General features: G+C 47.0%; 2 protein-coding genes across 9 annotated transcripts in view; both read right to left on the reverse strand.

The window, feature by feature from the left end:
- The window catches only part of LOC140728249 (actin filament-associated protein 1-like 2), a 143,517-nt gene extending 111,072 nt beyond the window's left edge, over positions 1-32,445 (reverse strand). Inside the window, exon 1 of the mRNA XM_073046764.1 lies at positions 32,241-32,445. Within this exon, the coding sequence (XP_072902865.1) occupies positions 32,241-32,445 (205 nt within the window). The remainder of the gene's footprint in view (positions 1-32,240) is intronic.
- An 11,488-nt stretch (positions 32,446-43,933) lies between these two features.
- Positions 43,934-121,595, reverse strand: dmtn (dematin actin binding protein). 8 transcript variants are annotated; one of them, XM_073056816.1, is made up of 17 exons: positions 121,276-121,533; positions 92,224-92,308; positions 91,975-92,011; positions 90,194-90,271; positions 85,636-85,791; positions 84,286-84,330; positions 82,562-82,688; positions 80,275-80,322; positions 74,123-74,272; positions 70,281-70,399; positions 68,449-68,554; positions 65,855-65,919; positions 64,917-64,971; positions 58,554-58,561; positions 55,648-55,713; positions 53,532-53,612; positions 43,934-46,330 (listed from the first exon to the last, which is right to left on the reverse strand). In XM_073056816.1, exons 3-17 carry the CDS (start codon positions 91,981-91,983, stop codon positions 46,217-46,219), a joined length of 1,227 nt encoding a protein of 408 aa, XP_072912917.1. In that variant the 5' UTR covers positions 91,984-92,011; positions 92,224-92,308; positions 121,276-121,533; the 3' UTR covers positions 43,934-46,216. The 8 variants fall into 8 exon arrangements, with proteins under 8 accessions (XP_072912917.1, XP_072912906.1, XP_072912882.1 ...); XM_073056805.1 differs by lacking the exons at positions 43,934-46,330; positions 53,532-53,612 and having other exon boundaries at positions 55,705-58,561; positions 90,194-90,268; XM_073056781.1 differs by lacking the exons at positions 43,934-46,330; positions 53,532-53,612; positions 121,276-121,533 and adding an exon at positions 121,542-121,595 and having other exon boundaries at positions 55,706-58,561.
- Between the last annotated feature and the right edge of the window lie 301 nt (positions 121,596-121,896).

Raw genomic sequence — 121,896 nt, forward strand, 5'->3', positions numbered from 1 at the left:
GATAATCTCAGCTATACCAAAAGAAGGCAAGGATAAAATGGAATGCGGGTCATTTACACCAATATCCGTTCTTAATGTAGATTATAGATTATTTACCTCCATCATGGCCAAACGATTAGAGGAGTTTCTACCCATACTGATACGTAATGATCAGACAGGGTTTATACAACAACGCCAGACACAAGACAATATACGAAGGACACTTCACATTATGGATCATATACAAAAAAAATAAAATTGAAGCAATAGTGATAAGCGTGGACGCTGAAAAAGCATTTGATTCGGTTAATTGGAATTTTCTTTACAGAGTTTTACATAGATTTGGTTTCCAAGACACAATTATTAAAACTATACAGAAACTATATGACAATCCTACTGCTAGGATTAAAATCAATGGATATTTATCAAATAGTCTTACTCTAGAAAGGGGCACGAGACAGGGTTGTGCATGGTCACCACTACTCTTTGCGTTATATCTGGAACCATTAGCTCAATACATCAGACAAAATGAAGATATCAGGGGAATTACTATTAAACGGACAGAGCATAAATTGGCTTGTTACGCAGATGAAATTTTGATCTATCTAGGGCAACCAACATACTCTTTACCTAAATTGATGCAATCCTTTGAACAATATGGTCAATTATCAGGATACAAGATCAACACAGATAAAACCCAATTATTTTCATATTACTATAGCCCACCAAGAGAAATTGAAAGTCGATACCCCTGGGCATGGCACACAGAGTCTTTCAAATATTTGGGCATTATTATGCCAAAAGATTCGGCAAAATTATCAGAATGTAATTATCAGCCTTTATATAAAAAAATTAAGGAAGATGTGGCCAGATGGAACCTGATTCCTTTTTTCAGTCTCAGTTCAAGGATTGAGTCTATTAAAATGAATATTCTGCCCAGACTGTTATATCTCTTTCAGACCCTACCAATAGAGATTAATCAAAATCAATTCAATGAATGGAACAAGATGTTAGCAAGATATATTTGGCAGGGTAAAAGGCCTAGATTTCGTCTCAAAACTTTGCAATTATCAAAGGAAAAGTAGGGATGGGGCCTACCTTCTCTTAGAGATTATTATTTTGCAGCACAGTTGAGAGCTGTGCTATGTTGGTGCAACCCATCATATGACGCTCAATGGAAAAACATTGAGGAGGGGATACTTCCCATCCCCATACAGGCAATTTTGGCTGATAACATCCTGCAAAAGTACATAAATACTATTGATAACCCATGGGTGAAATTGACTCTTAAAATATGGAAAACCACTATAAAAGAATATAATCTAGAGGGAGATATTGCTATTCTTAAATGGTCTGCATATGACTTGGATTTTACACCAAATAAATTGGATGCTAGATTTAAGGACTGGACAGCTAAAGGAATAACAGTTCTTTGCAACATAATGAAAGAAGGAACACTGTTCAGTTTTGAAATGCTTAAAGAGAAACACTTATTAGAAAAACAAGATTTTTATCGGTATTTACAGATGCGACAATATGTTAATAAGACGCTTAAAAATGTAACCAAGGCAAGTACATGCTTGATAGAGCTATTTAGAAAAGCACATAATTCAGATAATGGTAGTAGAATCATTTCAAGCATGTATAAGGGGTTGTCAAATCTTAAAACACATTCCACTTCATACATTAAAACAAAATTGGAGAAGGAAGGAGGGATAATTATATCTGAGGAAGAATGGACAATAATATGGAGATATCAATGGAAGTGTACCAATTCACAGAAATGGAGGGAGCTTGGATGGAAAAACTTGATAAGATATTTTATTATACCCTCTCAGAAATCCCATTATGATAGTAACCTCCCTGTTTGCTGGAGAAATTGTGGAAATCAAAATGCAAATCATTATCATTTTTTGGGACTGCCCTGTTATCAAAAACTGTTGGAGGGGGATCTTTAAATATGAAATACCCTTGGAGAGTAAGACCATATATTTTGGATATATACCTCAAGAATGGTTGAAAAGAGATAAATATTTAATGAATATACTGTTGGTGGCTGGTTTAAAAAGACTCTTACTAGGAAATGGTTATCACAGGAGAGCCCAACTTTAAATACATGGATGGAAATTACAATGGACATTTACAAAATGGAGAAGATAACAGCATCTGTTAATCATAAGCTGGAACAATTTGATTCATACTGGGAAAATGGTTTAACTACATAATGCCTCATAGGCCTGATTTTATTCTCACAAATCAATGAATCTGTTGTAAAAAAAAGATCACTCCCTACTTGTACATAGTTTTTTCCTTTTGCTTGTTTTTTTCTTTCTGCTCTTTTCTATAAGTGTATACCTCAGATAAATACTTTGTGGAGATTTGTGATATATATGATTATATGATATATACATACAATATCTGAAATACATCTTATGGAAATGTTTGTTTGATGATGAACTTCAATAAAAAATAAATTACAAAGAAGAAACCTATTGAGTGTTGAAAGGCCCCGATAGAGTGGATGTGGAGAGGATGTTTCCTATAGTGGGGGAGTCTAGGACCAGAGGACACAGATAGAGTGGGTGTGGAGAGGATGTTTCCTATGGTGGGGGAGTCTAGGACCAGAGGACACAGATAGAGTGGATGTGGAGAGGATGTTCCCTATAGTGGGGGAGTCTAGGATCAGAGGACACAGATAGAGTGGATGTGGAGAGGATGTTCCCTATAGTGGGGGAGTCTAGGACCAGAGGACACAGATAGAGTGGGTGTGGAGAGGATGTTTCCTATAGTGGGGGAGTCTAGGACCAGAGGACACAGATAGAGTGGGTGTGGAGAGGATGTTTCCTATAGTGGGGGTCTAGGACCAGAGGACACAGATAGACTGGGTGTGGAGAGGATGTTTCCTATAGTGGGGGAGTCTAGGACCAGAGGACACAGATAGAGTGGGTGTGGAGAGGATGTTTCCTATAGTGGGAGAATCCAGGACCAGAGGACACAGATAGAGTGGATGTGGAGAGGATGTTTCCTATAGTGGGGGAGTCTAGGACCAGAGGACACAGATAGAGTGGGCGTGGAGAGGATGTTTCCTATAGTGGGGGTCTAGGACCAGAGGACACAGATAGAGTGGATGTGGAGAGGATGTTTCCTATAGTGGGGGAGTCTAGGACCAGAGGACACAGATAGAGTGGGTGTGGAGAGGATGTTTCCTATAGTGGGGGTCTAGGACCAGAGGACACAGATAGAGTGGGTGTGGAGAGGATGTTTCCTATAGTGGGGGAGTCTAGGACCAGAGGACACAGATAGAGTGGGTGTGGAGAGGATGTTTCCTATAGTGGGGGAGTCTAGGACCAGAGGACACAGATAGAGTGGGTGTGGAGAGGATGTTTCCTATAGTGGGAGAATCCAGGACCAGAGGACACAGATAGAGTGGATGTGGAGAGGATGTTTCCTATAGTGGGGGAGTCTAGGACCAGAGGACACAGATAGAGTGGGTGTGGAGAGGATGTTTCCTATAGTGGGGGAGTCTAGGACCAGAGGACACAGATAGAGTGGGTGTGGAGAGGATGTTTCCTATAGTGGGGGTCTAGGACCAGAGGACACAGATAGAGTGGGCGTGGAGAGGATGTTTCCTATAGTGGGGGTCTAGGACCAGAGGACACAGATAGAGTGGATGTGGAGAGGATGTTTCCTATAGTGGGGGTCTAGGACCAGAGGACACAGATAGAGTGGGTGTGGAGAGGATGTTTCCTATAGTGGGGGTCTAGGACCAGAGGACACAGATAGAGTGGGTGTGGAGAGGATGTTTCCTATAGTGGGGGAGTCTAGGACCAGAGGACACAGATAGAGTGGGTGTGGAGAGGATGTTTCCTATAGTGGGGGAGTCTAGGACCAGAGGACACAGATAGAGTGGGTGTGGAGAGGATGTTTCCTATAGTGGGGGTCTAGGACCAGAGGACACAGATAGAGTGGATGTGGAGAGGATGTTTCCTATAGTGGGGGTCTAGGACCAGAGGACACAGATAGAGTGGATGTGGAGAGGATGTTTCCTATAGTGGGAGAATCCAGGACCAGAGGACACAAACTCAGAATAGAGGGACGTCCAATTAGAGTGGAGATGGGGAGGAATATGAAACTTGTTGCCACAGGCTCTGTGGGGGCCAAGCCATTAAGGCGGAGGTCGACAGGTTTTTAATTAGTTAGGGCATGAAAGGGTAAGGGGGGCCGGCAAGAATGGGACTGAGAGGGGGAATAGTCCTAATTCAACTGCTATTTCTTATTGACGTAATGAAAGCACACCCACGCCCACCATTTCACTGAAACCCTGCTCATACCATCACAGAAACCCCAATTACACTGTTGCTGAAACCACGCCCACACTGTCACTGAAACCCCACCCACACTCACTGAAACCCCGCCCACACTGTCACTGAAACCCCACCCACACTGTCACTGAAACCCCGCCCACACTGTCACTGAAACCCCACCCACACTGTCACTGAAACCCCACCCGCACTGTCACTGAAACCCCGCCCACACTGTTACTGAAACCCCACCCGCACTGTCACTGAAACCCCGCCCACACTGTCACTGAAACCCCACCCACACTCACTGAAACCCCACCCACACTGTCACTGAAACCACACCCACACTGTCACTGAAACCCCACCCACACTGTTACTGAAACCCCACCCACACTGTCACTGAAACCACACCCACACTGTCACTGAAACCCCACCCACACTGTCACTGAAACCACACCCACACTGTCACTGAAACCCTGCCCACACTGTCACGGAGACCCCTCCCACACTGTCACTGAAACCCCTCCCACACTGTCACTGAAACCCCGCCCACACTGTCACTGAAACCCTGCCCACACTGTCACTGAAACCACGCCCACACTGTCACTGAAACCCCTCCCACACTGTCACTGAAACCCCTCCCACACTGTCACTGAAACCACGCCCACACTGTCACTGAAACCCCACCCACACTCACTGAAACCCCACCCACACTGTCACTGAAACCACACCCACACTGTCACTGAAACCCCTCCCACACTGTCACTGAAACCACACCCACACTGTCACTGAAACCCCGCCCACACTGTCACTGAAACCCTGCCCACACTGTCACTGAAACCCCGCCCACACTGTCTGAAACCCCACCCACACTGTCTGAAACCCCACCCACACTGTCACTGAAACCCCTCCCACACTGTCACTGAAACCACACCCACACTGTCACTGAAACCCTGCCCACACTGTCACGGAGACCCCTCCCACACTGTCACTGAAACCCCGCCCACACTGTCACTGAAACCCCGCCCACACTGTCACTGAAACTCCGCCCACACTGTCGCTGAAACCCCACCCACACTGTCGCTGAAACCCCGCCCACACTGTCACTGAAACCCCGCCCACACTGTCACTGAAACTCCGCCCACACTGTCACTGAAACCCCTCCCACACAGTCACTGAAACCACACCCACACTGTCACTGAAACCCCTCCCACACTGTCGCTGAAACCCCGCGCACACTGTCGCTGAAACTCCACCCACACTGTCACTGAAACCCCGCCCACACTGTCACTGAAACCCCTTGGACACCGTTACTAAAACCCCTCCCACACTGTCACTGAAACCCCGCCCACACCTCCACTGAGACCCCTCCCACACTGTCACTGAAACCCCTCCCACACTGTCACTGAAACCCCGCCCACACTGTTAACTGAATCCAACCCACACCATCACTGGGACCCCTCCTACACTGACACAGAAACCCCGCCCACACCTCCACTGAGACCCCTCCCACACTGTCACTGAAACCCCTCCCACACTGTTACTGAAAACCCCTCCCACACTGTCACTGAAACCCCTCCCACACTGTTACTGAAAACCCCTCCCACACTGTCACTGAAACCCCTCGGACACTGTTACTGAAACCCCGCCCACACTGTCACTGAAAACCCCTCCCACACTGTCACTGAAAACCCCTCCCACACTGTCACTGAAACCCCTCGGACACTGTTACTAAAACCCCTCCCACACTGTCACTGAAAACCCCTCCCACACTGTCACTGAAACCCCTCCCACACTGTTACTGAAAACACCTCCCACACTGTCACTGAAACCCCTCGGACACTGTTACTAAAACCCCGCCCACACTGTCACTGAAACCCCTCCCACACTGTCACTGAAACCCCTCGGACACTGTTACTAAAACCCCGCCCACACTGTCACTGAAAACCCCTCCCACACTGTCACTGAAAACCCCTCCCACACTGTCACTGAAAACCCCTCCCACACTGTCACTGAAACCCCTCCCACACTGTCACTGAAACCCCTCCCACACTGTTACTAAAACCCCTCCCACACTGTCACTGAAAACCCCTCCCACACTGTCACTGAAAACCCCGCCCACACTGTCACTGAAAACCCCACCCACACTGTCACTGAAACCCTTCCCACACTGTCACTGAAAACCCGCCCACACTGTCACTGAAAACCCCTCCCACACTGTCACTGAAAACCCCTCCCACACTGTCACTGAAACCCCTCCCACACTGTCACTGAGACCCCTCCCACAACGTAACATATTGATTCACCAGCCACGACTTCACTGAAACCCACCCCAGTGTAAAGAAAGCACGCCCACAGTTACCGATACAACATCCAAACCATCAATGAAACCTACGAGAACTTCACAGAAACCTAATCAACAGGTTCGAAAACCCTGCCATTACTACTACTGAATCCTTGAAAATGCATTCACTTAATGGCCACCTGCAATGAAACTGAACCCCATCTGCACTGTTACTGAACCCCACCCTTACTGTTACTGAACTCCATCCTCACTGATACTGAACCACACCCTCACTGATACTGAACCCCATCCTCACTGATACTGAACCCCACCCTCACTGATACTGAAACCCACCCTCACTGATACTGATCCCCATCCTCACTGATACTGAACCCCACCCTCACTGATACTAAACCCCATCCTCACTGATACTGAACCCCATCCTCACTGTTACTGAACCCCATCGGCACTGATACTAAACCCCATCCTCACTGTTACTGAACCCCATCCTCACTGTTACTGAACCCCATCCTCACTGATACTGAACCCCACCCTCACTGATACTGAACTCCATCCTCACTGTTACTGAACCCCATACTCACTGATACTGAACTCCATCCGCACAGATACTGATCCCCATCCTCACTGCTACTGAACACCATCCTCACTGTTACTGAACCCCATCCTCACTGTAACTGAACCCCACCCTCACTGATACTGAACTCCATCCTCACTGTTACTGAACCCCATACTCACTGATACTGAACCCCACCCTCACTGATACTGAACTCCATCCTCACTGTTACTGAACCCCATCCTCACTGTTACTGAACCCCATCCTCACAGTTACTGAACCCCATCCTCACTGTTACTGAACCCCATCGGCACTGATACTGAACCCCATCGGCACTGATACTAAACCCCATCCTCACTGTTACTGAACCCCATCGGCACTGATACTAAACCCCATCCTCACTGATACTGAACCCCATCCTCACTGTTACTGAACCCCATCCTCACTGATACTGAACCCCACCCTCACTGATACTGAACCCCATCTGCACTGTTACTGAACCCCACCCTTACTGTTACTGAACCCCATCCTCACTGATACTGAACCCCACCCTCACTGATACTGAACCCCATCCTCACTGATACTGAACCCCACCCTCACTGATACTGAAACCCACCCTCACTGATACTGATCCCCATCCTCACTGATACTGAACCCCACCCTCACTGATACTAAACCCCATCCTCACTGTTACTGAACCCCATCCTCACTGTAACTGAACCCCATCCTCACTGATACTGAACCCCACCCTCACTGATACTGAACTCCATCCTCACTGTTACTGAACCCCATACTCACTGATACTGAACCCCACCCTCACTGATACTGAACTCCATCCTCACTGTTACTGAACCCCATCCTCACTGTTACTGAACCCCATCCTCACAGTTACTGAACCCCATCCTCACTGTTACTGAACCCCATCGGCACTGATACTAAACCCCATCCTCACTGTTACTGAACCCCATCGGCACTGATACTAAACCCCATCCTCACTGATACTGAACCCCATCCTCACTGTTACTGAACCCCATCCTCACTGATACTGAACCCCACCCTCACTGATACTGAACCCCATCTGCACTGTTACTGAACCCCACCCTTACTGTTACTGAACCCCATCCTCACTGATACTGAACCCCACCCTCACTGATACTGAACCCCATCCTCACTGTTACTGAACCCCATCGGCACTGATACTAAACCCCATCCTCACTGTTACTGAACCCCATCCTCACTGTTACTGAACCCCATCCTCACTGATACTGAACCCCACCCTCACTGATACTGAACTCCATCCTCACTGTTACTGAACCCCATACTCACTGATACTGAACTCCATCCGCACAGATACTGATCCCCATCCTCACTGTTACTGAACACCATCCTCACTGTTACTGAACCCCATCCTCACTGTAACTGAACCCCATCCTCACTGATACTGAACCCCACCCTCACTGATACTGAACTCCATCCTCACTGTTACTGAACCCCATACTCACTGATACTGAACCCCACCCTCACTGATACTGAACTCCATCCTCACTGTTACTGAACCCCATCCTCACTGTTACTGAACCCCATCCTCACAGTTACTGAACCCCATCCTCACTGTTACTGAACCCCATCGGCACTGATACTAAACCCCATCCTCACTGTTACTGAACCCCATCGGCACTGATACTAAACCCCATCCTCACTGATACTGAACCCCATCCTCACTGTTACTGAACCCCATCCTCACTGATACTGAACCCCACCCTCACTGATACTGAACTCCATCCTCACTGTTACTGAACCCCATCCTCACTGATACTGAACCCCATCCTCACTGTCACTTAACTCCATCCTCACTGATACTGAACCCCACCCTCACTGTTACTTAACTCCATCCTCACTGTTACTGAACCCCATCCTCACTGATACTGAACCCCATCCTCACTGTTACGGAACCCCATCCTCACTGATACTGAACCCCATCCTCACTGTCACTTAACTCCATCCTCACTGATACTGAACCCCACCCTCACTGTTACTTAACTCCATCCTCACTGTTACTGAACCCCATCCTCACTGATACTGAACCCCATCCTCACTGTTACTGAACCCCATCCTCACAGTTACTGAACCCCATCCTCACTGTTACTGAACCCCATCGGCACTGATACTAAACCCCATCCTCACTGTTACTGAACCCCATCGGCACTGATACTAAACCCCATCCTCACTGATACTGAACCCCATCCTCACTGTTACTGAACCCCATCCTCACTGATACTGAACCCCACCCTCACTGATACTGAACTCCATCCTCACTGTTACTGAACCCCATCCTCACTGATACTGAACCCCACCCTCACTGATACTGAACTCCATCCTCACTGTTACTGAACCCCATCCTCACTGATACTTAACTCCATCCTCACTGTTACTGAACCCCATCCTCACTGATACTGAACCCCATCCTCACTGTTACGGAACCCCATCCTCACTGATACTGAACCCCATCCTCACTGTCACTTAACTCCATCCTCACTGATACTGAACCCCACCCACACTGTCACTGAAACCACACCCACACTGTCACTGAAACCCCACCCACACTGTCACTGAAACCACACCCACACTGTCACTGAAACCCTGCCCACACTGTCACGGAGACCCCTCCCACACTGTCACTGAAACCCCTCCCACACTGTCACTGAAACCCCGCCCACACTGTCACTGAAACCCTGCCCACACTGTCACTGAAACCACGCCCACACTGTCACTGAAACCCCTCCCACACTGTCACTGAAACCCCTCCCACACTGTCACTGAAACCACGCCCACAGTGTCACTGAAACCCCACCCACACTCACTGAAACCCCACCCACACTGTCACTGAAACCACACCCACACTGTCACTGAAACCCCTCCCACACTGTCACTGAAACCACACCCACACTGTCACTGAAACCCCACCCACACTGTCACTGAAACCCTGCCCACACTGTCACTGAAACCCCGCCCACACTGTCTGAAACCCCACCCACACTGTCTGAAACCCCTCCCACACTGTCACTGAAACCCCTCCCACACTGTCACTGAAACCACACCCACACTGTCACTGAAACCCTGCCCACACTGTCACGGAGACCCCTCCCACACTGTCACTGAAACCCCGCCCACACTGTCACTGAAACCCCGCCCACACTGTCACTGAAACTCCGCCCACACTGTCGCTGAAACCCCACCCACACTGTCGCTGAAACCCCGCCCACACTGTCACTGAAACCCCGCCCACACTGTCACTGAAACTCCGCCCACACTGTCACTGAAACCCCTCCCACACAGTCACTGAAACCACACCCACACTGTCACTGAAACCCCTCCCACACTGTCGCTGAAACCCCGCGCACACTGTCGCTGAAACTCCACCCACACTGTCACTGAAACCCCGCCCACACTGTCACTGAAACCCCTTGGACACCGTTACTAAAACCCCTCCCACACTGTCACTGAAACCCCGCCCACACCTCCACTGAGACCCCTCCCACACTGTCACTGAAACCCCTCCCACACTGTCACTGAAACCCCGCCCACACTGTTAACTGAATCCAACCCACACCATCACTGGGACCCCTCCTACACTGACACAGAAACCCCGCCCACACCTCCACTGAGACCCCTCCCACACTGTCACTGAAACCCCTCCCACACTGTCACTGAAAACCCCTCCCACACTGTCACTGAAACCCCTCCCACACTGTTACTGAAAACCCCTCCCACACTGTCACTGAAACCCCTCGGACACTGTTACTAAAACCCCTCCCACACTGTCACTGAAAACCCCTCCCACACTGTCACTGAAACCCCTCCCACACTGTTACTGAAAACCCCTCCCACACTGTCACTGAAACCCCTCCCACACTGTCACTGAAAACCCCTCCCACACTGTCACTGAAACCCCTCGGACACTGTTACTAAAACCCCTCCCACACTGTCACTGAAAACCCCTCCCACACTGTCACTGAAACCCCGCCCACACTGTTACTGAAAACCCCTCCCACACTGTCACTGAAACCCCGCCCACACTGTTACTGAAAACCCCTCCCACACTGTCACTGAAACCCCTCGGACACTGTTACTAAAACCCCTCCCACACTGTCACTGAAACCCCGCCCACACTGTCACTGAAAACCCCTCCCACACTGTCACTGAAAACCCGCCCACACTGTTACTGAAAACCCCTCCCACACTGTCACTGAAACCCCTCCCACACTGTCACTGAAACCCCTCGGACACTGTTACTAAAACCCCTCCCACACTGTCACTGAAAACCCCTCCCACACTGTTACTGAAACCCCGCCCACACTGTCACTGAAAACCCGCCCACACTGTTACTGAAAACCCCTCCCACACTGTCACTGAAACCCCTCCCACACTGTCACTGAAACCCCTCGGACACTGTTACTGAAACCCCTCCCACACTGTCACTGAAAACCCCTCCCACACTGTCACTGAAACCCCGCCCACACTGTTACTGAAAACCCCTCCCACACTGTCACTGAAACCCCGCCCACACTGTTACTGAAAACCCCTCCCACACTGTCACTGAAACCCCTCGGACACTGTTACTAAAACCCCTCCCACACTGTCACTGAAACCCCGCCCACACTGTCACTGAAAACCCCTCCCACACTGTCACTGAAAACCCGCCCACACTGTTACTGAAAACCCCTCCCACACTGTCACTGAAACCCCTCCCACACTGTCACTGAAACCCCTCGGACACTGTTACTAAAACCCCTCCCACACTGTCACTGAAAACCCCTCCCACACTGTCACTGAAACCCCGCCCACACTGTCACTGAAAACCCCTCCCACACTGTCACTGAAAACCCCTCCCACACTGTCACTGAAAACCCCTCCCACACTGTCACTGAAAACACCTCCCACACTGTCACTGAAAACCCCTCGGACACTGTTACTGAAAACCCCTCCCACACTGTCACTGAAACCCCTCGGACACTGTTACTAAAACCCCGCCCACACTGTCACTGAAAACCCCTCCCACACTGTCACTGAAAACCCCTCCCACACTGTCACTGAAAACCCCTCCCACACTGTCACTGAAACCCCTCCCACACTGTCACTGAAAACCCGCCCACACTGTCACTGAAAACCCCTCCCACACTGTCACTGAAAACCCCTCCCACACTGTCACTGAAAACCCCTCCCACACTGTCACTGAAAACCCGCCCACACTGTCACTGAAAACCCCTCCCACACTGTCACTGAAAACCCCTCCCACACTGTCACTGAAAACCCGCCCACACTGTCACTGAAAACCCCTCCCACACTGTCACTGAAAACCCCTCCCACACTGTCACTGAAAACCCCTCCCACACTGTCACTGAAAACCCGCCCACACTGTCACTGAAAACCCCTCCCACACTGTCACTGAAAACCCCTCCCACACTGTCACTGAAAACCCCTCCCACACTGTCACTGAAAACCCGTCCACACTGTCACTGAAACCCCTCCCACACTGTCACTGAAAACCCCTCCCACACTGTCACTGAAACCCCTCCCACACTGTCACTGAAAACCCCTCCCACACTGTCACTGAAAACCCCTCCCACACTGTCACTGAAAACCCCTCCCACACTGTCACTGAAACCCCTCCCACACTGTTACTGAAAACCCCTCCCACACTGTCACTGAAACCCCTCCCACACTGTCACTGAAACCCCTCCCACACTGTCACTGAAACCCCTCGGACACTGTTACTGAAACCCCACCCACACTGTCACTGAAACCCCACCCACACTGTCACTGAAAACCCCTCCCACACTGTTACTGAAAACCCTTCCCACACTGTCACTGAAAACCCCTCCCACACTGTCACTGAAAACCCCTCCCACACTGTTACTGAAAACCCCTCCCACACTGTCACTGAAAACCCCTCCCACACTGTCACTGAAAACCCCTCCCACACTGTCACTGAAACCCCTCCCACACTGTTACTGAAAACCCCTCCCACACTGTCACTGAAACCCCTCCCACACTGTCACTGAAAACCCCTCCCACACTGTTACTGAAAACCCCTCCCACACTGTCACTGAAACCCCTCCCACACTGTCACTGAAAACCCCTCCCACACTGTCACTGAAACCCCTCGGACACTGTTACTAAAACCCCTCCCACACTGTCACTGAAAACCCCGCCCACACTGTCACTGAAAACCCCTCCCACACTGTCACTGAAACCCCTCCCACACTGTTACTGAAAACCCCTCCCACACTGTCACTGAAACCCCTCCCACACTGTCACTGAAAACCCCTCCCACACTGTCACTGAAACCCCTCGGACACTGTTACTAAAACCCCTCCCACACTGTCACTGAAAACCCCTCCCACACTGTCACTGAAAACCCCTCCCACACTGTTACTGAAAACACCTCCCACACTGTCACTGAAACCCCTCGGACACTGTTACTAAAACCCCTCCCACACTGTCACTGAAAACCCCTCCCACACTGTCACTGAAAACCCCTCCCACACTGTCACTGAAACCCCGCCCACACTGTCACTGAAAACCCCTCCCACACTGTCACTGAAAACCCGCCCACACTGTTACTGAAAACCCCTCCCACACTGTCACTGAAACCCCTCCCACACTGTCACTGAAACCCCTCGGACACTGTTACTAAAACCCCTCCCACACTGTCACTGAAAACCCCTCCCACACTGTCACTGAAACCCCGCCCACACTGTCACTGAAAACCCCTCCCACACTGTCACTGAAAACCCCTCCCACACTGTCACTGAAAACCCCTCCCACACTGTCACTGAAAACCCCTCCCACACTGTCACTGAAAACACCTCCCACACTGTCACTGAAAACCCCTCGGACACTGTTACTGAAAACCCCTCCCACACTGTCACTGAAACCCCTCGGACACTGTTACTAAAACCCCGCCCACACTGTCACTGAAAACCCCTCCCACACTGTCACTGAAAACCCCTCCCACACTGTCACTGAAAACCCCTCCCACACTGTCACTGAAACCCCTCCCACACTGTCACTGAAAACCCGCCCACACTGTCACTGAAAACCCCTCCCACACTGTCACTGAAAACCCCTCCCACACTGTCACTGAAAACCCCTCCCACACTGTCACTGAAACCCCTCCCACACTGTTACTGAAAACCCCTCCCACACTGTCACTGAAACCCCTCCCACACTGTCACTGAAAACCCCTCCCACACTGTTACTGAAAACCCCTCCCACACTGTCACTGAAAACCCCTCCCACACTGTCACTGAAAACCCCTCCCACACTGTCACTGAAACCCCTCCCACACTGTTACTGAAAACCCCTCCCACACTGTCACTGAAACCCCTCCCACACTGTCACTGAAAACCCCTCCCACACTGTTACTGAAAACCCCTCCCACACTGTCACTGAAACCCCTCCCACACTGTCACTGAAAACCCCTCCCACACTGTCACTGAAACCCCTCGGACACTGTTACTAAAACCCCTCCCACACTGTCACTGAAAACCCCGCCCACACTGTCACTGAAAACCCCTCCCACACTGTCACTGAAACCCCTCCCACACTGTTACTGAAAACCCCTCCCACACTGTCACTGAAACCCCTCCCACACTGTCACTGAAAACCCCTCCCACACTGTCACTGAAACCCCTCGGACACTGTTACTAAAACCCCTCCCACACTGTCACTGAAAACCCCTCCCACACTGTCACTGAAAACCCCTCCCACACTGTTACTGAAAACACCTCCCACACTGTCACTGAAACCCCTCGGACACTGTTACTAAAACCCCTCCCACACTGTCACTGAAAACCCCTCCCACACTGTCACTGAAAACCCCTCCCACACTGTCACTGAAACCCCGCCCACACTGTCACTGAAAACCCCTCCCACACTGTCACTGAAAACCCGCCCACACTGTTACTGAAAACCCCTCCCACACTGTCACTGAAACCCCTCCCACACTGTCACTGAAACCCCTCGGACACTGTTACTAAAACCCCTCCCACACTGTCACTGAAAACCCCTCCCACACTGTCACTGAAACCCCGCCCACACTGTCACTGAAAACCCCTCCCACACTGTCACTGAAAACCCCTCCCACACTGTCACTGAAAACCCCTCCCACACTGTCACTGAAAACCCCTCCCACACTGTCACTGAAAACACCTCCCACACTGTCACTGAAAACCCCTCGGACACTGTTACTGAAAACCCCTCCCACACTGTCACTGAAACCCCTCGGACACTGTTACTAAAACCCCGCCCACACTGTCACTGAAAACCCCTCCCACACTGTCACTGAAAACCCCTCCCACACTGTCACTGAAAACCCCTCCCACACTGTCACTGAAACCCCTCCCACACTGTCACTGAAAACCCGCCCACACTGTCACTGAAAACCCCTCCCACACTGTCACTGAAAACCCCTCCCACACTGTCACTGAAAACCCCTCCCACACTGTCACTGAAAACCCCTCCCACACTGTCACTGAAAACCCGCCCACACTGTCACTGAAAACCCCTCCCACACTGTCACTGAAAACCCCTCCCACACTGTCACTGAAAACCCGTCCACACTGTCACTGAAACCCCCTCCCACACTGTCACTGAAAACCCCTCCCACACTGTCACTGAAAACCCGTCCACACTGTCACTGAAACCCCTCCCACACTGTCACTGAAAACCCCTCCCACACTGTCACTGAAACCCCTCCCACACTGTCACTGAAAACCCCTCCCACACTGTCACTGAAAACCCCTCCCACACTGTCACTGAAAACCCCTCCCACACTGTCACTGAAACCCCTCCCACACTGTTACTGAAAACCCCTCCCACACTGTCACTGAAACCCCTCCCACACTGTCACTGAAAACCCCTCCCACACTGTTACTGAAAACCCCTCCCACACTGTCACTGAAAACCCCTCCCACACTGTCACTGAAAACCCCTCCCACACTGTCACTGAAACCCCTCCCACACTGTTACTGAAAACCCCTCCCACACTGTCACTGAAACCCCTCCCACACTGTCACTGAAAACCCCTCCCACACTGTTACTGAAAACCCCTCCCACACTGTCACTGAAACCCCTCCCACACTGTCACTGAAAACCCCTCCCACACTGTCACTGAAACCCCTCGGACACTGTTACTAAAACCCCTCCCACACTGTCACTGAAAACCCCGCCCACACTGTCACTGAAAACCCCTCCCACACTGTCACTGAAACCCCTCCCACACTGTTACTGAAAACCCCTCCCACACTGTCACTGAAACCCCTCCCACACTGTCACTGAAAACCCCTCCCACACTGTCACTGAAACCCCTCGGACACTGTTACTAAAACCCCTCCCACACTGTCACTGAAAACCCCTCCCACACTGTCACTGAAAACCCCTCCCACACTGTTACTGAAAACACCTCCCACACTGTCACTGAAACCCCTCGGACACTGTTACTAAAACCCCTCCCACACTGTCACTGAAAACCCCTCCCACACTGTCACTGAAAACCCCTCCCACACTGTTACTGAAAACACCTCCCACACTGTCACTGAAACCCCTCGGACACTGTTACTAAAACCCCGCCCACACTGTCACTGAAACCCCTCCCACACTGTCACTGAAACCCCTCCCACACTGTCACTGAAAACCCCTCCCACACTGTCACTGAAAACCCCTCCCACACTGTCACTGAAACCCCTCGGACACTGTTACTAAAACCCCGCCCACACTGTCACTGAAAACCCCACCCACACTGTCACTGAAAACCCGCCCACACTGTCACTGAAAACCCCTCCCACACTGTCACTGAAAACCCCTCCCACACTGTCACTGAAAACCCCTCCCACACTGTCACTGAAAACCCGCCTACACTGTCACTGAGACCCCTCCCACAACGTAACATATTGATTCACCAGCCACGACTTCACTGAAACCCACCCCAGTGTAAAGAAAGCACGCCCACAGTTACCGATACAACATCCAAACCATCAATGAAACCTACGAGAACTTCACAGAAACCTAATCAACAGTTTCGAAAACCCTGCCATTACTACTACTGAATCCTTGAAAATGCATTCACTTAATGGCCACCTGCAATGAAACTGAACCCCATCTGCACTGTTACTGAACCCCACCCTTACTGTTACTGAAATCCATCCTCACTGATACTGAACCACACCCTCACTGATACTGAACCCCATCCTCACTGATACTGAACCCCACCCTCACTGATACTGAACCACACCCTCACTGATACTGAACCCCATCCTCACTGATACTGAACCCCACCCTCACTGATACTGAAACCCACCCTCACTGATACTGATCCCCATCCTCACTGATACTGAACCCCACCCTCACTGATACTAAACCCCATCCTCACTGATACTGAACCCCATCCTCACTGTTACTGAACCCCATCGGCACTGATACTAAACCCCATCCTCACTGTTACTGAACCCCATCCTCACTGTTACTGAACCCCATCCTCACTGATACTGAACCCCACCCTCACTGATACTGAACTCCATCCTCACTGTTACTGAACCCCATACTCACTGATACTGAACTCCATCCGCACAGATACTGATCCCCATCCTCACTGTTACTGAACACCATCCTCACTGTTACTGAACCCCATCCTCACTGTAACTGAACCCCATCCTCACTGATACTGAACCCCACCCACACTGATACTGAACTCCATCCTCACTGTTACTGAACCCCATACTCACTGATACTGAACCCCACCCTCACTGATACTGAACTCCATCCTCACTGTTACTGAACCCCATCCTCACTGTTACTGAACCCCATCCTCACAGTTACTGAACCCCATCCTCACTGTTACTGAACCCCATCGGCACTGATACTAAACCCCATCCTCACTGATACTGAACCCCATCCTCACTGTTACTGAACCCCATCCTCACTGATACTGAACCCCACCCTCACTGATACTGAATCCCATCTGCACTGTTACTGAACCCCACCCTTACTGTTACTGAACCCCATCCTCACTGATACTGAACCCCACCCTCACTGATACTGAACCCCATCCTCACTGATACTGAACCCCACCCTCACTGATACTGAAACCCACCCTCACTGATACTGATCCCCATCCTCACTGATACTGAACCCCACCCTCACTGATACTAAACCCCATCCTCACTGTTACTGAACCCCATCCTCACTGTAACTGAACCCCATCCTCACTGATACTGAACCCCACCCTCACTGATACTGAACTCCATCCTCACTGTTACTGAACCCCATACTCACTGATACTGAACCCCACCCTCACTGATACTGAACTCCATCCTCACTGTTACTGAACCCCATCCTCACTGTTACTGAACCCCATCCTCACAGTTACTGAACCCCATCCTCACTGTTACTGAACCCCATCGGCACTGATACTAAACCCCATCCTCACTGTTACTGAACCCCATCGGCACTGATACTAAACCCCATCCTCACTGATACTGAACCCCATCCTCACTGTTACTGAACCCCATCCTCACTGATACTGAACCCCACCCTCACTGATACTGAACCCCATCCTCACTGTTACTGAACCCCATCGGCACTGATACTAAACCCCATCCTCACTGTTACTGAACCCCATCCTCACTGTTACTGAACCCCATCCTCACTGATACTGAACCCCACCCTCACTGATACTGAACTCCATCCTCACTGTTACTGAACCCCATACTCACTGATACTGAACTCCATCCGCACAGATACTGATCCCCATCCTCACTGTTACTGAACACCATCCTCACTGTTACTGAACCCCATCCTCACTGTAACTGAACCCCATCCTCACTGATACTGAACCCCACCCTCACTGATACTGAACTCCATCCTCACTGTTACTGAACCCCATCCTCACTGTTACTGAACCCCATCCTCACAGTTACTGAACCCCATCCTCACTGTTACTGAACCCCATCGGCACTGATACTAAACCCCATCCTCACTGTTACTGAACCCCATCGGCACTGATACTAAACCCCATCCTCACTGATACTGAACCCCATCCTCACTGTTACTGAACCCCATCCTCACTGATACTGAACCCCACCCTCACTGATACTGAACTCCATCCTCACTGTTACTGAACCCCATCCTCACTGATACTGAACCCCATCCTCACTGTCACTTAACTCCATCCTCACTGATACTGAACCCCACCCTCACTGTTACTTAACTCCATCCTCACTGTTACTGAACCCCATCCTCACTGATACTGAACCCCATCCTCACTGTTACGGAACCCCATCCTCACTGATACTGAACCCCATCCTCACTGTCACTTAACTCCATCCTCACTGATACTGAACCCCACCCTCACTGTTACTTAACTCCATCCTCACTGTTACTGAACCCCATCCTCACTGATACTGAACCCCATCCTCACTGTTACTGAACCCCATCCTCACAGTTACTGAACCCCATCCTCACTGTTACTGAACCCCATCGGCACTGATACTAAACCCCATCCTCACTGTTACTGAACCCCATCGGCACTGATACTAAACCCCATCCTCACTGATACTGAACCCCATCCTCACTGTTACTGAACCCCATCCTCACTGATACTGAACCCCACCCTCACTGATACTGAACTCCATCCTCACTGTTACTGAACCCCATCCTCACTGATACTGAACCCCACCCTCACTGATACTGAACTCCATCCTCACTGTTACTGAACCCCATCCTCACTGATACTTAACTCCATCCTCACTGTTACTGAACCCCATCCTCACTGATACTGAACCCCATCCTCACTGTTACGGAACCCCATCCTCACTGATACTGAACCCCATCCTCACTGTCACTTAACTCCATCCTCACTGATACTGAACCCCACCCTCACTGTTACTTAACTCCATCCTCACTGTTACTGAACCCCATCCTCACTGATACTGAACCCCATCCTCACTGTTACTGAACTCCATCCTCACTGTTACTGAACTCCATCCTCACTGTTACTGAACCCCATCCTCACAGTTACTGAACTCCATCCTCACTGATACTGAACCCCATCCTCACTGATACTAAGCCCCATCCTCACTGTTACTGAACCCCACCCTCACTGATACTGAACCCCATCCTCACTGTTACTGAACTCCATCCTCACTGTTACTGAACTCCATCCTCAGTTACTGAACCCCATCCTCACAGTTACTGAACTCCATCCTCACTGATACTGAACCCCATCCTCACTGATACTAAGCCCCATCCTCACTGTTACTGAACCCCACCCTCACTGATACTGAACCCCATCCTCACTGTTACTGAACTCCATCCTCACTGTTACTGAACTCCATCCTCACTGATACTGAACCCCACCCTCACTGATACTGAACTCCATCCTCACTGTTACTGAACCCCATCGGCACTGATACTGAACCCCATCCTCACTGATACTGAACCCCATCCTCACTGATACTGAACTCCATCCTCACTGTTACTGAACCCCATCCTCACTGATACTGAACCCCATCCTCACTGTTACTGAACTCCATCCTCACTGTTACTGAACCCCATCCTCACTGTTACGGAACTCCATCCTCACTGTTACTGAAACCCCGCCCACACTGTCACTGAAACCCCTTGGAGACCGTTACTAAAACCCCTCCCACACTGTCACTGAAACCCCGCCCACACCTCCACTGAGACCCCTCCCACACTGTCACTGAAACCCCTCCCACACTGTCACTGAAACCCCGCCCACACTGTTAACTGAATCCAACCCACACCATCACTGGGACCCCTCCTACACTGACACAGAAACCCCGCCCACACCTCCACTGAGACCCCTCCCACACTGTCACTGAAACCCCTCCCACACTGTCACTGAAACCCCTCCCACACTGTTACTGAAAACCCCTCCCACACTGTCACTGAAACCCCTCCCACACTGTTACTGAAAACCCCTCCCACACTGTCACTGAAACCCCTCGGACACTGTTACTGAAACCCCGCCCACACTGTCACTGAAAACCCCTCCCACACTGTCACTGAAACCCCTCCCACACTGTTACTGAAAACCCCTCCCACACTGTCACTGAAACCCCTCGGACACTGTTACTAAAACCCCTCCCACACTGTCACTGAAAACCCCTCCCACACTGTCACTGAAACCCCTCCCACACTGTTACTGAAAACCCCTCCCACACTGTCACTGAAAACCCCTCCCACACTGTCACTGAAACCCCTCCCACACTGTCACTGAAAACCCCTCCCACACTGTCACTGAAACCCCTCCCACACTGTCACTGAAAACCCCTCCCACACTGTCACTGAAACCCCTCCCACACTGTCACTGAAAACCCCTCCCACACTGTCACTGAAACCCCTCCCACACTGTTACTGAAAACACCTCCCACACTGTCACTGAAACCCCTCGGACACTGTTACTAAAACCCCGCCCACACTGTCACTGAAAACCCCTCCCACACTGTCACTGAAAACCCCTCCCACACTGTCACTGAAAACCCGCCTACACTGTCACTGAAAACCCCTCGGACACTGTTACTAAAACCCCTCCCACACTGTCACTGAAAACCCGCCTACACTGTCACTGAAAACCCCTCCCACACTGTCACTGAAAACCCCTCCCACACTGTCACTGAAAACCCCTCCCACACTGTCACTGAAAACCCCGCCCACACTGTCACTGAAAACCCCTCCCACACTGTCACTGAAAACCCGCCCACACTGTCACTGAAAACCCCTCCCACACTGTCACTGAAAACCCCTCCCACACTGTCACTGAAAACCCCACCCACACTGTCACTGAGACCCCTCCCACAACGTAACATATTGATTCACCAGCCACGACTTCACTGAAACCCACCCCAGTGTAAAGAAAGCACGCCCACAGTTACCGATACAACATCCAAACCATCAATGAAACCTACGAGAACTTCACAGAAACCTAATCAACAGTTTCGAAAACCCTGCCATTACTACTACTGAATCCTTGAAAATGCATTCACTTAATGGCCACCTGCAATGAAACTGAACCCCATCTGCACTGTTACTGAACCCCACCCTTACTGTTACTGAACTCCATCCTCACTGATACTGAACCCCACCCTCACTGATACTGAACCCCATCCTCACTGATACTGAACCCCACCCTCACTGATACTGAAACCCACCCTCACTGATACTGATCCCCATCCTCACTGATACTGAACCCCACCCTCACTGATACTAAACCCCATCCTCACTGATACTGAACCCCATCCTCACTGTTACTGAACCCCATCGGCACTGATACTAAACCCCATCCTCACTGTTACTGAACCCCATCCTCACTGTTACTGAACCCCATCCTCACTGATACTGAACCCCACCCTCACTGATACTGAACTCCATCCTCACTGTTACTGAACCCCATACTCACTGATACTGAACTCCATCCGCACAGATACTGATCCCCATCCTCACTGTTACTGAACACCATCCTCACTGATACTGAACCCCACCCTCACTGATACTGAACTCCATCCTCACTGTTACTGAACCCCATACTCACTGATACTGAACCCCACCCTCACTGATACTGAACTCCATCCTCACTGTTACTGAACCCCATCCTCACTGTTACTGAACCCCATCCTCACAGTTACTGAACCCCATCCTCACTGTTACTGAACCCCATCGGCACTGATACTAAACCCCATCCTCACTGTTACTGAACCCCATCGGCACTGATACTAAACCCCATCCTCACTGATACTGAACCCCATCCTCACTGTTACTGAACCCCATCCTCACTGATACTGAACCCCACCCTCACTGATACTGAACTCCATCCTCACTGTTACTGAACCCCATCCTCACTGATACTGAACCCCATCCTCACTGTCACTTAACTCCATCCTCACTGATACTGAACCCCACCCTCACTGTTACTTAACTCCATCCTCACTGTTACTGAACCCCATCCTCATTGATACTGAACCCCATCCTCACTGTTACGGAACCCCATCCTCACTGATACTGAACCCCATCCTCACTGTCACTTAACTCCATCCTCACTGATACTGAACCCCACCCTCACTGTTACTTAACTCCATCCTCACTGTTACTGAACCCCATCCTCACTGATACTGAACCCCATCCTCACTGTTACTGAACCCCATCCTCACAGTTACTGAACCCCATCCTCACTGTTACTGAACCCCATCGGCACTGATACTAAACCCCATCCTCACTGTTACTGAACCCCATCGGCACTGATACTAAACCCCATCCTCACTGATACTGAACCCCATCCTCACTGTTACTGAACCCCATCCTCACTGATACTGAACCCCACCCTCACTGATACTGAACTCCATCCTCACTGTTACTGAACCCCATCCTCACTGATACTGAACCCCACCCTCACTGATACTGAACTCCATCCTCACTGTTACTGAACCCCATCCTCACTGATACTGAACCCCATCCTCACTGTTACGGAACACCATCCTCACTGATACTGAACCCCATCCTCACTGTCACTTAACTCCATCCTCACTGTTACTGAACCCCATCCTCACTGTTACTTAACTCCATCCTCACTGTTACTGAACCCCATCCTCACTGATACTGAACCCCATCCTCACTGTTACTGAACTCCATCCTCACTGTTACTGAACTCCATCCTCACTGTTACTGAACCCCATCCTCACAGTTACTGAACTCCATCCTCACTGATACTGAACCCCATCCTCACTGATACTAAGCCCCATCCTCACTGTTACTGAACCCCACCCTTACTGATACTGAACCCCATCCTCACTGTTACTGAACTCCATCCTCACTGTTACTGAACTCCATCCTCACTGTTACTGAACCCCATCCTCACAGTTACTGAACCCCATCCTCACTGTTACTGAACCCCATCGGCACTGATACTAAACCCCATCCTCACTGTTACTGAACCCCATCGGCACTGATACTCAACCCCATCCTCACTGATACTGAACCCCATCCTCACTGTTACTGAACCCCATCCTCACTGATACTGAACCCCACCCTCACTGATACTGAACTCCATCCTCACTGTTACTGAACCCCATCCTCACTGATACTGAACCCCACCCTCACTGATACTGAACTCCATCCTCACTGTTACTGAACCCCATCCTCACTGATACTGAACCCCATCCTCACTGTTACGGAACCCCATCCTCACTGATACTGAACCCCATCCTCACTGTCACTTAACTCCATCCTCACTGATACTGAACCCCATCCTCACTGTTACTGAACTCCATCCTCACTGTTACTGAACTCCATCCTCACTGTTACTGAACCCCATCCTCACAGTTACTGAACTCCATCCTCACTGATACTGAACCCCATCCTCACTGATACTAAGCCCCATCCTCACTGTTACTGAACCCCACCCTCACTGATACTGAACCCCATCCTCACTGTTACTGAACTCCATCCTCACTGTTACTGAACTCCATCCTCACTGTTACTGAACCCCATCCTCACAGTTACTGAACTCCATCCTCACTGATACTGAACCCCATCCTCACTGATACTAAGCCCCATCCTCACTGTTACTGAACCCCACCCTCACTGATACTGAACCCCATCCTCACTGTTACTGAACTCCATCCTCACTGTTACTGAACTCCATCCTCACTGATACTGAACCCCACCCTCACTGATACTGAACTCCATCCTCACTGTTACTGAACCCCATCGGCACTGATACTGAACCCCATCCTCACTGATACTGAACCCCATCCTCACTGATACTGAACTCCATCCTCACTGTTACTGAACCCCATCCTCACTGATACTGAACCCCATCCTCACTGTTACTGAACTCCATCCTCACTGTTACTGAACCCCATCCTCACTGTTACGGAACTCCATCCTCACTGTTACTGAACCCCATCTGCACTGATACTGAACCCCATCCTCACTGTTACTGAACTCCATCCTCACTGTTACTGAACCCCATCCTCACTGTTACGGAACTCCATCCTCACTGTTACTGAACCCCATCCGCACTGATACTGAACCCCATCCTCACTGTTACTGAACTCCATCCTCACTGATACTGAACCCCACCCTCACTGATACTGAACCCCACCCTCACTGTTACTGAACCCCATCCTCACTGTTACTGAACCCCACCCTCACTGATACTGAACCCCACCCTCACTGTTACTGAACCCCATCCTCACTGTTACTGAACCCCACCCTCACTGATACTGAACCCCATCCTCACTGTTACTGAACCCCACCCTCACTGCTACTTAACTCCATCCTCACTGTTACTGAACCCCACCTTCTCTGATACTGAACCCCACCCTCACTGTTACTGAACCCCATCCTCACTGATACTGAACCCCACCCTCACTGATACTGTACCCCATCCACACTGATACTGAACCCCATTCTCACTGATACTGAACCCCATCCTCACTGATACTGAACCCCATCCTCACTGTTACTGAACTCCATCCTCACTGTTACTGAACCCCATCCCCACTGATACTGAACCCCATCTGCACTGATACTGAACCCCATCTGCTCTCCCGTGCGGACCCACGCTCTCTGCTCTCACTCGGACCCTCGCTGCCTGCTCCCGCGCGCGGACCCACGCTCTCTGCTCTCCCGTGCGGACCCACGCTCTCTGCTCTCACTCGGACCCTCGCTGCCTGCTCCCGCGCGCGGACCCACGCTCTCTGCTCTCTCGCGCGGACCCACTCTCTCTGCTCTCCCGCGCGTGGACCCACGCTCTCTGCTCTCCCGCGCGTGGACCCACGCTCTCTGCTCTCTCGCGCGGACCCACGCTCTCTGCTCTCCCGCGCGGACTCACTCTCTCTGCTCCCGCGCGGACCCTCGCTCTCTCCTCCCGCGCGGACCCTCGCTCTCTCCTCCCACGCGGACCCTCGCCCTCTCCTCCCAAGCGGACCCTCGCTGCCTGCTCCCACGCGGAACCTCGCTCTCTCCTCCCACGCGGATCCTCGCTCTCTCCTCCCACGCGGACCCTCGCTCTCTCCTCCCACTCGGACTCTCGCTCTCTCCTCCCACACGGACCCTCGCTCACTCCTCCAACGTGGACCCTCGCTCTCTCCTCCTACGCGGACCCTCGCTCTCTCCTCCCATGCGGACCTTCGCTCTCTCCTCCCACGCGGACCCTCGCTCTCTCCTCCCACGCGGACCCTCGCTCTCTCCTCCCACTCGGACCCTCGCTTTCTCCTCCCACGCGGACCTTCGCTCTCTCCTCCCACGCGGACCCTCGCTCTCTCCACCCACGCGGACCCTCGCTCTCTCCTCCCACGCGGACCCTCGCTCACTCCTCCAACGTGGACCCTCGCTCTCTCCTCCCACGCGGACCCTCGCTCTCTCCTCCCACGCGGACCCTCGCTGCCTGCTCCCACGCGGATCCTCGCTCTCTCCTCCCACGCGGACCCTCGCTCTCTCCTCCCAAGCGGACCCTCGCTCTCCCCTCCCACGCGGACCCTCGCTCTCTCCTCCCATGCGGACCCTCGCTGCCTGCTCCCACGCGGACCCTCGGTCTCTCCTCCCACGCGGACCCTCGCTCTCTCCTCCCATGCGGACCCTCGCTGCCTGCTCCCACGCGGATCCTCGCTCTCTCCTCCCACGCGGACCCCCGCTCTCTCCTCCCACGTGGACCCTCGCTGCCTGCTCCCACGCGGACCCTCGCTCTCTCCTCCCAAGTGGACCCTCGTTCTCTCCTCCCATGTGGACCCTCGCTCTCTCCTCCCACGCGGACCCTCGCTGCCTGCTCCCACGCGGACCCTCGCTGCCTGCTCCCACACGGATCCTCGCTGCCTGCTCCCATGCGGACCCTCGCTGCCTGCTCGAATGCGGGCCCTCGCTCTCTCCTCCCACGCGGACCCCCGCTGCCTGCTCCCACGTGGACCCTCGCTCTCTCCTCCCACGCACGGACCCTTGCTGCCTGCTCCCAAGTGGACCCTCGCTCTCTCCTCCCACGCGGACCCTCGCTGCCTGCTCCCACGCGGACCCTCGCTCTCTCCTCCCATGTGGACCCTCGCTGCCTGCTCCCATGCGGACCCTCGCTGCCTGCTCCCACGCGGACCCTCGCTCTCTCCTCCCATGCGGACCCTCGCTCTCTCCTCCCACGCGGACCCTCGCTCTCTCCTCCCACGCGGACCCTCGCTGCCTGCTCCCACGCGGACCCTCGCTCTCTCCTCCCACGCGGACCCTCGCTCTCCCCTCCCATGCGGACCCTCGCTGCCTGCTCCCACGCGGACCCTCGCTCTCTCCTCCCACGCGGACCCTCGCTGCCTGCTGCCACGCGGACCCTCGCTCTCCCCTCCCACGCACGGACCCTCGCTGCCTGCTCCCACGCGGACCCTCGCTCTCTCCTCCCACGCGGACCCTCGCTGCCTGCTCCCACGCGGACCCTCGCTCTCTCCTCCCACGCCGTCCCTCGCTCTCTCCCCCCACGCGGACCCTCGCTCTCTCCTCCCACGCGGACCCTCGCTGCCTGCTCCCACGCAGACCCTCGCTGCCTGCTCCCACGCGGACCCTCGCTCTCTCCTCCCACGCGGACCCTCGCTGCCTGCTCCCACGCGGACCCTCGCTCTCTCCTCCCACGCACGGACCCTCGCTGCCTGCTCCAACGCGGACCCTCGCTCTCTCCTCCCACGCGGACCCTCGCTCTCTCCTCCCACGCGGACCCTCGCTGCCTGCTCCCACGCGGACCCTCGCTGCCTGCTCCCACGCGGACCCTCGCTCTCTCCTCCCACGCGGACCCTCGCTCTCTCCTCCCACGCGGACCCTCGCTGCCTGCTCCCACGCGGACCCTCGCTCTCTCCTCCCACGCGGACCCTCGCTCTCTCCTCCCACGCGGACCCTCGCTCTCTCCTCCCATGCGGACCCTCGCTCTCTGCTCCCACGCACGGACCCTCGCTCTCTCCTCCCATGCGGACCCTCGCTCTCTCCTCTCATGTGGACCCTGGCTGTCTGCTCCCACGTGGACCCTCGCTCTCTCCTCCCACGCGGACCCTCGCTCTCTCCTCTCATGCGGACTCTCGCTCTCTCCTCCCATGCGGACCCTCGCTCTCTCCTCCCACGCGGACCCTCGCTGCCTGCTCCCACGCGGACCCTCGCTGCCTGCTCCCACGCGGACCCTCGCTCTCTCCTCCCACGCGGACCCTCGCTCTCTCCTCCCACGCGGACCCTCGCTCTCTCCTCCCACGCGGACCCTCGCTCTCTCCTCTCATGTGGACCCTCGCTCTCTCCTCTCACGTGGACCCTGGCTGTCTGCTCCCACGCGGACCCTCGCTCTCTCCTCCCACGCGGACCCTCGCTCTCTCCTCTCATGCAGACTCTCGCTCTCTCCTCCCATGCAGACCCTCGCTCTCTCCTCCCACGCGGACCCTCGCTGCCTGCTCCCACGCGGACCCTCGCTGCCTGCTCCCACGCGGACCCTCGCTCTCTCCTCCCACGCGGACCCTCGCTCTCTCCTCCCACGCGGACCCTCGCTCTCTCCTCTCATGCAGACTCTCGCTCTCTCCTCTCATGCAGACTCTCGCTCTCTCCTCCCATGCGGACCCTCGCTCTCTCCTCCCACGCGGACCCTCGCTCTCTCCTCTCATGCAGACTCTCGCTCTCTCCTCCCATGCGGACCCTTGCTCTCTCCTCCCACGCGGACCCTCGCTGCCTGCTCCCACGCGGACCCTCGCTGCCTGCTCCCACGCGGACCCTCGCTCTCTCTTCCCACGCGGACCCTCGCTCTCTCCTCCCACGCGGACCCTCGCTCTCTCCTCCCACGCGGACCCTCGCTCTCTCCTCTCATGCAGACTCTCGCTCTCTCCTCCCATGCGGACCCTCGCTCTCTCCTCCCACACGGACCCTCGCTCTCTCCTCCCACGCGGACCCTCGCTCTCTGCTCCCACGCACGGACCCTCGCTCTCTCCTCCCATGCGGACCCTCGCTCTCTCCTCCCATGCGGACCCTCGCTCTCTCCTCCCACGTGGACCCTTTCTCCTCCCACACGGACCCTGGCTCTCTCCTCTCATGTGGACCCTGTCTCTCCCCTCCCACGCGGACCCTCGCTCTCTTCTCCCACGCGGACCCTCGCTCTCTCCTCCCACGCGGACCCTCGCTCTCTCCTCCCACGCAGACCTTGCTGATGTGGCAGTGCGCTGGTACTGGCTCCTGACTGGTTGATCCCGGAACGCCCACTGTAAGGTGTTCTGGGAGGGGGCACGTGGTTTAATTTCAGTTTTCCAGTATTTGCTGCAGTTTGTTTCCTGAATGGCTCTGCTGATCAGTGAATGAAAACCTCCATTTGAAGGGAAATGAGACCCTGCGATTGCTACTATTACCTGGTTTGCCTTTGTCCGAGCTCTGCCAACACCCGCATCAAACGTCACACAGTATCCGTCTATTACTCCCTGTCAGCCTCTTCACTCCCCACTGTAGTCGCTCAACCAGGGGCAGTTGACAGACAAGGCCCCGGCTGTGGAATGACTTCCCTCACTCCCAGGATTAAGAGTTATAGGGAAAGCCAGGTAGGTGGAGATGAGTCTATGGCCAGATCAGCCATGATCTTATTGACCGGCGGAGCATTTTCGACGGGCCAGATGGCCGACTCCAGTTCCTATGTCGTATGTTCTTACCCTACCACCCCTTGTCTTTTAAAGTGCTCCTTCAGACTTGCACTTCCATTCGAACATTTGGCCCCATGGCCTAACAAATGGCTCACAAACCGACACGTGCTGCAGTCTGACCTCTCGATTGCTCCGGATTTCTGCATCTGCAGTCTCCTGGGCTTCCCAGCTGCTCTGAACTGTGTAGTGAACTCTCGATTTGCTAATCTAGCTGTAAGTAGTGCTAGGGAAATATTGTTAAGATAACCCACGGCTCTGTAGCTCTCTCAGCGTTACACCGGGGCGTGCTGACTGCAGCGACTAATGGAGGGTCTCAGCCTCATTGCTACAGATTGTGAGGGGGGAGAGGCCCAGACCATGGGGTTTTGGGTCACTAAAAGCAATTTATTCCTCTCCAGTTCCAGCTCTGGGCGTTTCAGAGATCGTTATCAGGCTATTCATTCCTCAGATCTTCAATAAACAGACTGTACCGCTCCCGGGGGAATGGGAGATGGCACAACATTTCCGACCACTGAACCATTATGTACTGTCCGGGGTGGATGAGGGAGAGGGAGTTGGGAGGAGCAGCAGGGACACAACGTGGGGAAGGGAGGTCGAGTGAGAGGGTGGGGGAGTAGGAGGGGAAGAAACAAAAGAAAGGGAGGGGGAAGAGGATGAGTAGAGTTAAACACAGCCTCTTTCCCCTTTCCCCTCAGACACCCAATCACACACACACACACACACACACACACACAGTGACAGATAGACAGACAGACAGACACACACACACACACACACACACACACACACACACACACACACAGTGACAGATAGACAGACAGACAGACAGACACACACACACACACACACACACACACACTCACACAGTGACAGGCATATTCACACAGTGACAGGCACACACACACACACACTCACACAGTGACAGGCATATTCACACAGTGACAGGCACACACACACATACACACACACACACACACACACACACACACAGAGTGACAGGCACACGCACACACACACACACACACACACAGAGTGACAGGCACACACACACACACACACACATACACACACACACACACACATACACACACACACACACACACACACATACACAGTGACAGATAGACAGACACACACACACACACACACACACAGAGTGACAGGCATATTCACACAGTGACAGGCATACACACACACACACACACACACACACACACACACACAGAGTGACAGGCATATTCACACAGTGACAGGCATACACACACACACACACACACACACACACACACACACACACACAGAGTGACAGGCACACGCACACCGATATGATGGTGTTGCCAACAGTTGGGTTGGCTGGAGTCACTCTGAAGCCTGAGATAATAATTCTGCGATCATTAAAATCTCGTCACCAAATTCAGATCGCTCATCTGGAATTACAACATCCGATCATCTGTACAGATGACCAGGAAATTAGGAGAACACCCAGTAACCCATCTCTTTCACTGGGGGAAGGAATCAGTCGTCATTAGTCTAGTGACTCCAAAACCCCACTGTGATTGACTCATAAACGCTTGTGAAATGGCCTTGCAAGCCTCTCAGTTTCCAGGGGTAATTAGCCAGATCGTATAAAGGCAATTCAAACTAAGCCCTGAGGCACCGCCCACCCCCACACACTCAGGGACCAAACTCAAGGCCAACTGCCGTGGCCCCACAACGAATACAACGTACATCGCGAGTAGCTGGAAACAGCCCCGACACCTCGTCTGACCTGCGATCTCTCTGCCCCCCTCACTCACTCCTCTATTAAAGGGGAAATCCTGCACTCCCCCCGTGCTGCGAGGCGCGGAGCCCGTGCGCTTTGAACACCGATGGACAGGGACTGAAATGGGAAAGGTTGGCACTGCAAACCTGCGTCCCGCTCTGAGAGGCGAGGAACATTGCCCATCTCTGTCTGTAACCCCCACCCCCGCAGGCGCTGCCCGACCAGCCGAGTGTTTCCAGCTTTCTGCCTCTTCACCCTAATTCACCAGAACACCGGCAGCCTCCAGAATCACCAGACCGCCGGTAACATGTTCCTGTTTCCAAGTGTTGTCCATCATCGTCCGCAACATTAGTTTCCTCAACTGCTCTGACGAAGGAAGCTTGGGGGTGTGGAGGGGGTGTAGTGATTTTTATTATTATTTCACAGTGTCCGAATTTTCCTCGGTTTCTGAATTACTTCCGACTGGCTAAAACGGGACAAAGTGACGATACTCTCTGTGGCTGGGGCAGTGCGAAAGGAAAATGCCAGCCCCAATGACTGCAATCTCATTTAAAAAGTTTTAGCAAAGTTTGCATCCCGCTGAAAACACTGTGCGGCGACTTAAAGGGGGAGGTGGCAGCGAAAAAGCATCTTTTACCTTTGTCCAGGTCCATCGTGGGTGATCGGATGTTACCGGCGTAAGCAGCCTCCCATCGCTGCCACCGATCCCTTTGTCTCGGCGCCGAGCCGCGCTCACTGCTCCTCTGCTCAGATACAATCCCGGTCTTCTGTCTCCGGCAGTTACAGCGGTTATTAAAGGAAACAAGGATTCGGCCGCGGTCCAACTCCCAACAGAGCACCATCTACTGCCCTGGGAGGCTGTCACTGGTCAGGGGCAGGAGTCGTCCAGCTTTCGCCGTCTTTCTCGCCGAGAATGCGAGTGGAGTGTTCTCTCGGGAAAAAACAAACAAACTCGGGGAAGCTTTCCCAAAGGCAGCGTGATGATGAGAAAGATGAGAAAAGAACACGCAGGACGGGTAACACACGTGGAGAGATGTCAACAGAGTGATTGATACGTTTCAGCTAACGAAATAAAGATTCACAGAACGAAAGCAACTAAGGCAGATGCCCCAAACCTGAGATAAAAACAAGGATGCTAGAAACTCAGTGGGTTGGGCAGAAGCTGCCCGACCTGCTGAGTATTTCCAGTAATTTTCTGTTTCTCTCAAAAGAGGTTAAGATGTGATTAAAACTGTCCGCAGGCGGACTGGATGATCAATCTGCTCAGGGCTGAGTCAGGGTCCCAGACCCTACCCAGAGCAGAGCACCGTCACCCTTGTTGCTGGCCCACCTTGACCAATAACCAGCCAGGTCAATGAATAAATTAAACGCCAATCATCAGAGCATATTGTACACCGCCAGAGCCTCCCAAATCCTCAGCCTTCGCTGCCAGGGAGCCTTCACCACCGGCACTCCATGGTAACCACTGGGTCTAAGTCTTGGTAACCGTCACCCTTGGCGCTGCCCAGATCCAGTGGCCGGGCTGTCGACATCGTCTCGGTGAGACATTTGAGCCGCAGGTTAGGTTGCCCCAGAGGTTGAGGCACACGGTGATGCCGGACGAGCCGGTTCATTGGCTGGGTGATAGAACGTTAGGAAGTTTTTGACACAAACAGGCCATTCAGCTCAGCCCAGCCCAGCCTGCCAAATTCGGACTCACAAAGAAGGAGGATACAAGCAGAAACTGCTGGCAATACCACGGGCTGCCTCGGCAGGAAGAGAAACAGAGCTAATGTTCCCGCTGGGAGATCGGATGCTTGTACCACAGAGATGGGCCAGTGCTGTTTGTGGCGTATATCAGCAACGTGGAGGGGAATGTCGGAATGCTGATCTGTCAGCTTGCAGAAGGCACAACTCTGCGAGATCATAAAGAGACTGACGTTGTCATTCACTGGAGCATCAAAACCCAGTTTCCCTCTCTCCCAATGGCTCTGTACAATCCCAACAGAATCTCAACTCACCTTGACCACTGCCTTCTTGCTCTTCATAACCCATGGAAGGAGATTCTCTGAGACATTATGCACTTAACCCTCTCACTGTAGGCGCATAAAGAGTTAATGATCACTGCTAACAGCAAGGTACCTCAACAGTGCTCGGGAATAAGGTCATTTTTATTTTTATTTATTTATTTATTAAATTTTTAGAAAATTACAAAGAATAAATGTAATGATAAAATAGTGAAAGAGAGGGGTCATTTTTATTAAATAAACGTGTCCAGGGTAAATATGATTCGGGTAAACACAACCATAAAAGTTTGAATGAACCTTCTAAAGGAAAACAAAAGGAATTACTTGTATGAACACTGACACACCCATGTAAATTTACCGTTCGCCGGGAAGCATCAACTTAACTCACACCCGTATAAACTTAGATCAAAAATGTATTGGCAAAATATTCTAAGCTATAAGAAACAGAATAATACAAAATAAAGAAAAAGCCCATTTTATATGAGCTTTATACACACATTTTAGAATATTTTGCCAATACATTTTCGATCTAAGTTTATATGGGTGTGAGTTAAGTTAATGCTTCCCGGCGAACGGTAAATTTACATGGGTGTGTCAGTGTTCATACAAGTAATTCCTTTTGTTTTCCTTTAGAAGGTTCATTCAAACTTTTATGGTTGTGTTTATACACGCACACACACACACACACACACACACACACACACACACACACACACACACACACACACACACACACACACACACACACACATACATATATATACATATAGCCATGTGTGTGTGTGTGTGTATATACACACACACATAATCATCACTGGAGCTGATTGTTGCATAATCAATCCAGTTTGCTTCACTCCGTTTACTCACAGTACTGAAACGGCTTTGCCTGAAAACCCAGTCCAAGTGAAACATAAACAATCAAGCCACGTCCAAGGAAAGAGGCGTCGAACTTTCTCCAATGCTGTGCGCTAGCTGGCTAACTAAGGGTAATCTGCACACTTTCTGTGATACCAGTGTCTGCATGTGGATTTTCTGACTGCGGTTATCTGTCCTTCCAGGTGGGCTCTGTGAGCCTTTCACCATATTATGTTAATTGTCTGTTTCAATTCTCCTTCTTCCATCCCAGCCTCTCCTTAAAAAAATGGCTCCCTGTTCTTTTTCCCACACTCTCTCTCAAGTGCTTGCAGGACAAATCCTATTGACTAACCCTACAGCCAGAGGTCGTGGTACATATTGGTAACAACGACATAGGTAGGAAAAGGGAGGAGGTCCTGAGAACAGACTGCAGGGAGTTAGAAAAGAAGCCGAGAAGCAGGACCTCGCAGGTAGTAATCTCGGGATTACTGCCTGTGCCACGCGACAGAGAGTATAGGAATAGAGTGAGGTGGAGGATAAATGCATGGGTGAGGGATTGGAGCAGAGTGCAGAAATTTAGATTTCTGGATCATTGGGACCAGTTGTGATCTGTACAGAAAGGACTCACTTGAATCCGAGGGGGATCAATATCCCGGCAGGGAGGTTTGCTAAGGCTATTGCAGAGAGTTAAAACTAGAAATGGGAACCGAACTGAAGAGACGGAGGAAAGGATGGTGGGCTCACAAATAGAGAAAGCTTGTAGGCAGTGTGAGAGGGAGGATAGGCAGGTGATAGAGAAGGGATGCACTCAGACCGATAGTTTCAGATGCGTCTATTTTAATGTAAGAAGCATCATGAACAAAGCGGATGAGCTTAGAGCGTGGATCAGCACTTGGAGCTATGATGTTGTGGCCATTACAGAGACTTGGATGGCTCAGGGGCAGGAATGGCTACTGAGACTGCCAGGCTTTAGATGTTTCAGAAAGGACAGGGAGGGAGGCAAAAGAGGTGGGGGCATGGCACAGCTGATCAGAGATAGTGTCACGGCTGCTGAAAAGGAGGAAGTGATGCAGGGGTTGTCTGTGGTGTCTCTGTGGGTGGAAGTTAGAAACAGGAAGGGGTCAAAACCCTACTGGATGTTTTTTATTGACCACCCAATAGTAACAGAGACATCAAGGAGCAGATAGGGAGTCAGATTCTGGAACGGTGCAGTAATAACAGGGTTGTCGTGATGGAGGATTTTAATTAATTGGCATCCCCCTAGAGAAAAGGGTTTAGATGGGGGTGGAGTTTGTTGTGTACAGGAAGGTTTCCTGACAGAGTATGTAGATAAGCCTACAAGAGGAGAGGCTGTACTTGATCTGGTATTGGGAAATGAAACTGGTCCGGTGTCAGGTCTCTCAGTGGGAGAGCATTTTGGAGATAGTGATCACAATTCTATCTCCTTTACCATGGCATTGGAGAGAGATAGGATCAGACAAGTTGGGAAAGTGTTTAACTGGAGTAAGGGAAAATATGTAGCTACCAGGCAGGAACTTGGAAGCATAAATCGGGAGCAGATGTTCTCAGGGAAACACACAGCAGAAATGTGGCAAATGTTCAGGAGATATTTGTGTGGTGTTCTGCACAGGTACGTTCCAATGAGACAGGGAAAGGATGGGAGGGTACAGGAACAGCGGTGTACAAAGGCAGTTGAAAATCTAGTCGAGAAGAAAAGAAAAGCTTACAAAAGGTTCAAAAAACTAAGTAATGATAGAGATCTAGAAAATTGAGGCTAGCAGGAAGGAGTTTAAGAATGAAATTAGGAGAGCCAGAAGGGGCCATGAGAAGGGCTTGATGAGCAGGATTAAGGAAAACCCCAAGGCATTTTACAGGTACATGAAGAGCAAGAGGATAAGACATGCGAGAATATGACCAATCAAATGTGACAGTGGAAAAATGTGTATGGAACCGGAGGAAATAGCAGGGGTACTTAATGAATACTTTGCTTCAGTATTCACTATGAAAAAGGACCTTGGCGATTATAGGGATGACTTACAGCAGACTGAAAAGCTTGAGCAAATAGACATTAAGAAAGAGGATGTGCTGGAGCTTTTGGAAAGCATCAAGTTGGATAAGTCGCTGGGACCGACAAGATATACCCCAGGCTACTGTGGGAAGCAAGGGAGGAGATTGCTGAGCTGAGGCAATGATTTTAGCATCATCAGTGGGAACAGGAGAGGTTCCTGAGGATTGAAGGGCTGCAGATGTTGTTCCCTTATTCAAGAAAGGGAGTAGAGATAGCCCAGGAAATTATAGACCAGTGAGTCTTACTTCAGAGGTTGGTAAGTTGATGGAGAAGATCCTGAGAGACAGGATTTATGAACATTTGGAGAGGCATAATATGATTTGGAATAGTCAGCATGGCTTTGTCAAAGGCAGGTCGTGCCTTATGAGCCTGATTGAATTTTGATTCAACATTGATGTAGGGTAAAAGAACCATGATGTACAAAGGATGTAGAAAATCTAATTAAGAAGAAAAGCTTATGAAAGGTTCAAAAAACTAGGTACAGTGTTACACGGAGCGCATGGGGGCGTTGGGAGCAGACCCAATTGCAGGACACAAACACAGGGGTAGTATAAACTGATCAGAGTTTATTGATAGTTACTAGGAAGGCCAGGAAGCGAGGACAAAAACGTCAACATGGACGTAAACGTTGGATAACAAACCGGTAAAACCTGGACAAGGACTTGGACTCGGACCCAGAACTTGGATCTTGACGTGGACTTGGACTCAGCCTGGACTCAGCCTGGACTCGGAGCCTGGAACTGGAACACGGCTTGGAGCTTGGACTTGAAGGACAAGGATAACAAGGAGACAGATTACCCAACTCGGAGTAGCGGCCAACGGCCGGACCTACTCAGCTGGGAGGACTAGGACAGCAAGCTCTCGACTCGACCCAGGAACTGCGGACGACAGGCTCTTGACTCGACCCAGTCTCAGCCGGCCATGAAAATGACAGGATTCGTATCTTACTTGGAGCAGCGGCAAAACGACCGGCAACTCAGCTGGTCACGAAAACGACTGAATTCACTAAGCGGCCACAGCACTGAAGCAACTTAGAGTCCACGATTCCCGACGGCCCCGAGACAAGCATAGCCGCCTTGCTGAGATGACTGGCTTCCGGTGACTGGTTACCGGTCACAAGCTTCTGATGACGGTCCAGCACTGAGTAGCTGTAACCCGGAGCCTTTTATGCTGCCAGTTTGAAATGAAGATCAGGTGCCCTAATCGCGGTGCCCAACAGAACAGGGGGAGAAGGAAATAACTGGAATGAGGAGTCCGTAACATGCTGTTAGAGCTCTAGAAAATTACAAGGGTGCTAGGAAGGAACTTAATGAAATTAGGAAAGCTAGAAGGGGCCATGAGAAGGCCTTGGCAAGCAGGATTAAGGAAAACCCCAAGGCATTCTATAAGTATGCGAAGAGCAAGAGGATAAGCCGTGTGAGAACAGGACCAATCAGGAGCGAGAGTGGAAACGTATGCATGGAGCTAAACTAGGTAGCAGAGTTACTTAACGAATACTTTGCTTCAGTATTCACCAACAAAAAAGACCTTGGCAATTGTGGGAATGACTTACAGTGGACTGCAACGCTTGAGTTATAGACATTAAGAAAGAGGATGTGCTGGAACTTTTGAAAGATATTAAGTTAGATAAGTTGCCGGGACAGGATGAAATATACCCCAGGCTACTGTGGGAAGAGAGGGAGGAGATTTCTGAGCCTCTGGCGATGACCTTTGCATCATCAATAGGAACGGGAGAAGTACCAGAGGATTGGAGGGTTGCAAATGTTGTTCCCTTGTTCAAGAAAGGGAGTAGAGATAACCCAGGAAATTATAGACCACTGAGTCTTACTTCATTGGTGGGCAAGTTGTTGGGGAAGATCCTGAGAGACAGGATTTATGAGCGTTTATAATCTGATTAGGGATAGCCAGCATGGCCTTGTCAAGGGTAGGTCACACCTTACGAACCTGATTGGATTCTTTGAGGTTGTAACAAAACACATTGAGGAAGGTAGAGCAGTGGATGTAGTGTATATGGATTTCAGTAAGGCATTTGATAAGGTTCCCCATGCAAGGCTCATTCAGAAAGTAATGAAGCATGGGATCCAAGGAGACCTTGCCTTGTGGATCCAGTATTGGCTTGTCCACAGAACGCCAAGGGTGGTTGTGGATGGTTCATGTTCTGTATGGAGGACGGTGACCAGCGGTATTCCACAGGGATCTATTCTGGGACGCCTCCTCTTTGTGATTTTATAAATGACCTGGATGAGGAAGTAGAAGAGTGGGTTAGTAAGTCTGCTGACAACACATAAGTTGGGAATGTTGTGGAGGGCTGTCGGAGGATACAGCGCAGCATTGATAGGATGCAGAACTGGGCTGAGAAGTAGCAGGTGGAGTTCAACCCAGGTAAGTGTGAAGTGGTTCAATTCAGTAGGTCGAATTTGAAGACAGAATATAATATTAATGGTAAGATTCTTGGCAGTGTGGAGGACTGGCGAGATCTTGGGGTCCGTGTCCAGAGGACACTCAAAGCTGCTGCACAGGTTGATAATGTTTTTAAGAAGGCGTATGGCATGTTGGCATTCATCATCCATGAGACTGAGATCAAGAGTCATGAGGTAAGACCTTGGTTAGACCCCAGCTGAAGTACTGTGTTCGATTCCAGTCACCTCACTACAAAAAGGATGTGGATACTATAGAGAGAGTGCAGAGGAGATTTACAAGGATGTTGCCTGGATTGGGGAGCATGCCTTATGAGAATAGGTAGAGTGAACTTGGCTTTTTCTCCTTGGAACAACGGAGGATGAGAGGTGACCTGATAGAGGTGTATAAGATGATGAGAGGCATTTATCATGTGGATAGCCAGAGGCTTTCCCCAGGGCTGAGATGGCTAACACAAGGGGACATAGTTTTAAGTGGTGGGTGCGTGGAATGCACTGCCAGCGATGGTGGTGGAAGCGGATACAATAGGGCCTTTTAAGAGACTTTTAGATAGGTACGTGGAGTTCAGGAAAATAGAGGGCAATGCACTAGGGAAATTCTAGGCAGTTTCTAGAGTAGGTTACATGGTTGGCGCAATATTGTGGGCTATAGATTTCTATGTCTAAAGGATAACAGGTGTAGGGAACCTTGGTGTTCAAGAGATATTGAGGCCCTGATTAAGAGAAAAAAAGGAAGAACATAGCAAGTTTAAGCAAGTAGGAACAAATGAGGTGCTTATGGAGTATAAGAAATACGGGAGAACACTTAAGAAAGAAATCAGGAGGGCTAAAAGAAAGCATGAGGTTGCCCTGGCAGATGAGATGAAGGAGAATCCTAAGGGGTTCTACAGATATGTTAAGAGCAAAACTGGTCTTCGGGAAGATCAGAATGGTAATCCACGTGTGGAGCCAAAAGAGATGGGGGAAGACCTTAAATTATTTTTTTGCATCTGTATTTACACAGAGTCTATAGAAGTGAGGCAAAGCAGCATCAACTTCATGGAATACGTACACAACGCTGGAAGAACTCAGCAGGCCAGGCAGCATCCGTGAAAAAAGAGTAGCCAACGTTTCGGGCCGAGATCCTTCATCAGGAAGGGTCAACTTCGTGGACCCTGTACAGATTCCAGAGGAGGAGGTGTTTTTGTCGTGAGGTAGATCAGAGTGGATAAATCCCCAGGGCCTGACAAGGTGCTCCCTCAGACCCTGCAAGAATTGTCGGGTCCTAGCTGAAGTATTTAAATCATCCTCAGGGAAAGCTGAGGTACCAAAGGATTGGAGGATAGCCAATGTTGTTCCACTGTTTAAGAAAGGTTCTAAAAACAAACCAGGAAATTATAGAGCAAACACGAGGAAATCTGCAGATGCTGGAAATTCAAACAACACAACAAAATGCTGGTGGAACACAGCAGGCCAGGCAGTAGATGCTGCAGGAAATTATAGGCTGGTGAGCGTGATGCCAGTAGTGGGAATGTATTTCTAAGCGACCAGTTATATAAGTGTTTGGATAGACATGGACTGATTGAGGATAGTCAGCTTGGACTCATGCATGGATGGCCATGTTTAACCAATCTTATAGAGTTTTTCCAAGGAAGTTACCAGGAAAGTGGATGAAGGCAAGGCAGTGGATGTTGTCTACATGGAATGACTTTGCATGGGAAGTTGGTCAAGAAGGTTCAGTCGCTCGGCATTCAAGATGTGGTAGAAAATTGGATTAGACATTGGCTTTGTGGGAGAAGCCAGAGAGAGAGTGGTAGTAGATGGTTGCCTCTCTGACTGGTGGCCTGAGACTAGTGGAGTGCCGTAGGGATACGGTGCTGGGTCCTTGGTTTTTTTTTGTCATCTATTATCAGTGATCTGGATAACAACGTGGCTAACTGAATCAGCAAATCTGCGGATGACATCAAGATTTGGGGTATAGTGAACAGCGAGGAAAGCTATCATGGCTTGCAGCACGATCTAGACCAGCTGAAAAATAGCAGATGAAAGTTAATGCAGACAAGTGTGAGGTGTTGCACTTTGGTAGGAGGCGGGGTCAGAGAGTGGTAGAACAAAGGGAGCTGGGTATGCAGGTTCATAATTCATTGAGAGTGGCATCCCTGGTTGATAGGGTCATAAAGAGAGCTTTTGGCACATTGGCCTTCATAAATCAAAATATTGAGTACAGGAGATGGGATGTCACGTTGAAGTTGTATAAGACATTGTTGAGGCCTAATGGCCTAATTTGGAGTATTGTGTGCAGTTTTGGTCACCTACCTACAGGAAAGATGTAAGTAAGGTTGAAAGAGTCCAGAGAAAATCTACAAGGATGTTGCCAGCTCTATAGGACCTGAGTTATAGGGAAAGGTTGAATAGGTTAGGACTTTATTCCTTGAAATGTAGAAGATTTAGGGGAGATTTGATGAAGGTATACAAAATTATGAGGGGTATAGTTAGGGTAAATGAAAGCTGACTTTTTCCACTGAGGTTGGGTGGGACTACAACCAAAGGCCATTGGCTAAGGGTGAAAGGTGAAAAGTTTAAGGGGAACATGAGGGGAAACTTCTTCACTCAGAGGGTCATGAGAGTGTGGACTGAGCCCCCAGCTCAAGTGGTGCATGCGAGCTCGATTTCAATATTTAAGAGAAGTTTGGATGGGTACATGGATGGTAGAGGTATGGAGGGCTATGGTCCCGGTGTAGGCCGCTGGGAGTAGGTAGTTTAAATGGTTCAGAATGGACAACTGGGCCAAAGGGCCCGTTCCTATGCTGTACTTTTCTATGTCTCTGTTGAACTTGATCTGATTACCCAACCTGCATTAAAACATCAGGCTGCATTGTATTTAGTTTTGGTCACCCCATTAGAGGAAGGATGTGGAGGCTTTGGGAAGGACGCAGAAGTGGGCGACCAGAATGCTACCTGGATTAGAGAGCATGTGTTATGAAGAGTGATTGGCCAGACTTGGGTTATTGAGTCTGGAGCAGAAGAGGCTGAGGAGAGGTTTTGTGGATGTTGAGTAGCACAGGGATAGTGCACAGTTATTATATTTTCCCCAGCCTCAAAATGTCTAATACATTTAGGGCATGCATTTATTGTGAGAGGGGGATGTTTTACAGTGAGTAGCGGGTGCCTAGAATGAATTGCCATAGGCAGTGGTGGAGGCAAACAGAACAGTGGCACTTAAGGGACTCTTAGACAGGCACATGAATGTGTAGAGAATGGGGGGATATGGATATTGTGTCAACAGAAGGAATTAGTTTGGTCAGGCATTCAATTACTAGATTAGTTAGTTTGGGACAACATTGTGGGCCGAAGGACCTAGGTTACTGGGCCATACGTTTAGTTGATCATAGTCTCCTAATTTAGCCTCATCAACGTTAGGGGCTTTGCACACTAGAACGTCAAAGGTGTAAAATTGCTTAAGGATGACAGTTCACCAAGTTCACCCATTATCACAGAAACCATTGGCCCTCCTTCACACACCCAACAGCACTAAACCCATCTCCTGTGTTTAACTCCTTTCAGTTTGTTGATCTGCACAACAGAATGGGCTAAAAGAAATCTGAAAACTCCCAAGGACTAAAAAACACATCAAACAAAAACTCAGCCTGCTGGACTGTCGGCACAGGACAGAGGCCATGATGGGACAGAAGCTAGAGAGACAGGAAGAGGATGAGCAGAGGACGTGGTGCTTACACACAACTTTCAGGGTGGCCTGATTTACCCTACACCAGATTCTCTGAATTGTTATAACATGAGAAAGATTACAAGAGTTAGATAGAGACACAGAGAACATGAGGAAAAGGAAAGGATGTCAATGGAGAGGAGAGATGGGAGGGTTAAAGACGAAATGAGAGAGGGACTGGGAAAATGGGACAGAGAGAGGAGAGGGAGGGATTAAGAGAGAGAGAGAGATTGATTGAGTGGGAGAGTGGGGGAGTACGAGTGGAGTAACAGAACATTACTCAGTTACCCAGAACGTTGGGCTGGCACAGTAGTGTAATGGTTAGCACAAAGCTTTACAGTGCAGGTGACCTGGGTTCAATTCCTGTCACTGTTTGTAAGGAGTCTGTACGTTCTCCCCACAACTGTGTGGCTTTCCTCCGGGTGCTCCGGTTTCCTCCCACAGTCCAGAGACATACCGGCTGGTGGGTTAATTGCTCATTGTAAATTGTTCTGTGATTAGGCTGGGATTAAATCAGGGGATATATGGGTCAAAGGGCTGGAAGGGGCTTCTCCATGCTGAGGCTCAATAAATAAAATTAAACAGAAACATTGGGTGAGAAGGACAGTAAACAAAGCGAAAGAGAATGAGAGAGTGACAGAGAGAAAGAGGGACATTAAAGAGAGGATGAGAGGTGAGCTGAGAAAGGGAGAGAGCATTAGACAGAGAGAGGTGAGAGGAATGAGACACACAGAGAGAGAAAGAGCAAGGGAAAGTGGGGTTGAGAGGAAACTCGATCCAAAGCCAGAGAATAGGTGATGACCCCATGGATAGATCTCCTCTCCACATCTCTATTTCACACCTAGATATAGGTTAAACCAAGATTCATTTCCCTTTGAGAGTTTTGCTTCACTATAAATTAATAACACATCTACAAATTTGGGCAGCTAGTCCACTAAATCCCTGGATTACACGTTTGCGCAGTCACTGTACTGTTATCATGGTAACTGGCTGGCACAGTACGGACAGGATTGCTTACAGCAGGTAGATTTACTCTGTGATGTGTTAGCCCATTCAGATGCCACAGCCCTCACATCCGGTGGCGTGGAGCTGATCAGTTTGTGGTTGCTGAAAACCTTATTTCAGGTTTGAACATCACTGCGCAGGGGTTCCCAGCCTGGGGTCCACGGACCCCTCGGTTAATGCTAGGGGTCCATGGCCTAAAAAAAGGTTGGGGGTCCCTGATCCAGAGCAAAATATATATATAATTAATATAAGGCAAAAGAATACATTTTCATAGAATAATTTCACAGCACTAATATTTATTCTTCAGTACAGATTCCAATATTCCCACCTCAGTTTTTAATAATCCTCTGAATTCCCACCTAATGGCAACACACTTATTGCAGCCTCACAGAACCAAATTCCAGAGGACTGGACACCAGCAGATCAGAACGTCTCCGATCAATGCCAGATGGGAAAGAAGCCATATTGTAAAGCATTGGTTTATTCTCTGGACAAAAAATAACGGATGCTCACTGGAACGATAGCAAAGTAACATTATCATTTGTGTGGATGTAGGAGGCAGGAACGCCCATGGTTGGTTTTAATCCATCTGTTCCTTAGGTCATCCATAAGCTTCTTTGAGCTCAAACACCATTATCTTGAGAACTAGTTCTTCAACTGGAGCAATGGAGCCCGACAAGCTGTGGAATCTGAAGCAGACTTTTACATACAACTGATTGTTTGGTGTAGCACCAAGTACAAAATTGTCAGAGAATCACGAGAAGGTTGATCAGGCAGCACTCGGTGTCAGTGGAACTGCAGAGGAAAGCGAGGCAGGAACTTTTAAGATCTGGCCCTTGCTGTGAAGTCTTTCTGTGAAAATGAGATTGTCCACTTATCCATCCCCATCAGTCCCCTTCTTGCAACCTTCCCAAATGTAAGCCCTGCCCTACCCTCAACACCACTCCGGGCCGTAAACAGTACTTCACAGGTGAATCCACCAGTGTTATTTATTATCTCTGGTGTTGCCCCCTCCACACTGATGAATCAGATGCAGATTGGTGGGGGGGGGGGGAACTTCATTGAGTATCTTTGTTCTGTCCGTTGTAACTACCAGGACATCTCAAAGGCGGCCCAGTTTAATTAAACTTTGTATTGCCACAGTGACATTGTCTCTTCTCCTGCCACATTGAGGCCAGACACAGATTAAAGAAGCAACACCCCATATTCTGTCTTGGTAGTCTCCAACCTGACAGAGTCAGCATTAATTCCCCTAATGTCCGATAACCACTGCCTTCTGCCTCCCCCCACTTTGTTTTCCCTTATCCCTCGGGTCCAATGATCCTTTCTCTTCCCACTCCAACACCTTCACAATGTGCCCATGACCCACACCTTCCCCCTTCGGGTTCCCCACCTTTTTCCCTTTATTCCATGGTCTATGTCCTCTCCTATTGGACTCATCTTTTTCAGTCCATTGCCTCCTCCACTTATCCTCTTCCCACATCATTACTGCTTCTTCCCCTCTCTCTCACCCCTCCTCTCCCACCCAACCCTGCACCTACCTACCCACTAGTTTCCCACACCCCCACCCTTGGATTCTGCCCTCTTCCTTTCCAGTCCTGATGAAGAGACTCGGATCGCAATGTCAACGTTCATTTCACTTCGTTGCCTAACTTACTGAGTTCCTCTAGCATCTTTTCACTCCAGTCTAGCATCTGCCTTCTTTGCGTTTGCAGAATACATATTATTTTGCCTTCCAGTGCCAGTAACAGAGAGATTTCAGTCACACTGTACAGAGTATATACCGCGCTCTTCCATTTACATACAGCTAACTGCATGCCGGGTTCTGACAGCACAGAGATTAGGTCAGGACTTGGGCCAACTTGCATCTACCAGTAGTCACTCCACACAGTGCCTTATTGTTTTGTGTTAGCCACTGCATTGGAAGATTGTTGCCTCAGGTTTAATGTTTTTTTTAAGCAATCTTATCCCAGAAATTTTAATGAAGAATACAGAGAACGTTTGGAAGAAGAAACAGATTTATTCTAGATCTGTGGACGAATGGTGGATGGCAAGCCAAGGGAATGTGCAGGGCACCCAGTGGGATCTCATGCCCTGTTCTTTATTAAGGGGAAATGCTACTGACAAAGCATTGGAACAAAAGCTGATTATTTAGCTGGCCTCACCAGAAAGGCCACAAAGAATGCTGTGCTGATCACATATGAAACTACTCTGCAACCACAGAGCAACATCTGGGATAATAAACTATTTGGCATTGTCTATGTACGAAGAGGCTCCAGAACTACAAGCAGGCCTGTCAGCTGTTAAAGTGGCAGTATTTCTGCCTGTGATTCGGTGGGAGCAGTGAGCACACTCAGCTTAAACCATAAGATCACCTGTGTTCCACTCCAGGATATAAAGAATGGATTTCATAAAATAGAAGGGAAAAAAATTAAAAGTTAGGCAATCACTGACGCTAATGATACGTTGTAGGAATGACATCCAGCAGAGAGGAAGTCAGCCACCTGTAAAGAGAAAGCGTCTCATCAGGAGAGTTCCTGGAAGGATTCCCCCCTCACATTAAAAGAGGCAAGCCTTCTTCTTGAGCTCAGTCCTCCTCCACTGGGGCAACTTATCAAATTCCTTTATCGTCATCCCAAAAACCTCTTGGAACTCCTCGGGAGACAGATGCCTCTGTTAAAACAAAAAGGAATAAACACTGATCAAGCTCCGGAAATAACAAATCCATCATCAGGTCAATGCCCCAACTGATTTACCCCAAGCAGTTGGCTTATTTCTCTGTTCCATTTCAAAGAGCTCCTCATGGCCAAAGAAGCTCACAACACTTTTACTTCCTCAGGAGGATGAAGAAGTTTGACATGTCCCCATTGACCTTTACCGATTTTTATCAATACACCATGGAAAGCATTCTGCCCAGATGCACCACAGCTTGGAATTAGAGTCACATCAGGTTAACTATCACCGGCGTAGGCATGAACCTTCTTGTTTTGTGGCAGCAGTACAGTGCAATACATAAAATATAAGTTACAATAAGAAATAAATATGTAGTGGAAAAAGAGAGAAAATAGTGAGGTATGTTAATGGACTGCTCAGAAGTCTGATGACAGGAATAGCTTCTTTCCCTCTAAAACACTGTGTCTTCAGGCTCCTGCACCTCCTCCCTGATGGAGGTAATGAAAAGAGGGTATTGTCCTGGGTAGTTGGGGTTCTTAATGATGGATGTTGTCACCTTGAGGCATCGCCTTCTGAGGATGCCCACGATGTTGGGCAAGCTAGTGCCCATGATGGAGCTGACCGAGTTTACAACCCTCTGTGCTTCCACCCCCCCCCCATACCAGATGGTGATGCAACAAATTTGAATGTTCTCTATACCAGTAGACTTTCACTGAAGTCCTTGGTGGTGTATCAATCATCTCAAATCCCTAATGCAATATATCCACTGGCATGCCTTCTTTGTAATTGCATCAATACGTCTGGCTCAGGACAGATTTCAGAGATCTTGACATGCAGGAATTTTAAACCACTCACCCTTTCCACTGCTGACCTCTCGATGGGAATTGGTGTTCTCTTGACACCCCTTCCTGAAGTCCGTAATCAACTATTTGGTCTTGCTGAGATTGAGTGCAGGTCATTGGTATGGTAATTTCTTTACATACTGTATGACTGCAAGAAACTACACAGACTTGTGGATGCAGCTCAGCACATAACAGAAACCATCCTCCAAGAACTATGCCTATACTCCTCACTGCCTCAGCAAAGCAGCTAGCATGATCAAAGACCTCACCCATCTCAGGCGTTCTCTCTTCTCTCCTCTCGTATTAGCCAGAGGATACAAAAGCGTGAACGCTTACACCACCAGGCTCAAGGACAGCTTCTGTCCAACAGTAATCAGACCCTTGGACAGGTCTCTTGCACAACAAGATGGACTCTTGACCTCACAATCTACCCTGCACTTTATTATCTACCTGAACTACATTGTCTCTGTAATTTTCACACTTCATTTTATTACTTTACCTTCTTCTACCTCAGCCATCTCCTGCTTCGCACATGGGAGCAAGAACCATGCAAATACCATTCCTCTCCCTCTTCATGTTCACATATTGTCACTGCTCTCCCCACCACTCAAGAAGAGCCTAGAGAAGATAAGCCACTTGCTGAAGGGATGGGGGGGCGGGGAGGATGAGTTGTGGCAAGGTGGGTGGGAAGAGAGAAATGGAGAGCAGTGTGGATGGAAGAGATGAAATGGAACAAGTTCTGCCTGTCATCCTTTCTCTGTGCGTCTCTATGTACAATCAACCTGGCTGGGCATGGCTGTGTTTGCTGGAATCACCACAACAATCTTATTAATATATAGCAGTAATCTTATACCACCAGCCACGTTTTCATTCACATTTCACTGCTACCCAGCCTAACTCACTTCTCTCTCTCTCAGTGCTGGCAAAGGTACTTCACCTCAGAATCAGAATTAATATAGCCAGCATATGTTGTGGAATTTGTTGTTTTACGGCAGCAATACATTGTAACACAGGGCAATAAAAACTATAAATTACAGTAAGTATAAAAGATAAATAAGTAGTGCAAAAAGAAGGGGAAAATACTGAGGAACTGTTCGTGGGTCCATTGTCCATTCAGAAATCAGATGACAGAGAGGAAGAAGCTCTTCCTGAAACATTTGAGGTTCCTGTTTCTTCTCTTTGATGGTATCAATTAGAAAAGGGCACGTCCTGGGTGACTGGGGTCCTTAATGATGAGTGCCACGTTTATGAGGCATTGCCTTTTGAGGTTGGCCTGGATGCTGGGGGTGGGGGGGCTAGTGCTCATGATGGGCTGGCTGAGTTTACAACTCCCCGAAGGTTTTTCCAATCCTGTGCGGCGGCCCCTTCACACCAGACGGTGATGCAACCAGTTAGAATGCTCTCCACGGTACATCTGTAGAAACTTGCGAGTGTCTTTGGTGACATATCAATTCTCCTCAAACTTCTAACGAAATACAGTTGCTGTCGAGCCTTCTTTGTAGTTGCATCAACATGTTGGGCCCAGGAGAGATCCTCAGAGATGTTAACAGCCAGGAACTTGAAAGTGCTCACCCTTCCACTTCTGATCTCTTGTTGAGGACTGGTGTATGTTCTCTCAATTTCCCCTTGCTGAAGTCCACAATCAATGCCTTGGTCATACTGATATTGTGCAAAGTTGTTGCTGCAACATCACTCAATCAGCTGATCTCTCACTCCTGTAAACTTCATCACCATCTGAAATTACACCAACAATAGCGGTGTCATCAGCGTTATCAATAGCGTTTGGGCTGTGCCTAGCCTCACAGTCGTGAGTGTAGAGAGTTGAGCAGTGGGCTAAGCACGCATCCTTGAGGTGCACCAGTATTGATCGTCGGTGAGGAGATCCGCTCAGACTGTAGACTCGAGGTGGGGAAGCCAAGGATCCAGTTGCAGAGGGAGGTACAGTGATCCAGGCTTTGGAGCTTTTTGACTAGAACTGAGGGCTTGATTGTGTTGAACACTGATAAACATCAGTCTGACATCACTATTGACAAGGCAACCCAAGGCCAAGTACTGAGCATTACACAGACCACGAGGTGTAAGGTGATGATAATACAGCTCAACCGTTCAAACACATCTATTCTGTACAACCACCCCCTCACTTTACTGAAAGCCCTCTTGCAAAGGATGGTCACCTTGATGGGTTTCTACTGTAGGCCCTCTCATAGCCAAAGAGAACTAGAAAAACAAATTTGCAAGGAGAGGTTGATTAGGGATTGTCAGCACTTTGTGCATGGGAGATAATGTCTCATGAATTTGATTCAAGATTCAAAATTGTTTAATGTCATTTCCAGTATATAATGTTACACCAGATCTGATGCAGCACAGAAAATTACAGTAAGATAAAGAACACACTAATAAAAAAACTATAAATATAAATACATGGGATAGCTTATATGCATAGCTTGATTGTATGTACATAAAGTGATGCTAGGTCCAGGAAGTCTGTACATAAGATGAGAGGCAGGAAACGAGAAAGTAGTAGTGGAAGTTTCGATCAGCCTTACTGCTTGGGGAAAGTAACTATTTTTGAGTCTGGTGGTCCTGATGTGGATGCTACGTAGCCTCCTCCCTGACGGGAGTGGGACAAGCAGTCCATGAGCAGGGTGGGTGGGACCCTTCATGATAATGATGGCCTTTTTCAGCACCTTTCTGTATATATTGGTGGGTAGGCTGGTGCAAGTGATGCGTTGGGCAATTTCGACTGCCCTTTGTATCTTTCTGTCTGCCACAGTGAACTTTCCATACTATGTAGTGAAGCTAGTATGTTTGGAAGATGTCCTCTGTAGAAGGTCATGTATATTGATGTGCATAGTCAAGCTTTCTTTAGCCTCCTCAGAATGTAGAGCGTTCGTGAGCTTTCTTGATTGTGTTCTGGGACCATGAGAGGTTGTGCAAGATGTGTCATCCCAGGAGTTAGAAATTGCTCATGGTTTCCACTGCTATGCTGCCAATGTAAAGATAGATATGAGGATTTGATTGAGATTTTGAAGAAATAACCAGGAAGGTCGGTGAGGTCAGAGTAGTAGACGTAGTGAAGATGGACTTCAGTAAGACCTTTAATAAGGTTCCATATGGTAGGCTGCCATGGAAGGTTAGATCACATGGAATCCATGAAGAACTAATTGTCTTGATGGTAGGAAGCAGGGGACAATGGTGGAAGGTTGTTCTTTTTTAAAGTGGAGGCCCTTAACTAATAGTGTTCCTCGGGAATCAGTACTGAGCCCATTGCTATTTGCCATCTGAATCAATGATTTGGATGGGAAAGTTTGCGGATTATACCAAACTAGATCTTATTTGGTTTCATCTGCAAACTTTCTAGTCGTAGACGATGAAAATGGTTATCAAGATTTACAGAGAGCCCTTGATCAGCTGGGTAAGTGGGCCTAAGGAATGGAAAAATGGAGATAAATTCAGAAAAGTGTGAGGTGTTGACTTTGGGAAGGCATACAGGGATAAGACAATCAGAGTAAAATGTAGGGTCCTGGGGAGTGTTGTAGAACAGAGGTACCTAGGATTACAGGTACACGGCTCCCTGTACAAGTGTGGTGAAGAAGGCTTTTGGAATGCTGGCTGAATATAGGACACTGAATATAGAAGTTGGGATGTTATGTTGCAGTCGTACAAGAGTTTGAAGAGGCTGCACTTTGAATATTGCGTTAGTTTGGTCACTGTTATTGGAAAATGCCATTAAGCTGGGTGGAGTGCAGAGGAGCTTTACAAAGCTATTGCCAGGACTCAAAGTTGAGCAGGTTGGTTCTTTATTCAGTGGAGTATACGAGAATATGGGGTGGTCATTCAGAAGAGCATTATATCTTGAGGGACATCGACAGGGTCAATGTGCATGGTCCTTTTCCCAGGTTTAGGGAATCAAGAACTGGAAGGCATCGTTTCAAAGTGAGAGGGAAGAGGTATAATAGGAACCCGACGGACAACTTCTTCACCCAGAGGGCGGTCCACGTATGGGACGAGCTGCCAGCTAGAGAGGTTGAGGCGGATACATTAACCACATCTAAAGGACACTTACAGGTTGAGAATAGAATAGGAAAGGTTTGGAGGAATATGGGTCGAATGCTTGGTTGCCATGGACCAGTTGGCTGAAGTGTCTGCTTCTATCTCTTGCTTTCCCAATTTTGGTAAAGAGGCACATACTTACAAAGATTCTCTTTCCACAATTACTAGCTGACCTGCTGAGTTTATCTGGAAGCAGTTTTGTTTGAGGTTTGGAATTGGAATTAGTTATTATTGTGACATGTATTGGGGTACAGTGGGAAGCTCATCTTGCACACTGTTCCTACATTCATAGTTCAAATTAAATTTATGTCTCCATATGCTACCTTAAGATTCATTTTCTTGTAACCATTCACAGCAAAACAAAGAAATATAACGGGAACCAATGAAAAACTACACACAAAGATCGACAAATTGATATCAATTCATTACACAGTGTATTGAGGCAGAACAAGATAAGAAAACAGCAGATTGCAGACAACAGTGGAAAACATTAGGGTGGAAAGATCATAGCAAGGTACAGTAGAGTGTGGGGTCAAGAATTCATTTTGTCGTACTAAAGAACCATTCAATAGTCTTATAACAGTGAGATAGAAGCTGATTTTGAGCCAAGGGATGAGTGCTTTCAGGCTTTTGTATCTTCTGCCTAATGGAAGAGGGGAGAGAGAGAGGATGTCCGAAGTGGGTGGGGAGGATTATTCTGGCTGCTAAACTGAGGCAGCAAGAGATGAAAGGAGTTTATAGAGGAGAGTCTGGTTTCCATAACGTGCTGAGCTGTGTCCACAAATCTCTGCAGCTTCTTGCGGTCACATACAGAGCAGCTGCCATGCCAAGCAATGGTGCGTCCGGATAGGACGTGTTTAGTGGTACTGTGATAAAAATCGGTACGAGTCATTGGGGACATGCCAAATTTCTGTAGCCTCCTGAGGAAGTACAGGCACTAGTGAGCTTTCTTGATCATGGCATCAGCATGGTTGGACCAGCAGGCACCATTGTTTTCACTGAGAATTGCATATGTAGCAGTATTTAAATCTACATCATCGTCCTTAAGATGAGAGATTTCATTTGGAAAAATTCAGACAGCCCTCCCATGCTCTTAAAATTTACATTTCACAATTCACCGTTGGAAGTTAATGTTGAATCTGATTTCCATTTTTAGGTGGCAGAACACTGTAGGCCACAAGCTCACTAGTTTCTACACATCACTTCTAGGTTTTTCATCAGCCATCTTAATTTGTCCCAGATGTAGGGTCCACCTCCAGCTGAAGTATCTCAATCCAAAACATCAGCTGTCCATTTGTCTCCCTGGACGCTGTTTGACCCACTGGATTCCTCCAACATCCTTAGTCCACTGATGGACAGCGCTTCTGCCACTGGGCACAGCTTCTCCCTGATAACTAAGGCCTCGTCAAACATGGCTAAATCTTCTCTGCCCAAAGGAGAACACCATAGCTTGTGTTGTCCTTCATATAACTGCTCCCTTGCCCCTTGTCCCTTCTCCTTCTGACCTTCCCAAGCCATTAACACACTTAGAGCCAGAGACAAACACACTGTTCCACACTCAAGGCCAAACCAATGATTGAAAAAGAACAACTTCCACACTTGTTTATTCAATACTCATCTATTAAGCAAGGATTCTACTTTAACAGCCTTCTCCACTTGTCAGCCACCTTTATAGTCTTATATTAAGTAACTCTTCCTACATTCTTTTTTAAAATTAAGTTTATGTTATTTTTTCTTAACCTTGCTACCAAAGGGAATCAGCACTACTGTCAGCCACCCATTACTCTCAGTCTCCTTCCTACCATTCCCCATTTGTTTTGTAAACTGAACTCCAAACAACAGAAAGTCTGCAAATGCTGGAAGTCCAAGCAACACACACAAAGTGCTGGAGGAACTCAGCAGGGCAGGCAGCATCTATGGAAAAGACCGTAAGACTGTAAGATCTAGGAGCAGAATTAAGCCATTTGGTTCACAGAGTTTCCTCTGACATTTCATCATAGCTGGTCCAATTTTCCTCTCAGCCCCTATCTCCTGCCTTCTCCCCGTGTCCCTCCATGCCCTGGCCAATCAAGAATCTGTCAACCTCTGAGTAAAGAGTCAAAGTTTCGGGCTGAGACCCTTCAAACGGACTGCAACTTGAACTGCTGCTTTATGTAACATCACTATTAGACAGTAAACACCTGTCACACATCTCCTGTCAGTTCTGGACAGCTCTCTTCATTAAAACCCAGAACCTCCTGTCTTTGGGCCACTGCTCCTTAATCCCAGTACTTTGGTGAGCGCAGTTTGTTAACTCTCATCCTTACCTCCAGCCGTGGCCTGTCCATTCCCTGAGGCAGATTGATGCTCCTGCTGCTGCAAGCCTTCAGTAACTCATAGGGGTAAATCTGTGTAGGTAGTGCATGGAACAAAATTCATTGCAATTCAAGTATCCACTCCTGACTTACACTGGTGCACTCTCTACTAACAAGACAGGCATTCTCTGCCACAATGACCTTTACCCTCCCCACCCTTCCAGGTCAAGGGGCAGAGCCTGTCCTTTCCCTGCTGTGAAGACTGCAGAGGCTGGGTTGTCCCTCTGCCTGCTCCCTTGCAGCCTGTTCAATTAACTCCAGTACTACCTGTTTGCGACAGGACAGTACAATCAGCAGCCCGATCGGTGAACTCCAGAACCACCTACTGTGGGGGGAACAGAAGCCAAGCCCACGACTCACTCCCATTAACTCTCCTCTTTGCAGGAGGAAAAACCTACATCCTCAAAGTGAACACTAGCAAGCAGGAACGTACTTGTGAAACATGATTTATTTTGAGAAATAGCTCAATCAAAAATGACAGTGGTGGGAAATCATAGGAGAAAATCTAAAGAGATAGGATGTGTAGTGTAGGCCTCTGTTAGTCTCGATAGACCATGGATTTGCGCCTCGGAAAGTTTCCAGGGCACAAGCCTGGGCAGGGTTTTTTTTTAATGGAAGACAGGCAGTTGCCCAAGCTGTGAGTCTCCCCTCTCCACACCGCCGATGTTGTCCAAGGGAGGGGCATTAGGACCCACCGGTGTCATCGCAGAGCAATGTGTGGTTAAGTGCCTTGCTCAAGGACACAACGTGCTTCCTCAGTCAAGGCTCGAACTAGCAACCTTCAGATCACTAGGCGAACGCCTTAACCACTTGGCCACACGCCAACACAGATAGGATCTATGTACACTTGGAAAGGCAGGGTCTGCTCAGGAAATGTCCGTGTGGCTTTCTATACAGGTAATCCTGCCTCACAAAGTTGATAGAGTTCTTTTGAGGAGGTAACCAGGGAGAGTGACGAAGACAGGGTCTTCAGGTAAGTCTACGTGGACTTTAGTAAGGTCTTGCCTGGTAGAAAATCACAGTACATGGGATCCAAGGCAAGCTGGCTAATTGGATGTAGAATTGGCTAGGAAGCAGAGGGTAATGGTGGAGGGATATCTTTACGATTGGAAGTCTGTGACTACTGGCATCCCAGGGACCCTTGCTGGTTGTGGTATATATCAATTTAAATGTGAACGTAGAAGTGTGTTTGTGGATGACAGGAACGCTGGTGGTGCTCTGGATAGTGAGGAGGGTCAGATGGGAGGATGGGCAGGGCTTTGGCAGATGGCATTGAATCCAAGAAGTGTGAGGTGACACACTTCAGGAAGTCAAGTAGACTGGTAAGGCACTAAGAAAGGTCACCAAACAGAACGAACCATAGGCCTGATTCTATCGCTTCTGGACCGTAGTAACACAGGCATGAAGTAGTGTAGAAGGCATTCACAATTCATAGGTTGGGGAATAGAACATAAGGGTTGGAATATTATGACCCAATTTATAAAATGCCTGTTGGACAGCCCCTTGGGAGCACTATGTGTAGTTTTGGTCGCCAGACTATGAGAAGGGTGTGATTACACTAGGGAGAGTGCAGAGGATATTCGCCAGGATGTTGTCTGGACTGCAGTTATGGGGGAGAGACTGGATAGGCTTGCTTTCCCTGGAATGAAGGAGGCTGAGGGACGACCTAATAAAGATATATAAAATTATGAGAAGGATGAATATAGGATGAATCTTTTCCCAATGGTTAGGTGATAGCAAAAATAGTAGGAAATATGTGCAAAGTGAAAGTAAGGAATTATAAATGGGACTTTTGGGGAAATAATTATGTATGAAGAGGGTCTGATATTCGGAATGTGTTGCTAGAAAAGGTGAGGGGATTGGAAACAGTCACTACGTTTCGGAGGTGTTTGCTCAGACACCTGAATGAGCAAAGCACAAAAGGATATGATCCTACTGGGATTAGTGCAGACGGGCAAATTTGGCAGCATGAAGGAGATGGGCCGAAAGGCGTGTTTCTCTGCCTTTCCACTCTGTGACTGTAATGACTCCAAGGAGCCGAACCCCAAGGCTCAAGGCAAAGTCTGACCTTCTGTTCCAACATAGTGGGTAAGGAGGAGCCTCGGTCCATCCTGGCCGTCAGGGTCACCCCATTCTGTAACGATAAATTCAGAGGCAACAAATCCACACTGCAGCACAGGGTCCCAACATCACCGGTGTTATCAGCTCGGCCCCACGGAGACAGGCCTCACCCCTTACCCACCTAAACCCACCCCCAATGCTCTTGTACCCATACCTTACACCACCACGCCACTGCACCCACCTTCTGCCCCAGCGCCGCGCGCCCGCATCTACCTTACACCACCACGCATCCTACACCCGCTACACCCCTTACACCTCCTAAACCTCTTACCCAACTACCCTCCTTACTACCACTTATACCCCAACTCCCCTTACCCACTACACAAAGGACACACTAAAGACACCGAAGGGACGGGCAACCCCCAGGGACTGTTGGACAGGGGGATGTGGGGTGATACTAGGGAGTGAAGAGAACAGCGACTGTCCATCACGTGGTGTGGTGATCAGTACCAGGTGCTCTAGCCGTGGGTAGTCTGCATCCACTGTTAAAATGGGACTACCAAACGTGTGTGACAGCTCCTGGTAGTCATCCGAGTAAAAACATCACTAAAAAAATACCTTTCCTGAGGTAAATTACCCAGGTAAACAGTGAAGATGGCGAGCTGAGCTTGGGGGATGAATTGATACAAGTGTAGTTCCAAAGCTCTGGGAGCGAGCTTGGATCGCTCAGGGCACCAAATTACCTTCATATTTCAGCTCCCCCTCCTTATGGTTTTTAAAATTGCCTTCTGTTGTTTTTAAAAGTTTTCCAATCCTCTAATGACCCGCTAAGCTTTGCTCTATTACACACGCTCTCTTTTGCTTTTATGTTGGCTTTGTCTTCCCTTGTCAGCCACGGTTGTGAATTTTGAATTGAATTGACTTTATTACTTACATCTTTCACATACATGAGGAGTAAAAGTCTTTATGTTACGTTTCCGTCTAAATGTGCCGTGTGCAATCATAGTAATTTATAATAAATAGAACAGTCAATGTAACATAGAAATACACTCAAATCAGTGTCATTAATCAGTCTGATGGCCTGGTGGAAAAGTCTGTTGGTCCTGGCTTTTATGCTGCAGTACCGCTTCCCGGATGGTAGCAGCTGGAATAGTGTCGTCTTTTCTTTAGAATACTTTGGGATGAATCTATCCTGCACCTCCTGAATTGCTCCCAGAAACTCCAGCCATGTCTGCACTGCTGTCATCCACACTACTGACCCCTTCCATTGAACTCTGGCCAGCTCCTCCCTCATGCCTCTGTAATTCCATTTACTCCACTGTAATGCCACTACATCTGACTTTAGTTTCATCCTCTCAAATTACAAGGTGAATTCTATCGTATTATGATCACTGTCTCCTAAGGGTTCCTTTACCTTAAGCTCCATAATCATATCCAGTTCAATACACAACACCCAATCCAGAATTGCCAATCCCCTAGTGGGCTCAACAGCAAGCTGCTCCATAAATCCATCTTGGATGCATTCTGGAAATTTTCTTTTTTGTGATCCAGCATTAATTTGATTTCCCAATCTATCTGGATATTGAAGTCCCCCATGACTAATATAACAACACCTTTTTGAAATGATTTTTTTCAATCTCCTGCTGTAAATTGTAAACCACATGCTAGCTACCGTTTGAAGGTCTGTATATAACTCCCATCAGGGTCCTCTTATCATTGCAGTTTCTTAACTCTTAACAAGGATTCGACATCTTCCGATCCTACGTCACTCTAGCTAAAGATTTTATTTCATTTTTTACCAGCAGAGCCACTCCTCCTTTTCTGCCCACCTGCCTGTTCCTTCGACAGATTGCGCATCCTTGGATATTAAGCTCCCAACTACAATCGTCTTTCAGCCATAATTCTGTGATACCCAGAACGTCATGTCTGCCAATCTCTAACTGTGCTACAAGATCATCTACCTCATTTTGTATATTGCATGCATTCAAGTATAACACCTCCAGCCTATATTTGTCACCCTTTTCAGTTTTGTCCCCCTTTTCCACTGCAACCCATCCCACTGACTGCAATATTGCCCTATCACCTGTCTTCACAATGATATTAATTAAGACTGTCTTGCACCAAGTGCTTTGTTTATATGTAAGCCACGTTTCAGAGTAATGACAGGAAGTGCTGAAAATAAATCCAAGGGCATAACCCTGGATTTTTACTCTCTGTCATCAACTCTCTTCATTTCCAGTTCATGTTCAGTTTATGTATACAGCTAAACAAAACAGTGTTCCTTGGGGATCAAGGTGCAAAACACAGTACTGTGCAGAAGTCTTAGGCACGTATATATACTGGAGTGCCTACGACTTTTGCATAGTACCGTTGTAACTTTATGTACTGCACTGCTAGCACAAGAAAAAAACAATTTCAAGACATATGTGAGTGATGAAAACCTGATTCTGATATGGGTCTCTATTGTGGACCAAGTGTGGGAAGGGGACAGGAAGAGGGGAATCATGGTTGGGGAAGGGAGAATGCAGGAAGCACCAGGGAGACGTTCTGTAATAACCAATAAACCAATTGTTTGGAATCAAATGACCTTGCCTGGTGTCTCAGGGCTGGGTGTGCCTGCACCCATGCCAACTGCCCTGCCCCTGCCAACCAATCCTCCTCTGCCACCTACCTGTCTCACACTCCTCCCACGGTGCTCGACCCTCGCCATTCCCAACATACTTTGCTCCCGCCAGATTTACAAACTTGCTCTCCGCTCCACATTGACAAATACAGTGCTTGGGCACCTATATGCTGTGTATTTCTATCACCTTCTTTGCTTCCAGCAGAGTTCCTACCTTTGACATTGGACATTAAATGTTAATTCTCACCTCTTGTACAGGACACATTCCAGAGCATGTATCGAGCACTTACCTGAATATCTGTAAGAACAGGAGAAGAATGATAAGAACAGGTGGTTTCAAAAATACTGAGATTTTATTCTCAGTCTGAACATTCCCAATAAAAATCACCCTCTCTGCAGGAGGCCAAAATTTGAGAGACAAATGTGCATGTTACAGAAAAGACACTTCATTGAATTTGTTCATGAACAAGAAGAGAAAAAGACTAGACAATCTGAGAATTGAACCTTTGAAGGGTGGAAGGATCTTGAACGAACCCAAATTATCCAGATCTGGTTGTGCCAAAACTTTGGCCTCTTATAGCCACAAATGAGCAAAAGTTCACTTTTCCACCAGTATATCATTGCTTACGTTGGAACCAATACCAAGAAATGGAAGCAATAATTTGTCCAAAGTACATGTTAGTTTTCCTTGCAGTGGAGGAGGCTAATAGAGGGACCTAATAGCAGTATTTAAAATTAAGGGCCATTGATAGAGTAAATAGTAGGAAACTTTTTCCCATGTCAGAGTTATATTAAGTGGTGCACTGGAGGAAGTGCAGAAGAGATTGGAGAATGTTGATTATGCATTATTGTCAGCAGTTTTGGGCCCCTTATCTGAGAAAGGATGTGCTGAAACTGGAGAGGGTTCAAAGGAGGTTCACAAAAATGATTCTAGAATTGAATGGCTTGTCATATGAAGAGCGTTTGATAGTTCTGTGTCTGTATTCACTTGAATTCAGAAGAATGAGAGGATACCTCATTGAAACCTATCGACTGGTGAAAGGCCTTGATAGAGTGGATGTGGAGAAGATGTTTCCTAACGTGGGAGAGTCTAAGACCAGAGGACACAGCCTCAGAATAGAGTTGTGTCCTTTTAGAATGGAGATGAGGATAAATTTCTTTAGCCGGAGAGTGGTGAATCTGTGGAATTCTTTGCCACAGGCAGCTCTGGAGGCCAAGTCTTTATGTATATTTAAGGCAGAGATTGATAGATTCTTGATTGGTCAGGACATGAAAGGGATACGGGGAGAAGGCAGGAGGTTGGGGCCAAGAGGAAAACTGGATCAGCCATGATGAAATGGCGGAACAGACTCGATGGGCCAAATGGCCTAATTCTGCTCCTATGTCTTGTGTTGAGACTGGATTAACTAGGCTTGACTTCCCTGGAGTGAAGGTTGCTGAGGCGTGACCTGAGAGAAGTGTATGAGATTATAAAAAGCATAGATGGGGGGGGGGGGGGGGGTGGGGGAAGAGGACCAGAATCTTCACCAATGATAAGGCTATCAAAAACAAGAGACAAAAAGGGATAGGAGCAGAATTAGGTAATTTGGCCCACTGAATCTCCTCTGCCATTCCATCATGGCTTCTTTATTACCCTGTTAAGAGGGAGACATTTAGAGTATTAGGAAGGAGAAAGTTTATTTTATTTAAAGAGTGGAGCACAGTGCCAGAGGCATAGTGAATCAGATACGATTACTACATTTAAGAAGCATTTAGACAGGCTGTTAAATATGCAATGCATAGAAGGATATGGACCTAGTGGGGGCACCTCTGATTGGTGTAGACGGGCAAAAAGGTATAGATATAGTGAGTTGGAGGGCTTGTCTCTATGCTGCACAACTCTGTGAATCTATATCGTTTAGGGAAGTATCTGTAGGAGCACTTGAATTGCAAAGGCAGAGGAAGTCATGCAACAAGTGCAGGGAAATGGGTTCAGTGCTGATGGACGTGGGGTGGTGGCACTGGGCCTGTTTTAGTGCTATGTGACACAGTGACTTCAATATTTACATGTTTCTATTTATTTAGAGATAGGACGTTGAACAGGCCCTTCCAGCCCAGTGGGTCTCGCCACCCAGCAGCCCTCCGAATGTCACCCCAGCCTAGTCGCAGGTCAATTTACAATGACCAATTAACCTACTGACCCTTATGTCTTTGGACTGTGGGAGGAAACCAGAGCACCGGAGGAAACCCACACGGTCACAGAGATAACGTCCTTACGGACAATACCCCAGAACTGATTTCCAAATTCCAATTTGCAATAGCATTGTGCTAACCGATAAGCTACCATGGTGCCCCATATTAATGTATGTATCAGTAGTAATTAAAATACTGGTATGATGGAGAGATATTCTGCCAGAACTTCAAACCTTCAAACCCAATGTTTTAAAAGAACTAAGGTGACATTATAGACAAGTTAGCTGTAGTTTTCCGAAGTCCTTTTAATTTGAGAACTGTTTCCTTAGATCACAAATTTGCACTTGCCTGTTATTTAAGAAAGATGAGAGGAGAAAGCAAGCAGTTATAGGACAGTTAGCCTAATGCTGTTGGGGAATTACAAGACTCTGTAACAACAGTGACTGAACACTTCCATCACTTCGCTCCGCTCAGAAGGAACCAGCATGAACTTAATAAAGGTGAAGTTTTGCTGACAAGCTGGTAGAGGGCGCTAAAGTGCCGGCAATAATGTTACTTGTATGACCTCTTAGAAAATTGTGATAAACTTTCTAGCTAAATTCAGTAAGAAAGGAAGGCAAGTAATGTGGTTAGGAAATTAGCTAACTATTAAAAGGTTAAACTTAAGGATAAAGGGAAGATAAACCCAGGTGCAGTATTCACTGTACATTTTTAATAAACGGAAGAACTTGCTATTGTACAATACTTATCCACTCAGTGGAATGAATAACTTTACTGTAAATGTTTTCAACAAAATCACATCGTTTTATGCACCATGCAATGCTCTAAGGCATCCTGCAGGAACATTATCAATCAAACACAGAAAACAGAGAGAAATTTGACAACATCAGAGGAGATGGTCATAGAGGGAGGTTTTAAGTCATGTTCCCTCTAAGATTGTGCATATGTGCACACACACATCTATGGTGCAAAGGAATTTAGCCTCTGTACAGAAGGTTGTCACCCCCTGTTGATATTTTATGTATATTTCACAATTGTACACAATCTCATTTCCTTTTTCAGTTTCTGATGCGGATGGTGCTGACAACGTGGAGTTTGCGATGAGTTGTCTGTAGATTTTAGAACTGGCTTATTTATATTGTTTTTAATTGAAGAAATTATTCAGTGCGTACATGTTGTTGTAATTGGGCAAATAAATTGAACAGCGCAAGATTTTTGTGCACATTGGTCATTACAAATTAGAGGGAATATTGGTAACAGCTTAAAGGAAGAACAACGGGCAAAATTCTTTTTTAGTGAATTTCAGAACTAAAGGCCTTATTACATGAAGGCAGGATGATCAAACTATGAATAAAATTCATGCAGCTCATGCAGCCACTGTGGAGAGAGAAGCAGTTAATAGCCTTTAATCATAAATTTAACATATTTTAAGTTGTAGGGAAGAGGAAGTATCGGAAAGGCGTCTGTGATAAGGCAGAAGAATACATGCAGTTGCCACTCTAGTAGGTACATCTGCTTGTTAATGCAAATATCTAATTTGCCAAGCATGTGACAGCAACTCAATGCATAAATACACTCAGACATGGTCAAAGGGTTCAGTTGTTGTTCAGGCCAAACATCAGTATAGGAAAGAAATGTGATCCAAGTGGCTTTAATTGTGGAATGATTGCTGGTGCCAGATGGGGTGGTTTGAGTATCTCAGAAACTGATAATCGCCTGGAATTTTCACATAGAGTGGGAGTTAAAAGAGGTGGGGGAGTTGCACTGCTAATCAAGGGCAATATCACAGCTGCACTTGGATGAAACATACTGAAAGGCTCTTTCACCAAGTCTACATGGGTAGAACTCACAATAGGAAGGTACAATCACTCTGATGTTATTGTACTACAGTCCCCCAACAGTCACCGGGACATTGAGGAACAGATATGCAGGCTGATTAAGAAAAGGTGTAAAAACAATAGGGTCATTGCCATGGGGGACTTTCCTAATTTAAACTGGAACCTCCCTACTGCAAGAGGTTTAGATGGGGCAGAATTTGTTAGGTGCACCCAGAAAGGTTTCTTAAATCAATCTGTAGATTATCCAACAAGAGAAGGAGCTGTATTGGACCTGGTGTTGGGTAATGAGCCTGGCCAGATGACTGACCTTTCAGCTGGTGACCAGTTAGGGAACAGTGATCATGTCTCCTTAAGATTTAAGATACCTATAAAAGGATAAGTATAGGCCTTGCGGGAGAGTATTAAATTGGAACAGGGCAATTTACGAGAGTATTAGGCAGGAACTAGGGAACAGCTGTTTATGGGTGAGTCCATATCCAACATTTGGAGGGTGTTTAAAGACCAGTTGCACAGAGTACAGGACAGAACAGTTACAGTCAGAATAAGGGAAAAGCATGCAAAATTTAGGAAACTAGAATCAAACAGAGTCATTGAGGATATTATAACAAAACCTGAAAAGAATTCAGGAAAGGAATTAGGAAAATCAGGAGGAGCCATGAGAAGTCCTTGGCAAGTAGGATTAAAGAGAATCCCAAGGCATTCTATTCATACATCAAGAGCAAGAGGAGAACTAGAGAAAGGGTAGGACCACTCAAGGATAAGGAGGAAACGTTTGCTTGGATGTGGAGGATGTGGGTGAGGTCTTTAATGAATACTTTACATCAGTATTTACAAAGGAGAAGGATATGGAGGAGAGGGGGATCAGCATTTTGAGGAAAAGGAGGAGCTAGTGTTGGGTGGATATCAGGGCCAAATGGAATGTACTCCAGCTAATTGAGAAAGACAAGAGATGGCTGGGGACTTGACCAAATTCCTCATCTCCTCTTTAGCCACAGGCAATGTTCCAGAGGACTGGCGAGTAGCTAATGTTGTTCCATTATTCACGGAGGGAACCAGGAATAATTCTGGAAACGATAGACTGGTAAATCTCATGTCAGTGGAGGAAAGTTACTGGAGAGAATTCTTAGGGATAGGATATATGAGCATTTGGAAAACCTAATTAGGAGGCAACCAGCATGAGGAGCAAGTTATGTCTTACTAAATTGATTGAGCTTTTAATGAGGTGACAAGGGTGATTGACGTAGGCATAGCTGTGTCTACGTGGATTTCAGTAAGGTGTTTGACAAGGTCGCTCATGGAAGGCTCATCAAGAAATTTAAGATATATGGGATCCATGAATAGGTCGCTTCGATTCAAAGCTGGCATGCCCATGGAAAAAAGAAGGTAGCGGTCGAAGGGACTTATTTAGCTGGAGGTCTGCAAATAGTGGTGTTCCGCAGGGACCTATACTGAGACCTCTGCAGTCTGTGGTGCATATCAATGACCTGGATGAAAATGTAGAGGAAATGAAATTGGTTGTACTGTGGATAGCACAGAAGAGTGGCAAAGATTATAACGGGTTATAGATCAGTTGCAGATATAGGCGAAGGAATAGCAGATGGAATTTAAAACTGCCAAATATGAAGTGTTACACCTTGATAGGTTAAATGTAAAGACACCGTACACAGTTAAGGGCAAGACCGTTAACAGTGTGGGTGAGCAGAGGAAATGGAGTCCAAATTCATAACTCCCTGAAAGTGGCTAAGCAGGCTGATAGGGTGATTTAGAAGGCATATGGCATATGCTTGCCTTTATTAGCCGAGACATTGAGATCAAAAGTAAGGAAGCTATGTTGCAGTTTTATAAAACTCGGCTTAGGGTGCAACTGAAGAACTGTACAAACTGCTGGCCGCCACATTACAGGAAGGACAGAAGAGGCTTTGGAGAGGGTGCAGATTAGGTTTCCAGGATGTTATCTGGATGACAGTACATGAGATATAACAAGAGAGTGGACAAATATGGAGTGGCAAAGGGATAGATGTTGAGCTGGGTGATGGTGGTGACGTAGAGTTGGGTGGGGAGGGAGTTGGTGATGTAGAGTTGGGTGGGGAGGGTGGGAGGTGGTGACATAGCTGGGAGGGGAGGGAGGTGGTGGTGACGTCGAGTTGGGGGTACTACAAACCTCTGGGAGCAAACAACGTTCTGTTGGGATTTAGCTATTCCTCATTCTGCCTACAGCTCAGAGAGTGATCTCTGCTTCTACTGCTGATCATTTTGTGCTTAAACCTCTTACATAATATCAACAATCCTTTCTTGACCAAACGCCTCCCCAAATTCCAGCACTGTTGAGATCCCCGGTCTACTATTTATTCTATCCAAATGCACACCAGGAGACCTCCCTCCTCCACCCTGCAGGAAAGAGTGTCCAGTATATCAGCCTTCACAAGTAAAAACGTTAAGTGTCTCAAGTATAAAGTGTTTCAGCCACTGATGAAACTATCAGGCAAAGAACTGTGGTGATTTGTCTGCAGTTTACCCGGCTGACACCCATGTGGTACTGAGTAGAAAGCAAATGGAGAAAGGGCAGTGTGCAGAGACACCAGTCCTTGGGTTGGTGGGTTGTGAAATGGGTTCTGTTCTGTCCACATTAGCGATGCTTCTTACCTGCACTGCTCCTCTTGTACGGTCGATGAGGCGTGGCAAATTCAGCAGACTGCAGCTACAAGGGAGAACACTTCCATCAATATTCACCAACTTCTAGAAATTATTGCAGCAATTACAGCAGTAACACACACGACATTTAGAGGGCGCCGCATTACCGAGCCCTCATGCTGAGACCTTATAACCACAGGAGTGGTTTCAGATAGAGTCTGAAATATACAATATTAAGACAGGTGAGTTTCTTCTTCAAAGAGGTGGGTTTAGGGAGCATCTCTCTGGGGAAAGAGACAGAGAGATCTGGAGGGCAATTCCAAAACCTGAGAGCAACTGAAGACACGGAGGAGTTGGAGAACCCTCTACAATTCCTCTACAGTGAAATACGTGGTAGGAATCAGGGTTGAGCAAACGGGTACTGTGTCAGTGCCACTGAACTCGATTACTGGCGCTAGTTGTATCTGAACTTGATCACTGGCATCAGTTGTACCTGTACCAGTATATTCTTAGCCACTTCCCAAGCCCATCAGCTGGTGTGCCAACAGTGGCTCAGGACAATCACTGTCTGTTCATCAGGGAATATTCTCTTCCTATTACTCATCGACCCCCCCCCCCCCCCGCCAGTTTTCTTAGAATTTAAGTTTTGCCTGAAGCTCACGAACATATTCCACAACAGATCACTTCCCTGGCTTCTACCTCTCTCTTTCGACACCAATCTCCTCTTAGAAGATGTCAAACTCTGCAGAATGCTGGAGGCAATTTCAACAATCTGAGCAATTCCAACACTAGCTTTAGTCCAAACTTCATCTCAACACTCAGCCTGATCAATTCTGCAGTCTGGAACACGCAACTGACCCCCTGTACAATGCTTTGACCTGATGCAGGCCTGAAACAACAGGGCGGCAAAACTTCATTTGTGCATTATTTAGAGACAGAGCATTGCTCACCCTGTTGAGCCCGTTCCTGCCGTGGGTGGGAAGTGAGGGCGACTTGGGAGCTGATTCCTGTGGGGCTGTGGAAACAAAAAACATTAGAATCGTCTCCGGCAAATCTATAATTCATATGATTTAGTGAAAATGACAGATTAAGGTGGATAAAGTTTCTGCCTCTCAGTACGGAAACATATCTAAACACTTCATTCATCACTTCTTGCAAACATTTTATTGAAATACCTCAGTGGCTAACTCAAGGCAGGCAAACATACAGGATAGGAATAGGATCTTTCAACCCAACCCTTATCCAAGGCTGGCATTCTCTCACCTTGTCCCATCCACCCCTGGAATTCTCACTCTCATTCACCCGGGGTAGTGCGGGGGGGGGAGGCCGAGAATGTGGAGGTGTCATTAGAAACCTTTGATTTAAAATTAAGGCTCGGTTTGAGCTTGAAGTAAGCACAGTTTGCGCTGGGATATTCCTTCGGAAACTGATCACAAGATCAAATCCGGATCATGTGATCACTACCTCACTGTTCTCAGGGCTAGTTTGCAGGATGTAAATTGTTTCTGAAGTAACAGACTGCATCATTACCTTGAGATCTCCTTCCTCGCCCTGAGGGCTACCAGACTGACGAAGCCTGACTCCTTTCTGCTGCAGAACCACAGGCTTGGGAATTTTATTTTTATTTCATTTCAATTGTTGCATTTCTCGTCTAGACGAGAAGCTAGACTGGACTGCCAACACAGGTGCCTTGTGCAGGAAGGCACAGAGGCGACTGTACTTCCTAAGAAGGTTGGCGTCATTCAATGTCTGTAGTGAGATGCTGAAGATGTTCTATAGGTCAGTTGTGGAGAGCGCCCTCTTCTTTGTGGTGGCGTGTTGGGGAGGAAGCATTAAGAAGAGGGACGCCTCACGTCTTAATAAGCTGGTAAGGAAGGCGGGCTCTGTCGTGGGCAAAGTACTGGAGAGTTTAACATCGGTAGCTGAGCGAAGGGCGCTGAGTAGGCTACGGTCAATTATGGAAAACTCTGAACATCCTCTACATAGCACCATCCAGAGACAGAGAAGCAGTTTCAGCGACAGGTTACTGTCGATGCAATGCTCCTCAGACAGGATGAAGAGGTCAATACTCCCCAATGCCATTAGGCTTTACAATTCAACCGCCAGGACTTAAGAACTTTTTAAAAGCTATTATTAATGCTTTTTGAGATAGTGATTTAGATGCATATCATATTTTTTTACTGAGTTAAGTATTGTATGTTATTAGTTTTGCTACAACAAGTGTATGGGACATTGGAAAAAAAGTTGAATTTCCCCATGGGGATGAATAAAGTATCTATCTATCTATCTATCTACTTAATATCAGAGAAATGTATACAATATACATCCCAATATTCTTGTTCTTCACAGACATCCATAAAAACAGAAGAGTACCCCAAAGAATGAGTGACAGTAAAAACGTTAACACCCCAAAGCCCCCCACTCCCCCTGCCCACTCACAAGCAGCAAAGTACTGACCTTTCCCCACCCACTTCTGCAAAAACGAAAGCACCCTCCACCCACCAAGCGAGCAACAGCAAAGTCCCCAAGAAAGGCCAGGACCTGCAGTCCAACAGAAACTATTTGTTCACCTGACAATTCGACATGCCTCAGGATCTCTCTCCTAATAAAGGGAAAGACAGGTGTCCCCCTAACTTTAGAGATACAGCGCGAAAGAGGCCCTCCTGTCCCTTTGAGCCGAGCCGTTTAGCAACCCAGCAACTTAACCCTAACCTAATCAAGGGACAATTTACAACAACCAATTAATCTACTAACCGGTACGTCTTTGGACTGCGGGAGGAAACTGGGGCACTCGGAGGAAACTCACACACACAGGAAGGAACTTGCTTACAGAGGGAGTCGGAACTGAACTCTGAGCTCAAATTCAAGTTTATTGGCATCTGGCTGTACATATACACTAACGAACAAACAAACCAGCGTTTCCCCCAGACCACGCTGCACCCACAAAACATATATCACACACAGCACATAATCCAAAATATTACCATAAATAAGTTCATTATAAAGCTGATACCCCACTCCTAAATAAACATTACGCTAACTGCTATGCTACCATGACGCCACTCAGCCGTTCTCTTAGAGGTCACGCACAACACTGGTTTACTGCCGCATCTTTAGAAACATTTAGAGGTACTGTTCTGTGCCACGTATTGACTTTTTAAAACGTTAATCAAAAGTTGGCATGTACTGATTACCATTAGGCAAAGCTGATACTGTCTAACAACAGAGATCATCCTTCGATAAACCATCTCTCATTGGAGACACAACCTATCAATGTGCTCTGGTGGGACTGTATTTCCATTCCCTTTCAGCCCCTTCCACTGGAGGCCCACACTGCACCTCCAACAGTTCTGCTTTCCCTGCTTACCAGTTTGCCAGCTGTGCACCGTGTCCGAAGGGATATCCCACCCACTGCAGGCTGCAGATGCTGTCCTGGACTGCACAGCACAGCGATGACTCATGCTACACCCAGCAGCTTTTCTGTTCCCAAATCCCGAGAAACCACAAAGGCAAATTAAACAGCGTTTTGAGTTTAGAGACTTACAGAAACTCCTGGTGGTTCTGTCTGGTAACGATCGAGATTTCCTTCCCCGGGGTTTCGACTTCTCCAGCTCCTCTTTCAGTATCAACTTCCCAAGGCCAGACTGGATCTAGAACATAGTCAATACGGCGGCTCAGTGCACAGACGCTTCAACAAGCAGGAGAGTTTAAAGGGTGTGTCTGTTCATTAACAGCCATGGTCAAGGAATGTGCATGCATGGGGTTTGCACGTGTGAGGTGCTGTGTGAGTGAGTGAGTGTGTAGATCTGTATGTTAGATGCATGAATTTGGCTGTGTTGCATGGGAATAAGTGTTTTAATATAACCGTATGTATTTGTGTTCTCAGCTGCTTCTGACTGCTCAGTCGGTCCTCAGCTCTGCATTTTGGGGAGGACCTTGGACAGAAGGTAGTGCAGAGTCACCAGAATGATACCTAGAAATATTATAACAGGAAACCTGTATTACCTAACATATAATAGATGAGGTTAACCAAAGCAGATCATTAAGATGTTGAGAGAAATCGAAGCTTTGGAGGACAGGAATTAACAAATGGGGTTACAACCAACGAACACTATCTCACTTTTTTAAAAAATGTATTACTATTTCTATTTTGGCACTATTTTTAATTCTGTAATCGATTGATTTATTTAGTTAGTTAGTATTGCATTGAACTGTTGCTGCTAAGTTAACGAATTTCACCACACATGCCGGTGATAATAAATCTGATTCTGATTCTGAACTGGCAGGTGACATCTGGCCCGTCGTTGCATTCTCCTTCACACTAAGGTAATAGGGATCCAGGATCCACCCCACACAAAGCTGTGATACTCAAGAAACAGCAGAAAGTTTCAAGACAGACACCGATATGAAAGTTGGAAGTTGGTCTCGTTTGTAACTTAAAATTTGCTGAGGTTGTGGAGAGTGAAGAAGTTTGTCAAATTATACAGCTGGATACAGATTAGTGACAGTTCTGGGCACAGAAACGGCAGATGGAATTTAATCAAAGCAATCAAAAGGCAAATCAAAATGAAGAACTGCAAATGAGCTGAGTACAGTGTGGTGGCAGGATTTTCTGGGATGAAACAGCAAGTTAGAAGGCTGGAGCAGCAATTCACTGGGAAAGCAGACAGCACATTGGCCTTTGCTGCAAGAGCGTTGGGAATCAAGAAATAAAAAACGATTTTGACATTGAGCAGCTTTAGTACTTTGGAGTATGGTGTACAGTTTTGGATCCCTGATTTAAGAACTGAAGAGAGGCAGTACAGATTAGAGGACTATCCTACAACAGAAAGCTAAAAATGTTCCATCTGTCTCCCTAAGAGCTTGAAAGATCAATGGTAATGAACCATGAAGCAGGAATGAAGGGGAGACGTTAAGATGTTTCCACAAGACAGCGAGTATTGAATGTGGAGTCACATTTACAAGGAGCAATCAGTGACAACTGAATCATGTAAGAATCTCTTCTCACGGAAGGTAGTGAAGCTCTGGAACATTTTACTCTGCAAGGTGGTGGAGTTGGATCATTGAAGGTACTTAGAGCAGAGGAGATAACTACTTGAGATCTCAGGGGATTGACTGCTATCGAAAATGGCACAGAGTGGAGTCAAGGACTGGGGCAGTTCTGCCACTAACAAATGGAATAGTGTGGCAGCCTTGAGGGCCGAGTGGCATTCTCTAACCCCGGTTTTCCTTGTGAACCCCAATACCAGAGCTAGAGTGAGAAGGTCTTTTCTCCCCAGCAAGCCATGATGAGCTGAAAAAAAAGGCCTCCTTCTTTATCATACACTTTCTTTGGTTCTAAAGAACATTCCTCTTAAACGTGTAACACTGGCTCACCTTGTTCAGCTCCTTCCTCTGAATCTCCCGCAGTTTTTTCATTTCATCGGTTTCATCATCTTCCTCCTCGTCATCCTCTTCATCAGCTTTTGACGCAATCCTTCTCCTCCATTCTTTCTCTGGAAGGAATGACATCAATTTGCCACTAACTATCTGGAGTCTTCAGTCAGACGCCTCACACAGCTCCCCGGTTCCCCACTCAACTGCCTTCTCTGAAACTTGTGATCAACCCCGAATGTTGCTCCACGGCTGCTAATTGACTCATTGAGCATTTCCATCAGTTTCTGTTTCTATTTTGTCTGAAATTATGGGCATGAGGAATATGCATGCTGACCGTGGGATTACAGTTACTCCTGTGTGGAAATTGTCTGCAGGAAGGTTCTGACAAGGGTAGGGGGAGGATGCTGAAGTAGATGGGCAGAGGAATGAAATGCAGGTCTACCACTTAGTACAAGATCTGAATGTGTGAACTTCTGTCCTAGGTAAGGAGCCTAGGAAGTACATTCTGCCCATATTGACAGGTCTGTACTAGAGTTCTGAGAGAGAAGGGCATTTGCTTTCTTTGCCGTTACAATGCTCCACAGCCCTCTAACAGATTCCCCATGGACACTAATGGAAGTTTGAACTAGAACAGTGCAGCACAGGAACAGGCCATTCGGCCCACAATGTTGTGCTGAACCAGCTAAAAAGCAAATCAAAAACACCCAAACACTAATCCCTCCTATCTATACAGTGTCCATATCCCTCCAGGCCAGACCCTTCCTTACATCCATGTGCTAATCAAATTACTATAAATTGCACATTGCACATTTCGACGGAGATGTAACGTAAAGATTTTTTACTCTTTGTGTATGTGAAGGATATAAGTAATAAAGTCAATTCACTTCAACGTGCCTATCCAAACGACTCTTAAAAGCCTTTCTTTTACAAGGGGTGATTGATAAGTCTGTGGCCTAAGGTAGAAGGAGTCAATCTTAGAAAACTTAGCACATTTAGTTTTTAACATAGTCCCCTCCTATGTTTACACTTAGTCCAGCGGTCGTGGAGCGTAAGGATCTTGGACCTCCAGAAAGTGTCCACAGCAGGGGTGATTGATAAGTTCGTGGCCTAAGGTAGAAGGAGATGAGTTATTAACGTCAAACTTTCTGCATAATCACTCAAAGAGTTGAACTGCATGTGCATGTAACGAGAGCTGTATAACTCATCTCCTTCTACATTAGGCCATGAACTTACCAATCACCCCTGCTGTGGACACTTTCTGGAGGTCCAAGATCCATATGCTCCACGACCGCTGGACTAAGTGTGTAAATGTAGGAGGGGACTATGTTGAAAAATAAATGTGCTAGGTTTTCTAAAATTGACTCTTTCTTCCTTAGGCCACAAACTTATCAATCACCTTCATATTTGCCTCTACCATCACATCAGGCAGTGCATTCCAGGCAACTACAACTCTGAATAAAAAACTTACCCCTCACATTCACCTTGAACCTACCCCCTCTCAACTTCAATTTATCTTGAACGTATTGACTCTCACCCTCTAGTATGAGACATTTCAACCCTGGTAAACAGATACTCTCTTCCCACCCTGTCTGTGCTTCTCATAAACTTGTATACCTCTACCAGATCTCCCCTCAGCCCTCAACACAGTGGAAACAATCCAAGTTCCTCATGGTAGGACATGCCCTCTAAACCAGGCAGCATCCTGGTAAACCCTTCTGCACCCTCTCCAAAGCCTCAACATCCTTCCTATAGTGAGGTGACCAGAACTGTACGCAATACTCCAGATGCGGTCTGACCAGAGTTTTATAAAGTTGCAACATTACCTCCTGACTACTTGACCACCTTATCGACCTGTGTAGCCACTTTCAAGGAGATATGAACTTGGATCCCAAGCTCCCTCTGCTCAGCAACACTGCTAAGGATCTTGCCCTTAACAGTGTATTGTCTCCTTGCATTTGCCTTACCGAGGTGCAACACCTCATATTTATCTGGGTTAAACTCCATCTGTCATTCTTCTGCCCACACCTATAACTGATCCATATTGTGCTGTATTCTTTGCCAGTCTTCTACACTGTCCACATCTCCACCAATCTTGGTATCATCTGCAAACTTTCTGACCCACCTATCTACATTTTCATCCAGGTCATTTATATACAGCAGAGGTCACAGCAGAGAACGTTGCGGAACTCCACTAGTTACAGACCTCCAGCTCGAATAAGTCCCTTCAACCACTACCCTGTCTTCTACACACAAGCCAGCTCTGAATCCAAACATCCCGTGCATCTTAATCTTCTGGATTAGCCTCCAATGAGGGACTTCGTCAAACGCCTTACTAAAATCCATACAGACAACATCCACTGCCCTACCCTCATCAATCTCTCGTCACCTTGTCAAAAAACTCAATCAACCTTATAAGGCACCTCTTGCCACGCACAAAGCCACGCTGGCTCTCCCTAACAGGCCATGGGTTTCCAAATGCTCATCTATCCTATCCCTAACGATTTTCTCCAACAACTTTCCTACAACTGATGTGAGACTCACCCAGTCTATAGTTCCCAAGATTATTCCTTGTTAGAGGTACAGCATTAGTCACTCTGTCAGTCCTCCGGGACCATGCTTGTGGTTAGAGAGGACACAAAGGTACTGGTCAAGGGCCCAGCAATCTGGACTCTTGCCTCCTTCGATAATCTGGAGTAAATTCCCTCGGGCCCTGGTGACATCCACCTTAATACTCCTTAGGAATCCAACACTTTCTCCTCCTTGTCCTCTAAATGCCCTAACGTATTTACACACAGCACTGATCCCTGGTCCTCCATATCCTTTCCTTGGTAAATAATGAAGCAAAGTACTCATTATGTACCTCACTCATGTTCTCTGCATCCAAGCATATGTTCCCCCCTTTATCCCTGAGTGGTCCCACCCTCTCCCGGTTATCCTCTTGCTCTTGATGTATGTGTAGAATGCCTCGGAATTCACCTTAATCCTATCTGCCAAGGACTTTTCATGGCCCTTCTTGGTTTTGCTAATTCCCTTCTTTAGGTCTTTTCTAGTTTCTTTATCCTCCTCATGTGCTTCGTTTGATCCTGACTTCTGAAGCTTTAAATACTTTTCCCTTTTCTTCTTGACTAAATCCTCCTCTCATTGGACTGTCCAAAGGGGTATACCTGTTGCTGAGGGGTAAGGCCACAAGGGAACCCGTACTTGCCTCTCCTGGTCGTGACCACCTCTTCAAAAGTCTCGTCTATAATATCTTCAGCCTCCCAAATGTACCTGAGTGCATCCAACTCCTTGATCATTCTGGTAATGTTCAGCCATCCACCTCCTGGTCTAGCTCTGTGTGATGGGGGGGGGGGGCATCCTTCTTTGGCCTTTGATTGTATCCATGGAAACTCCACCTTAATAGTTGGTGGAGAGATGAGGGTAATACCCCTCTCTCTGACCTGGGCAGAAGGAGTAACCTGCCTGAACAACCTCATAGTAAAATGAATGAGAGGAACAATAGGGCAGTGAGGACCATCCCTAAGTGAAAGACTACACTTGGTTTCAGTAACTGAGGGTGTACAAAATGGGAGGAGATGCCGCGGTGTAATTTCCTCATAACACACCACCGACTGCTGTATGAGTGTGCAGGTGTGCGTGTGCGTGCATGTGTATGTGTTGGGGTGTACGAGCACATATCAGTGCCTGCGTGTGACAGAAACGTGAGAAACCCCTCGCAAAGATGCTGGGATGAAATCTGCCTCCGTAGCAGCATCTGTGCAGAACGCCGTCGGCAGGGGCTGTGGGGAGGCCGAAGTGGAAGCTCAGTGAAGAAGACCGTGTGAGTGTAGTGGCGACCTTACCCACGACAGCGAGCGACGGAGGGCACGGCCAGTACTCTGTCTCGATCTTAGCTGGAGCGTTGGGATCAGGAGGCTGAGCTGCTGGGAACTTCGACGATTCGATGATGATGTCCTCAATATATTTGCTCTGTGGAAGTGCAGCTAACGGCTCTGCAAGAAGAGAACAGAACAGCCGATGGAATGAGTCCTACAGCACGCACTACACTGGTGGAACAGGCCGCTGACAGCAGGAGGAGAGAGGTATCGGATAAGACTCCAGTGAACTCCCAAACGGAATGAAGGTGGGTGAAGGAAAGTGAAAGGAATTTTGTGTTACTTTTGGAAGGCTATTGTAATGGGTGACAGATGACACACATTGTTCATAGTAGAAATTGTTCTACATAATTCACAAAGACAGTCATTGAATTGGTGTGTTCATTTTAAGGGATGATGTGACGCATTTACGTCGTAATGGAAGGGCCATGGCTCTCGCATGTCTTAGTCACAAAGTCCTACATTGTACTCAACGCATCCACCATCTCAGTAGAATTCTAGGCTGAAAGCTATCTGAGCAGAGGAGGACTTATCAACGTTGGCTGCACTGGTATCTGTAGCTCTAGCAGTGGTGGTGGCACCTGGTGTGAGAGTCAGAGAGCAAGACAGCAGGGTCACAAGCCCTTCAGCTCAACCAGTCCATGCCAGCCACAGTACTTACTGTAATTCTTCAGCGGCATTCTCAGTATTGAAGGGCTGTTTGTTGTCTATCCTCAGTGTGACCCCTCCATCACTTCTCTTGCCCATCCTTCCCCAGAACTATCCCCTCAGTTCATCCCCCACTGGTCTATGTTCACTTAGACCTCAACCTTCGTTTTCAAATACTTAGCAGGAATTCTAAATGTCTGCTTTTATGTTCATGACAGCTTGCCCCCTGAGCTTATTTCCTCCCTTTTGTCCTCCGTCACTGGATTCCGAAGCGACCCCCAAACTTTGGCTCCAATGCTGACTCCTCTTCCTTTCAAGTGAGTTCCTTGGTCAGCCACGGTTGCCTCACATCCAACCCCCAAAGAAGGTTTCCTCTTCACTCACGCCCATCATGCCGTGTGGTTAAGCACCTCCAAAGTGTGTCACTGCTCGCCAACTGCCACTCCCTCTAATCTGTCTGCCCCACCCACTCTTTCCTCGTTACATTGCAATTCCCTTGATTTAAGATAAACACAGGAGTTTTTGAACCAAATTTCTCTCTCTCAAAATCAACTCAGAATTCCACCTTCCTACGATCACTACCACCCAAGGTGGGTGGTCTTTTATCTGTGGCCATTTAACTGCCTCATTATCCATTTTCAAATGCGGTACAACCTGATCCCTCGTTAACTTCCTTGCACACATATCCTGGTGGACCAGAACTGTACATGATACTCCTGATGCAGTATCACCGGGGCAATACAAAACCTCAGTCAGTGAAGTCCTGGTTGCTTGCTCTATCTTCCTGTTGAGCCTATACAAGGCCATTCAGACGCCTCTGAGTACCAAATATTTCCGATTACTCACCAGTTAGAAAATGACTTTGCTTCTTTTATTTTCTACCAAACTGATAGTTCCACACTGGACAGAAACAGGCCTTTCAGTTCACCACACCCATGCTAACCATTTTTACCAATACTTGACCCTGAGCAATTGGGATTTCTGAACAATGGGATCTGGCACAGGCTATGCTAGTCACCTTCCATCCTGCAGACCTTTGGAAGGTGAATCCACCATCTTCACCTGCAGCTCATTCAAGGCCTTGGGATAAAGTTCGCCAAGTCTGCACCTGTCAGGAACATTAACTCCTCCAATACTGTCATTCAACGAATGCAAATTGTTTTAGCTCCACTTTCACTCTAGACCTGGCGGGTTCTTCCATGTAGACAGACACAAAATAAAATTACAGTATAAAAGGAATTGAGCGGAAAAATGGGTCTTTTAAATCATTACTTTGCACCTCTGGTTACAGTGCAGAGGAAGGACAGCTGACTGGTTAAGCCAATTAAACATATTTTTGAACAGGAATGGTTTATCCCCTACCTCCACCTTTTTACTATGGTTTCTGCCCCCATTACTTTCCAGCTCTGATGAAGGGTCTCAGCCCAAAAATGCTCACTTCCCCTCCATAGGTGCTACCCGACCTGCTGAGCTCCGCTAGCATTGTGTGTGTGTGTGTGTGTGTGTGTGTGTGTGTGTGTGTGTGTGTGTGTGTGTGTGAGAGAGAGAGAGAGAGAGAGAGTGTGTGTGAGAGAGAGAGAGTGTGTGTGTGAGAGAGAGAGTGTGTGTGTGTGTGTGTGTGTGTGTGTGTGTGTGTGTGTGTGAGAGAGAGAGAGTGTGTGTGTGAGAGAGAGAGAGTGTGTGTGTGTGAGAGAGAGAGTGTGTGTGTGTGAGAGAGAGTGTGTGTGTGTGTGTGTGAGAGTGTGTATGTGTGTGTGAGAGTGTGTGTGTGTGTGTGTTGCTCAAGATTTCCAGCACCTGCAGAATTTCTTGTTCATCCTCAATAATTAACATGGAACAGGGTGACATCCAGGAAAGAGACCCTCAGAGGATCAAACTGTTTCCAGCCCAGGTGTTCAAGCAATTATTGCAAATGCCCTATTGGCCTTTATGAAGGCAACCTAATTCAGGAAAGGTTCCTTTCAAGTGAAACATTAAAAGTAACTGCAAAGTTAAGAAAAGGGAAAGAAGGAATACAAGGAATAATAGCTTACTTGGTAAGCATTTCTTATTAAATGAGAATTAATTGTTAAGGACAGAACTTCCATCAGTAGGAGAGTCTAGAATCAAAGGGCACAGCCTCAGAATAAAGGGACGCCCCTATAGAACTGAGCTGAGGAGGAATTTCTTCAGTCACAGGCTGGTGAATCTGTGGAATCTGTTGCCACAGACTGTTGTGGGAGCTAAGCTATTGGGTGCATTAAAGGCATAGATTAATAGGTTTTTGATTGGTAAGCAGGTTACGTGGAAGAGGCGAGGGAATGAGGTTTAAAAATATCATCTATGATTGAATTAAGTCGCCTTATACTGCTGTTTTACCTTACGGTATTAAGGAGTGAGTAAACAACTTGATCTATTGCAATATGTGTCGTTGTGGGGTAGGTTACACCAGGCAATTCTACGAGGAGATTCGAGGAGTTTCCTCAAAGTAAAAGGGTAAAACTGCCAAATCTGGAGCCCCTGGATTGCAAGTGTATAGGAGGCAAGGGGAAAAAAAACAGAATCACACATCAGACCACATACAGCAGAGATCTCGGTATAGAAATAGAAAAATTAGGAAAACAATGAGGTTATGAAAAGATATTAGCAGAGAAAATGTTTTAAAAATCCAAAATGTTTTATGTACAAAAAGGGCAACAGAGGAGCTGGGGCTAACAGGGACAGAATGGTGACGTGTGCAGACATTCCGAATGAAGTTCTGCGAGTTTTCGTAAAAGAAGCCGTGGCAGTAAAGGCAGCAGTATTAAAGCAATGATCTTTGGTTTATGAACTTTGGAGAAAAATAAAGAATAAATCCCCAGCAACACATACAACATGCTGGAGAAATCCAGCAGGTTAGGCAGCGCCTATGGAAATGAATAAACAGTCCACGTTCCGGGCCTTCGTTCAGGACTGGGAAGGAAAGGGGAAGATCCCAGAATAAAGAGGTGGGGGGGAGGGGAAGGGGGAATGAGCTGGAAGTTGTTAGGTGGAACAGGGTGGGTAGGAAAAGCAAAGGGCCGGAGAGGAAGGAATCTGAAAGGGGAGGAGAGTGGACCATAGGAGAAAGGGAGGGAGGACAGGACCCAAGGACAGGAGAGAAGAGGTAAGAGGCCAGTGTGGGAAACAGAAGAAAGGGAAGAACTTTTTTTGCCAGTAAGAGAAATCGATACTCGTATCATCAGACTAGATGAAATACATCTGGGATTTAGGGGAAAAAACTGGAGAAGCTCTGCCCAGTTTTCAAATGTCAGAGGATAAGAGGACTGGGTAATGTGTCACCGTGTGTAAAATGGAAGGCAGGGACATACAAATTAATTACTAGCTGGCTCGTTACATGACGATGATAAGCTAATACCTTGAATCCTTTCCAAGAGAACATAATTTAGAAAGGAACAGATTAAGGATCTGCATGTATATATTTGTTAAGGGAAGGTTATATTTGGCCAATTTTACTGGATTCCTTAAGGAGATGGGATTTAAATTTCTGCCAAGAGTAGTGGTGGAGGCAGATACACTGGATCATCATTGGAAGGAAAGGATTTTCAGGGCAATGGAACTAGCTGGATTGACTTGCACAAATCTGGTGCAGTCTTGATGGGCCAAATGGCCTACTCCCATGCTGTAATCACTCTATGACTGTGTGGTCTCCACGGAGGAAGGACAACGTGATCAATCCAGTGAACAGATAATATAATGTACACTTCCACAAACATTTGATAATGCCTCTCGTGGGAGATGTTTGGTTAAAAAATGAAGCCAAGAGGCGATGAATGACAATGGTGAGCCACTGAAATTTGTTAGATAAATTTCCACAGATGCAAACAGATTATGGTTTGCAGTGCAGATGGAAATATTAAAAAGAGCCATCAATGGATAGAGAGGATGGTCAGATCCATGGGAAATGGCCATTCAGTGAGGGATCCATGTGCATGTGTCCACACACATGATCAGAGTCTGGTTAGTCCACATGTGGATTGTTGTGCTCACTTTTGGACACTACGCCTCTGATACGAGACCTTAAATCTTGGAAAGGTTATGGTACTTACTGACTGGAATAACATCTGGGCTCATTGAGGGAGAGAGGTAACACAAGTGAAATTACTCACTGGAATTTAGAAGAATTTAGAAGATTGAGGGGGGATCTTATTGAAACGTATAAAATTCTAAAGGGATTGGACAGGCTAGATGCAGGAAGATTGTTTCCGATGTTGGGGAAGTACAGAACAAGGGGTCACAGTTTAAGGATAAAGGGGAAGCCTTTTAGGACCGAGATGAGGAAAAACTTCTTCACACAGAGAGTGGTGAATCTGTGGAATTCTCTGCCACAGGAAACAGTTGAGGCCGGTTCATTGGCTATATTTAAGAGGAAGTTAGATATGGCCCTTGTGGCTAAAGGGATCAGGGGGTATGGAGAGAAAGCAGGTACAGGGTTTTGAGTTGGATGATCAGCCATGATCATACTGAATGGCGGTGCAGGCTCAAAGGGCCAAATGACCTACTCCTGCACCTATTTTCTATGGTTCTATCGTTCTAAGTCTGGTAAGCTTAGAACATCACTTAACTAAAAAGCCCAATGATATAAACAGAGCACACTGGGATGGCAGAGAGAAATTGTCTTTGTTGGCTGAATTTGGGAGGTCTCAGAAACAGGGGGAAATTACCATGAAAGGCATTTTACAGTAAGGTTTCAAAACAATTGTATCAGGAAAAGGGGGGTAGGGAATGTTTTAACTCACTAAGTTGAGGTTGGGTGTGGTACTTATTTTAAATTAGGTTTACTGAAAGGTGTGAAGGGTGCTTGTGTATAAATGAGACACGGATCAGCCACGACCACACGGAAGGTGGCAACAGGCTCAAGGGATTGAAACCCTCACCTCCTGAACTGATCAGATACGTTCAGGATCTCACTCTCTCTCTCAAGCATAGGTTCCTCGGATGATACACTTGATGCCATGTGGAACCCACCACAATTACCCATGTCATTGCACCAAAGAGGACACAAAGGGATGCTCTGGTAGAAAATATGTGCAAGGTGTTCAGCACTGACAGCAAGAGCCAATATTCCAAGTACAGACTAACTGGGTTTTGAACAATTCATATACATGCTGTCATAAGACAGGTTGTCTGGAGATTTCTCTGGGTCAAAGGGACAGACTGTGATTCGATGGTGCTAGAGTGGGGAAGAAATGTGTTGTAGCTCTGGACCCTGTGTCCCAGGGCGAAGGCAGTTACGGTAAACCTGTGGAGGTGGATTGTGGGCGCCCACCTGACGTGATTTCGAACCCAGTTCACTGCAGCTTTGCAGCCCAGCCTTGCCGAAAGCTCTGGGTAGTAAGGTGCTCCAGCAAGGGGGAGAGTTCGACGTGGTTGCACTGGATGGTGAGGACACGGAGCACGATAGCAACACAAACAGCAAATGAGAAGTTAGTGTGAAACAAAAGGGAGATTACCGTTCTGTTTGTAGATCGGCCGCTTTCTGTACATGTTGGTGCCGATATCTGGAACAAATCAGAGCAAGGACAAGTGAAGGCATCAAACTTGCTGCTAGAAGCTCATTCCCTCTGCTCAGTCACACATTCCATCAATTCCCCTAGTTATATAAACCGCGCAGGAATACTGAGAAATCTTCAGCACAACTGATGAGGATAACGGTGAAGAAGACAAACTACTTTTTTTAGAAGTTTTGCATAGCTTTGGCATGCCACCAAAATCTCTGACAAACTTCTATAGAGGCACAGTGGAGAGTATCCCAACTAGCCTGGAATGGAAACACCGATGGTCAGGAATGGAAAAGACCACAGAAAGTGATCATCCAGTCCATCACCGGCAAAGCCCTCCCTGCCATTGAGTACACTTACACGGAAAGCAGCATCCATCCATCACCAAGGACCCCACTGTCCAGACTATGCCCATGGGTAGAGGGCACAGAAGTCTTAGATTTCACACCATCAGGTTCAGCAGCAGTTTTACCCTACAAGCATCAGGCTCCTGAACCAGCGTGGATGATTTTACTCACCACAACTCCGAGCTAACTCTACAACCCCCAGACTCATTTTCAAGGAATTGCTTCAACTCATTCTCAGTGTTGTTTTTATTTGCAAAGTTTGTCTTTTGCACAGTTGCTTCTTAGTCTTTGTTTACATACAGATTTCTGTAAAATTCTGTTGTATTTCTTTTTTTCCCTGTATATGCCTGCAAGCCATTGAATCTCAAGATAGTATATGACATGGTGACTCTGTGGAATTCACTGCATAGAGTGGTGTGATGGCTGTCATTGGGTTTATTTAATACAGACGTTGCTAGGTTCTTGATTAAAAAGGGTGTCAAAAGTTACAGGGAGAAGACAAGAAAATGGGATTGGGAGCAAAAATTAATCAGTCATGATTGAATGATGGAGCAGACTTGATGGGCCAAATGGCCCAAATCTGCTCCAGAGTCTTCTGGTCTTCACAGGAGTGCCAACTGCATCAGCTCACCATCGCCATCTCTTGGCCACTTGAAGGAATGGTAATGAATGCCAACAATTGCAAATGAGACAAGCATGGTAAAATGCATTTGAGAATTTGGTGATGGATTATTAGATATTCTGAAGTATTGGATGTAATTCCATGAATGTCCTATCATATATTTAATTTTTTTTTCTTTAAGTGTTGCACAGTATGTTATTAACCTCTTCAGTGAATTCTTAGTTTAAAGGAAGCACGGGAACCAGATCCACACTAAGTGGATGATGAACTCAGGGATATCAGCGACAATCAGTGGAGTGAGTCTTTTAGAATGCATCATTCTGGGCAGCTACACCTTTTATTTCATTCCTCTCTTACAACAGAGCCAGATGCAGAAACATCTGGATTTCCAAATACTTGGATAATGGGCCAGAGTATTACTTTACTCCGCAGAAAATATGATGGGACTAATTCTAAGTTTGCCAGCCGGTGCAGTAGTGGCGTCTGCACCACACTTCGAGGCGAGTGGTCCCGGGTTCGAATCCGGCCGGTTCCTTGCGTGCTTTCCATCCGTGCTGGGTAGAGCATCAGTCTGCTCAATCTCTCCTCATTCAGCATCACCACTGGCACAGAACAGACAGTGTGGGCTGAATAGCCTGTTCCCATGTGTTCACTGTTACATCACCAACCCAGGAATGAGTCTGGCGACTCGTTGCGGTGCTTTCTTGTGTGAGAAGATCTTCTCTTAAATCAGGAATCGATACTGGTGAGGTATAGCTTTTCACTGAATGCTAAAGCACATCAGATTGTACTGAGACTGTGATGGTGCTATAGAGATACAAGTCATTATTACACAGTGTTTTGTGTCTTTGCCAAAAATATGAAAGTCACAGTACACTTGATGTCATTCTATGAGTATTCATTCCTCAGCTTGAAAATATGCTGTGGAATGCAAGCTGGAGCTCTGAGTTGTTTAACCTTCTCCTTCTCGTTGTCCACTGTACGTCAGATATACTTCTGAAACACCAGGGCTCCTCTAAATAAAGTACAAAATACTGAAGAGAGGAAAACAGAAGGAGAGTGGGAGAGCGAAAAACACACAGAAAAAGTCCTTATTGGAGCAGATTTCCAGACTGTAGCTCACAGTAACATACTTTTTTCCAATACTTGATTGTTCTTTACTTATTGCAAATCAAGTACATTGGATTTATTGATAAATATAGCCCAACAGCTCAGTAAAAAGCTGATGATGAAGTAGTGAGATGAGGGTGTGGATACATGAGGACCCTACCAGGTCTGTGGAAGTGATGTGGTAGGCTCCCAGTGGACGTGTAACTGCGGCGACTGCATGCTGATCCCATCGAAGACACCGGAGACGAGAAGTCTGCCCAGTCTCGACACTCCTTGTACATCACATACTGAAAGGTAAGAGGGTGGAGTTAGAGGGGCACCTTTACTTTCTGCTCCACTGTTGGAGAGAAAGCTGTGCCGGTGGACACACTGCGGGTCAATCCATGGCAACTGACCACAGAGTCACAGAGTAAGACAGCACAGAAATGGTAAAACTGATCCATGCCAACCAAGATGCCCACGTGTCTGCACTTACCTCATATCCCACCCCCAAAACCTTTTCTATCCACTTACCTGCCCAAGTACCTTTAAGGGCGCCAGGAGAGATTAGCAGGTAGTGCAATACTATTACAGCTTAGGGTGTTGGAGCTCATTTTTATGTTCTCCCCATGACCGTGTGGATTTCCTCCGGGTGCCCTGGTTTCCTCCCACAGTTCAGAGACGTACCAGTAAGTAGGTTAATTAGTTATTGTATATTGTCCTGTGATTAGGCTAGCGTTAAATACTGGTGGGTTGCTGGTGGTGCGGCTCATTGGGACTGAATGGCCTGTTCCACACTGCATCTCTAAATGAATAAAACGCTGTTAATGTACCTGGCTCAAACACTTCCACCAGCAGCTCGCTCCCAACAATTCCACTGGCAACTCGCTCCAACAATTCCACTGGCAACTCGCTCCCAACAATTTCCACCGGCAACTCATTCCCAACAATTTCCACTGGTAGCTCATTCCAAACACAGACCACTCCCTTTCTGAATAAGTTTCCTATTAAATCTCTCCAGTCTCTCAACTTACAACTATGCCTGATTCCCATAACCCTGAGAAACAGACTTGTGTGCATTCACCCCATCTTCACCCTCTTGATTTTGCATACCATATAAGATCACCCCTCATTCTCTGATGCCCCAATGAGAACAGTCTCAATCTGTTCAACTTCTCTCCATAACTCTGCCCCAGCAACATCCTTGTAAGTCTCCTCCACATTCCTTTCCTACAGCAGGAAGACCAAAACTGAAGACAATATTCCAAACGCAGACTCACCAATATCTTGTACAATGGCAACTCAACATCCCAACTTTTACACCCAATGCCCTGACTGATGAAGGCCAGTGTGCCAAAAATCCCCTCACCACTCTGTCTATAGTTATTACCCCTCAACCATCAAGTGCTTGAAACAGAGCAGATAACCCCACTCACCCCAACATGGAACTGATCCACAACCTTTGGACTGACTTTCAAGACTCTACAACTCATGTTCTCAATATTATTTATTAATTTTTTCATATTTGCACAGATTGTTGTCTTTTGCACATTGGTTGTTTGTCTTTGTTGCATACAGTTTATCTGTTGCATTCCCTTGTATTTTCTGTGAATGCCCGCAAGAAAATGAGTCATATGGTGACATATAAGTCAGGCCCTCAAGCCCCGGCAACAGACTTATAAATTTTCTCTGCACTCTTTCAAACTAACTAATATCTTTCCTGTAGGCAAGTCACCAGAACTGCACACAACACTCCAAAGTAGCCTCACCAACGGTTAAGACAATGACCGTTAAAGGCCTGTGGCTCGGGTTCAAGGGAGCAATGATGTAATCTAGATTCCATCCCTCATGTTTGTGAAAGCTGATTAGTTCCATCACAGTCAATCGCTCTACTCATCATCTTACCTCAGGGTAGGTGAGAGGTGACATTGGTCGCGGAGAATGTTGGCGCTGCCAAAAGAAATGATTAAAATATTAAGACGCATACAAATAAAACAACTCACATGGAACAAAGGCCCTAAATCACTACTAACACTTGAATGGGGCAAAATGATGCTTCAAAGGCGGCTACATTATATAATTTTTGCAATGATGACCCCGGTCACTTGTCCCCTGGAGACTTAACTCTACCTTTAGGCTTCTCCGACTGGCTCGCCGGGCTGGATGCAAGGAGGATGCTTCCCTGGCTGGAAGTCTGAAGCCAGAAGCACTGTCTCACATCAGGAATTAGTCCTAACAGGGTTACTAGGATGGTAATGGGACCAGGCAGTTTAGTAGAGTTTAAGAGGCTTCTAGACAGACACATGAATGGAGGGATATGGAGAAGGACACTTAGTAGAAATTGGCATCAAGATCAGCACAATATTGTGGGCCAAATGGCCTCTGCTTCACACATTCTATGTGTCCGCTTAGATTTATGCTGTTTATAGAAAAGAACAGAACAGAAACACACCCTTTGGCCCATCTAGTCCATGCCAAGCCATTTAAACTGCCTACTCCCATTGACCTGCACCGGAACCATAGCCCTCCATACCTCTACCATCCAAACTTCTCTTAAACGTTGAAACCAAGCTTGCATGCACCACTTGTGCTGGCAGCTCATTCCACACTCTCACAACCCCGAGTGAAGAAGTTTCCCCTCGTGTTCCCCTTAAACTTTTCACCTTTCACCCTTAACCCATGACCTTTAGTTGTAGTCCCACCCAACCTCAGTGGAAAAAGTCTGCTTGCATTTACCCTAACTTTACCCCTCATAATTTTGTATACCTTCATCAAATCTCCTCTCAATTGTCTGCATTCCAAGGGATAAAGTCCCAACCTATTCAATCTTTCCTTATAACTCAGGTCCTTCAGACCCGGCAACAACCTTGTAAATTTTCTCTGCACTCTTTCAACCTTACTTACATCTTTCCTGTAGGTAGGTGACCAAAACTGCACACAATACCCCAAATTAGACCTCACCAATATCTTACACAACTTCAACATGCTGTTTCATTTTTCCCTGCTATTTGTTTGTGAGAACCCCCATACACTTGTCTCTCCCACCTGTAATCCCACTCATTAGTGAACTCCTGCTCTGAGAATTTCCTGTGCTTGAGGCTGGTGGAACGCATGCTGTTGTTGGTGTTAGGACAGAATGACTCATGAACCAGCCCCCCCCGCCCCGCCCCCAGTCCAATAACCTGAGCTTCACACAGCAGGGGAACTAATAACCAGTTCATTCTGCTCTACCAAATAGAGAGGTTGAAGGAGTACCTCCGCAGAGCCCTGGACCTCTGGCCTGTCTGCATACATGTAGCTGTAATGCGGCTCAAAGATCATCAGATCTGGGCGCTCAATCTCCAGAATCGCCTTGTCTTTGGGAATTGCAGCCAGCTCCTTGTAGGGCAGCGCCTGCTTGTCCAATTTAGCCTGAAGATCAAAAGGACAGGACAATTACAGCACCTCGCCGGCTGGTTTAACTGAAATTACGTCGTCCTTCGGCAGCTGAGCGCACGCCTTCAGGTTCCTCACCACCATTCGCTCCCAGCTGTATCCACAGGATAACGGACCGGGAGGACGGCAAAGATGTTCTATAGGTCAGTTGTGGAGAGCGCCCTCTTCTTTGTGGTGGCGTGTTGGGGAGGAAGCATTAAGAAGAGGGACGCCTCACGTCTTAATAAGCTGGTAAGGAAGGCGGGCTCTGTCGTGGGCAAAGTACTGGAGAGTTTAACGTCGGTAGCTGAGCGAAGGGCGCTGAGTAGGCTACGGTCAATTATGGAAAACTCTGAACATCCTCTACATAGCACCATCCAGAGACAGAGAAGCAGTTTCAGCGACAGGTTACTATCGATGCAATGCTCCTCAGACAGGATGAAGAGGTCAATACTCCCCAATGCCATTAGGCTTTACAATTCTACCGCCAGGACTTAAGAACTTTTTAAAAGCTATTATTAATGCTTTTGAGTTAGTGATTTAGATGCACATCATATTTTTTTACTGAGTTAAGTATTGTATGTAATTAGTTTTGCTACAACAAGTGTATGGGACATTGGAAAAAAGTTGGAATTTCCCCATGGGGATGAATAAAGTATCTATCTATCTATCTAATGTCATCCACTTACACAACACTGAAACAGACCCTCCAGCCCACTAAGGCCATGCAGACTATTGTACCCATCTATACCAATTCCATTTACCAGCATGCGGTCTCTAGCCTTCCACACCTTGGTGACCCAAGTGCTTATTCAGATATTTCTTAAATGTTGTAAGGGTGCCTGCCTCCATCTCTCCCTCAAGTAGTGCCTTTCAGATTCCAACAATCCTCCCCTCTCCCAAGTCAAAAGGTCCTTCCTTAGACCCCTTCTAAACTTCTCACCCTTCACCCTAACCCTATGAATTCCAGTGTTAGATACCCCCGTCACGGGGAAAGCTTTGTTGATATCGATTCATCACGGTGATATTCACCGCTGTCAAGTCTGCCTTCGGTCTCTACCACTCCTGTGAAAAGAGACCCAGCCTCTCCAGTCTCTCCTCACAACTGAGACACTCCATCCCTTCTCCACCCTCTCCACTGTAATCACATTACAGAGTCATAGAGAAGTACAGCACAGAAACAGGCCCTTCCTATAGCACACTGATCAGAAATGTACTCAGTACTGTGAACCGAGGTTGGACTAAATTCCTGCTCTTTGATTCTGTGTCTCAAAAGGTGGAGGCAAGTATCCAACGGGTGTCCTTCACTACCTTATCTTTGATGTCTCAACGAGTTCGCCTCTGATCCTTCTAAACCAGAGAGAACAGGTCGAGTCTGCTGAACCCCTTCTCTGGGATCAGGCTGGTAAGCCTTCCCTGAAATTCCGTAAGACTATAAGATATAGGACCAGAATTAGGTCATTTGCCCATCAAATCCGATCTGCCATTTCATCATGGCTGATCCATTTTCCCTCTCAGCCCCAATCTCCTGCCTCCGCCCTGTATCCCTTCAGGCCCTGACTAATCAAGAATCTATCAACCTCTGCCTGTGGCCCCCACTGCTGCCTGTGACAATGAATTCTACAGATTCACCACGCTCTGGTGAATGAAATTCCTCCTCACCTCCATTCTAAAAGGACACCCCTCTATTCTGAGGCTGTGTCCTCTGGTCTTAGACTCCCCCATCAGAGGAAACATCCTCTCTACATCCACTCTATTGGGGCCTTTCAAAATTGGACAGATTTCTATGAGTCACCCCTCTTTCTTCCGAATTCAAGTGAGTAGAAGCCCAGAGCCATCAAATATTCTTCATATGACAAGCCTTTCAATCACAAAATCATTTTCGTGAATCTCCTTTGAACCCTTTCCAATGTCAGCACATCGCTTCTTAGATAAGGAGTCCAAAACTGCTCACAATACTCCAAGTGAGTGCTTTATAAAGCCTCAACATCACATCCTTGCTTTAATATTCTACTTCTCTTGAAATTAATCTTAACATCACATTTGCCTTCCTCACCACAGATTCAACTTGCAAAATGAACCTTTAAGGAATCCTGCACAGGGATTCCCAATTCCCTTTGCACCAGAGATTTTTGAATTTTCTCCCCGTTTAGAAAATACTCTGTGCTTATATTTCTTCTACCAAAGCGTATGACCATGCACGTCCCAACATTGCATTTCATCTGTCACTCATTCTTCTAATCTGTCTAAGTCCTTTTGTACCCTCTCCACTTCCTCAAAACTACCTGCCCCTCCACCTACCTTTGTATCGTCCGCAAATTTGGCCTAAAGCCATCTCTTCCATCATCTAAATCATTGACATATAATGTAAAAAGAAGTTATCCCAACACAGTGCCCTGCGGAACACCACTAGTTGCCGACAGCCAATCAGAAAAGGCTCCCTTTATTCCCACTCTTTGCCTACTGCTTTATCCATGCTAGTATCTTTCTTTTAATACCATGGGATCTTAACTTGTTAAGCAGCCTCGTGTGTGGCACCTTCTCAAAGGCCTTCTGCAAATTCAAGTACACAACATTAACTGATTCTCCTTTGTCTCTCCTGCTTGTTATTTCTTCAAAGAATTTCAACAGATACGACAGGCAAAATTTTCCCTTATGGAAACCATGCTGACTTTGGCCTATTTTATCCTGTGCCTCCAAGTACCCCAAACTACATCCTTAACAATTGACTCCAACATCTTCCCAGCCACTGAGGTCAGACTAACTGGCCTATAATTTCCTTTCTTCTGCCTCTCTCCCCTCTTGAAGAGTGGAGTGACATTTGCAATTTTCCAGTCCTCTGGAACAATGCCAGAAGCAATTGATTCCAAAAAGATCGTTACTAATGCTTCCACAACCTCTTCAGCTACCTCTTTTAGAATCCAGGGGTGTAGACCATCTGGTCCAGGTGACTTACCTACCTTCAGACCTTACATTTTCCCAAGAACCTTCTCCCTCGTAATAGCAACTGCATTCAATTCTGCACCTGACATTATTGAACTTCTGGCATACTGCTAGTGTCTTCCAAGGTGAAGTCTGATGCAAAATACTTATTCAGCTCATCCACCATCTCCTTGTCCCCCATTATGAACTCTCCAGCATCATTTTCCAGTGGTCCAATATCCACTCTGACCTCTCTTACATTTGTCTTCCATCTTTTCCTTCTTTATTACATTTTTAGTTGCCTTCAGTTTGTTTTGAAAAGCTTCCCAATCCTCTAACTTCCCACTAATTTTTGTTCTCTTTGGTTTTTATGCTGGCTTCTAGTGTCAGCTAAAGCTGTGCCATTCTGCCTTTAGAATACTTCTTCCTCTTTGTATGTATCTGCACCTTCCAAATTGCTTCCAGAAATTCCAGCCATTGTTGCTCTGCCGTTATCTCTACTAGTGTTCCTGTGTTCCTTTCCAATCAATTTTGGCAGACTCCTTTCTCATGCCCCTGTAATTATTTTTACCCCTACTGACCCCACACTCTTCACCAGTCAGGGTGAGCAGCTCCATATACAATATCCAGGAGCAGTCCCACCTCAGCCCACCGATCCACCACAGATCAGACCAGAATGGTGTTGAGATGGAAATGTTTCAGGGGCTGAACCAGCTCACTAACTCCACCCCCACTCCAACCACCTATCCTTCACCTCCTGCCATGTCTACAGTTCCCACACTGGCCTCAGAACCCACACAACCTGAGTGGGCACAAGCTCTCCTTCATCTGGTGGGAGAGCCAAGGTGAAGGGATCTCCAAGGTCAAGTCTTCCTGACAGTGTCATCTTCACACATTAACTGCCATGGTCGAACACCAACAGGGGCAGCTTCCCTCCATCTTCTGTACATGACTCAATTATTATTCTCAAAGTAAGTTATGCTTTTCCACTTTAAATCACCCTGCCTCTCCTGCACACCTCACTGCCCCAACCCACTCCCCTCACTGCCCTTCCTGATCCCTCACTATTGCTTCCCCACCCCCTCACGGACTTCACCCCACTCACTGACCCCACACTACCAGTCTCCCTGCCCCGATGCTGCGGCCGGCTCCGCTGCACGTGCATGGGATGCACTCTGAGTGCAGAATACGTGAGATGCTGAGCACCAGGGATCAAGGCAAATTCTGACCCACGGGGTGACGGTGCTGGTCGCAGAACCAGAAGTGGCCTGGGAGGGGAGACACGGCCGTGCCCGAGGAACCAGGACCTGCCCCTCGTTGCTCTCAGAAGCTGCCTGAGTCGACACAGGAGGGTAGCAGGTGCTGAGACATCAGAAACAAGAAGGAGTGGGAGACAGCAGCTGACCCGAGGCCCACCTGCTGTTACAATTCTACCTGCTTATATGGGAAAGGTCCCGGGAATGCTCTCGGTACTCACACGGATGGCCGAAGCCGGTGATCCTGGAGCACTGCCTGTCTGCTTGGAGGAGACGGTCCCCATCGAAGCCTGGAGCTGCTGTGGTGTGAGTGCAGGGAGAGCATTGTGAGGACAGAGAGAAGCAGCAGCACACAGCCAGTATTCCAACAAAACTGAACAGACCTTACTTTTAGCCTTTTTAAAAACAGACAAGATGTACTTCTCCTCATTTAGGTTTCTTTACAGATTTATTCTGCTTTGCCGCTGAGCATCAGCCTATACTCAGTATCATTGTGGGCCCAGGACCAGAAAACTTAATTAGCAGTCCCCAGGACCCTGAGCAACGTAGTCCTTATCCCACTGACCGCAGCATAGGGAAAGGACAAAGAAAGAGCAAGAACTGCAGTTAACAGGTCCTCTGCGTCCCTTACCCCTCTTGCCAAGTCCCACTGTTTGGTATTGATGGAGATAGGGTCATAGAAAAGTACAGCACAGAAACAGGTCCTTCGGCCCATCTAGTCCATGCCAAACCATTTAAACTGCCTATGCCCTTTGACCAGGACCCTACTCTTCCCATAAGTATTGTCAAAACCAGCGCCTACTGATGACCAGACGGAGAAGTGATAAATATTATATCAGCCTGGGTCCCTGATATGATTAACATTCATAAAGGAACTTCCCTTTAACCGCAAACACAAGGAAATCTGCAGATGCTGGAAATTCAAGCATCCCTTTAACCGTTCAGCTCTTTAACCAACTGGCACAATCCTAATCACTGCAATTTCACAGCACTTCGATCACTTTATACTGAAATGGACTTCCTTTTTTAAAACAAGTTTTTTTTGGGATAAAGAAAGTGTATGATTTTTGTTTACTTTTTGTTTTCTTTGTAAATGCTGCTTACATGATGCAACGTGCCTGCAAAACTGCAGCAAGTAAGCTTTTCATTGCACCTGTGCATGCATGCACTTGTGCATGTGACAATGAACTTGACTTTGCCATTCATGCAAGTGTCTCAGTGTTTAAATAGACCCTGCCGGTGGGCGGCTATGTTTACATGGATCCAGACCAGCGTGTATTAGTTTTAACATGGGTCCCTGTAGGTGTGTGCCCCTGCTGGCTTGTGTCCGTGTTCATACGGGTCCAGGCTGATGTGTGTTAGTTTTAACATGGGTCCCTCCAGACATGTGTCCCTGTCGGCATGTGTCTGTGTTAATACGGGTCCAGGCCAGTGTGTGTTAGTTTTAACATGGGTCCCTCCAGACATGTATCCCTGCCAACAAATGTCCGTGTTCAATGGATCTAGGCTGGTGTGCGTTAGTTTTAACATGGGTCCCTCCTGGCACGTGTCCGTGTTCATACGGGTCCAGGCTGGTATCTGTTAGTTTTTTAAAAAAAATTCAGGTCCCAGTCAGTGTGCATCTGGTTACCCAGTTTCCCGCTGGTGTGTCAGTATTTACACAGGTCCCCATGGCATATTCCTGTGTTTACACAGGTCTCCCCCAGTGCGTGCACTGTTTCATGTGGGTCCCCAGCACGCATCTGCATTTACACTGGGCCTACCCCCTTCAGACAGACGACACCCCAGCACAGTGTTAAACTGTCACTTATGTGGGTTTCAACCAGCCAAGTAACAAATTGCTTCTGGAGATACTGAGCTGTGTGAGGATGGTTGGATGAAAAGAGCCCACCTCCTCAGCCGAGGTTTCACAAAAACACAGAGTAAAACAAGGCAGAAGAATCTAAACTCCCTGTCCTGAGTATTTCACAACCGCAAGCCCACAAAGTTCGCAGAAACATACCTTTTGCATGTTGCCTGTAACAGGTTGTCTGTCGAGCCTGCAGAGAGAGAATGGGATCATCAGGAATGATACTTTCACAGATTATGACACATCCGCTTGTGTCTGCTGAGTCACCTCTCTGCACTGGGCTCTGCCACTCCTTTTCAAACCACCAGAATTATTGTGACTTAAAGATAAAATTAAAATATTGAAAAAGGCTGTTGCCAGTGTCAAGGGAGAAAGTATTAACATTGAAAATTCTGCACATACCAGTGTCAGGTTAGATGATCAAAATCAGTGCATTCTCATAGCCCCATCTTCCTGCTTCATTCTGCGCTCAACAATTCCTTCCTCCCTGTGGGTGCAAACACAGCTTTAACCTCCACTTTCTTGTCAATATCTGACCACATTTCGCCCACGTGCTCTGCTAGTCTTTCAAGTTAAGGGTGAGGCTGACAGGAGTAGGGTGCCTTGGATGATGACTATTGATCCTCAGGGTAAGGAAGGAGAAAAGGATCAGGTACAGGCAGCTGGGACCAAGACAATCCCTTGGGGAGTAGAAGGGATGAAGTGCATTTTAGAAGGAAACCGGGAGGCCAAAAAGAGAATACTGGAATATTGTTGGCAACGTTCCCCCTAAAGTGTGCTCGTGCACACACATCTACTATTGCACAAAAGAATTCAAACTGTGCACAAAAGGTTGTCACCCTCTGCTTCATTGGCATGTTAAGTATATTTCATGATCATACATAATCTCATTTCCTTTACAATGTGGAGTTTGCAATGAATTGTCTGCAGATTTTGGAACTAGCTTTTTTATACTGTTTTTATTGAAGAAATTACGCAGTGCACACACGTTGCTGTCACTGGGCAAAAAATGGTGCAGCGCAAGATTTTTTTTGCACACACTGGTCGTTACAAACCAGAGGCAGCCTTGTTTGCAGATAAGGTAAAGGAAAATTATGAGTTTCTATAAGTCCATTAAGAGCAAAGGGGTAAATAGGAGGAGAATAATCCTCTTAAGGAACAGTTTGGGCATTTAGGTGTGCAGCCAAATGAAGTGGGCAGGGTCTTAAGTGAATACTTCTTGTCTGTATTTACCATGGAGAAAGTCATGGAAGCTAGGGGACTCAGGGCAGAGAGCAGGGATGTCCTTAAACTCATCAACTTTATGAAACTGGTGACATTGGCAGTACTGAGGTGGATAAATCCCCAAGGTCTGACCCAAGTGTATCCTAGGACACTGTAGGGTACAAAGGAAGAAATGGCTGCCTCCCTGTGAGAGGTTTTTGTATCTTCCTTGGCCATGGGTGAGATATCAAAAGACTGTGGTGGGGGGGGGGGGGGGTTGCTAATGTTGAGCCTTTATTTAAGAAGTTTTGCCAAGGAACTACAGGCCAGTGAGCATAACATCAGTAATGGGAAAGATTCTGAGAGACAGGGTCCACCTGTATTTGGGAAGGCTACCAGGATAGCCAATGAATTTGTCAACAGGAATTAGTGTCTCACGAATATTTCTCACATTGAATCTCGAGAGTTTTTTTGAAGAGGTGACCAAAAGAATTGACGAGGGCAGGATGGTAGCTGTTGTCTACATGGACTTGTGCAAGCTCTTTAACGAGATCCCACATGCTGGACTGGTCTAGAAGGTGAGGTCACATGAGATCCAGGGTGAGCTTGCTAAGTAAATATAAATATTTATATTTCGTTCAATTGGTTCGGTGGATGGAGTCAGAGGATGATGGGAGAAGAGAGTTTTTTTCAGATTGGAGGCCTGTGACCAATGATGTACCTCAGGGATCACTGTTGAGGACCCTGTTGTGTGTCATCTATTTAAAGGATCTGGATAAAAATTACTTGGCATGTTTAGTAAGTTTGTGGATGACACCAAAAATGGTGTGGTGGGCAGCAAAGAATGTTGTCTGAGGCCACAACAAGATCTAGATGAATAGGGAAAGTGGGAAAAGGGATAGCAGATGGAATTCAACTCAGACAAGTGTAAAAGGTAAAGTAGGGGAGGACATGCGCAGTGAATGGTGGACCTGGGGAGTGTTGTAGAACAGAAAGACTTAAGCAAGAAGGTATATAATTCCTTGAAATTGGTGACAGGGTGGAGTGATTTCTGGATGTGACGATGTGTTCTATTTCTAGTTCCAGTTCTGTTGGCTCTTTTATTGTTACTACTACTGGGGGGCAATTTTTGAGTCAGGTGGCCCGCAGGTAATGAACACTGAGCTGAACTGTACTGAAATATGCCTTTTGGGTTTTAGATTCTGTGTTTTTGATTTTTTTTTGTTGCCGTTTGCATGAACGCATGTGGGGGGTGGTTGATGTTTCTCTTTGATCGGGTTGGTTCCATGGTTCTTTGTTCCTTGTCTGTCTGTGGGAAGACGAATCCCTGGGTCGTACGCTGCATACACACTTCATTAATAAAAGTACTTTGAACTTTCAAAGAAAGCATTCGGCATGTTGTGTTGAGACACCATGTTACAGTTGTACAGGATGTCTGGTCGTCCTACAGTAGGATGACATTGAGTTAGAGAGGACTCAGAAAAGACTCACAAAAATGTTTATTCTCACTGGGTTTATTCTCACTGGAGTGTAGGAGGCTGAGGGGTGACTAACTGAGTTTCTAAAATTATGGTGGACATAGTAGATAGTAATAGTCTTTTTCCCAGGGTGGCAGCATACAAGACCAGAGGGCATAGGTTTAACACGAGAAGGGAAAGATTTAAAAGGGACCTAAGGGGTTAAGTTTTTGACACAGAGGACAGAAGGACTGAGCTACCAGAGGCACATACAGCCACATACAAGAACAACATCTTTAATCATGTTCACGAATGGGAAAAACTGCACACGGACAGCCCCAAGCCCGGCTGCAAAAGGAGGAGGGTTGGGCATGGTGCTAGCTACCCCATCTCATAGAAACCGAGTGTTACAGGAATACTAGCAGAGGCTCCAAAGAGGAAGGATCTTCTCCTAGAAATCGTGTGAGGTCAGGTGGTAATAGTGGAAGTCACAGGGCTGGTCTGCTGTCGGTGGCCTACACCCCAGTAGGAGTGATGGGCTTAAGGAGAGGAGAGAGGAAGTATAGATGGGAAAGGTTTAGAGGTATATGGGCCATATACAGGCTAATGGGACTAGCTCAGTCAGTATGGAGCAGATGGGCCAAAGGGCTGTGGAAGGTCATTTTGTCTTAGGCACAGAAACAGGCCCTTCAGGCCACCTGCCCACCATTAGATGCCTAGCCTCCTCTGCCTTGGCAAATGAGTTACTTGTACAGACACTCCATCCACGCTGCCTTCACCACCCCAGGCATCCCAGTCCAAACCCCCACCACCTTCACAGAGAAAATATTCCCCTTCAGTACCACTCTCAACCTTTCACCTTCAACCTCTGCCCTCTTGTCCAAGACATCCCCACTGCAGCAAAAGGATTATTCCTATCTACCCTACTTATCCCTCTCATAACTTTGTATTTCTCTATTCCTTATACTAATCCAATTTGCTAGCCTCCTTATTTCAGGTTTCGTTTCACTCTTGCTTTAAAAAGACCATTATTAACTCGGTACCCAAGAAAAATCAGATAACGTGCTTTAATGACTACCGCCCAGTGGCTCTGACATGTACTATCATGAAGTGCTTTGATCATGACGCACTTTAATTCTAGCCTTCCAGACAACCACAACACACTCCAATTTGCCTATTGCCAAAATAGGTCTACAGTGGACACCATCTCCCCGGCCCTGCATTCATCTCCGGAGCATCTGGACAGTAAAGACATCTACATCGGATGCTGTGGGCAAGAAAGCTCACTAACATCTCTTCTTCCTCAGCTGACTAAAGGTATGTGGCATGTCCCCATCGATCCTTACCAATTCACCATAGAAAGCATCCTAACTGAATGCTTAACTACTTGGTATGGCAACTGCTCTGCACGTGACCACAAGGAACGACGAACTGTGGACACAGCTCAGCAGATTGCAGGCATCAGCCCCCACTTTAGGGACTCTACCTACACTTCTCACTTCCTCGTTAATGTAACCAGCACAATCAAAGACCCCCCACCCACTCTGGACCTTGTCTTCTCCCCTCTCCCATTGGGCAGAAGATAAAAAAGCCAGGCTCAAGGACAACTTCTATCCCACTATTATCCGACACTTGACTGGACCCCTTGTACAATAAGATGGACTCCCGGCGTCACAATCTACATTCTCACCTTCCACTATATCACTCTCCCTGCACTGCACTTTTTCCAGTGGCTTTTACACTTGATTCAGCATTGGTAAATTGTTTTACCTTGTTCAATACACCGTGTAACGAACTGAACAAGGTGCAAGACTTTCACTGTATCTTGGTACAAATGACAAAAATACCTTGAATTGTCAATCGCGACCCAGAGGCAGCAATCACACCTGGGTAAGGAGCTGCTACTACACCAGAGGCACCAGCTAGTCCAGACAGAGTGTTACATTACGGGAGGGGCAGTATCGAGGGAGGGGCGGTACTGAGGGAACGTCGCACTGGGGGAGGGGCAGTACTGAGGGAGGGCTGTGTCGTACAGTGGGTTGGCCAGTGTTGAGGGAGCTTTGCACTGAGCCAGACTGAGGGATGGGTGATATTGAGGAAGTGCCACACTGGGGCAGTGGTTTTATTGAGGGAGAGTCACAGTGGGAGGAATAGTTCTGAGGGAGCCTCACACTGTGGGAGGGAAGGTACTGAGGGAGCATTGCACTGTGGGAGGGACAGTACGGAGAGAGGGTCACACTGTGGGAGGGCTGGGTCTGAGGGAGCATTGCACTGTGGGAGGGGTGGTACTGACGGAGTTAATAAGAACAATGTGATTCACCAGGATGTTGCCTGGGACTGGAGAGGCTGAGTGGGATCTGACAGAGACACAGAAAGTTATGAGAGACTAAAGTAGATAGTAAAAACCTTTTTCCTATGGCAGAGGTATCTAATACTTGAGAACATAGGTTTAGGGGGAAGAGAAAGGTTTAGAGAGGATCTGACAGATTTTTTTTTGGGTTACAATCTGGAACACACCGCCTGAAGACTCTCACATTAAATAGGGAGCATCTCGGTGAGTATATGAATGGCCGTGGTAGACAGGGCTACAGACCACGTGCCAGGAGATGGGATGAGTAGACAGGTGGGTAGCTGATGGTCTCTGATGGATTGTTTCTTTGCTGCGTGTCCTCACAACCTGTGCGGTGACCTCTCACACCCACCAGCCATGACAGTCGCCCGACCACACCTCAGTGCTGTGGGGGTTCAAATCGCAAAGTCACAGAGGTGACGGACACATCCCACTTATGAGTAGGTAAAGCCCACTAGTTAACTCAGCAGCTGCCAGCCATGACCGAGACGTGGTGCTCTGCCGGAAGAAACAGAAGTAGCTGAAGTGCTAGATGAGACTGGACAAAGGGGAGTCACAGAGGCAGGGAAAGGAGAGCTGAAGGTAAAGCCATCCAGCACAACCATCAATATGGAGCACAGCCAAAGGGCCTGGAGTGAGGGGCCTCTGTATTGAGAACTATCCTGTCTGAAAGTACCTCGCTATTCCGAGAGCTGCTTTGGGAACGATTCACGTGACAGATAAATATTGCCCTTTGGTTATAGCTTTGCAACACGCTTTAATTATTAAACACACTTAGAAAACAGCAGCCTGGGGCCCCCAGTTGTGTGTGCCAGTCACACTGTATTGTGCTGATCGACTGGACTCTAACACAGGATTTGATAGCCCATTGTTCATCCCTCTCTTTGGCTGGGGGCATTTTGCTGACATCAGTTAATTTTTGCTGACACACTCTCTCGTTAATTCTCAACCTAAACCAGTAGAAATACTTTCTTTCCACATCTCAACAGTTCAAAACCAGTGTTGCAGAATGTTAGGGAACAATAATTTATTGTTATTAAACACCTAGAATACAGAACAAAGGCCGAGCATGCAGTGATGGAAGGGAAATCATGTTGAACAGGTCAATTGCAGTCAACAAACTCAAGAGTGACTGGAAGGTAAACAAAGGGAACCAGTGGATGGGATGTGTTTAGAAAAGGCTTTTGACATGAATCTACACAGATTAGTCAACAAGCTTAATGCTGCCACACAAGTCACCACTCGAGGAAGTCCTCAGTCAGCTTGATCCCCACTCTATATCAATGATCTGAGGGCACCAATACTGTCAATACAAAACTAGGTGGGATTACGGGAAGGTGAATGGAAAAAGGGGATATGGAAAATCTAAATCAGTGGGCAAGTCGATATGTGGAAGAATGTGAGGTCGCCTACATTGGTAAACAAGACGGTATTGCAGGTTAATTCTTAAATGATGACAGATTCAGGAATTCTGATGTTCAGCGAGACCTTGATCACAGCTCACAGACCATGCAGGTGCACAAGTTCAGGAAGCTAAATTGTAAATTGTCTCTCTTACCAGAGGATTTGAGTGCAATCATTGCTTGATTTATGGCGGAGGGGTTTTCCTGGAAAATAGTTGCTCAGTGAAACTTTGAAATTGAAGTATCTCTGCAACTACATTCCAGCTCTTTCAGCGCAGAGAATTCCCACACACAGGGGTGTGGCTGAGTAGTCAGTATAACAAAACATATCTTCATGACTTAGAACACAGAACATAGAAAACTACAGCACAGTACGGGCCCTCCAACATACGCTGACCTAGGATGAATCTAACCCTTCCCTCCTTTCTCCTATCACCCATGTGCCTATCCAAGACTCTTATGTCTCCTAACGCATCTGCCACCAGCCCATGGCAGTGCATTCCACACATACCACTCTCTGTGTAAAAAATGTACCACAGATATCTCCCCCATACTTCCTTCCAATCACTTTCAAATGATACCCCTTCATACTAGCCATTTCCACTCTGGGGAAATAAAATCTCTGACCTGTGCTTCTTATCGAACTGTACACCTGTATCAAGTCACCTTCTTTGCTCCAGAGAGAAAAGCCCTAGATCACTCAACCTATCCTCATAAGACATGATCTCTGAACAAGCAGCATCCTGGTGAATCTCCTCTGCACCTTCTACAAAGCTTCTGCAACCTGAGGCAACCAGAATGTAACACAAGTGTGGTCTAACCAGGGTTTTACAGAGCTGCAGCATTACCTCGTGGCTCTTGAACTCAATCCCCTGTCTAACAAAGGCCAAGACACATATGCCTTCTTAACCACCTTTGAAGGCACATTCCCAAACGGGTCAATGGCTTTGCAGCACAAAGTGTAAACATCAGGCATTCTTGCATTGAGGAGCACGGTGGAGGAATGCAATGGGTGGACAACTCAGTGACTTGGGTTCAGTCCTGACCTCAGGTGCTCAGGTGTGTGTTTGTGGGGGGGGGGGGGGGGATTTCCTCATGGTGACCACATGGTGTTTTCTCAAGGGACTATGGCTTCCTCAAACAGCCCATGGAAGTGTGTATTGGTACATTAAATGGCTACTAGTTGTCACTAGTGTGCAGACAGGTGGTGGAATCTGGCAGAGTTAATGGGTGCATGAGGAGAAAAAATGAATTAGGAATAAGTTTGGTGTTAAAATGGTAGCCTGATGGTCAGTGGAGACTCAGTTAGTTGAAGGGTCCATTTCAGCACTTCATCTGCCCGACTGTAAGTAAATATGTTTTACTGCAATAACACAAGGCCTTGGCAAGATTAGTCCTGCATCATCATATGCAAAACTTGTCTCCCTAACTAAATGACATTCATGCAAAGGAGGGAGTGAATGAGGGCATGGTAGAGTGAGCGGCAAAGTGGGGCAAGATTCAATCAGCTGGGTCTCTGCTCTTTGAAGCTTAGGAACCTCGTCAACACAAAATTCTTACAGTATATGACAGCCTCCAGTCAGGATGTTTCTCTTGACTGAGCAGTCTATAACCAGAGGTCACAGTTTGAGAATAAGGGCCAGTCATTCGGGACTTAAATTTGAGTCTGAGCAAAATTCTGAGCAGAAATATCTTCACTTAGAATGTGAAATTACAGCTCCAGCAACTCTGTCAAATCACTCAAAGTCACCTCGCATTTCTCAAACACGCAGAATTTAGGCTCAACCTGCACAATTCTTCCTCACAAGACTATCCCTTCATCCCAGAGAAACCTTGTGAACTTTTCTGCATTTCATCCAAGAACACAGAACAGAAACAGGCCCTTCAGCCCATGGTGAGCATGATACCAACTTAAACTAAACCCTTCCACCCACACACAATCCATATTCCTCCATCCCCTTCATATTCGTGCCCCTAAATAAAAGCGTCTTGGACATCACAATCTGGTGTGCTTCCATTATCGCCCCAGGCAGCAAATTTCAGGCACCTACCACTTTCTGTGTTAAAAACTCACCCCACTCATGCATTTTAAACTTTCCCCTTCTCACCTTAATGCCCTCTGGTATTCAACCCTTGGGAGGAAAATATTGGATGTTTACTCTATCTATGCATCTCATAATCATATAAACTTTTATTAGGGTCTCCTTTCAGTCTCCAGAGAAAACAACCCATTTACAGTACATGCCCTCTAAACCAGGCAGTATTCTCTCCTTAGCCCCCACATCCTACCTGTAATGTAACTGCATATAGTACTCCCAGTTTTATATAGCTGCATTGGCAAGCACTCTATACCCCTTCTTTACCAGTCTATCTCCATGCAGGGAGGTATGGACTAAGGAAAAGGAACTGTGAATTCTTTCCCTTTTGGGTCTGTCTAAACCACAACTGACCAAATGATGCTAAAGAGAAAAAACAGGGATGGGAATGGTATTAATTAGCCTACTCTTTCAAAGAACTGTGCTGTAAATGGCTGTGATCATTCTGAGGCCCAGTCTCGGGGTCAGCAGGACAGCCAAACGTGGGGCTCCTAGACAGTTTTTAATAACCATTCAATAATCAGAAACATGCATAGTTTATAGATACTTACAGTTTACGTCCCCTTCTTTAGATTGATTTGTTGCTAACTTTATACACCAACAGTACTGACCTCCTTGCAATACTGGCTCGTCATCTCAAATACGCAAATAAGTGACATTGAGAAGTCACGTATGCTACAGACGTCAATCCATGGGGGAAAAAAAAGGTTACTGCATTAAAATTATTCTGTTAGTAACTTGTACGAGGAATCCCCACCCTTACGAAGGGCCTTATCTGAGAAAAACAAGGCTGCCTCCACCCTGGGCCTGCTGCTCCCATCACCATAGCAACAGCACTCTCAGAGACCTGCATCTGCACGAGGATCTCGCTCACAGCCTGCAGCTTCCTGGGGGACCTGCAATCAGTAGGAACCTCTCCTCTCGCCACAAACAGTTCACCCAAATCAGCTGAAAGCATGTGTGATTGCTAAACAGACAAAACAGCGTCAATCAGAACCTGTATCACTGCGTGCATCCCAGGAGCTGTGACCAAACCTCACGTCCAGCGGCACAGACTAGCGGGACCACTTTTCCCCCATCCAGACACAGCTGTCTGCTGCGACTGGCTGGTTTCTACTTCAGCTGCCTCGAACGGCAAGTGCGCAGTGCCCGACGGAGCAAGGTGGGATGGCTGGAGGTCTCCCTAGGCGTGCACTGAAACAGCTGTGCATTCCTGGCAGCTCAAAGCCTCCAGCACTTTCATTTTTGATCTCCAGTGCTGACAGGTGGAGCGTGCTTTTGTTAGCAGCTCGATGACAAAATCTACAAGCCAGTCAGTTAACACTTCCCAGCCTACAGCGGTCACATAACTGGAAGATTAATTCCAAGATCTGCTCTAGGCCGAGGTGCAGATTCAAACTTCTCCACTGTAGCTGTGGAATTTAAATTCAATCACTTCATTATTAATTTATTAATTTGTTTAAAGCAGCATCTTAAGTGATTTGAGAACCCACTGACAGCCTCTGTGGTCTGGCTGATCTTTAATTGCTACATAAGATGCCCCAGCACAAATTTCCATATCCTTCTATGGAAAGGTGAAAAGGAAGTTACCAGGGGTGGGCGTCAAAATGCTCATTCAAAGGCATTTCTTTTAAAGGATCAAAGATCAGAATTGTAGGGCATCGGCATCTTTGCAGCAATTAAATCTGGGGTCTTGAACGTTTGCAGAACTGGAGGAAATTTCCCAGTGATGGGGATTTACTCAGGACACAGTGTAGATCAGTTACCCAAGAGATAATGTAGACAGATAGGCACAGGTTATATGGGGCAGCAGGTTGTCCAACACTGAGTCAGATGGCACAAAACAATAATATTTGATCCAAACAGACAAGGCTCTTGTGGGGGCGGGGGGTGGGTCTTACCCAACATTCCATCAGACCGTAAGATATAGGGGCAGAATGAGCCTGTCGAGTTTGCTCCGCCATTTCACCATGGCTGATGCAGGTTTCCTCTCAGCCCCAATCTGCTGCCTTCACCCCGTATCCCTTCCTGTCCTGACCAATCAAGAATCTACCAACTTCTACCTTAAATGTACATAAAGACTTGGCCTCCACAGCTGCCTGTGGCAAAAGAAATTCCTCCCCATCTCCGTTCCAAAAGGATGCCCCTCCATTCTGAGGCTGTGTCCTCTGGTCTTTGACACTCCCACCATAGGAAACATCCTCTCCACATCCACTCTATCAAGACCTTTCACCATTTGATAGGTTTCAATGGGATGACCCCTCATTCTTCTGAATTCTAGTGAATACAGGCCCAGAGCCATCAAACGCTGTTCATATGACAAGTCGTTCAATGCTGGAATCATTTTCGTGAACCTCCATTGAATCCTCTCCAATGTCAGCACATCCTTTCTAAGATAAGGGGCCCAAAACTGCTCACAGTACTCCAAGTGAGGCCTCAATAGTGCTTTAAAAAGCTTCACTGTTACATTCTTGCTTCTATATTTTAGTCCTCTTGAAATGAACGTTAACATTGCCATTTCACCACAGACTCAACCTTTAAATTAACCTTCAAGGAATCCTACACAAGGACTCTCAAGTCCCTTTGCACTTCAGTTTTTTTGATACTTCCTCTCCATTTAGAAAACAGTCAACCCTTTCATTTCTTCTAACAAAGTTCATGACCATAAACTTCCCAGTACTGTATTCCACGTCCTATTTCTTTGCCCATTCTCCTAGTCTAAATCCTTCTGTAGCCTCTACTTACTCAAAACTACTTGCCCCTCCACCCATTATCATCTGCAAACTTTGAAACAAAGTAATCAATTCCATCATTGAAATCATTGACATATAATGTAAAAAGAATCGGTCCCACACGGACCCCTGTGGAACACCACTAGTCACCGGCAGCCAGATAGAAAAGGCTCTCTTTATTCCCACTCTTTGCCTCTTGCCAATCAGCCACTGCTCTATCCATGCTAGAATCTTTCCTGTAATACCATGGGCTCGTAGCTTGTTAAGTCTCCTCATGTGTGGCACCTTGTCAAAGGCCTTCATAAAATCAAAGTACACAACATCAACCAATTCTCCATTGTCTATCCTGCTTGTTATTACTTCAAAGAATTCCAATAGATTTGTCAGGCATATTTTCCCTTGATACTTATTCCCAGCCTACTTACCGTATTCAATTTACCTGCTGTTTCGTTGTCCCTCATTACTACCTCTCCAGCATCATTTTCCAGCGGTCTGATATCCAGTCCTGCCTCTCTATTACATTTTAGGATCAAAAGAAACTTTTGGTTTCATCTTTAATATCATTGGCTAACTTACTTTCGTTTTCCATCTTTACCATCTTAATGACTTTAGTTGCTTTCTGTTTGTTTTTAAAAGCTTCCCAATCCTCTAACTTCCCACTAATCTTTGCTCTATTATATGCCCTCTCTTTGGCTTTTATTTTGACCTTCACTTCTCTTGTTAGTCATGGTTGCATCAGCTTTCCTTTAGAACAGTGGTCCCCAACCACCGGTCCGCGGCCCAGTGGTTGGGGACCACTGCTTTTGAATACTTCTGCCTCTTTGGGATGTTTATATCCTGTACCTTCTGAATTGCTTCCAGAAATTCCAGCTATTGCTGCTCTGCCATCACCCCTGCTAGTGTTCTTTTCCAATCAATTCTGGCCAACTCCTCTCTCATGCCTCTGTAATTCCCTTCACTCCACTGTAATACTGATCTATCTGACCTTAGCTTCTCCTTCTCACATTTCAGGGTGAATTCGATCCTATTATGATCACTTTCCCCTGAGGGTTCTTTAACCTTCAGCTCTCTAATCAATTCTGGTTCACTGCACAACACCCAACCCAGAATAGCTGATCCCCTAGTGGGCTCAACCACGAGCTGCTCTAAAAAGCCATCTCATAGACACTCTAAAAATTCCCCCTCCTGTAATCCAGCACCAACCTGATTTTCCCAATCTACCTGCATATTGAAGTCCCCCATGACTATTGTAACATTGCCTTTTGGGCGTGCATTTTCTATCTCCTGTTTTAATCTGTAGGCCACGTCCTTATTACTGTTTGGGGGTCTGTATACAACTCCCATCAGGTTATTTTTTTTACCCTGTAGTTCCATAGCTCTATCCACAACGATTCAACACCTTCTGACCCTCTGTCACTTCTTTCTAATGATTTCATTTCATTTCTTAACCAACAGAGCAGTGCCCCCACCCCCCACCCGCCTTCCTGCCTGTCCTTTCAATACAAGTGTATCATTGGACATTAAGGTCCCAGCTATAATCTTTCAGCCATGATTCAGTGATGCCTACAACATCATACCTGCCAATCTGCAACTGTGTCAAAGATAATCTACCTTATTCTGTGCACCATGCTCATTCAGATACAACATTTTCAGTCCTGTATTCACCTTTTTGATTTTGTCGCTCAACCTTTTGATTCCTAACTTTGTCTGAGGTCTTACCAACATCTGCCTCCACAACCTCTCCACTAATTGTTCTGGCACTCTGGTTCCCATCCCCCTGCAGCTCCAGTTGGAGCCCCACCATGCAGCATTAACAAATCTTCCCACTAGGATATTAGTCTCCCTCAGTTCAAGTGCAAACTATCCCTTCTGTACAGGTCCCACCTTCCCTGGAAGAGAGCCCAATGATCCAAACATCTCATGCCCACCCTCCCTCCTACACCAACTCCTTAGCCATGTATCAAACTGTATAATCTTCCTATTTCTGGCCTCACTAGCACAGCAATCCCAAGATCACAACCCTAGAGGTCCTGCCCTTTAACTTAGCATCTACCTCCCTGAACTGCCTCTGCAGAACCTCGTCACTCATCCTACCCATGTCATTGGTACCTACATGGACCATGAACTCTGGCTGTTCACCCTCCCACTTAAGAATGATGTCTCGGACCCTGGCACCTGAAAGGCAACATACCATCCGGGAATCTTATTCTCGCTCACAGAACCCCTAATGAATCCCATTACCACAGCGTGCCTCTTCTTCACCCATTGCTTCTGAGTCACAGAGCAGACCCAGTGCCAGAGAACTGACCACTGTGACTTTCCTTTGATAGGTCAACCTCCTTCAACCCTGACAGTATCCAAAGTGCTATACCTGCTGTTGAGGGGGATAGCCATAGGGGTACTCTGCACTGGTTCCTTAACACCGTTCCCCTTCCTGACTGTCACCCAGTTACCTTTGAACTGCACCGTGGGTGTAACTACCTCTCTCTATGTCCTATCTCTTCAGCCTCCTAAATGATCCAGAGTTCATCCAGTTCCAGCTCCAAGTCCTTAATGTGGAGTGTTAGAAGCTACAACCGGATGCACTTCTTGCAGTTGTAGTTGTTGGGGATACTGGAGGTCTCCCTGCCTTCCCACATCCCACAAGAGGAGTATTGCACTATTCTGCCTGTCACTTCGACCTAGATGAGCAGATATAAAGAACAGAAGGAACAAACTTGAGCTTTTCTTTCCTTTGCTCTCTCTGAGTGAAGCCTCTCTTCACTGAAGCCTCGAAGAGCTAAAGCCTTAAGATCACCACTCTAACTATGTCCACTTAGACAATGGCCCATTCTTCCCTTGGTAATTATTTTTCCTTTGCACATATTTATCCAACTAGTTTTGAAAATATTTTGAATTTGCTTCCACATCTCTTTGATGCTGAAATCTCTATGAAATGCTAAAACATGGTGGGACAGTACTTCTCTGACAGATTCGTGATCTCAGGGCAGCTCAGGAACACTGGAATTGGGAACGTCTTCTAGAAAGGCTCAACTATGAGAGGGACCTCCCTGCAGTCTGCCACTGAGAAGGTTGTTGCCCCCTTCTCATTGTCCAAGGAATTGTTGTGCACTGAAGACCAAGTGGATATGACCTTCACAGCACAACAAATCTCCGTGGTAGCTCAGCAACTCCACCCTCAGCAACAGCCTCGTCGACTCACAAAACTGACTTATCAGCTGACCGTGGAGCTTCTCCTTCAAATGTACTCATCCTAAGAATTGACACATTACCAATGTACCCTCTAAGGTATTGGCACATGCACATCTTTTGCAACTAGCACACAAAGGAATGTAAACTATGCACAGGAGTTTGTCACCCTCTACGTCATTGGCATGTAAAGCATATTTCACGATTGTACTGAGGACTGATTCCTTTTCCGGTTTCTGATGCGAACGGTGTTGACAACACAGAGTTTGTGATGATTTGTCTGCAGGTTTTACAGCTGTCTTATTTATACTATTTTTATTGAAGAAGTTATTCAGTGCGCACATGTTGTCATCATTGAGCAAAAAGTTGCACAGCACAAGATTTTTGCGCACGCTAGTCATTACAAATTAGATGGAACGTTGCACATTATTGATAGACCTAACCAATCCAGACCCCGTACAGATAGGATTAAGAAAGGCAATGACAACCCCATAATATAACAATCAAGCTTCACACTGACACACATCGACAGTGATCATTTTCCATTTCTAGGAAGCCAGCTCCCAGCAGAAGTAGATATTGATGATAAAGTACCCATCTCATAGTAATAGGCTACGTAAAGACCAAAATCTCAAACACCACATTTACTGTCTACCAGTTGGCAGTCACACAATGCTTCTCTAAACAATGCTTCTACAAACTGCTTCCAATCAATATAGAACAGGAACAGACTCTTCAACCCACATTATGCCAAACTAATAAAACTATTGACACCTCATCACTTCTGCCTGCATATTCCATATTCCTCCATTCTCTGCACAAGCATGCACCTGTCTCAGAGCTTTTAAAATGCTTCTTTAAATGTCAAAGATTTGAATGATGGAATTGATAGCTTTGTGGCCAGGTATGCGGCAGATAAAAGAAGATAGGTGGAGGGGCAGGTATGCTGAGAAGGCAGGAAGTCTTCAGAAGGACTTAGACAGATTGGGAGAATGGGCAAAGTGGTAAGTGGAACACAGTGTAGGGAAGTGTATGGTCATGCACTTCCATAGAAAGAATAAATGTTTAGGCTATTTTCTAAATGGGGAGAAAATTCAAAAATCAGAGGTGCAAATGGACTTGTGAGACCTTTTGCAGGATTGCCTAAAGGTTAACTTGCAAGCTGAGTTGGTGGTAAGAAAGGCAAATGCAATATTAGCATTCATTTCAAGAAAACTAGAATATAAAAGCAGGATGTAATGCTGAGGCTGTACAAGGCACTGGTCAGACGGCACTTAGAGTATCGTGAGCAGTTTTGGACCCCACCTCTAAGAAAAGGTGCTGGCATTGGAAAGGGTCTAGAGGAGGTTCATGAGAATTATTCTTGAAATGAAAGGGTAAGCATTTGAGGAGCTGGCTCTGAGCCTGTACTCGCTGGAGTTTTGAAGAATGGAAGAGTAGATCTCATCAAATATTGAAAGGACTAGACAGAGTGGATGTATCCTCCAGTGGGCGAGTCTAGGACCAGAGGCAGCAGCATCAGAATAGAAGGAAATCCATTTAGAAAAGAGATAAGGAGGCCAAGTTATTGGATATATTTAAAGTGGGGGTTTATAGGTTCTTGATTAATCAGGGCATCATAGTTTATGGGGAGAAGGCAGGAGAATGGGGTTGAGAGAATAATAAATCAGCAATGATAGAATAGTGGAGCAGACTCTATGGGCTGAGTATTCTAATTCTATAAGGGTCCTGTCATTAACTGTGTATTTTCCATTTAAGTTTTATCTCCCAAAGGGCAACACCTCATATTTGGCCAAATTAAAGTCCATCTGCCATTTTTCTCCACTCGTATCCATCAACAGTGCCGTCTTTGTATTATCTGCATAATTAATGATCTATTCACATATATTTCCATCAGTTTTTAACACATATACACACAGAGGTTCTCGATAGATCCCTGAAGAATAGCACTGGTGTGATCTCCTGCCAGAACAAGTCCCATCAATCATTACCTCTGCAATGCACACAGAACGCTTGAGGAACTCAGCAGGTCAGACAGCATCTATGGAAATAAATAATTGCCGTTTTAGGCTGAGACCCTTCTTCATTACCCTCTGTCATCCATGAGGGTGCTAATTCTGAATCCAAACTGTCGTCACTGTAGATCCCATGCATCTTAATCTTCTGGATGAGTTTCTCATGTAAGAACCTCTGTTCACTTAGAAAGGTAAGGTCTCACTAGGAGTCAGCATGGTTTTGAGATCATGCCTCATAGATCAGATAGGTTTGTTTTAAAGAGAAAAGCTGTTTGCTGACTTGAGGCAAATTAGAGTGGAGAAATCCCCAGAGACCGGCAAGGTGTTCCCTCGGACTTTGTGGGAGGCTAGTGCAGAAATGGCAGGGTAGCCAGCAGAGATATTTAAAATGTCCTTAGCCATGTGTGAGCACCGCAGAATTGGAGAATAGCTAATGATGTTCCATTGTTTAATGTAGTCTCTAAGAATAAGCCAAGAAATTATAGGCCGGGGAGTCCGACATAAGTTATTGTAAAGTATTCTAAGGGGCTAAATATACAAGTCTTTAGATAGACAGGAGCTGATAGCATTAGTGAACACGTCTGGTAGGTCACATCTCACCAATCTTATAAAATTTTTTGAGGAAGTTACCAGAAAAGTTGATGAAGGAAAGGCAGTGGATTAATGTTGTCTACATGGACTTTAGCAAGGCCTTTAACAAGGGAGATGACATGGGAGGTTGGTCAAGAGGTTTCCGCCACATCATTCAGGATGAGATAGTATACCGGATTAGATATTGGCTTTGCAGGAGAAGCCAGAGTGATAGTAGACAGTTGCCTCTCTGACTGGAGGCCTATGACTAGTGGAGTGCCACAGGGATCGGTGCTGGATCCATTGTTGTTTGTCACCTACATCAATGATCTGGATCAGCAAATCTGTGGATGACACCAAGATTTCAGGTGCAGTGGACAGTGAGGAAGGCTATCTAAGCTTGCAGAAGGTTCTGGACTAGCTGGAAAAATGAGTTGAAAATGGGCAGATGGAATTTAATGCAGACAAGTGTGAGGTGTTGAACTTTGGGAGGGCCAACCAGGGTAGGACTTGCACAGTGAACAGTAGGCCATTGAGGAATGAAGTAGAACAGAAGGATCCAGGAATACAGATCCATAATTCCTCGTAAGCAGTAGATGGGGTCATAAAGAAGACCTTTTGGCACATTGGCCTTTATCCATCAATTACCGTGTGCAGGAGTTGGGATGTTATGTTGAAGTTGTGTAAGGCATTGGTGAAGCCTAATTTGGAGTAGTGTGTGCAGTTATGGTCACCTACCTACAGAAAAGATGGCAATAAGATTGAAAGAGTGCAGAAAAAATATACAAAGATGTTGCAGGGTCTTGAGGACTTGAGTGATAGGGAAAGGTTAAATAGGTTAGGACTTTATTCCCTAGAGTGTAGGAGAATGAGGGGAGATTTGATAGAAGCATACAAAATTAGGAGTACAGAGTCGATACAAGCAGGCTTTTTCCACTGAGGCTGGGTGAGACAAGAAATAGAGGTCATGGGTTAATGATGAAAGATGAAATGCTTGAGGGAAACATGGGGGGGGGGGATTTCTTCATTCAGAGGAAGGTGAGGGTCTGGAACCGGCTGCCAACAGAAGTGGCAGATATAGGTTTGATTTCAACATTTAAGAGGAATTTGGATGAGAGAGGTATGAGGACTATCCTTTGGATGCAAGTCAATGGGACTAGGCAGATTAATAGTTCAGCATGGACTAGATGGTCCAAACTGCCTATTTCAGTAGTGTTCAATGACTCTATAAGGAAGGTGGTGTGGTAGACATGGCTTCCTTGGACTTGAGTGAGGCTTCTTATCAAGTCCCACATGGTAGGTTGATCAGAAGGTAGAAGTACACGGGATCCAAGGAACATTGGCAAACTGAATCCAATATTGGTTTTGTAATAGGAGACAGAAGGTATTGGTGTGGATAGGGTGTTTCTGCAATTGGAAATTTGTAACCAGTGGTTTACTACAGGGATCAGTACTGAGACCACTGTTCTTTACAATATACTGTACATACTGTACAATATATTCAGATTTGGATGAGAATTTAGTAGTCTAATAATCAAGTTTGCAGACAACACAAAAATTGACTCATAAACATTGAAGAAATTGTCTTTGGATACATTGGGACATAGATCAGCTGAAAAATTTGGCAGATGGATTTCAATCCAAGCAAGTGTGAGGTAATGCACTTTGGGACATCAAATTCTGGCAGGATACAGAGTAAATGGCAGGGAACGTCAGGGTGTGACGTACAGAGATTCAAATTAATTTATTGTCGTATACACCAGGGTGCAATGAAATTCATGTGACACTCACAGAGTAAACAGTGTACATGGTCATAAAAATACAACAATAAACATAGCACTAAACAACTGAACGGTACAAAGTGAGGGAAGAAATGACAAGTCTGCCACAGTAGAAGTTTGAGGAATTCTCGTGAGCAATCTGATTCTTCTCAGCCACGTTAAGAAGGTACAGGCACCGCTGGGGTGCCTATCTTTCCTTTCTGGAAATGAAAGCTCAGGTGGATATGGTGGCAAGGGCAGCACTTGGAATGCTGGCCTTCATAGGCTGGGGTATTCAATACAGGAATCGTGCTGCAGCTGTACAGCACACGTGGAGTACTATGTACAGTTCTTGTTGTCACAATATGGGGAGGATGAGAGAGAGTGCAGGATCTCAGCAGGATGTCACTGGGAATGGAGTTTAAGGAAATATTAGATAGGCTGGGTTTATCCTCATGGGAATGTAGGCGATCGGATAGGTTGTGTTTATCCTCATGGGAATGTGGGTGATTGGATAGATTGTGTTTATCCTCATGGGAATGTAGGTGATTGGATAGGTTGTGTTTAATCCCCATGGGAATGTAGGCGATTGGATAGGTGTGTTTATCCTCATGGAAATGTAGGCGATTGGATAGGTTGTGTTTATTCTCATGGGAATGTGGGCGATTGGATAGGTTGTGTTTAATCCCCATGGGAATGTAGGCGATCGGATAGATGTGTTTATCCTCATGGAAATGTAGGCGATTGGATAGGTTGTGTTTATTCTCATAGGAATGTGGGCGATTGGATAGGTTGGGTTTAATCCCCATGGGAATGTAGGCGATCGGATAGGTGTGTTTATTCTCATGGGAATGTAGGCGATTGGATAGGTTGGGTTTAATCCCCATGGGAATGTAGGCGATCGGATAGGTGTGTTTATTCTCATGGGAATGTAGGCGATTGGATAGGTGTGTTTATCCTCATGGAAATGTAGGCGATTGGATAGGTTTTTGGATAGGTTGGGAATGTAGGTGACTGAGGGGTGATCTTATAAGTTTCTAAAACTATGAGGAGCATAGATAGGATAAGTAGTCAGAGTCCATTTCCTGGAGCAGAACTTGGGGGCACAGGTTTAAGGTAAGAGGAGAAAAACTTAAAGGAGGTCTGAGGTATTAGTTTTTCCACACAGAGGGTAGTGAATATCTGGAATGAGCTGCCAGGAGGTGGTGAAGACAGATACCTGTACAAGTTTTTTTTAAAAGGTGCTTTTTGCAAGGGCTTGGGTAGGAAAGCTGTAGAGGGATAGGCAAATGAGATTAGTGTTGGATAGGCATCATGGTTGGTATGGACAAGGTGAGCTGTAGGGTGTGTTCTGTGCTATACGATTCCTTAGACACAGATCTCAAAACAGCACAGCCCGAGACATCTGCACCAAACACAATGCCTAATTAAATTAGTTCGCTTTTGCCTGTACACGACCCATATTCCTTCATTCTCTGCATTATTTATGTATTTGCTGTATGTAGAGATACGGCACTAAACAGGCCCTTCCAGCTCAACGAGCCAAGCTCCCAGCAACCCAGTTTAGTCCTAGCCTAATCAAGGATCTCCAATCAAGGACCCCCATGACCAATTAACCTACTAACCAGTATGTTTTTGGACTGTGGGAGGAAACCCTCCTGTTCATGGGGAGAACATAGGAATTCCTTACAGATGACACTGGAATTAAACTCCAAATTCTGATATCCTGAGCTGTAATAGCATTGTGCTAACTGCTACACTACAGTTGCGCCCCATATACACGTACTGTCAAGGGACACATATATGGGGCACAACTGTAGTGTCGACTGTACTTTTTTCCATAGATACTGCCTGGCCTACTGAGTTCCTCCAGCATTTTGTGTGTGTTGCTTAGGTTTCCAGCATCTGCAGATTTTCCCTTGTTCGTGCATATTTGTGCGTTTATCTAACAGCCTCTTAAATGCCACCATGATAATGTGATTTTCATATCCTATACATCAGTAATGGTCATTCTGATTCTGATCCACTTCCACCGCCAACTGGCAGCATGTTCCAGACACTTACCACTCTCCATGTAAAAAAACAAACTTGCCCCGTACATCTCCTTCAAATGTTTCCCCTCGCACCTTAAATCCTATCTTCTCAAATTTAATATTTCTATCCTGGTTTAAAGATTATGGCAGACTATCCTAACTACGCTTTTATAATTCTATAAACACCTATGAGGTCTCCCCTGAGCCTCTGTTGATACCTCATACCCTCATATCCAGCCAGCCTCCTAGTGAACCTCCTCTGCACCCTCTCCAAAGCCTCAACATCCTTTCTGTTCTAGTTGTCCCATTAGACACACACACAATACTCCAAGTATAACCTAACCCGAAACTTATATAAGATTGTCTTCAATGGATCCTAACAATTTCTACTTGAAGCCATTTTTCCTTCCTCTACTAGAACCATTCATGATTTTGAACACTTTTGCTAGAACTGCAGATTGTGAACACTCAGCCGTGAGGACCAGCAGGTATTTTGATTGATGAGGATACTGAGGCTGTGACTTTGAGATGATCTTTTCTGAGCCCTTGATATTTCTGGCACACTCTTCGGTTCCAGAGGATTGGGGTGTATCAGGTTTGAATTCCACAAAACTGGAGTGCAAGGATCTGTTGGTCCTGCTATCTCCAGTTCCAATGATCCGGATGACTTGGTGGTGACTGATATCAGGGTGGGTTTGATCAGTATCTGCCTCTGTGCTGTGACCTTGTTCCCAATTTAGTGACTGTTGCATCAGGATCTCTGCTGGGAGAAAGTGGGTGAAGACATTAGCATGAAAACTCAGAATAAAGGTGCCTCTAAATACTGGTTTTCATCTTTCAAGTACATCCGCAGGAGCTTTACTGAAAGATGAAATGGAGAATAGAAAAATAATTGGTTCACTAAGTAAACTAGTTCTGAAACTCTAGTTGATCCCAATTGACACTTAATGCAGTGTAGAGAAAGTTTCCAAAGTTAGTTCCTGGAAAGGTGGAGAGAACTTTGGAAGAAAGATTGGCAGGATGGAGTTCAGGAAAATGAGGAGTGACCTTATTGGAACATCAGGTTCCGAGGGGTACTAACAATATGGACACAAAGAGGATGAGTTCCTCCGGGAATTTTGCACTAGGAGGCATTATTCCCGAATAAGGTGGAAAGGAGGAGGAAGCTCCTCTCTCAGAAGGTCATTTGGAATTCTTTGTTTCAGAGAACATTCGAGGCAGAGTCAATGGAGATGATGAGTCAATGAGACAAGCAGATCCCTGCATCACAGGAGAGTCAAAAGGGAAAGAAGGAGGGGTGAACACAGTCTGGCTGAATAGTGGAGCAGCTGCTGTTTGCTTCTTCCAATTTCTTCTGTTGTTGTGTATGACTACCAGAGCTGCCCTTTGAGAAGTGGGAATGTGAATTTCTGAGACTTAATATTGACTTCAACATGTGAAGAACTCCACATTGCACAAACTCCTGCTGTACGCTGCCAAAGCCAGGACAATGTACAAAACAGACACAAGTGGAGAAAATGATCAACAACAAGGTTCACAAACACACATACAAAAGCCTTAAGTGTTGCGCAAGGTGGAAATATTTAAACTGAAACATTTTTCAATGATTTGCCAAAGTTCAAGGAATTGAAGTTCTTCACCTGCCAGGTCATAGACAACAAACACCTCACATTTCTTAATGAATACTCAAGACCCTTCTCACCACCGCCCCCCACTACTCCCCCAACACCTCATTCACCTTTCAGACACCGCATACAACTCCACTGCCTTCTAACATTAATCATACTGCACAGCAACAAGCCCTTTGGCCCAATTCATCGATGCTGACCAAATGATCCCTGATCAAGTCCCATTTGCTTGCATTTGGCCTGTATCCCTCTAAGACTTTCCTTATTCACCTTCCTGTCCAACATTTTTTCTTAAAATACTGTAACTGTACCCACCTCTACCACTTCCTCTGGCCACTTTATCCACATAACACCCTTTGTGTGGACAAACTTACCCCTCAGGTTCCCTTTAAATCTTTCTCCTCTCAGCTTAAACCTATGCTCTTCTCGTTTTATACATGTGAAGACTATCTACCTTATCTATATTTCTCAATAATTTATTAATTTTATTTTAATTTAATTTTATCCAGAGATATGGTGCAACATAGGCTCACCTGGCTCTTCGAGCCGCACTGCCCCGATTGAATCCTAACATAATCAAAAGACAATTTACAATGACCAATTAACCTACCCAGTATGGCTTTGGACTGTGGCAGGAAACCGGAGCACCTGAAGGAAGCCTTTTCATTCCACAGAGAGGATGTACAAAGACTCCTTACAGAGGACCCAGAGATTCAACTCCGAACTCTGACGGCCCAAGCTGTAATAGTGTTGTGCTGACCACTACGTGACCATGGTGCCCTGACCTCTCAAGTCACTCCCCAGCCTCCTTCATTTCGATCCTATGCTGGTTTGCTTTTCCAAAATATTTCACCTCACATTTATCTGTATTGAAATCTATTTGCTACTCCTCAGCCCATTTCTCTAACTGATCAAGATCCCCCTGTAATCTACGATAAACTTCTTCACCATCAACAAAATCTCCTACTTGTGTGCCATCCACAAACTTACTGATCAAGCCTTGTGCATTCCCATCTAAATAACAAACAAGGGTCCCAACACCCATCCCTGTGACACGCCATCAGACACCATCCCCATTCCAAGAAACAATCTCCAATCACCACCTTCTGCTTCCTACCCCAGAGCCAATTTTGAATCCACCCAACGAGCTCTCCCTGGATTCAACTGGACCTAACCTTCCAGACCAGCCTACCATGCAGGACCTTGTCAAAAGCCTTGCTAGTGTCCAAACAGTCAACATTCACTGCCCTACCCTCATCTAACCATTTGGTTACCTCTTCAAAAACTCTCTAAGGTTTATAAAGCAAGACTACACACTGACAAAACCACGCTGACTCCTCCCATGTCGGAGGGAAGAGTTAGATTGATCTTAGAGTTGTGTAAAAGGTCAGCACACCTCTGTGGGCTGAAGGGCCTGTACTCCGCTGTATTGTTGTGTTCTAAAGACACTCCATCTAAATGCTGGTAGATCCTGTCCCTCAAAATCCCTTTCATTAACTTCCCACCACTCATGTTAACCCTGTAGTTCCTTGCTACCCTTCTTAAGCAATGGAACGACATTAGCCACCTACTGGTGTCTGGGAACTTGCCAGGTGACCCTTTACCTGCTTTCTACAACTTTCTACGTTTAAGACAGCTATCAATGAGAATAACCTTGTGGGAAAGTATTAAAATGCAGGAGAGCAAATTATGAGAATATTAGGCAGGGATTAGGGGAGAGTTAATCGGGAACAGTTGTTTTTGACCAAGTCCACATGTAGAGGGTGTTTAAAGACCAACTGCACAGAGTACAGTAAGAAGGAAGGGCAGGCACGGTAAGGTAAGAAAACCTTGGGTGACGAGAAATATTGTGAATTTAGTCAAGATTTAAAAGGAAGCGCATGCAAGGTTTAGACAGCCAAAGTTATACAGAGCCCTTGAGGATTATAAAGAAACCAGAACAAAATAGAAAAGAATTAGGAGAGCCAAGAGAGGCCCTGAAATGTCTTTGGCAAGCAAAATTAAAGAGAATCCCAAGGCATTCTATACATACATCAATATCAAGAGGATAACTAGGGCGAGGGTAGACCACTCAAGAATAAAGCAAGGAACATCTGCTAAGAGGCTAAAGGCATGGGCGAGGTCGTAAATGAATACTTTGTGTTAGTATTCACCAAGGGCATGGATGATAATGGGATCAATGTGGGGCATGATATTAAAAAAAAAGATAGTGTTAGGTCGCTTGAAGAACATTAAAGTGGATGTCCTCGGGGTCTGATTTAATATTTCACTGGTTACTGAGAAAGACAAATCTTGGATTGGCTGGGGGATTGAACAAGAACTTCATGTCCTCACTAGCCACAGGGGAGGTTCCAGAGGACTGGCGAGTAGCTAATGTTGTTCCTTTGTTCAAGAGTGAACAAGGGATAGTCCTGGAAATTGTATACCACTGAGTTTTAAGTCAGTGGTAATGAAGCCATGGGAAAGAATTCTTCCGGATTGGATTTATGAGCATTTGGAGTGCCACAGCCTTATTTGGGACAGTTAGCACGGCTTTCTGTGGGGCATGTCATGGCTTGCTAACTTGACTGAATTTTTTGGAGGAGGTGACAGAGGTAATGAAGGTAAAGCTGTGGATGTTGTTGACATGGATTTTATTAAGGCATCTGACAAGGTCTTTCATGGGGGCTTATCCAGAGGATTAAGATGCATGGGACGCATGGTGCAGAGAAAATGCTCAGAGAATGCAGGCAGGCAGGCAGGCAGGATTAGTTTAATTTGGCATCGTGCCACAATATGACACAAGTATGAAGGGCCAAAGGGCCTGTTCTTGAAGAAAGGAATAATATTAGCTGCTCACCAATCCTCTGGGACTCACTTGTGGCTACAGTGGAAATAAAAGTCTTGGTCAAGTCCTCAGTAATCTCATCTTTTGCCTCCGTCAACAGGCTGGGGTATATTCCATCTGACTCTGGGGACTTATCCACCTTACTGTTCTTTAGGAGAGCCTTCACCACCTTACTCTTTTCAATACAAACTACTCATTTATAATCTCACCCCTATCCTTTAACTCCAGCAATATAAACAACAAGGCTTCGCTCCCAGATGAGCTTAATGCCTTTTATGCCCACTTTCACCAACAGAAAACAGAGGCGCCTTCAAGAACCCCATGGCCCCCAACGACCCTGTGGCTTCAGTCTCTGAAGCCCACTCGAGAGTATCCTCCACGACAGTAAATCCACAGATGGCATATTGAAGAACTGTCTGGAGTATGTGTGGACAGCTTCAACCTCGTTCTTTGGCTGACTGAGGTACCCATCTCCTTCAAGCAGGCTTCAATCGTACCGGCACTCAAGAAGAACGTGGTAGCCCTGACTCAATGACTATCGTCCAGTAGCACTTGCATCCATTCTGATGAAGTGCTTTGAGAGGCTGGTCATGAAGCGCAGCAACCTCTGCCTGAGGAGTGACGTGGAGCCGCTCCAATTTGCTTACCATCATGGCAGGTCAACAGCAGATGCCATTTCATTACACCTTCACTCAGCTCTACAACATCGGGACAATTAAGATACAGATGACCACAGCTCAGCATTTAACACCATCATCCCCTCAAAACTAACCACCAAGCTCCAAGACCTAGGCCTCAATACCTCCCTGTTCATCTGAATCCTCGATTTCCTCACTTGCAGACTCCAGTCAGTATGGAATGGCAACAACACCTCCTCCACAATGAGTACAGATGCACCACAAGGCTGTGTGCTTAATCCCCTGTTCTACTCACTTTATGCCTCTGATTGTGTGGCTAATTTCAGCTTCTTTGCCATATTTAAGCTTGCTGATGACACGACTGTTTCTGGCTTTTTGGTAGAGACAAACTGGCATATAGGAGGCTTGGAAAAAATAGTTGAATGGTGCCACAACAATCTCTCACTCAACATCAGCAAAACCATAGAACTGACTACAGGAGTAGGAAACTGGAGGTCCTCATTAGGAGATGAGGTGTGGAGAGGGTCAGTAATGTCAAATTCCTCGGTGTTATCAAATCAGAGGATCTGTCCTGGGACCGGCACACAAGTACCAACACAAAAGAGTGATAACAGCTCTATTTTCTTAAAAGTTAGTGTAGATTTGGCATGTCATTTAAAACTTTGACAAATTTTTGTAGACACATAGTATCCCAAATGGTGGCATCACAGCCTGATATGGAAACACCAATGGCCAGGAATAGAAACTGGTGGATACAGCCCAGTCCATCGTAGGCAAAGCCCACCATTGAGTACCTTTACAACAATCAAGAAAGCAACATCCATCGACAAGTACCCCCACCAACCAGGCCATGCAACCTTCTTGAAACTACCATCAGGCAGGAGGTTCAGGAGCCTTGGGCCTCACACCATCAGCTTCAGGAACATTTATTACCTCAGAGACCTCAGACTTGACCCTGCCTTGTGCAGCTGGATCCTGGACTTCCTGTCAGATCGCCAGCAGGTGGTAAGAGTAGGCTCCCTCACCTCCACCCCTCTGATTCTCAACACAGGAGCCCCTCAGGGCTGGGTACTGTCCCCTCCTTTACTCCCTGTACACCCATGACTGTATCGCCACCCACAGCTCCAATCTGCTAATTAAATTTGCCGACGACACTCCATTGATTGGCCTTATCTCAAACAATAACAAGGTGGCCTACAGGGAGGAAGTCATCTCTCTAACACACTGCTGTCAAGAAAACAACCTCTCCCTCAATGTTGTAAAAACAAAGGAGCTGGTTGTGGATTACAGGAGGAATGGAGACAGGCTGACCCCTATTGACATCAATGGATCTGGAGTTGAGAGGGTAAACAGCTTCAAGTTCCATCGAGGACCTCATGTGGTCTGCACACACCAGCTGTGTGGTGAAAAAAGCACAACAACGTCTCTTTCACCTCAGGTGGATGAGGAAGTTTGGTATGGGCCCCCAAATCCTAAGAACTTTCCACAGGGGCATAACTGAGCATCCTGACTGGCTGCATCACTGCCTGGTATGGGAACTGTATCTCCCTTAATTGTAGGACTCTGCAGAATGAAGCGGACAGCCCAGTATATCTGTAGTTGTGAACTTCCCATGATTCAGGACATTTACAAGGACAGGAATGTAAAAAGGGCCTGTAGGATCATTGGGGACCCAAACCATCCCAGCCACAATCTATTCTAGCTGCTACCATCCGGGGAACGGTACCACAGCATAAAAGCCAGGACCAACAGGCTCCGGGACAGCTTCTTCCACCAGGCCATCAGACTGATGAACTTACATTGATTTGAGTGTACTCTATATTACATTGACTGTTCTATTTATTATAAATTACTATGATTGCACAAGGCACATTTAGACGGAGACGTAACATAAAGATTTTTACTCCTCATGTATGTGAAGGATGTAAGAAATAAAATCAATTCAGCTCAGAACCATGAGGCTCTTGAACCAACAGGGTTAACTTCACCAAACTCAACTCTGAACTGATTCCACAATCTACAGGTTCACTTTCAAGGTCTCTACAACTCATGTTTTTTTTTGCAGAATTTATCTTCTTTGGCACTTTGCTGGTTTTGTCAGTCTTTGTTTATGTACAGTTTTCTTAAATTCAATTGTATTTCTTTATTTTCCTGTAAATGCCTGCAAGAAAATGAATCTCAAAGTAGTATATAATAACATAACTGTACATAGTTCAATATTTACTTTGACATGTTCCCTCCTTTATCCTGAGGTCCTACCCTCTTCCTAGTTATTTCCTTATGTATAGATTCTCTTTAATCCCACTTGCCAAGGACATGTCATGGCCCCTCTTGACTCTAACTCATACCTTGAGTTCTCTCCTGACTTATCTTCTCCCATGGCCCTCTAAAAAACCTGAATAAGTTAGTTGAATAAGATTTCACAGATCCCAGCTGACTCCGCTCAGTTCAATGATTCTTCATAACATTTTATTATATCCTGCGCTCCACTATTCCCTCCGCCCCCCCCCCCCCCCCCACCTGCTCTGCCTTGTTTTCTCTCCCTGTTCTTTTCTAAATAGCAGGAATAATTACAGTGCTCCTGAACACTCACAGATGCAACACACACATGCTGCAGGAACTCAGCAATCAGGCAGCACCTATGGAAACAGTTGACGTTTCGGGCCCAGGGTTGCAGACAGAAGCTCAGTGGAATCACTGGCCTGCGTCAGTCAACAGCAACTACGCTGTAGTTGGGCAGAAACCTTGCCTCCCCCACCACCCCCCACCCTTCTGTATCTCCCCGTGGTCCGGGCAGTGGACAATACTGTCCAATCTCCACACTACCTACAATAGTGCCTCACAGGAACTGGCCCTCAGTCCTACAGTGCTTGCATTGAAGACAATGTCCAACTAAACCTCACAAGGTCCCTCTCCCTTCCAATCCCCACAGATCCACTGTCCTAGCAGCTTCTCGGACAGCTCTGTGGTCTCTCTCTTCACCAATTAACCTCCATCTCTGCCATGGGCTCACAAGGCCTCCAACCACTCTGCAGAAACTAGCAAAAATCAATTGAGAACCAGCCCTGAGCAGCTGGAATGCTGTCTTCTTCATTCACAAATCAGGTTGCGGGTGCCTTGCTCTCCGTGTGGCTGTAAATCCAGGGGCATCTGGAGGGGGTGGGTGGGGAATGGATCTAGGCGAGTCTGGGGAGGAGAGAGCGATCCAGAAGTGCCTGACGACCGGGGGGGGGGGGGGGGGGGGGGGCAGAAACGTCTCCAGATGTATCGAGGTGAGCCTGTGTTAGGGGTGTGAGGGGAGGGAAGAGTGATCCGGATTTGTCCGGGGAGGGAGGGAGATAGAAACGGATCTAGCTGTGTCCGGGTGGTGGCTCTTGGTGCATAGGTGTATGGGGGGGGGGGGGGGGGTAGCGGGGTACTGATCCGGCTGTATTCCTTTCTGGAGGAGTAAGGGAGACCCTGCCGGGACCGCAGACCCACGCCGCTCTGCTACACGACGGGGTGCCCCTAGCTCCGGCTCCGGCTCGCTGCCAGCCCCGCCGCTCCCACTCACCTACCGTCCGCTGTACAGCCTCCGCCTGCCCGTCAGCGCCAAAGCGGTTCGTTATCAGCAGCTTTGAGCGTTGAATAAAGCAGCAGACACATCCTTTTGTGGTCCCCCCCCGCCCCCCGGATACAGCAGCAAGGTTGGGCGCAAGAGGTAAGTGTGGCGACGGTCGGAGACTCACGGTGGCTGGGAACCGTCAAGGAGAGAGAACGAGAGAGAGCGGGTGGGCGGGCCGCACGGCTGTTTGGATGGCTCCTTGCAGCCGCACCTACCGGGCCGGCGGGAGGCTGTGGCCGCCAACGTGACGGAGCATCTGCGGCAGAGCGCCCGGCCAGGGTACAGCCCTCCTCCCCTCCCCACCCCACCCTACCCCACCCCGGCATACCCCGGTGGTGCACCTGGCAGTGGGTGGAACCCGGGCGAGGAGACCACCAGACCCGGGCCACCCCGGCACAACCTGTTGCTATGGCGACCACCCCCCCCCCCCGTCTTGGCAAACCTTAAGGCATTTCTGTGTCACCTCACCCAGCGCTACTGAAAGCAACACAGTTAACTCTCTTTGGGGAAAGAGGAGCGGATTGAGGCAAATTTGCAGGGGGGAAAGGGGTTTTCTTCCGCCCCAATTGA

The sequence above is a fragment of the Hemitrygon akajei genome, chromosome 1, assembly GCF_048418815.1.
Source record: "Hemitrygon akajei chromosome 1, sHemAka1.3, whole genome shotgun sequence".
Lineage (NCBI taxonomy): Eukaryota > Metazoa > Chordata > Chondrichthyes > Myliobatiformes > Dasyatidae > Hemitrygon > Hemitrygon akajei.

Coding starts and splice junctions, on each gene's coding strand:
- dmtn (XM_073056816.1), bottom strand. Junction 68,555..70,280: donor AGAGGAAGGAGCTGAACAAG/GTGAGCCAGTGT, acceptor ACTATGTTCTAG/ATCCAGTCTGGCCTTGGGAA. Junction 65,920..68,448: donor CAGAACCACCAGGAGTTTCT/GTAAGTCTCTAA, acceptor TTGTTTCCACAG/CCCCACAGGAATCAGCTCCC.